The sequence below is a fragment of the Pungitius pungitius genome, chromosome 2 (assembly GCF_949316345.1).
Source record: "Pungitius pungitius chromosome 2, fPunPun2.1, whole genome shotgun sequence".
NCBI lineage: Eukaryota > Metazoa > Chordata > Actinopteri > Perciformes > Gasterosteidae > Pungitius > Pungitius pungitius.
In genome coordinates, this window is record NC_084901.1 from 31,248,821 (window position 1) to 31,390,310 (window position 141,490).

Consider the following 141,490-nt stretch of genomic DNA (forward strand, 5'->3'; position numbering starts at 1 on the left):
CTTTTCAACATTATCGCAATGGCTGCTTGAGTTTCTTTCTTTAGTGTAGGTTTGCTGTGAGAGCTCTTTTAAAGACTAAGCTGGGCCTAACTTTCTGCAAAATATATTGATTTCAACAATGTCTCTGAAGGGGGTGATATATTACCGTGGTAGAAGAACCCCTCCCCCCCCTCCCCCACCCCGTCCCCTCTTGCGCACCATTTGAAAAGCCCTAATCCTGACTACATTTCTGTCCCCCTTAGCTTTGGTAGAGACACTTTCTACGCCTGCCTGTCTCTCAAAAGCAAATGTGTTTATAAAGGGGATGTCTTACAACATTCCTCCGCTTTCTGTGATGTTAAAGCTGAGTTTGGATTTTGTCTGTTTGCTCATTCTTTTATTCCTCCTCTGAACCATCCCTTTTCTGGTGGTGGATTGTGAAACAACAAGAATGTTTTTTTTTTTATTCTTGTGCGGTTTCACCCACAACATTTGTTTCCAATTTGACAGATTCTGCAACAGAAACTCTTGGGAGAGAAAATGGTGGTTGCATGATGGTTCAAAAATAAGCTCTTTCAACAAAAAGAAAAAAATCCTCCACCTATCCCTCAAATCTCTCCCCCGTTGCTCCGTAGGACTCCCTCTCCTTTACTTCCTTCACCCCCCCCCCTCTTTCCTGTGTTGGTTTAAGTCCAAACAAAGTCACCTCGTCTTGTATTGTGGGGGGGGGGGAGGGGGATTGTAAAGTTTTCATGGAGCCCATGTGGAAGCAATTTACCTGTAATCTCCAGTAATTGTGACTGTAACACAGAAACAGGCTGGAACAGCTTGCTCTCGTATTTTTTCTTCAGGGTCACCATGGGCTTATCTCAATATTTAGCGTCTTGCCTGATTGAGTTATCATATCACATTTGCTGTTAAGAGCTGAGTGATGTCAACATATGTAATGGGAGAGCCCGAAATGTTGCTTTAAATCATAAAGAGGAAGGTTTGAGGGAAGGACACACGTCAATGTCGGCGCAACCTGGCGAGACATGACTTTTCAAAATGCATGACATTTCTTCAAGAGCGCTGGACGTGAAACAAAACTGCTGTAAAAAAATATATAAAACACCATTCTAGTGTGACCCATCCTAGATCTGAACCCAGTTTCCCCTTGACCGATGTCACACACTCTTACTCTCACACACACACACACACACACACACACTGAAGTCGGGAGCACTCCGCTCACTTTCTGCCGAGGTGCAAATGGTTTGTCTCCACGCATCACTGACCCAACGCTGCTCCTTCACCTTCTCTCTCCTCTGTCTGCTTCTTCTTGACTCTGTCTATCAATGCTCCACCTCACTCACCCCTCTCTCCTTTGCACTTTTGTCCCCGCTTACTGCCCCCCCCCCCCCCCACCCCCCCGCTCTGTAATTTGTCTCCTTGTCCTCTGTTCATCATACATATTTCCAACTTGTGATTTGTTTTCTCTGCCTCCACGGCCTCGTGGCGCCTCAGACGCGCCCCGCGATGAATGAGTAATCTCGTTGCATTGTACTCAGCCATCCTTGTCCTTGTTTGATAATGGCTCATTGGGTTTTCTCCTACCAGTGTTCCGTGGATGGGCAGAGAGAGAGTGAGTGAGCTAGAGGCCATGCAGTTATCATAAAGAGCATGTCAACTGCGAAGCCGCAAAGCCTACAAGTGATTAAAACCCTTTAACTCAGGGTTACTCCATCACAATCATTAGTCTTTTCTTGTCCTACCGTGTGGTTGTAAAATCCACAGAGCCTTACCCTCCTTGTCCGTTAATAATATTCACTCTGCCTCTGATACATTAGCTAGTGAATGATAGGCCAAAGCCCTGGCCTAATTGCTTTCTTCTTGTAAAGTCTCAATTCATTTTTGCTGAGGAGACACAGAAGATGTGTGTTCGACGACACACACACCGATCCTGGTGCGCACACTTTTATGCACTCACACTTACACACAACCCCAACCTTCCCACTGCCGTTTTATGATGGATGGGGCTGAGGATGCATAGGGGAGGAGGGGAGGAAGACTATAAGACTGCATATGTGTGCGTGTGTGAGTGTGTGTGTGTCTGTGTGCACACAAGGCATCTGTGTGTGTTGGTTGAAAAGAAAGGAAAAGGGGGAGAGAGAGAGAGAGAGAGAGAGAGAGAGAGAAGCCTAGCTGAGAAGCTCTGATTAACGACACAGAGAAGGGGTCCCAGAGGAGCTTGGGGGAAGAGCAAAACTATCTAGGGCCAGCTGAGAGAGAGAGAGAGAGAGAGAGAGAGAGAGAGAGTAAGTGTGTGAGGAAGAAAACGAGAGAGGGCATAAAAAGCAGATGTAGAAAATGGGGAGGGGGGGGAGGATGTTTTCTTTTCATACGTTTCATTAAAACAGACTCACAAACACCTGAAACTCTGCATATCCATCATCATCATCTGCAAATGAGTGAGCTTCATCCCCGTTAGCCCTGCTGCTACGCAGCGCGTTCCTTCTCCTCCACCTGCCAGATGCTCAGATCAAATCCCTCTTACGGAGCCCCCCGAGTGTCGAGCTTCGTTCCGCAGCGCTGTCAGAGGGGGGGAAACAGGTCCTGTGTTGCCAGAGCGCAGGCCATCACCTCTCCCTGATTGCACATGAGAGTAGAGGTAATGGGAGTGTAATAGCACCGTAAGTACCCCGCTCTCACTGACACTGGCTGTATAGCATTACGCCCTCGGTCCGGCCCGTGTGGCAGAGTGTGCGGATCTGTGGATGAGAGGGTGCATGCATTGGCATATGTGCAACGTTCTTCTTGTGTGTATGTGTCGATGCGCTTGTCCGCTGTGGATAAGTGTGGATGTGTGTGTGTGTGTGTGTGTGTGTTTATAAGGCCGAGGTTTGAGCGTGTTGTGTTTTCCCCGAGGGTCGTCTGAGCCGCAGCGATCAAAGAGAGAGATGGAGGTTAACTGACCAGACCTGAGAACCTCCACACAAGGACCTGAGGGACTCCTCTCTGCTAGCCCAGGTACCAATCATGTGACGCACACACACACAAACACACACACACACACACACACACACACAATCAGTGGAGCGGCGATTGTAGGGGGCAGTTTGAGTGATCCGGAGGGATTTAAAAGATCTGTAAGGCCCAAACTAACTTTGTCACTTCACTCACACAGCCGTAGCCTTTCACACAGTATCCATTACCTCAGATGCGTTCCCTACAAAACATCAAATAGCTTTATCCCAACTCCTACCGGTGCTTTCACACAGAGAGAGAGAGAGAGAGAGAGAGAGATGCCTGATATGGAAGTCCTGTAAAGTGAATATAAGTTATATAGCAGGGGTCCCAGGAGAGAGAGAGAGAGAGACTCTGTGACTAGTCTCACACTAGAAAGTTAGACTGCATTCCCGAGTAGCTCAAAGTAACGACTCCCACTGAAGGACCGAGACTTCTGCTGGAAGTTAAGCTGGAAGTTGTGTTGTCAGAAAGGGAAAGGGAGAAAAAGAACAAGCGTGCTCAAGTGTGTGAACGGGTGCGAGCAAGCGTGCAAAAATGTGAAGGTGCGCCAGTTGCAAGAGCGGGTGTGCAAATGTGTGCGGGTCTGAGGGTGTGCGTGCGTGTGTGTGTGTGTGTGTGTGGCTGTTTGAAAATGAATGAGAGATAACCATCACAGGCAGCTGCCATGGTGAGGAGAGACGACCAGCACCAGCTAGATGCTGGAGGGAAGTTTCCTTGAAAACAACACTGAATACTTGTTGATTCCAAATGTGCTTACATCTAATACATATCATTGCAGCTTTAAAAATAAATAAAGATGTGTGCGAGGGCTTTAATTCCAAACAGCCTGTCATATAGAATTTCACATTACAGTGTTGAAGGGTTATCCAGATTATTTAATATACTGATATCAGTAAAATGAATGCGCAGAAAGTACATTTATGTACCACAACAAATTAGAATGACTAATTCAGTGCTTATCAGTATTTATCTCCTGTGGAAAATTGTGCCGACAAATGCCTTATTTTCGTCTGTTATAAAATTTTAGAAAATAACTTCAGTCTGTTTGAAAAATGAATTGTGCAATTCCTGACCCGCTCTTTAAGGGGTCTTGGAACAATGGTCCTGGCATCAATTGCCAACAACAAAACATAGCCAGATTATTTTTACATTTCTAAATGGTTTTATTCTTACTTTTACCATGGTTTACTAACTTAATGCAATCAAACACACTATGTCGATTCATTTACATTTACATAGTATTTCCCTCTTGGTAGAAGTGACTGATTTTTTTAAATAATTGTTCTTGTATATCTTCTATTTTTATTTCTACTTTAATTTTTCATATGTCTAATCATTCTTTTCTGACCATTTTCATGTATCTACACTTTTTGCTTGTCTCTGTGCTGCTTCAGCACTTGAATTTCCCCAAAAAGCTTCCCTCATCCGATCTCATTTCAAATCAAACAAAGAGAGCTACAGAAGCCCGAGTAAACCCGCCAGATTTACTCACAAATGTTGGACTCTTTTTCCTGTTCTAGTGTCCAAAACAGATGCAGCACCAAAAGAGGCAGCAGAGGCAGTTTCACACGCGATAGGAAGAATGTGGCTCTTGTCTGACCGTGCTGGAAAAGTTAGGCAATTGTTGTTTTATTTTGCCATTAATTAGGAAAATGTGAGGGAGACGGAAGGAGAAAAGGATGACACGCAGCAAAAGGCTCTTGGCCATACTCGAACCTCCGCGGCTGCCCTGGCAGTCTTAGTTGTCCCCAAGGTGGGCTAATTTTAACTTTGTATACTGTTGTATACTTAGCTGCATTATTGGCTAATGTAGCCGATCCCATGTTTTAGACACATCATCTTAATCTGCACAGCAGCTACAGCTGTCAAATAAACGGGGGGGTGAAAAGTTTCCCCTTTAAAATGTAGTGGGAGTATCATGTGACCCTGCACTTCGGCGCAGTGCTTACTTTCCACCTCATGCCGCAGTGTAGCTTTACTGCATTGTTGTCCTGCACAGTGCGCTGCATTTCCTGTATGCGAGGCATGGTCGACCCTGACATAAACAAAGTTTATCCTCTTCTCTCGAGTTAAACACAACCCCGGCGATGACATTGGAAACGAGGGGGCTGTTTTGGTTGGAGACGGTGGTGTGGATGTGTTTCTGTGTGTGTGTGTGTGTGTGTGGGGGGGGGGAGGAGCACAGGATCCTCCTGCTGGGTAACGTCTATGTCAGGACGGCTCTGCTCCGTCGCCACCCCCCCCCCCCCCCCCCCCCCCCGCTTCCAAGCGTGCTCACACGCACACACGCAACCTCCATCAGCACCCGCTCAGGGCCCGTCAGTCGCAACGGAGCACATGTGGCCGGAGTATTCTAAACAAAGCTTTATAAAGAGCTCAACTAAGACGACCCGGTGTGACAGTCGGGCTACTAATGACGCCTGGAGACCGCTAAATACGCCACTGAAAGACCAACGGCCTACATGCCATCCGCGCGCACATCACATCACACACACGAGTCTCCATTTTGGCATGCACTGACAAACGCTCGCAATCACACTGCAGCAGGATGGAACACATGCTTGCTGTGGCAAACACACACACGCACACACACACACACAATTTGTGCCCAAGGGCATCTGTCCGCAGCCTAAGAGCTCCCAACTGTTGAGGAAAAACAGCTCAATTAGCTCAGTGGAAGAACTAACGAAATACATCTATACATGCACACACACACACACGCACACACACACACACACCACCCACACACACTAAGAACTGCATTGATCCTTCCCCAGTCTGTGGCTCTAATTGGTGTGTTGATGATACTGCAAGAGTGTGGGATCCTTCAGGCAACCATAGAATGACTTCCAGCTCTTATTTCTCATTTAAAGTTGAAATACATCCACAAACCTTCCGAGCGGCATGGTGCAAACTACATCCTACCTGACATGTTCTTTTGAGTCTTCTCTTGTGTCTTTAATCTAATTTTGGGAGGTATGTTTTAATGCCACGTGTGAGATCACTCTGATCACAAAATAAAAGCACACTCTGCAGCTTGAAAATTGCTAAATTGCAAGCGTTCCAACACCAGAAAAATCTAATAGCTTGATGATTTTGTTGCTCCCAGTAGAATGAGCAGTTTGAACCATACATCCATTACGTGCATGTCCATTAAAACTACGCTCAATGAGCACCTTCAATTCAAATATTCAAACCCCCCCCCCGCCACGCACACACATGCTCACACACACGCATAGGAAATGTTGCAGCGAGTTATTGAGAGCAAATGGGGTAGAGTTATTTCCATAAAGGGTCTCAGTGGGTCTCAAGGATCTCCACTACCGCCGACTGGGAGCGATTTAGCGGAGCACACACTGGTATATTAGTAACCGAAGACGTCTGGGGACAAAGCGGCTCTCTCCAAAACCATATCCCTCCACTGTGACCTCCAGAGCATTCACAACTGGGACTGGTAGGCACTCTCCATCTTTTGCCTTCTCTCTTTGGCTGACTGATCTCAATTTGTTCTCCTTTTTTCTTGGACTTTTGGTTCCCTTTTCCTTTTTTTTTATCTTCTTTTTCATTTCACAGGAGGGATATTCTTTTATCAATAATTATTTTATTTTCTTTCCATTCCACCAAATATTCTATCCTATTTTTCTACATTTCTCTGCCTCTCTTTTACATCAATCTTCAGTCTGTCCCTCTCCCCCTCTTTCTCTCCACCAACCCCTCCCTCCCTCCCTCCCTCCCTCCTTGGCCCCAGGGACAGACTGCTGATAGACTGTGTACACCAGCTGCCCAGGGGCTATTTTTAAGGAGCATTTGTCCTTCTCCTTCCCTCTGGAGACTGACTCAACCCAACAACATCTCGTCCGTGCACACTCACATGTGTGCACAAACACACACACACACACAGGCATTAACACATGCACTCATTAGCCCATGAGCATGCATGCCCCACACTTTCTCTCTCGCACACATCGTCCGTCCAAGGGCATTCTGTAAATGTAGGGGCAGCTTGTAGCACCGGAGCCCACTGCTTAACTGCACAGGAGCCCCGGCGCTCCCGGGCCGGCCTCAGAGGGCTCATAAAGCGACCCTCCTTGCAGGGCTTGACTAACACTCTCCCTTGTTCTAACCCTAAGCCTTACAATAGTTTGTAAAACAATACTGTAAAACACTGTTGCCGTGCATTGCGTCAGGCTACTTTCAACACAAAGCCCACAGCAGCCAATAGGGGCCCTTGAATAATGCATACAGGAAGTCGAAAGATTTGACTTCGATGGTACGCTGCGAACTGCAGCTTAACAATCCGCTATCTTATTTGACCCTGCTTTCCCATCCTGTTCTACACATATAAAATGGGCATGAATAGACACCTGAAGCCAAACAATGCTGCAGTAAGAGTGATTAAATTAGCTGAAACCAAGACTGAAAACATTATGAATAATGCAATACTGCAAACACAATCTTGAAAATTGTTTCAATTTTCATTTGTAACCTTGGTAATAATTGCACAGGAATTTGTTAACAAGCTACTAAATTATGTTCAAAGCATAAAATCTAGGCTGTGAACCTTACTTTTGTGCTGTGTTCAACCACTGCTGCTCAAAGCAAATGTAAAATATAAAATGAATCCTCAAACAACTGCTCCAGCAACCTCGTTAAGACATTATTTACTTTCATCGTTAGCCAAGGAAGAGGACACTAAAAATCTGTCAGCAGCCTGAAACGCCCGCTCGAGTGTCTGAGCGCTGTTTAATTGTGCCATTTATCAGCCAAAAAAGCCTACACGCACATAAATAAACACAATGCCCCTGCAAAGGAATTATAAAGATGTCACGGCAAGCCCACAAGTAAGGCCAGTGTTGATGCATATTAAGCGATTTAGTCAGTGAAGGAGTAGGGCAAAAAAATATGATGGTTAATTTAAGAGTCATTAAAATTGTATGAACGTGCATTGCGCTTGCTTGGAGTGGGATTTTCTCTGATCGGTAGCGAAGAGGGCGAATGAGCAATGCAAGCTGCCACACATTGTGGTCTATAAACCCGCTGATTGATCATGGTAGAGGAAAGCAGACCTGAGAGGGAGGCCCAATCAATGTTTCTCAAACTGTTTCTGAGGTTGTGTGTGGGTGGGTGCAAGAATGTGCACCTACATTACACACTATTTTGTCTGCATATGTTTACAACCTTGTGAGTTTCATGCATACTGAAGTGTGTGTGTGTGTGTGTGTGTGTGTGTGTGTGTCCATGTGTTTCTGTGATTGTGTGCTTCCCTCATTTGAGGAAAGACAATGTTCTACATTCCACAGGGGAACAGAGTCATTACCGAAGCAGGAACTCGAGCCTGGAGGCCACGGCTCTGCGTGTAGCGTGAACAGATCGAGCTGGTTTCTTCGCCGGGACGTGCCGTGGAACACACACTCCGCCATTACCACTGCCCTGCAGTTCAAGCCTCACTCCCACCCTGTTTTTCCCATTTCAGTGCAGAAAAATGGGTAAAGTCAACAAAAACAAACAAGTATCTCACCTGCCCCAAGGTGAAGCCATCATTGGTTTAAGACAGGACAAACCCTGCAACATCATTCAATAATTTTAAATTAGATGGAAAGTGAGGGTTGAGTGGACATTTGAGATGTGGCATGGAGATCTAGACAGCTCTCTGTCTGTGGCCGAGCTTTTTTTTCTCCGCCGGCAGCTCTGAAGCCCTCTGCTGCCCTCTGTTGGAGGCAGAACCTCATCCACCCTTTCCACGCAGAGCAGGTATGAGGCGCGTGACAGCTGTCCGTCACCGCGGAACAGGTGTGCGAGTGATGCCACCGTCTCCGCCTCTGCCCCGCTGCTTTTGTCAAGGCTTTTGTGGGCCTATTTCCCCACGTCGATGGCAAACGCACATCGCTAGCATGACCCACAGGAAACTATTGTTGCATCATAACAGACGATAGATGGCAATCAGAGGTGAGGTCTGACAACGGCTGCTGTCACCTGATGCTCCATCTGTCCTCCTCAGTCTCCATCTCTCCCACTGAAGCTCTTTTTTCTTCTCAGTTTCCCCCCCTGTGTTTGAGCACAAGTGTACTTGCTGTGTGATGCACTAACACTTACAGATACAGTGTAAATTTTACAGTAATTTGTACTTTCTTCTCCCACCTTTCTCTCTTTTACTCTTTGCCACTAAATTAAGCATGACATATCTGGGTTGCGATAGCCCTGTAACACAATAGTAAATGGCTCCATACTATGCCGTGTCGCTTTTGATAACACAAATGCACACACACACACACATACAAGCCCTAACGCAGAAACAAAGCTGCTTCCTTTAAAGTCTCAATTGGTGTCAGTGTAAAATATTTTTCTCTTTCTTTCTGCATACATCCACGAACATTCTCATTCCTTGCTGCCATATTTGAGACCCTTTTTTATTTCACAGTCCAGACTTCCTGCTGCATAATATCCCTCTAGTGCCCACCATCGGTTTTCCAGGACCTGCGGTCATAAACATTGTTATGGACTTCCTGTGCGCACACGGTCTGACACAATAGTGTTGATTCTGATTGACACCACGGGTGATGTGTTAAGAAAAAAAAAATGAATATTTACAGTATTAGTATTAGTCATGGTAAAAATTCCAGTCACATCACATACATACGCTTAAAACCAGCCTTGATCTATAAACAGACTGAGAATGAAGGGCCTTGATTGGCTGAGAGAATGATTGACAGGTGAACGAGTGGAACCTTTGAATGTGAAACTCAAAGGAGAGATGGGAAGCGTGTTTGTGTAGGTCCCAAGGGGGGAAAAGCCTGGGTTTCGCACATGCACGCAGACACACACACACACACACACACACACATTGTGATCGTGCTCTACTTTGGGCTGTGCTCCACATGAAAGCGGCGAAGCTTCCTGCTGTTTGAGACGAGCTGTGTGTCGCGCTGCAAAGGAACATGCAGGTCTGTATGTGCATGTAGACGGACAGGCCTGTGTGGACACCAGAAGAGGTGAGCTTGTATCCATCTGCAGCACCGTGGCCTTTATGGAATATCTCTATTTCCCCCTCGCTGCCTTCTCCTATCATCTATATGTTGTTTACGAATTTATTTTTTTCTCTCCTCCATTTCTTCTTTCACGTTCCTTTTGGTTTTCTTCTTGTCCCCAGAGAAAGAAAAAATGAATGAGGTTCATTCACATCTTCAGAGACCCGCAAAACAGCAAAATAACATTTTTCTATTCAGTTTTCTGGAAGACTTTTGTTCATCTCTATCTCTAACATTCCAGATCACCCTTTGTCGATTTAAATTACACACAAAACTACAAGTGTAATTACAATCATATTTCTTTCTGTCAGCCAGCTACTGACTCATCATCCCCTCAGAATAATATTTAATATGGAAAGTGAAAGTATTGCCGTGTTCTACAAATGGCGTTCCACAATTGTGCAGGCACCGTGCCCTTGACTCCCCCCCTTGCTGAAAGTAAGTCTTAGCCAATTAACAACGTCTTCCACTAGGTCCACACGCACACGTGCAAACACACATGCGCGTACAATCCCACAGGCCCAAACCTCACAGCTCATGGGACTAAACCTCATTAACTGCTCTGAGACAGACACTCTCTCTTTAATCAATCCTTTTCTAAGATTGCGTGCACATGGAGGACCGGTGACAATACAGCACCAGCTCACACACAGACAAACACACACACACACACACACACACACACACATATAGGGGGAGAGAGAGAGGCTCAGATACATTCACACACGGAATGTGTGAGAGAGAAAAACATGGTCATTTTCCAGGGTGATTCAACTCTAAAACACCCTAATTACATCGACAAAGCCACTTTGTTTTGGTGCAGGATAAAATGTGAATGATTTAGCATATTATTATTATGCCTCTGAAATATTAACCAACCCCGGGGGACTTTATCTGCTCTTTTTAAATATATGCAAATTATTTTATTTTGGTTTAGTTTGTTTCCAGCGACTTTTGTGAATTGTGTTTGGATAATTAAATGAGTGCGTGCAGATGTAGAATCGCAGGCAGTGCCTACACGGTATGATGATCTGCCAGATTAGCATACAAAGCAGGAACGTTTGCTCCTCGCCTGCTAATCGACTAACTTTTGTTTTCCCCGCCAACCTTGACCTATTTGAAACATCCACCCAGCGTCTGGCCTTGGAGTGGGAATGTAAACTGACTTTTAATTGATGACACTCATTTGACACCGTCCTTTCGTTGGGAACATTTTTCGCTTGTGTCGGTGCTCTTTCAATTATGACTCTCACTCCGTGCCGCTGGATTGATGGCGTTGTGCGGAGGCCCCTGTTTCTCTACACTGACTTAGCACTCTGGGCATCGCCGGATTAGTTGGTGAAACAACCCCCCCCCCCCCCCCCCAAAAAACAGCCTACTGCAGGTACAATTATCTCCTGTCCACGGTGGAGAAAGTTCTTTCTGATGACGTAGTGGACCTGGAACGGTTGATGGGCAGAGCGCCAACATTTCAGCTCTGTCTTACTTCACTGATTGCCTTGTGAATCCCTGATGGGTTCTGCTTCGTACATAATCATTTCCCTAACATGGGATAATTTGATTCTATTACTCTAACAACAGCGCAAACAAATTGCCTACGTAATTTATTGTGCCAATAACAGCAAAAACAGATGTGGTAATGGTGCTGCGGCTTTGCAACCCCACATTTATATGGATTTAAACAAAACTAATCGTTAAAATATGTTCACGAACACCCAGCCTCACGTTTACTTGAAACATGTTCCGTGTCCAAACATGCATAATTACGGTTTGGCGATGTTGCGATATTCGGCCTGTGTTTCTTAATTCTAACACCCACACAGCTGCGGGTCTTTTTTGCACGACTTCCTTTCAGCCTTTCCACGTTTTTCTTCCCTCCGCTTATCGGGGTAATTTCCTGTGTGGAGGTTCAAAAAACAAACAGCATCCATGTCCTTTGATCTCCTCAGTTGTCTTTGCCAATGCTGACTGCATTTTACTTCCCTACAATTTCTCAGTGGACCCTCTGTGTGCTCTGTACCTCTCCGTTCACTGGCGTTCCATATGTCCTCTAAAGCCCTCCGCTCCGTCCCATTTCTCCCATCGCCTCGGGTCCTTTTTGACACCCCTGGCATGTTAATGGACCAATCGGAGACACTGTCCTTGAGAATCTCACTTTGGCTCATTTTCATACCCCCTCCTCTCTCCCCCTCCTTCTCTCAGATTTATAACCTCTGCTGCTAACAGCTCCAGATGTTTTGTTCTGTTTTTTACTCGCTGTAATTGCTAATTCAATTTGGTTGTAAAGGAGCAGATGCTCTCAGGACTTGAGCATACCTGTGTGGGTTTCTCCGCGTGTACGTGGGCTTTCTGGCCCGTGTATAAAGCAACAGGATTTACTGTAACACCCTGACTCATAAACATAAGCCTTCACAATTACACCAAGCTCCTCTGCTCATGCAGTGGAATACGGAAACAGCAGTTTAAACTTTGAGAGTGATCGCACACTCGCTCAACTTCCATTATACATTGAATTACTGTCACCGTTAAATCACGGCCGCTGATGTTTGCCGGTTTAGCAGGACGGGCTTTTGGAGCTGCAAACTGTGGTGGGAGCCTCTCTCAACAGCCTCCTTGTGTGTGTGTGTGTGTGTGTGTGTGTGTGTGTGTGTTTTTTTTCTATCATCCTCTGTCCCATTTCTCACCAGGAAAAGTAGCAATTCAGTCCAGTTTAGAGAGTACAATAAACAGACTGGTTATCCACAGGAATGTGCATGCTACTTCACTCCCATTAGGAACATCTGTGTTTGTGGTTTGAGATCACAGCGGGTTGCCTGCGTGACTTTGAACATGTGACAAGTGGCATCATTGTTTTAGCATAAGTCAATACCTACATACGCTAAAAGATATGCTCCGTGCATGTTTCACGACACATTTACATGAACGCCTCCACACACACACACACACACACACACACACACACACGTCAGTCCTTGCACACATGCCCACACACACTCGCGCACCGCAGTGGACCTGTCATGTGTCATGGAGACAGGGGTCAGATACTGTGTGATGTGTGTGGGGGTTATATCGCTTGGGAAAAGGTCTAAAGATCTTACCGGGGCTGCAAGAGGGCCAACAATAACAGCCTGAAATATAACAGCGAAAGAACCCTCGCTCTGACAGGAGGAAAGCTGGGCCCCACGAAAGTGACTCCACGGATCAGAACCTCTTTTGTGGGCGGGGTCATCGATTCATAGTTAACGTGCAGAACAAAGCACATTGTTTCCTAATGACATTGTACAACTGCAAAGAGAGCACCGAGTGTTTCAACATATTGGAAGCACATGTTTGCAGTGAAAGAATAATAGCCGAGTCGTCGAGCAACATTCCCAAGTTGGGATGATGTTCCGACCACATCTGTCATGGGAACTTCAGCCGTGTAAACACACAGCCTCGACCCCCAGTGGCTACACTGCCCGACTCACACACTCACAGATCTCGCGGCAAACTCACCCTCTGTGCAGCACTGCAGCACAACAACAGTCAGAGTGCCCCCTAGTGCTGCTTGTGACACAATTACATTCTGTTTATCCGGCTCGCTTTTTCATTTCCTTCCACTCAGATGTTGTTAGGGACAACTTGGTCTCTGAAGACCAAGTTGACGATCAAGATGATGAATGGAACATGGTTATAAAAAATGAAATATCAAGGAAAGGCTGACTTTTTTTTCCCCATATCTAACGAGGGAAAGTGGGTCTGCAAGTTTTTTTGGCAGAGGATGATTTTAGCGCTCTCTCTTTCTTTAAATTGAAACTGTCTAAAACAAAAGGATACTCCAAAGATCTCTTTGGCAGCACCATCTAACTGCGTAGATATTGTTTGAGAATAGCTGTATGCAATTAAGCCTTCTGCTTACTCGATTTTCCCCCTAAACTGCAAATTACAGCATACACATATGTACAGACTCATCCCAGAATGCACCCACACACACACACACACACACACACATGCATCTGATACATCAGGGCACAGATTTCTGATCTTTAAGGACACATGAGTTTTTCAATCAAAGATTTGATTGAACACTTTGCCATCGTCAGCGCTCACACACACACACACACACACACACACACACACACACACACACACACACACACACACTGTTGACAGAGAGTGTCTTGAGCAACATCATTTACCACTTAGGCCCCTCCCGCGAGGACCATGCCATTCTTAATGTGTGGCAGATAGGTTGATAGCTCTGGTTTCTGTCGAGAAGTGCATGTCAATCAACAGCCCGCATCAACGTCACCGAGGCAAAGTGTTCCTGAAAGATCTTTTTACTGAGTGCCTTTCTATCCGTCCTCCGACCCACACACTCACACAAAAACACACGCACACATGCACAAACACACACAGAGCCATTTCCATCTCGGCAATCACTTTTCCTGGAGTTCTCCTTTTTCGGACGTGTAACAGTAATTGAGGTTGCTCCCCCGGGTGCAGTGCATTCTGGGCTGTTAAGTGCTGTTTCTTGTTGTTTTTTTCTCAAATGGGTTGTATTTTGGCTATTGTGTTGTTTCCTCCTGCTCTCCTATAGAAGTGTAAGCCGTGGGCCATATTTACACGTATCATTAGAGAATAGAGAGTAGGGCATCCGAGGGCTTATTTTGCCCACTGGAATATCAATCAATACGACAAACAGGCTTAATACTTTTTGTATACGCCCAGCCACATGAGAATTAAAAAAAAAAAAACTACTACCAGTCGATATGCTTTTCCTCATAAATCGTCAGTGTCTATTTAAGATGGTGCTCAGTCAGTCAAGGGTGGTCCCTTGCTACGCTGACCTCCCTGCTCACCACATCGGTCCTGGCTTGAGTACACTCTGTGACCTTTCTGTGTGTCTATGACGTGGTCCGTCCAGAAGAGGGAGTGATTGATCTGGATTGACACAAACAGCCATGCCCTGCCTGGCCTGTCACACAGCATCACTGGGTCATTGTAGCATGCCTGAATGCCAGATGAGGAGGGATGGAGAACACACAGGGCGGTGACCTGCAGACGAGGATGTAGGTTTTAGTTTTGAGGATGCTGGAACCTGTTTGGACACAAAATCTCAACTAAGCCAAGGAATATGGCTCAGAAACAGAAACAAAGAATAAATTGGGAATTTAACTTTTCTGGCATACTGTTACAATACTTTATTACATATAAACACACACCACACATGTTTGAAGATCCATTTAAATGCCTAGCTTTTGGTTTTGGTTTCATAAACAACTTTAAACGTCAGTACTCTACGTAATGTAATTACCATTTTGAAACGACCTAAATATATGTGTTCTTGTTACTTTTTTACATTTACAGTGTTACCAATATTGACCAAAACAATCACTCCATGCATCACCAGCATGGATAGATACAACAAGCTACCAAAACAAAAACCAAATATTGATTTGCTAGTTAAGGTTGTAGGAGCCATATTGAGCTACTGTATATTCATGTTTCTTTCCTCAAATAGTAGTGTGGGTGTGTGTGTGTGTGGTGTGTGGGTGTGTGTTGGACTACTTTTTTGCAACCAGGGCCAATGGCATCATCTATTATATTAGGATTTTTACACTGGAGCTATTGTAGTTTTTTAATGTTGTTGTTTTATGAATCATCAAAGTGTTGTTTGTTTATAAATGTGTTTATTTGTATGAACCCCGATGGATCCGTGGGATTGCAGGGGGTCTCTAGAATCCAGTTGAATCCTTCCTTAGGGAAATGGTTTTTCTCTTTATTATATATATATTTTAAAGACAATTCAGAAACGTGTTACCTATTTAAACTGCTCGTGTACTCAGCAGAGCGCTAATCAGGAACTACAACTCCAGCGCTGCTTCACGCGGACCCGATGACGTTGCACGGTGATTTCCCGCAGTAACCTTTTCCTGCCTGTTGGTGCGTTTGCGCCTACTGTCTTGAACGAGAGGTGAAGAAGAGTTTACTTTACAGAGTTCAGGGTTTGGTTGCGGCGTTCGTGTGGAGTTAAGGGTTTTGTCGAGGCAGAAAGCCCATTTCACGAAGCCGAGATGCTGAACATGTGGAAGGTCAGGGAGTTGGTTGACAAAGCGTAAGTATCTTCCCAACTACGTTGGGTCTATGTCGTGTTGTGTGTTCCTGTAGTTTACCTGTTCTAAGAGACACGTACCCAAAACTTTGACGTCACTCGAACAAGTTAGCTAGCATGTATGCTACTAGCAAGTGAATGAGTTAGCTAGCTGACATTGACAAATTATATTTGTCCTGAGTACGGTTGTACTTTCTTGTGTCGTTTTTCTTTGTCTTCCGGTCAATGTGGATGTCATTTGAGCTGTTACGAGGTCACTTTTTTTTGTTTACCCATTTTGACCGACAGTGAAAGCTAACTGACTTAGCCGACAAGCTAGCTAATTATCTAGCCCGCTGGCTAGGTGGCTAACCCACCAGGCTAGCCAGTAAAGCTAGTTTGACAGCTCCCCGGCTGAGTTAGTCAGCGAGCACTTTGGATGGAGTTTACGTTTAACGTTTAAAAGTTAATACGCACAATCGTGTCGTCTGGAAACATCTTTAAAGCTGCTTTGAGTACAGACATGCGTTACTCTCTGACATGAATGTTATGACACTTGTAGCCAAGTCAACGCGATACTTACGTTTATGTTACAGTAGCAATAACTTTCTGCTGATTAAGTCACTTGTTAAACTCGCCACATGGCTAGTTTAATACTGTTATCCGCCAAAGCTTTGTTATTTACCCTACAACGCTCCTCTAGCGGAACTAGCAAAACAACTTTAGAACTCAATATGTCCAACATATATGCTCTTAGTTCACACGAGTTTACAGCTTTTGCGATTTCTAAACACAACTGATACAACAACTAACTATGCTATGTCCAATCCTAACTCTCGTGTTGTTAAGCGTGAAAACGGCTGGAGCATTTATTAATGAGTGACCAGTGATCCTGCAGTGTTTTGCAACTTTTTGGTGCATGTCCAAATTCTAACATAACGTTAAGTGCTACGACTTGATGATCGAAGACCAACACGGCAGTTGTGGTTCCTGATCGTAATTAAGATGGAGTTCGTCAGGCAACATAGAAAGACTGTGACGGCACTGTCACAACGACGTACACTGTGAATCCTCAGAGCTTGTGCACTTGTAATGAATCATATTTTGATGGCCTTGACGGGCCGAGCCTGCATGGATAACAGAAGTACTGTAGCACCTGCAAGTATATGGCAGCCAAGCCTGAACTTGGGCAATACCTTGTCTTTTGTTCTTCTTTGAACTCTGGTTTACTTTTAGTTTCTGAATAAACCTAAGCATGCTCTCCTGCCCCACAGAGTACAATTACACACCTCTTTATTATATTGAACAAAATTTCTGGCCTTTCAAAGTTTGAACTGCTAATATTGCAGACCCAGGAAGTCATAGGGGTGTCGTTGAGTCCGCCCAAGAAGGCATTCCTGCTGAACACCCTGGTCTCCCTGGAGTGTGACCTCGTGGAACTGGAGTTACTGGAAGAGGCACAGAATGGGAGCAAGTTTCTTTTTTTTTTCTTTTTTATCAAAGGATAAAAAAAGCCTTAATTTGTGTAACATTTAGGAACTGTCCTTTTCTTAGTTTTTTTCTCAAATTCTAGATTATTTTCATCCAGTGTCACCAAGCTGTGAGTCATTTGCACTATTAGTGTGGCATCCTGCAACCTGTTGCATGGTTGTGGTGAGGTTTTCTCTGAGGCGGGACATGCAAGCAAAGGTCTTTATCCTGCTAGTAGGTGTTGAAATGAATCAAAGCAACAATTAAAAAAAAGAAAAAGCTTTCATTGGATTAATAAGTAACACCAAGATTTTTTTGTTGTTGTTGTAAATTTACATACAGCCCTCCAGCACGGAAATTGGTGTGATGTTGTGTCACAACTTTCATGTTATCTGGCTGATATCTAGGACAGCGCCCACAACTAGGAGATTAGAAGTTGTGTTACTATATCATATCTTCTTGCATTTTTCCTGCCATTCATGCAAACACGTAGCTTTGCACAGTAACCGTCTGTAACAGAGCTAGCGAGACCATTGATACATGAAGTAAGTAGCATAGCACACCATGTAATCAGAAAGACTCCTCAACTAAATGGAAACCGAACAACACGATTTACACTAAAACACAGATAAAGTCCTGCCAGCACTGAAGCGTGTAATATGAAGGACAATGGTTAAAATTAAGTTTGATACCAAATCATACTTTCATGTCTCTCCTAGATGTCCCTCTTCAATAAAGGTATTTTAAAATATTGTCTTCATGATAGTCTAAAAACACCTAGCACGGTTATGTTAATTAATTTTGTTGTTGTAAACATCATTTTGTAATTGAGGGCACGTCGTCAGCTTGGTAACCATACCCTGATTCTTGCAGTATTATACAACGCTTCTCTAAAACCACAGAGAGGCTGTTTATCTCCACCCATCAATTCAATGCTACTCTCAGGCCCTGTACATTATACCGCTGACGTGGCCATAGTGAGAAAGGAGGGATAAAATGGTTTTACTCGCAATGATTTGAATTTAAGCTGCAACAGTGTTTACAAAATAATTTGGTAGATTTTATGTCTGTAGTCCTGTAAGAAACTATTCAGATTAAAAATAAACTTGTATAAATTGACTGCATCTTGGCCATTAGCTATGGAGACAGTTTTACCCATATGCTGCAGTCTTCGGTCAATGCATTAAACACAATGCTCCCCATGCAACTCATTTCTATCCATTCGTAACTTAAAAAGATCAAATAACATATATATTTACTCTTTGACAAATCAAAAAAAGTCCAATAGAGATTCAGAACCTCTACAAAGGCATCCTTGTCTAGCCTAATAAAAAGCTGATATGTAAAGAACAATTCAGCACATCCCACATCATTAGTCTTTCTCAAATACTCTGCCTGTGAAATCCTTTGTTCTTCACCTTTCATGACGGAGCTCCTGTACAGACTGGACATTTGTTTCCTTTATTCTAATAAATGTTGGTTATGAAAGCAATAGAAGACTACTAGACCTATTATCAGATGCTTGTGTTTTTGTTATATAAACACAAGCATTTGCTGACAGGCTGCCAAACCCTCCATGTTTGTTGAGTACACCATTAAGAATGCTCTCTATTTAGCTATCTCTATTTATCTGATATTACTAGTGAGTCACCATTTATAGTGTCAGTTTCCTCCTATTTAAGTTCCCCTTTCATTTCCTACTTACTTAGAATGTCCACAGGCAAACGCTCCCACACCGAACAGAGCCCTGTTTTACTGTTCCAATATTTATGTATTTACTTTAACAATAGTATCTGCTTCTTTAGCCCTAAACAATGTTGTGTTTTTGATTTGAGCCTCTAAAAAGACAGGTCTAGGGCCGTGGCTCAAATAAGAACCTTTCACCTACTGTTGTCCATGTTGCGGTTAAGTAGCATTACACTTATTTTACACTGAAAGGAGAACAGCCATGCATCATTTTAAACATGTGCATGATCATCGACGTAACGCTTCTTTCTTGTACTGCACAGAACCAACGTGGTGATGAACTACTCGGAGGTGGAGTCCAAAGTCAGAGAGGCCACCAATGACGACCCGTGGGGACCGTCGGGACAACTGATGAGTGAAATCTCCAGGTGAGGACGGCCCGTAGTGGTGTACGATATGTCCTGCTGAAAAGCCCCACGGTTATCTGTTCATAAAATCCAAAACACAGAAATATGTTCTGTAAAGTGCCATCACCTTGAATTTGTCACCTGTGAACAGAGTTTTTTTTCTTAATTGTAATAAATGCGGAGTGACGCCGAGACCAGCAGGTGGCAGGTTCCCTTTTTGAAGGGTGCATTCCCTTTTCAGGAAGGCATGGACCGATCTCACTTGGGCATGGCATAAAAAATAGAGAGGGACATATGTTGGACTGCGCATCCTCTATAACTGCCCACTTTTCGCTCTTGGTGCTACTGTACAAGGTGTCTCCATTTAACAACAGCGAAAGTTTGTCAATACAATAACTCAATAACAGAACTCCTCTATTTTTCTTCCGGCCAGAGGCGACTGCAGCGCTGTCAGTACTACACACGAGCCTCACAAAAGGAGCAGCATTCATTCAAACTGCTGCAATCAGTGCTTTCAATCAATACCTGGGCCTTTCCGTTGTAACTGATATTTAAATCCTGATTATGGAGATGTGACGAGAGACGTGTGAAACTAGACTGACTTGTAATTGTTAATACGTACTGAAGCAGAATTCTTTTTAATTGTGGATAAATACCGAAGTAGAAAACTAATCGGGTTAAACACTGAGAACAACTCTTTGCCCACATTCATTCAGAAAAGTCCGTATTGGTAGATTACAAACAACAACAACTCGAGCTTTTGACAGTGTTTTTATTCTTGTCAAACATTAATAGCTGTCACTTTTAGTTCTACCCCGCTCCTAAAATGCTTAGTTTAGTTCCTTAGGCCGTCTTCCTTCAAATGCTAAACAGTCTTAACCATTCAAACTGTTTGTCATGCATTTTCACTAAAAGTACAATGTCTCCCTCCTTGTCTTTTGTCTTTCAATGTTTCTGTAATCAGAGCCACCTTCATGTATGAGCAGTTCCCAGAGGTGATGAATATGCTGTGGACCCGCATGCTGAGGGACAACAAGAAGAACTGGCGGAGAGTCTACAAGGTTTGCCCCAGCATGTTGCGACATCCCACAAACAGACATGCGCGTTTGTGACTCAGGCCTGGAGGGGGCCGGTGATACTGTTGTGTTTGACCTAAAGCTTTGGACCAGAGTTACAACAGAGTCGTCTGTTGACTTTAAAGTCAAATGTTTCTTCTTATTACTTCCAGGCAGGAATAATGTCTTTCTAAAAATTCCCGACTTAAATAGTGACGGCTGACGCTTCATAGTTAAACATGCTATGAATTTAGGGTTGTGATAAAATGAAAAATGATCATAACTGAATCATTTCTAAGGCCTGAGTTGACACTGTCTGTTTCTCAGTCCCTGCTGCTGCTGGCCCATCTCATCAGGAATGGATCAGAGAGGGTTGTTACCAGTACCAGAGAACACCTGTATGACCTTAGATCGTTAGAAAGCTACCACTTCGTAGGTAAGGTATCATTCTGTGTTGCTTCTCATTTATATAACATCATTTTCTGTTCATGTTGGATGAGTACTACGCAAAAATATTTGCTCTGCATAAAAAAAACTGATTCTTTGTTTTCTAGAGTTTAGTGTTCGTTAACAATAGCTTCTGTGTGAGCTTTAATCGATGGATAGAGGCCTTAAGCACTGCTTAGTCCACAAACCTCTTAAACACACACACACACACACACACCCTTAAAGCTGCTTTCACTCTTCCCCCATTTGTGTATTTGAGGACATTAAATACGGTTATTACTCTGTGGTTGGAATACTTGGAAACGTGCTCACAAATTGTTTCTCATTTTTTCAATTATATTGTTCTCAATGTTTATGTGTCTCTAGATGAGAATGGGAAGGACCAAGGTGTGAATGTGCGTCAGAAGGTAAAGGAGCTGGTGGATTTTGCCCAGGATGACGACAGGCTAAGGGAAGAACGGAAAAAGTCAAAGAAGAACCGAGACAAATACATCGGGGTGTCCTCAGACAGCATGGGATACCGAGGTTACTGTAAGTTTTCAGTCGCGTAATGGAAGCGGACCTATGATCAACAACACGTCATATCCTGTCTCTTTTTCTGCTTCTGCTTCGATCTCCTATTTGATTGCCGTCGCTCCAGCGGGGGACAAGTACGACTCCAGCGACCGGGGAAAGTGGGATGACGACTGGGAGAGGAATAAAGGACAGTTCCCCTTCAGCGAGAAACTGGGGGAGATCAGCGACAAAATCGGCAGCACCATCGACGACACCATAAACAGATTTAGGAAGAATCAAAGGGACGACTCGCCAGATCGATTTAGGTGGGAGACGACTAGATTATCTGAACTAGATTTGTGGAGCTGAGGCACAAACCATGTTCCCAATATAGTCAACTTGGTTTTACTCTCAATCTGTTTTCTAAGCACTGCTTTCAATGGAACTTTATTTTCATATTTGAGAAACAAGTAAAAACCAAATGCATTGTTAATATACCCTTGAATTAGAGCGTAAAAAATAATTAATATCGATAAAGACTGGAATAAAGTTACTGATAAAAGATTTACATGACATAACTGTGGCCTCCTCCAGGACACTGTTTGCATCTTGGCTCTTTTGGTTCCTTTTATGGAGAAAAAAAACAATCTGTATCCCAACCTTTTAAACGTTGTTGTTTCTATAGTGACAACGAGGAGGACAGGGGCCGCTCGTCTCACAATGGCCAGTCAGGAAAAGACTTCAAAGACGAAGAGGAGACTGTTACCACCAAGAGCGTACACATCGTCCAAGCAACGGAGACTACAGCCACACGGAAGAGGGGGGTCCCGTCTAAGGTAGTGGACCTGGGAGCCGCAGCCCACTACGTGGGAGATAAGAGCCCGAGTACTACCGCCAAACAGGTAGCCAGAGTACAAGACAACACAAATGATGGAACTTTTAATATGTACGCATTTTTGCATGGACACTGATGTCTTTGTTAATGTTCCTCATTGCAGCCAGATGCACCCCAGCCCTCCAGCACCACCCTCGCTGACCTATTTATGGTGGACTCCACACCGAGCCAGCCGGCTCCCGCAGGTACGACGCCACTAACTTCCAGCAACACCCGGGCTTTTTGTGAAATGCGCTTGCTATTTCGGTCTCACCAGAGAAGATTTAGATCAATTCCTATGCTGAAACCAAAAAATTGATACCAGACGTTGTTGTTCAGAATCATTTAGTACCTCAGGGAAACTGCTGTTTCAAAAGCAGAACTACACCGCTTCGCCAGCCCCAAATATTTTATTTCATTCTTGGCACACAAGCTAAACGCCAGGAATAAATGAATCCGGGGAATAAGCTTTTCATCTAGTAAAACAAAGTACTAGGTACTAGGGGGGAGACCCTTCGCGGACTGCAGGACTACACGCAGTGACAGTGGCCAGCTGCTGACGCCAGCTCAACATTTTAGGGGATAGGAGTTGATGTATAGGAACTAAGTGCAGCAGATGTTTTTGGAGGAGTCCCTAGTGAATGGGGAGGGCGGGCGCACTGCACAGATGTTTGGCCCTTTCCACCTATTCCCCCCCCCCCTGCCCTTCTGACACTGAAGGCATGCTAACTAGGGTAGAATGACACCTGGAGCTCACTTGTTTAAAATGGATGTGTTTGTGTCTATTTCCCAATGCAGACCTGATCAGTGGATTTGCTGACTTCTCCTCACCTGCTGCGGTCGGCATCTCCTCCCCATCGGGTGGGTTTCTAGACTTTTTTTTTTTTTTGTGTGTGTTGGTGCGTGCATGTGTGTGCTGTTGCAGCCATACTGCTAGAATATTCAGAGAGAAGACGTGGCCATATGGAGCCTGCTACCTGCTCTGCATAACAAGAACAGACACACATCAACTCGTGTTATGGATGACAAGGAGACGGGGACGGCAGCAGGAGTTGGTGGGGGTGGTGGGAGCTGAAACGGAGATTGAGTGGAGGGATAGAGACAAACAAGCGGGGCCAGTTCAATGAAAATTTAAAACGTGGCACCAGTGGTCACCGAGAATGCCCTCGATGGAGCAAGACTTACGAAAGACTCAGTTGTGTGTTCCTTATTGATATGACTGCTCTAAATGCTTCGGTGGCTTTTGTTTGGGGCGTCTTGCAATTATTTACGCATTTCATGAAGAAAAAAAGTTTAGATGGCAAATATAGACGTTTGTGCAACTGTCTTTATTATTTTGTCTCGTTGTCTTGTTTCTAGCAGCACCTTCCTCCGGCAGCAACGGAGAGTTTGGAGACTGGAACGCCTTCCCCGGAGGTCAGATACCAGTCTCTGCTCAGGCCGTTGACCCCAGCGGAACTGACCTCTTCGGAGCTATGGCGACTCCGGCCGCCACCCCAGCTTCAGGCTCTGGTCCGGCCTCAGCAGACCTGTTTGACTTGATGGGCCCGACCCAGTCCTTCAACTCCTCCCAGAGCCTCAACTTAAGCATGAGCAGCACACAGAGCATGAGCGCCACAGTGCTGCCCCAGTCTAGGTCCCAGGTACGCATGGTTGCACTCGTACACACGCGTCACGCACACACATCCTTTTTTAAATAATTGATATACATATCATTACAAGACTCATGAAGGGTGCTTAAATTATACAGGTGAAAACAAAGTATACACAGGAAAATAACGACACACTTTATTATTTCAGTTTTTATGAATGCAGAGCTAGACTGATGCATTTTGGGATCATGTTTTTTTAATCACAGTTGGGTTGTGTATGTTTTAGATAGTAAAGATACAGGATATAATGTTGATTTGAAAAACACTCACTGTTATAAAGATAGCTTTAAATCCTTATCCAACCACAAAAATGACTAGATAACTTAATACATATTGTACTGTTATCCATTTCCGATATCTTTTTGGGGCATATCTGTGGCACTGAACTCGCCGGCAGCTCATTTAAATTCATTAATTGATATTTGATAATCTTCTGACATGTGCTGTTGTTGTTGTTTTGTCCACGGCCATCAACTATGCGTGCTGTGAGTTATATATTACGCCACAGACAAAGGCATTGTATGAAGTAGGAATCAAATTGGCCCCTAACAATCCGAGAAATCATGTATTTAAAGTAGCGTTCCAGTGGAAATATTAAATCAATTCGTAACATTTACTCTGTTGCCACGGACGTGAACCACATTAGTCTGCATGTGTATTATAATAAAGACGTACCTTGTTTGACTGAAAGATGGAGGACAAGCATGATGGCAGAGGGTTAACGCGCAGCTTCACCAGATGCTCATCTCCCCCAGAGACCGCCCACTAACCGCCCACTCCTCCTGTTACTGACACACGGAATGAGAAAAATCAATTTTGACTTACAAAAACATTAAAAGCCCAAAGAGAGCCTGTGGATGTCGACTGTATTTCTATGTTAAAAGGTTGTTGACCTAAAAAAAAAAAAAAAAGTTCATTGTTTTACTAAGTAGACGCCCACCACTCCATTCTCCTGTAGTAAATTTAGATGATGTGTTTCTCTCTTCTTTCCCAGCCGCTACCAAACATGGGCGGTCCTCTTCAACCACAGTCTGTCCTGCCTATGCAGCAGGGAATGGCCTCTCAAGGGCCCGGAGCCAAAGCAGCCCTCCCTGCCACCTGGTCCGACCCCTCAGTCAACATCAGCCTGGACTTCCTGGGCCCAGGCGCGCACCCACCCAAGCAAAGCCAGCCCACCCTCAACACCCTCCAGCACGGTGAGGCGGGCGGTAGATCTCCAACCAGGCGGTCACCCCGATAGTCTAATGAGATGCGAAGAAGCTGCTCCTCGTATTAATTGCGTTTTGTTTTGTCATTTCCAGGCAATCAGACCCCGGCCAACATGCTCTGCCCGGGATTCTCCGGCATGAGCATCGGAAGCACAACAGTCAGAGCGCCTGTGAATCCTATGATGCACCCTGCTGGCATGGGAATGGGCATGGCAACCAACCAGGCCGTGATGGGGATGGGCATGAACATGGGGATGCCACAAGGAGGTATGGCCATGGGGATGCCCAGTGCTATGGGGATGAACCCCGCAATGGTCCAACAGCCCAAACACGACGCCTTCGCTGACTTCGGCAACTTTGGAAAGTGACAGAACTGGAGAGAAAAGCTCCTGTGGGGTGTCTCTTCCCCCCCCCCCCCCTCCCCCGTCCAATGGTAAAGGATTGTTATGAGCTGCAAACAAAGAGTACTTGAATAATGTCAACTATCACAATACCAATACCAAGCAATCTCCTCATTATTTTTATTTTTTTTTAGAAATGCTGTGTAGTGATATGGATCTAAATGAACGTGTTTGTGTGGTGTTTGAACCAATGATCTGTCTGGTCTTGGGTGGGAGTCAAGAGACACACACACACACACACACAGTGTGCCTTGTTGGTTACCTAAGTCACTGAGATAAGGCAGAATGTGCCAGAATGTCAGGGGGATTTGCTTTATAACCTCAATCAAGTAAAATGACCAGAATAGCAAAACAAAATCAGTAGCTGCATAATTATTTTTCAGAAACTTTACAAAATGTTTTGTTTTGAATAACATGATCAGCCATTTTAACTTTCTAATGTACATTTACGAATCTCAAGTTGCCTCTTTTTATGTCACTGCTCTTCCTTTGACCTGTAAATAGAAATCTGGAGCCCTTACAAATGACTTATGAAGTTCCTTTAAGAGTGGCGGTGTGAGGAGTTGTATCATTAATATGAATCCAAACCATCACAAAGCACATTGACACCTTGTCTTTGTATATAAGCGTCCACGTGCTCCACATGTGGACTGTTGGTAAAGGAGTGTTTGGATAGAAGGTTGGCAATTTAATGCGAGGACTTTCTCCTTGAGCAGACCCTCATTTTTTCTTATTGCTCTCTATATATATATATATATATATATATATCTATACATTTTACTTATGAAGACTATTCTAATCCGTTTGCATCCAAATGAGATAATCAGTAGGTAGAAAAAGCCTCATACAGGGGCTGTGGGTTCTTAATTTGAGATCAGAGTGCCTGAAAGACTTTAGCCTTTTTTTTTCTTCAGTTAACCCCTTTCGAAGGGGGACAGTGTTCAGGACCGCAGGCAGATCGCAGCTTCTGTACTGTGTACAAACATCTGTGTTCGTACGAAAGCCTCGAGGCCACGTGCCCTTTGTACACATGCAATCACACGTCATCGTTTTGTTCGTCTCATGCACACTTTAGTGGTTCCATTTCATTCACGTCAGTGAGAACTTTAGAGCTCCAAGGAAAAAGTTAAATGGGCGTCTCAGGTGTGCGGACAGTTACTGGGTTTCAGCCACCCACTCGTCCATGTGTTAAACATCCACCGGGAGAGGGGGGGGTCAGCTCGGCAAAATGTCTGTTTATGTTGCACATCAGAATATCAAAATGATGCTTCACAATCATGAAGATTTGCGAGAGCAAGCGCCTTTTCGCAGTCGGGCGCACGCAGCACGCGGCCCCTCGGCGGTTCAAGTGCCTGCCGGTGGTTTGCCTCCTGACCCTTGTAATGAGTGATGAATAAATCCCGGCTGCCTAACCTTTTTTTTTTTTTTTAGTACGTCAACGATTAGATAAATAATTCACTGACCAGAGAAGGCGGCGGATCCTGCAGCCCCGAGAGCATTGACGCTCTTCAAGCTTTGCCCCCCCCCCCATCCATCCCTCGCCACCCCCCCTCTTTTCCCCTGGGGCTCTCGAGGCCGAGCTCACTAACACGTTGTAGCCTTGCGTCGGAGTCTGAAGCATTAAAATGACCAAAATCTGTTTGCTGTTTTTGTATCAGTAGAGGTTGTTTTATTCATTTTGTACTTCCAAGTTGTCTTGATCTTCTCTAAAATGGGATTGTTACTGAAACACTAGCGTGTGCAAATGTTAGGAGAATCCTTTGAGAAAATGAAATGTTTGCGTTGTTCCCATTTTGATTTGATTTACACATTGATTCTTCATCTACAACATTAAACCGTTGATTGAGACGTGTTAATGGTGTGTGTCATTTGCCGTGCTGTGTCATTAGCCTCATTCAAAAGAGCTTCAAGCAGCAAAAGTGGAGCCATCCCGTGCAACTTTGAAATTACATTTAGATAATGCGAGTTTCTCAACTTCTGTCTTTGAGGTAGTAAAGAGAGGTTGATGATACACGTGCACAAATTAGATCAATAAGGCAGAGTGCAAGGAGAACGAGTGTAGTCAAACAACAATAATAATGCAAATCAGCTTTTAAATTCACTACACCGAAGTGTAAGTCTTATTAAAACCAGCGCTGTGACTTTTGGAAATTAAGCATAAGAGCAGTTTTCAATTTGTGTCCTTCAATGTCATTCAGCTGATGAAATGTACAGTTTGCCCTCACTAGATGGATGACCTCATTACGGCTATAATACACGTAGTCTATTTGTGGGGCTTCTCACATTGTATCGAGGTTTGTTGGAACACACTGGTGAGACAAACACAGCTTGCATTAAACAATTGACCCCGTTTTCACTCTCTGGAGACAAAGCTCGTTAAATGGGCTACACTAATAATATATATATATATATGAAAAGTAGCGGTGTACACACACCAACTACTGCCAGAATTTGTCCCATTTATGGCATGACAATATTTAGAAAGAGGGTCAATTAAAATCTGTAATCAAATTAAGAAAAACTAAAATAAGACATTCAGACCCAGAAAGAACATTGTGTGCCGCTCATCATCCCAACGTAACCTCTGCCACTTGAAACACGCGCACACACACACACACACACACACACACAAAAACATCTTTACAACTTCCATGAGACGCAGTAAATTGTGCTTTTATGGGTAATGCGCCCATTAAAGAGTAAAAGCAATCCGAGACGTCAAGACAAATGACAGCTTTTGAGTGCCATCTGCAATCTCCAGCTTCACAAACTCAATTATTCATAATGCATTTATGAAGTCCGCTGAGACTGTGCTGTCATTCCTGTTCAAACTAACTGCAAAAGCAACATAAAGGGACAAGCTCTGTGAGATGACAATGGCCTCGCGGATGCCACTAATGCCTTCATGCTGCCACCTGCTGGCTGATAATCATAACACAGGGGCAGGTGGTTCAAAATAGATTTTCTTTAGTGGCATTTGCACAAAAAGAAGAAGAAGAAGAAACAAATGCTATTAATCCTGAGAAGCTTTTATTCCTCAAAATCCTGATCATTCTCTGATGACGCAGAGAGAAAAACCTCCATATCAACATGATATAACATTCGTTCTCCCGAATCGGACCAAATCCAATCGCCGGGCCTCTTTTTACCCGGCGCCGAAGGAGGGGCTGAAGACACCCGTCAGAGCGGCTGTGGGTTTACCAGGAGGACGTTCTCCCCCCGGATGAAAAGCTGGTTGATGTGGCGCGTGTGGACCTTTCCGTACTTCGGGGAGCCCCTCGTCGGGGCCTTCGGCGCCGCTTGGCCTTGACCCCGCTTGGTTCCAGCGGCGTCGGGCTCCTCGGGCTGCGTCCCCGCGCCCCCCCTCTGCGGCGGCTGCTGCTGCTCTTTCGCGGGAAGCGGGCGACGCCCTCTGGCCGGTTCCTCCGGCTCGCCGCCTCCCGGGTTCTCCTGGAGCTTCAGCTTCTCAAAGAGCTGCACGGGTCACAGTCGCATCGACCGGGAAAATCAAACCTCCGACTTGATGGGATTTTAAATATTTATGGTTGTCCTTTTTCACACTTCAAAACACTTCTTACCGCCGATGCCGTTCATATTAAAAAAAGGCAGCTTTTATTGTGTAGCAGCTAAACAATCATAAATGTCAAGAGTAAAACAAGAAAAGCATTTTTTAGAAAAGCATTTGGTTTTAAATATTTCAGTGGGTAACAAATCAGGAAAAGAGCAGCCACAGTGAGTTTGAGAGCTGCATGCACACGTCCGAGTTACTTAACTGTTCACTGCGTTCTTTCTTCTTCGTAAAAACACGGAGAATTCCTTCGGCTGTGATCGCAAAGTAAGTGATATTTTTCAGTCGGGAAAACTAGGGCCTACCCGTGAAATGGTGAGGGCCTTTTCGTGGTGGAAGGCCTCCCCGAGCAGAGGCTCCCTGTACGTCTCGTCCACGTCAACCATCGCCTGGTGAGGACGTCAAAAAGCAATGAGCAAACGGCGCCACGCGCTGCAAGTGACGACACGGGGGCGCGAGAGCTCACCATGTTCCAGAACTTGTCGAAGGCCACGACGAAGCCGGAGCACACTCCCCGCAGTCCCTTGAAGGTCCTGATGTGAACTTTGACCCTTATCCTCTCCTCGACGCATCTGTAAAGCTCCCCCATCGGGCTGCCTTTGCACACTGAAGACACAGGAGTTACGCAAGCTTTATAATGCACCCACAAAAACACCGAGTTGGAATCTTTCCATCGGACGATGAACAGATCATCGCTCGTTCCGGCTTGTGAGTTGAGAGGATTCGTGTTTATTTTTTCCTCTGTTTCAAATCAGCAATTTTTTTTTTGAAATATCAGCGGTTTATATAGCGGTTTTCCTTTGAATTGAAAGAAATGTATGACTGAATATTACAGGGCTATTAGACACTTCTCCTAAATATAGCGGTAGATTATGTTGTGCCGTTAGCTCATAAATAAATGAGACGTGTGAACCATGAGCGTGGGTCGTGACCTTTTACTGGCGAGGCCGCCATTGGCCCTGTGCATTGGGTGCAACTTGGCCTCCCCAACCAAAGCGGTGGGGGGGGGGGAGGGGTGTCGCAATTAGTGGAGGTAGAAGAACCTACGGGGCATCCTCGTCAGGACGTTTTTCTGGGGCTTCGTCCTCCTCCGGCTGCGCGCGCCGCCGCCGCCGCCGCCGCTGCTCTCCCCGGCCTCCGTCACCGGGTTGTTGACGATGAGCTTCTTCAGCCTCGCGATGCGCTCCGGGTCCGCGACCCCTTTCATGGCCTTGCGCCGTCTTTTCTCCACGTTCTCCGGCTTGGCTCGGCCCCGGCCGCCCTTCATGAAGCTCTCGTACGCCGCGACGTTGTTGAAGCCCTTGATGTTGGGGAAGGGAAGCGGCACGGCGGGCGAGTACAGGGCCGCGAGCGGGTCGAAGCGGTCCGAGCACACGTCGGTCCTTTTCGCGTCATCGTCCCCCGCGTCGCGCTCCGGCAGTGGCGGCGTGGTTGAAACGCTTGCTTTAGTGTCCGACTTGGCACTTTTTCTTTCCCTCTCCTCCATGTTTGAAAACGGCCGCAGACGAGCACACGGTGAGGGGAAGGAGTCCCGGGCAAATAGCTGAGGTTTCACTCCGCACTTGTGACAGGAGACCACACACGTCAGAGATACGAGGAGCCGGTTGTTGTGGAGCTTTTTAATCCTGACAGCGTTTTTGTTATACTCTGCTGTGTGTTTATTCCTGTAATCGGTTTAATAGCAATGGCCTAACCAAGTACACATCGATAAAAAAAAACACAATTCTAACGAAATTCTTCAGAAAACAGACAGGACTTTAAATGGACTACAACTTCCGTAAAGCGTGGGTCATCCTTACAAGCACGATCTTTGGTTTCCACTTTCTCTCCATAACCACAAGGTGGCGCTAAAATAATGTTTATATTGTTCTTTTCCTGTAAAAGTCCCATTGGCAGCGTCAAATCAAGAGGCGTATTCACAGCCAATCGTATCGCGGGGTTACATTTTCCGCGGCCAATAGCGACGAGGCTCCTTCCTCCTCAAACGTCTTTTCTTCTTTGATGATTTTTATATGGACTCGTGTGTCCTGATTTTAAATGGAATGGTAATATACGTGATATACAATGGGTAGATCGAAGAGCTCAAGGGGGGAAGATACGATGTTGGTCCCTGTGCCCCCTCAGTGTGACCTCTGGATCTGTGGGCATATGCACACCCGGGATATGAAAAAGAAATGTTTTGAACTTTTGTTTCTACTGACAGAGAGACCTCATCTTGAAATACAAAATGTCCTTTTAGGTGTCAATTTGATTAATTTCCTAAACCATCTCAAAAGAAAACGGTCACATTTAGCCTGAGTAGACGGTGATGGCATTTAATGAGTTTGAATGATCCCCTTCCACGTAGCAAACAAAGCAAAATCGACCTCTATTGTGGCATGAGCCTTTATACGCCAAAGATAGCAAAGCTGCAGACAAATACTTAGTGAGCTGTATAAATGGCCCCATACTAGCTCACCGTAATATATGTTTTCTCTTCTACTTTTTCCCTATAAGATTGAACAAGACAAGAAAATTGATCTACAGAGTAGTTAGGTTTAACAAACTGCTCTTTAAATAATTGGGATACTTATCTGGCTTTCAAGTCCATAGAGGAAAGAAAAAAACGTTTTTTTAATGTAGTGCAGACACAGAAAAAGATTGTGATAAGTGTGAGCGAAAAATGTTAACCATATTTGATGTATGGGTATGTATATGTATATAAATATATGTATACATGTATTTAATGAATCTAGGACCAGTAGGTGATTTGATGTGGTGTTTGTCCGGAACCTTTGTTCGGTGGTTCGCGGCTTCACTACGACATCATTCGTTGACGGACTATGTACAAATCAACGTGCGTGACCTGACAACTGTCTCAAGACAAATGTAAACATCAGTGGACGGCAGTGCTGTGTTACACCTCTAGTATATTATATAGTAGTCTTTGTGTAACTCTGGAAATATCAACGCATGAAAACAAACGTGTTTCCACGGAACGGCGTTTGGTGCTTGGTCTGCGGGGACGTGGGGCGAGCGCAACACGGGACATCCAGGTGAAAGTAAGGCTAATGACTCGCCTTAAAGGTGGTCAGAGGGACCCGTTTCTGTTGTCATCGCGTTATTAGCCCCGTTTTGAGTTGAATAGTTAAAAAAAAATTAAGAGAGCGGAAGCACAGAATTAACCTTTTAAAATGACTAAGTGCAATCCTGATACACGTAAGATTAATAAAACTAATGTGTTCGTATTCTAACGTTCCGCGCCAATAAAGAGCCAGTTTATGATTTTTGGGGTTTATTGTCGCTGTTGTCGGCCACAGCCACGCCATCCAACAACCCCGTTTTTTTTTACACACCAGTCAGAACTCAACTTCCCACAATTCCCACTTCCTGTGTTCCCCCAAATCTACACACATTACACCGAAAGGGGCGGTACCCCAACCCTGGCCTAAGTAACAGTAACAGTAAACAGAACCATATACATTTAGGAACTTTAGACACGCTACAGTATTATGCTACTTCTGAATATATTGCAATTCCCAAACATGATGCATTTTTTTTTTTACCAGTCACCATGAATTGTGTACGAAAGGAAGACCGTTATCTTGTTGCTTGGTCCTTTTAGGAGCACCCTAATGCTGACCTTAAGCTTGGGTGGACGTGTCAGGTCTTGTGTTCTCCAACCTCTGGCCCGTCTTTTTACTGCTCCCAGCAACATGGCCAAGAGCAAGTTTGAGTACGTCCGCAACTTCGAAACCGACGACACTTGTCTGAGAAACTGCTACATTGTTGTGAGGCTGGATGGCCGCAACTTTCACAAGTGAGTTTTCCTCCTGAAGCTGTGAGGACACGAATAATGTTGCAGACCAGTAAGGTGACGCATCATTCTGTCTTTCTGATTATCGGCGTGCTTTTTGTTTCAGGTTCGCAGAGAAGCACAAGTTCATGAAGCCCAATGATAACAGGGCTTTGGACCTGATGACTCGCAGTGCACGCTCCGTTATGGAGGAATTAGAGGATATTGTTATCGCTTATGGTCAAAGTGATGAGTTCAGCTTTGTTTTCAAGAGGAGCTCTTCTTGGTTTAAGAGGAGATCCAGGTACCAATTATGTTGCCACTATGTCGTCCGACATCAAACCCACTTTAGTGCTTTTAATGAACTTTCCCCCCCCCTCTTTTTTTTCTGACAGTAAGCTCATGACTCATGTGGCCTCCCAGTTCTCCTCCTCATATGTGTTTTACTGGAAGGAGTTTTTTGAAGAGCAGCCTCTCTTGTACCCCCCGGGCTTTGATGGGCGAGTGGTCCTGTATCCCAGCAACCGCAACCTCCGAGACTACCTCAGCTGGAGGCAAGCAGATTGTACGTGCACACTGTGTTCTACACAACGGTTTTACAGATCACGCATTGGATGTTCTTTAAGCAGGCAACTGCACACGTGTTTTTATGTCTTTCAGGTCACATAAATAATTTGTACAACACAGTGTTTTGGACTTTAGTACAAAAGGGAGGACTCACCACACAGCAGGCAGAAGATCGCTTAAAGGTGAGAGCGCATCACAGTCTAAAGTTAATCAATGTGTTTGTTTCTTTGAATTAGGGCTGTCAATAAAAAAAAAAATGATTGCACATTTTGAAATTCATTAAGCCTGTTTTTCTTCTAAAGACTAAATCTTAATTGTATAAACTACACACATGTGATCCTCTTGTAGCTCCACCGAGTGGAATAAGTTAAACTAGCAACTAGCCATAAATGATCCTGAGAAAACAGCAGTCATACCGCTGTGTACTCACAATTAATGTTGCTACTGACAAAATGCACAACATTTACCTTTTCATTTTTAAAAAATCTTTAAGACACATTTCAAATACTTCAAATGCTAACATTTTCCGATACGGATACACTTTTAAAGTAGTTTATTTGCAGGTGTCTTGTCTGTTCCTCTTAAAGGTCTTTACTGCCTCTGTAAGCTTTGGTTCGTATTTGTGATATTAATATATATAATTAGTTATGTTACCAAGAAGCCATGGTCCTGGATGTCAGAATGAATTTCAAGATACAGCTGTGTCTGCATGTCTTTGGTATATTGTGTGCCCATCATTTATTAATATAATATCGAAGTCTAATCTGTAAACTGTAATATCTCTCTCCAGGGAACATTAGCTGCAGACAAAAACGAGATCCTGTTCTCTGAGTTTGACATCAACTACAACACTGAGTCTGCCCTCCACAAGAAAGGCACCACTCTCATTTGGGAAAAGGTGAGCTGCTACAAAGACTGTTAATTCAGCACAGTTATTACATCAAAATGTCTCTTTTTCCATAACTGCTGTTTGAGATATTTGATTTTTAAAGTAGGATGAATGAGGGTTTGATATCCATAATGCAGCCACTTCCACCTCACTTGTCATCTACTTCCACATTAGTCAATGCCTTCTCAACAGCACATGCACAAATAGACCCCTAGTGGTGCTCAAGCTGGAGAATGAGAAAAGTGCCCGTTCTGCTGGAGCACAATTTTTTCTTCATTCATCAATATTTAATAAATAAAAATTACTCTCTCTGTCATCAATCCCCCCCAAATGTGTTATGATATGTGACGGGGCATTTATTGGAGTTCTTGTGAGAATATCGCCCCGACACACTCGCCAAGCCCCGCCCCTCCATCTTTCCTCATTCCCACATTAGCGCCGCCGAAAACATTACGTTGCAACCAACGTTTCCTAAAAAATAAACAAAAACAAACCCGGGAGTCTGGTGAGAAATATTGTGGTATGTTATTAGTGTAATGTTGCTTATGCTCCAACTCTCTCAGAAACAGTAACGATAAAGTACTGCCTCGCCTTCAAGTACCTTATTGCTTATGTACAGTATGGCCTTGTTTTGTCAGGTATTCATTTATTTATTCACTTAAATAAATTGAGTTACTATTTAAACAAAAAATATATATACGTTAAAAATATACTGTGTTTTTATTTATTTTTAATTTCATAAATAATTCGGGCAATGGGTGCCTTTTTGGGTGCCTAACGTGGTCAGTTGTTAGAATCATTGTTTTAATTATACAAGGTGCTACAGTGCTGCCTTATGTGTACGTGATAGACCAATAGTGTAAATATTATGACCGATTTGGGGCCGTTGAAATGGAGTAGTTGCACCCCCTGTCCTTCAAGTGGATTTTATATAGTACGGCCAAACCTCCTCATTCTCTTTGTCCAGCGAGACGAAACTGTCACCAAGCGCCACAAGCTACCAAGCGGAGAGGAGAAGGATGTGGCGGTGACCCGCAGCAGGAGGAGTGTGCAGGCCCACCACGGAGACATCATAGGAGAGCAGTTCTGGGAGGAGCACCCGGACATCCTGGAGGACGACAGCTGCTGACGGCTCCTGCGCTGTGTCTCCGAGCTGAGGAGAGCCGTGCAGGCAGTGGACGTGTGCTGGAGCAGCTTGATGTGGACTGATGTCGCTGAACAACTGTGTCAGACAGCACGCTAGCCATGAATGACGCGTGATGGCCCTCCAAGAGACTCAAGCCTTTAATGGTTGACTTTGTACCATTTGCTCTCCTCACAGCTGGAACATATTGTTCATTTTGGGTATTAAACTTCAGTCATCATTTAAAGTAGGTTTTCTGCTGAAAATGGATGCACTGATCCCTTTTTTGGATCTCAAATAGCCTTTTTGTTCAGCTTGTACTTATTCTGCAACCCCTACTGCAAAGAGTTCAATATCACTTTGTTTGTGGTGAGAAAGAACCAAACTGAGGCAGGAAAAACCAGAGTAAAGCTGAAACCAATACCTTGGCAGGAACAAGTGGCGTTGTCATGCAGCCAGGACACCATTTAGAGATGTGAATGAATTTGGCGGCCGGCACTGTCATCGGGGGCTAAGAATACCTCTCACACCCTGCGTGCACATACACCTCTGACATGTGCTGCGTGGCATATTTATCATTGCACTCATAAATGGCCAGCTCAGTATGAATGGCAGCTGGAAGCCTGAAGCACTGTATTTTGATACTGTGTAGTAAGCTCGGTTACCTTCAGGTATTACAGTTGTATTTTTGGTCTCCTGGTCATGTTGATTAAAAAACTGTAGCTACTGTACTTAATGAAACCAGGATCCAACTCACAAAGCTCTCCAGCAAATTCTCTCCCTAGAGACCTCTTTAATGAGCAATTGGGAACTGCATTTAAATGAACTTAAAGTGTACAAAAACGTTGTGATTCTTTTCTTAATGGCATTAACTGAAACCTGTGGTCGATTCACTTGGACCAGTGCCAACACATACACTCACTGGACAAATGGCCTCACAGTAGGGAAGCTATCTAAAGTAACCACAACATGTGGAGGCAAGGGGTGCAGTTATTTAAAGGTGGCACGTGGGCCTAAGCCCAATCCCGTTGGGGTACTGGTCGGTTAAAAAAAAAAAAAAAAAAACTAGGAAAGACACAACCTTAAGAGAAATTGTCCTTAAATATCATTGAATCATTCAAATGTTTGTTGTACGTCCTGATTCGTAGCGTAGTCAGCTGCTTTGATTTGATGTTGTTCAGACTGCAAATACGAGTAGCGGGTGGGGGGGAAACGTTAATGTCGGCCGAGATGACAGCCGCCCCCCCCAAACAAGAACCACAGAACAAGTAATTCCAGCATTGCTGCGAGGTCACTATCATACGAGTAATGGTGTATTTTTCAATATCGACCGATCAGAAAGGACTATCTCGCCTCACCTCGGCTCGCGAGCGCAGGCGTCCCTCTCCTGGCGCGCGCGCGCGCGCGCACTGTTGATGAGGGGGGAGTGGTCGAGAACGAGAGAGGGACGATGCGCCCCGCGGACTCCGCCAGACGCGCGGCCCGTCGCGATGTCCCACCGGTGGCGCGCCCCCTCCTTCCACCCCCCCCCCCCCACCGTCAACCCGCCCAGAAGCACCCGAGGGGCGTCCATCGCTCAACGTTCTCGTCTCAGTTTGGCGGATTGATACGGAACCGCTTGGTGTTACAATGCGTCCAGGGGCGCGCGCTTCCCGCGCCGCCGCGCGGCCCTCTCTGAGTGTGCTGTGTCTCGTGGTTCTCCTCCACGGTGCCGGAGCTGCTGCTCCATCGGAAGGCGGTGTTCACAGCGGTGAGTCAGATGGCATACGGGGGGGGGGGGATTGGATTTGTAGCCTTGCAGTGTTTTGTTATTATGTCACTATATATATTTTTTGTTGTTGTTAAAAGTGATCATCCAATCAGCCAATGCATAAGAGTGGTGGAGAATGCGATAGTCCATTTAAGTGCAGACCACCCCAACAAAAGGTTGATTTAAAATGTATCCCTTTTTTCCCTATTTTTCATCAGGAGAAAATCAGAGGAGCATCCTTGATCATGTACACAGTCATGAGATTACTTATCCCACATGGCTGCATCCTCACAGACAAAGCAGATCTGCCAGCAAAGAGGTGATATTGTAATAAAAAAGCAAAATAAAGAAAACAGACACAGATCTTTGTGTATGTGAGTAAGCTTGACTACTTCTTGAAATATCTGTTTCCCGTCCAGCATCCTGCAGAGGCTCAGGTTCTGATCTCAGCTGAGGGCCAGGAGCTCAGACTGCACCTGGAGAGAAACGAGTGAGTCATTTTTAAAGATTTAAATAGTAATGGGCCTGGAAACTTTCCAGTGCAGTTGAGCGTTCCCAGGGACAGGTATCAATATTAGACAAAAAAAAATGCTTATTCAAATAGTCCCCTCAATCAAACTGTTGTACAGTATTCTTAGATTCAACCAGATGTTCGCTGTCACATAGTACATTTATAAGGTCAGTGCCCTTGTGGGTGCAGAGAGGGGGATGATGGGAGCAAAGGAAGGTGATGGGGGGGGGGTTTGACGACAGCATGGTTGACACCCGATCTGTGTGCCTTGGGCAAACAGGAAGTGAGACTCTGCGTCTGCATTTAACATCCTGTAATGTGATGGAGCCGTTCTTTTCCGGGCCACAGTGGGATGGCGATAGGAAGTATCCATCTCGTTTAACAGACAGACGGGGTCCCTCGGCGGGACAGCAGGGAGAACCGGGGGCCGCGACGGCGTTTCGTGTTCGACCGCCGGGCCGCGGTTTATCACTTGGATTTGGGCCAGCTTTTAAGAGCATTAGAAATGGAGCCCATTATTTAACTTTAACTGCCTTCCCTCTCTGTCGCTCGCTGGCTCGTACAGGCACACACATCAACAGGCCGGGACTCCGCTGTGTCTGACTGACCGTCCCCTGAGGGATTTCCCCCACCCCCTAACCTCCCCCATGCTCTCCCTTCCCAGCAGGTGGTCACGCTGTCAGATTTCCTCCTGGGCAAGGAATTTTAATCAATCACACACAGGGTTTCTCAGAGTGTGTGTGTGTGTGTGTGTGTGTGTGTGTGTGTGTGTGTGTGTGTGTGTGTGTGTGTGTGTGTGTGTGTGTGTGTGTGTGTGTGTGTGTGTGTGTGTGTGTGTGTGTGTGTGTGTGTGTGTGTGTGTGTGTGTGTGTGTGTGTGAGAGAGAGAGAGAGAGAGAGAGAGAGAGAGTGAGTGAGTGAGTGCGGTTCAGGGGAAGACAAGGGAAGATGAAGTCACAAGAAAGACAAAGATATTTTGAAACCCCTTTTGTGCAACTTCTTAACTGTTTCCTCAAACAGGAAAGGTGGACAATTTCTGCACTTGGCCCATCACTTCTGCTGTGTGTGTGAGTGAGTGAGTGAGTGAGTGAGTGCGCGCGGTTCAGGGGATGACATGGGAAGATGAAGTCACAAGAAAGACAGATATTTTGAAACCCTTGTGTGCAACTGTTTCCTCAAACAGGAAAGGTGCACAATTTCTGCACTTGGTCAATCAGGTTTGAGGTAAAAAAGTTATTTATTTGTCATGTGCTCCAGACATGAGCAATCAATTCAAATGTTAGCGTGCAGGAATTAAATATAGCAAATAAAATAGTATGTAAAGGGAAATACATGTAGAAATGAAACTGTTGATTGTGATAAAACATACAAAAGGAGTTGGGACTATTAAAAAAAAGTAAAACACATTAAACACACACACACACCATTTGATTGACATTGATTATCTGGTGCAGTCTGAGACCTTGTAAAGGTGATGTAAAGAGTAAAGGTTCTTAAATACTCTATTCTGCTTCATTCACTTGAGCTCTTATTATTTTGATGTCTGTACTAGTTTGTTCATTCATTCAGTTTCTGGATGTAGCTTGTTTGGGAAAGGAAATGTGCAATCTGGTGGATATTATGAAATTTACTGTTTGAATAACATACTACGTTTTTAAATATTCACCCTTTCACCTTTTCACCCCTCTGATTTTGAACGAATGGAGAACATGTTTGGTGAGTCAAGACTTTAGTAAAGAGTTCACAAACATTGATCTATGAAGTTGGGTCAGCAGATCAAAGAGGACCCAAACCAGCTGTGAGATCATCTCGATCTCGTCTTTCTGTTCATTCTCCTGCATTTTAAATCCATTTTTCTTGCCCTCTAACTTTTAATTCCAGTCCACCTCAAGTATACTATTCACTTACATTTGTAGGCATCGGTTCTCCTGGAGGCTGAAGCACGGACTCGATCCATTTATATATCCCCCGCCCTCCCTCTCATGCTCGTCAACGTGCACGTGTGTGTCTGCTGGAGCTTTTATCTTAATGAAAGGCTGAGGTGCTCCTGTAAAGGGTTGATTTGGTTAAGAGCCAGGCAGCGGCCATTGTGCTGACTCAGGAGAGCAGGGAAGGGGATTTAAAAAGAGTGGCAGAGAGAGAGGGGGGGGGGGGAAGGAAATGGCGCAAGAAAGTGAGTGATGGAGCGTGGGAGAAGGAGTCGAGGGGAGAAAAGTCAAGGAAAGAGGAAAGCGGCGACACTCGTGGTCAGTTTGGCTGTGAGCGACATGGGTTCAGATGTGAATCGTGTCAATGCTTCCACCTCTGCTTGTCTTTCTCTGTTCTTCTGTTTAACCCCCCCCCCCCCCCCCCCCCTGCATATCAAGTGCATGAACCTAAATGGAGCACTCCCTTGCACACATGCACACATCACTGTTGCTCCCCTCCTCCACACCTCGTACATCTTCCACTGTCCACTCTGAAAGCGAGCACCCGGTTCCTTCTCATTCTAATGCTCACCTCGTCCGATAGTCCCCAGGGCTCGAGAGCAAATATGCATCCCCCACGCACTCTCTCCTCGGTCAGGGTTGGGGAGCCCGGGGGCCACACGCAGATAGACAACACACAAACACGCTTGTACACACACACACACACACAGCAGCAACAGCCGCCGCCCTAAGAAACACAAACAAGGTCGAAAGCCCAGACCTGATGGATCACAGGTCTGGGGAGCGGAGAGCAGGGACGGCTTCGCCTTGTCCTCGTTCCTATGTTTAGTCTCACAGGGGCTCGGCCGTGTCCCCTCTGATGTCTTAATGTAACCCTCACTCACACAAAGGGCTTCGTGCCACAGTACGTTGGCCTCGCTGTGCAATGAAAGCCTCTTCGTCACACGCTGCAGAGTGGTAATTTGACTTTGCCGTCGCCCATCTCCCCCACCAGCGACCCCCCAACCCCCCCCCCCCCCCCCCCCGCGCGGTGATGTCATCTGATCCTATGAGAGAATGCGACCCACTGACCCTAAAGCATTACCCCACGTCCACTTCTCCTCTCTACCCTCTTCACTATCTACAAAGTACATTAGCATTACTCCCCCCTCCCCCCCCCTTCCACCCTTTCCCTCCCCTCACGGGGCTGAACCAAGCCTTTGTCTCAGCCTCACCGCCAGACAGTCGTGATTCAGCCAGTGTTGCGCTCCTCAATCACAGCATCTGTCGGGAACGTTCTCCCGCTAACCCGCTAACCCGCTAACCCGCTAACAGAGCTGTTGGTGTTCCTTTGAAAGCTCTCACAGCCTTTGACAGAATGCAATTAGACACAAAAGTGGACTTTTTGTTTCTTTGAGCATTCAATGGGACAAACGGTAAATACGAAACCACATCCGGCAGCAGCTGGAAACAGCGAGTTCCTCCTAACGGCACCTCTAAAGCGGAATAACCCGATGTATTGTTTGTTGAATCGTTGAAAACTCAACAATGTATGGATCATAGCACAATTTCTAAGCCTTTCCGCTAAGCTAGCTGACGGTCGCCTTGAATTTTTCCTACAGACCTGAAAGTGATCCCCAACTCACAGCGAGATGTTCACAAATTGGTCAAATCCTGAAGATCAGATGTTAAAAGTGGCATTATGTCACTTTTTCCTGTCAAAACAAGCTTTTCTCTACCTTCATTGATCAATTTTTCTCCTGTTCGTACATACACAAAAACAGTTTGTAGCAATGAACTGCCTTTTGCTTCGCGTGCATTGCAGTTTTTTTCTTCATCAGAACCTGAACTATGTTTTACTTCATTGTCTACTTGAGACACGGATGAGTCAAATTGAAACCGTCTGCACCTGCAGGTTATTTTGGGTGATTCATACATACTTCATGCCAGATGAGAGACGCTTTGTTTCATCTTCCAATTCCACTGGTTCTTTATAGTGTCAAATAAAGTTGCTTTTGCCTTAAAAAGTAATGTCAAAGTAGTTTATTTTATTGGCTAAGCAGATATGGAATTATACAAAAAATATACAAAACTAAGCTGATATTATGCTTTCACAGTGGCTTTGTTAATTGCATGTTGCGTCGATGTGTCACATGGCGGCATGTTATACAGTCTGCGGGATTACTCAGCTGCTGACTGGCATTGGAGACTCAGGGAAAGAGTCGTCATGTGTCTGCTGGTAGAAGAAGAGATCGTTCCTGTATATAGCAGCCTGGTAAAGCTCAATCAATCCCCAGCCGCTCTGCCATCATGGGGTTACACGGATTCGAGGAGTGCATGGGGGCAATATTCGGGGAGTTGAAGAAGCAGGAAAACCAGAGGAAGGCCAGATATAAATGTGGTCAGAAGGTCAAATCTCAATTCGGCGGGTTACCCAGTTCAGGGTGACATCAGCCGGATACATTACTGCTGACTGATCATTTTTAAGTAACCCCCCCCCCCCTCCCCCCAACCCCCGGGTGGTAATCTGTTAAAGGATGAAGGATGACGTTTTCCGTCTTTGTGTTGCTCTGCGGCTGATCTGACCAACAGGCTGTCATTGTTTCAAGAGGCGTGTCTCCTCCGGGGCATCTGACGGAAGAGAAAAGAAAAATCCCCCATCATCCCTCCATCTGTCTTCATTATCCTTTAAAGGAATAGTGGGACATTTTCATAATCACTTCCATGCCAAGAGTTCGATGAGAAGATCAGTGTCCCTCTCATGTATGTGTCGTATATATAAAGCTACAACATCGGATTAGCTTAGCATAAATACTTGAGATGAAGGGAAGGAGTTAGCCTGACTCCCTCCAACTAAAAAATAAAGCCATCCAGCAGTAAGCTCATTGTTTGACACAATATGACACAATATCTAATTGTTTCAATAAGAGTTACTGAAACCAGTGGCAGGCTTGACATTTGTGCCGTTCTTCATGCTAAGCTAAGCTAGCCAGCTCTTGGCTTCTTGAGAGTGGCGTTAATCTTCTAATCAAACTCTATGCCAAAAAGAGCAAATTAGCACTTTCTCCCTAAAATGTTGAAATATGTTGAACTATAACTTCACTTCGGATGAAACAGAATACATTGCTGCGCACCTGAGGTAAAGCCATAAGCTGGCTGAAACGGAAAACAGGTGAAGTCTCAGTGGGACATTTTCTATCTCGTGTCCAGTCTTTGGATCAGCGCCAGAGCTCGAGTCCATTGCAGTTACAGTCCTTTGATGGACCTGAGCTTGACCGTAGGGGGAGATTTAGCAAGATGCAGCCAAAGAAAACCAGCTGTGGGCCAGGCAGAGTTTATGAATGAAAACAGGATGAATGGATTGAGACAGAGCTGGAAGGAAAAGACAGAAAACAAGCATCTGTGCGGGATGTAAATATTGGGCCAGCCGGTTGACAGAGATGCTGCAAGTCTGAAGACACTCACTCAATCACATACACAGATGGAGAATAAGAGGAATGCCATGTTTTTCCATGTATGTGTATGTTTCCCTGATTTATCAGCCTCTCTTGCACAGTCTGTATTGTATTCTGAAAGGATGAGATCCGGTAATGGAGAAAAGAATAAGAACGACATGTGTGAATAATGGCCCTGTTTGTCTGGACACACCAACAAAAATGTATACTCTCAGCATAGGAACGTTACCACGTCTTACATTAGCTTTACTCTACACAAAGTAAAAAGGGTCATTTTGGGAAAAGTGTATATATACAAGACTTTTCTTTTTCTTTCCCTGTGAGGACCTTTGTGTAAATCTTTAAAGCAGTCTGGGTTTGTCTCTCATCAGAGTGAATGTTTTATGAGCTGTGGGCTGTTGGAGAGAATCCATCTTCTTCTATCTTCTCTGTTGGGCCGAGCTTTTACTCTGTACATTTCTCACCATCGTTCCACCATATTTCTGCTCTTTCGGTCGCTCGAACATTTGATGGCATATATTATCTTGCAAATTGCATCTTGAGTTTTTGCCATGTTTCACCAGGCAACTGTTGGCCCCTGGATATCAGGAAATATGGTACAGTGCCGATGGAGCCCGCAGATCCTCCTCTCCTGCCACCACTGTAAGTCTATGAGGATGTTCGGTGCTCTTAAGTGATCATAGAAGAGAAATGAATACAAATTGTAGTTCATCAAATTTTATGGCAGGAGAATGGCAGGCAGCATAGATCAAATATTAAATCTGCTTACATAACAAGGGCTTCTGGTTGAATATCACTGTGGAGCTTTAACGTTATTTTGTGTTACAGGGACACTGTTTCTACCACGGGAAGGTTCAGGGCATGAAGGGTTCAAGTGTTGCTGTTAGCACATGCTCAGGCCTCAGGTAAGTTACAACTGCACCCTGACGCTGTTTTCAAATATTTAGAGTTGGTCCCAGTGGCGAATAAAGTTTCCTAGAATTCCCCTAAGACTAAATAAGAGACAAGCTGCTCTTGAAGGACAGCTCTTACAGTTAAGCGTAGCATCATCGCTGTAGCTTCAGAGTTACCTCAGCAGAAGAAGAACTTGCAAGAGCTACAAGGGACAGAGCCAAGAAGAATGTTCCCAAAACTCAAAGCTAAGAGTGAGTGCTCCAAAATAAATGGTGTTTTATGTGCTCAATGATATAACGCTTCTGGCTCCATTAATGGTCATTTTAGCTAATCTGTTTTTTTTTTCCAACTGACTGTCAAACATTTGTGCCAGCAAAACAGAATTAATGGTCACATGGTTATTTGTAACTAACCTAAATAAATCACATACTGTTGTTCGACATTTCCTGTTTTGGTTAATTTGCCAAAAGCAACACAGAGTGTGTCCAAATGTTAGTGTCATTTTCTGGGTTCTCGACAACACACTCTTCCACGTTCATACGTGTAAAAAGACAATTAGAAACCCTCTGCTCATCGGAAATCTTGCAGAAAGACGGTTTCTCCCCAACACAACCTTTTGAGAAATCAAGGTTACTGCCAAATTATTTGAAATTCTTTGAAAAATCAAAAGGTCAAAAGTTTGGAACCATTTTTTCATTCAATTCAATGAGAAAGTGTGTCCCAGCCATTGTCTGGTGCTGTACAGCGAGCTCAGCACAGCTCTTCCCTAAGCTCCTCACTAGCCTTTCCGTTCTCCGAGATAATAGCATGATTGTTTCTGAGCGGGGTTTCGTAGATGAAAAGAGCTGGAGCCTGCACAACAGCCCGAGCCTGTGATCGAGCCGCGGCCGAGTAGATGGAAGGTGACAGGAAGCCGTTGTGTGCGGCGTCATGCGCAGCGTCATGTGCAGTTCAGCGGGTCAATAGGTCGAGGGATGGGGAGCTGGTTCATTGAGTACAGCTCAGTGTGGGGATCCTGTGTTTCCTCCGGCTGACGATCCGATGCGGCTTCCTGCTGGAAGCGCCCAGAGCAGTGGAGCAACTGGGAACCACTGACAGAAATGGTAGCCCCATGCGTGTTTTCGTGGGTTCGTTGCTCTGCATCCGCAGGACGACTGAATGAACACATCTGCCTACGAATGCAAATCCTCTGGAGAAATGCAAACGCAGCATTGGGGACATTGACATGTGGGTGTCTGACTCCTCCAGATGTTTGCTGCAGCTGCAGGACCACATGCTGCGTGCATGCTTGCCTTTTTGTGTATACACATCTGCATTTATAAGGGGAAGTCAAAAGCCTGTGTATCGCTCTGTCTGCGCCAGCTGAATGTAATTCATGAACAGCGGTAAATAGCTGGTGAAACGAATCTCGTCTCCACCCGTCTGTAAAACCACCACAGACAAATAAAAAGAATCCCAGTCTGACTCTCAGCCGTGTAAATAATTCCCATTCTTTCAGTTTAACAATGCAATAAAGGATTTCCTTTGGAAAATCAGAGTATTCACAGACAGGCAGGACCATCGACCCACATTGATTTCCAAGAGTCATGATCGGATGGAACAAACTGGCCGTGTCTTTGTTTCCCCAGAGGACTGATTTCCCTGAACACAAGCGTCAGCTACCTGATCGAGCCCCTTCCCGTTTCCACGGGCGCACAGCAGCACGCTGTGTTCAGAGCCGAGAGTCTCCATCTACCCGCAGGCAGCTGCCTGCATCCCCGTGGCAACGAGGAGCGCGAGGAGGGGCTTAACGGCTTCATCCGCGGAACCACGTCCCCGCGGGGCGCCAGGGTGAGTTGGGGAGCGGACAGCGGACCAAATCCAGTCCTACGCAAACCGTGACCAGTATCGTCTCCACCCGTTCTGTGTTCAGGGAAAAAGGGACGTGAGCCAAAATATGAAGTACGTGGAGCTGCTGATAGTTGCAGACCAGGCTGAGGTGAGGAAGTGGGCAGGAAATGAAAAAGGTGACGCATGTGTGATGCCCTGATATCCTCCCCACGCTGTAGGAAGGTGTGAATTGTTTTTAGGTGCCTGTGTCTGTCTGCCCTGTAGCGTTTTTAAATGTTACGAGCTATTTATTTGCGTCAGGATTGTAACCTACTTAAATATATTAATAAATAGAATACCTCAGTAAATCGCACCCGTCACTTCATTTTGAGGGAAGTTGTAACATCAAGATCTGAATCACTTCTTGTTTTGTCATCTGGAGACCCCTTTTGAGTTTAAATACGGTTTAGGTGCGTCTATTCCTGTATACTATGTGGTTTATGTCGTTATGCAGTTTCAGAAGCATGGGAGTGATCTCACAAAGACCAAACTGAAACTGCTGGAGGCAGCCAACCTGGTCGACAAGGTAGCATCCGATGCAGAACGTGAAGGCCACAGTTAGACTGAGCCGATTCACCCCACCCATATCGGGTAGAAACGACTTTTCTTGTCCTCGCAGTACTACAAGGCTTTGAGCATCCGCGTGGCGCTGATCGGCCTGGAGGTTTGGACCAGCCGGGACATGATCAGCGTCTCGGACAACCCTCACAGCACTCTGGCAGCGTTCCTGTCCTGGAGAGGAAAGCAGCTCCGCACGCTCCCCAACGACAACGCTCAACTCGTCACGTCAGTGTGTTTGTCTCTAATCCCCCCCCCCCCGCCCCCCCATTGGTCATTCCACACCTTCCCCAGTGCTAGAGTCCCACCTGTCACCTCTTAGCCTTTGGTCCCGTGGGGTCAGACAGTAACTGTCTCAGCAGCCGTGTCCCGCTGGGCCATTGGAACCAAACTCACCAGCAGCGTTTTGTGTCAACAGCGGGAGGAACTTCCAAGGGACCACCATCGGGCTGGCCCCTCTCAAAGCCATGTGCTCCGACTACCAGTCCGGGGGAGTGAACGCGGTGAGAGACTAAAGTCTAAAGAAAGTCTGAGTAAATATAGAGACTGGTCGGTCCAAATGAACTTACATGGTTAGCTGTGTACTTGTGGAAGGCCAGCGTGTATCAGGGCAACATGATAATAAGAGATGAGCAATGTAATATATTTGATCTTGCATCCTGAAACAATTAACGTTTCCTACAGATCTTGCAGTGATGTTTGACGCTTCTCTCGAATAGGACCATTCCGAGTTGGCTGTGGGCGTGGCTGCAACCATGGCCCACGAGATGGGCCACAATTTCGGCATGAGCCACGACACTACAGGCTGCTGCCAGGCGAAGGCCGAGGACGGAGGTTGCATCATGGCTGCCGCTACTGGGTACGACGCGCGAGGGGTTTGATGTCCAAGCAACCAAACCAAATGGCCGCCACTAAACTAATTGGGAGGAGGAAAACCGAAGATTTGAAAGTTGACATTTGATCACGATAAAGTCTGCATAATGTGTCCGTCCGTCTTCCTCGTCACGAACCAGGCATCCATTTCCTCGTGTTTTCAATGGTTGCAACCTGGAGGAGCTTAAGAGCTACCTGAACTCTGGGGGAGGGAAGTGTCTCTTCAACCTGCCAAACACCAGATCCATGATCGGAGGGCAGCGCTGCGGCAACGGTTACCTGGAGGAAGGAGAGGAATGTGACTGTGGAGAAGAAGAGGTGTGTTGTGTCTCTTGACCGCTCGCCGTACATATATTTCCCCCTCGTGTGACTCGGCGCTCTCTTTGCAGGAGTGCACGAGTCCCTGCTGTAACGCCAACAACTGCACTCTGAGAGCTGGAGCCGAGTGTGCCCACGGCGTCTGCTGTCACCACTGTAAGGTAATGACATTCATCCAACTTTCAACAATCGTCCCGTCATGGACGCGTCCCCCCCTGGGCCGTGTGAGAACAGCTCTGCGTCATGTCATCGTCCTCCTCCTCAGTGTGTCCCCCCTCTTCATCTGTGTGCAGCTGAAAAGCCCAGGTGTGCTTTGCCGGGGGCCCTCGGGCTCGTGTGATCTGCCAGAGTACTGCGACGGGAAAGCAGAGTCTTGTCCGGCTAATTTTTATTTGGTGGACGGTACGTCGTGCGCAGGTGGGCGGGCCTACTGTTACACCGGCATGTGTCTGACCCTGGAGCAGCAGTGTCGCTCCCTCTGGGGACAAGGTGGGTCAACTGGATGCTTTTTACAGCTCTACATTTTGTGTATGTGCATTTTGATCACGTGCTGCATAGATGGCACACATAGATTTGTGTACACTCGGTGTACACTTGGTGCAGTATTCTATAAAATACACATTATCAGTTTCCATGAGTGTAGAGAGGCAATCCGTCTAAATGTGAGTAAATGCATATCAGCCGTCAAATAATCTCATATTTGATCTTTAAAGCAGTTAAGCATACATTTTGAAGTGGAAATGCCGGTTAGAGTTCGAGATGACGCCTCGCCGGCTCACGGGACTAGACGTTGTTGTTGGACAGCGTCCATATTCACGTTGCGACAGAGCTTCCCTGGAGAGCCTTTGTAGTACCGCAGGAGCAATACTGAACAGTAAGGGATGCCATCTGGTCTCCATCAGGTGGTCGCAGTACACGCTGTCATTGTGTGTGTGTGTGTGTGTGTGTGTGCGTGCATGCAGACGTATTCATGTGTTTCTGTGCACTCTCCGCAGATGGGCGCTCGGCCCCTGACCTGTGTTTTAAGAAGGTAAACGAAGCCGGAGACATGTACGGGAACTGTGGCAAAGATGTGTTTGGGAAGTACAGGAGCTGTAAGGAAAGGTGAAGAATTGTTCACAGACCTCACGTCGTTTCCTTTGACCCACTGTTTCCCGACAATAACCAAACTCTCAATGGCCTTTTTCATTGTGTCTGCCAGGGATGCCCCGTGTGGGAAGATCCAGTGTTTATCCTCGGCCTCCAAGCCCATTGAGAACAGCGCTGTGCGCATAGAAACCACCGTCACCGTGGGCAACAAGAAGATCCAGTGCATGGGAACACACGTGTACAAGCCCGGACAGGAGGAGGAGGAGAAGGGTGACACTCTGGACCCAGGCCTGGTCATGACGGGCACCAAGTGTGCACCAGACTCGGTGAGATCGACTACATTTGTCAATCAGCTATCAGAGTGCCACATTTAATGTTTTTTATCTACTAACTCTTCACTGACTCCCATCCTCACATCACTCCTTTCAACAGCTTTGCTTCAATGGGGAATGCCGCAATGCATCTTTTCTCAGAGCTGATGAGTGCAATAGCAAGTGCAATGGGCATGGGGTAAGTTTCTATGTGTGTGTGTGTGTGTGTGTGTGTGTAAGGAGGCTGAGAAGATGAGTGTTGAAGATTTGGCTGCCAGCCCACTGATATGAATAAGCTTGGCAGTGGTGCAGGAAGTACTTTGATATTTTTATACAAAGTAGCAACATATAAAAGCAGAAACACCCCAGTAAAAGTGATGGATCCTAAATCTTGCTGAAAACACAAGTACAAAGTGCAGCTAGTTACACGTCACCACTGGACCTGATTTGATTTGAATCTTAATGTGTAATGTGTTCTTTTGCCAGCTGTGCAACAACAATCACAACTGCCACTGTGACGCAGGCTGGGCTCCTCCTCTGTGTGTCCAGAAGGGTTTGGGTGGGAGTGTAGACAGTGGACCTGTCATCAGCCACAGTGAGACATTTCATCATATATATATATATATATATATTTATTTGTCATCTACATATGTCTACAGATTCTGACTATTGTATCAATTCTATTGCCAACAGGCAATCTCCTTCCAGTCCTGGTGGTCCTTCCCCTGGTTCTCTTTGTGATTTTGTCTGCTGTTGGACTGTGGTGCTGCTACAGACATAAACTCCACCCTCGGAAAACCTCTGCTCCACCTCCACTGCCAAGGTATGACATCCTTGAGGGTAAAATACCAATCCTCTACGTAAAAGTGAAGTTTAGATTGCTGACCATGTACTTTTGATGACGTGTAAATAGTTTTTTTTTTCATTTGTGTTTTAACCCTCAGTGGCTCAGTCCCGGCCAACAGCCATGTGAGCGGTCATGCAAACCCAATATTCATGCTGAAGAAACAAGACTCAGACCACCTGGTAAAGGAGTTTTCAATGGCCCAGACAGTACTGCCATTCACAGTTGTTTGTGAATATTAGAAGACAGCGCTGAACCGCTGTCATGGTTGCATTGTTCCCCAGGCGAAATCCTCTCCACGTCCGAGCCCGTCTTGCTCGACTCGGTCCAAACCTGCGATTGTGCGTCCGTCAGTGAAGCCTCCGGCGGTACCTGCGCATGCTGCGGCGCAGGAGGACGGGACCCCACAGGCCCAGATTCAGCCTCGAGACAGACGGTGCTCGCCTGCGGGCTACACTCCACCTTCGGCTGATTCGGCGAGGCTCGCCACGCCGAGGCGAAACCAGGCCCCTCCCCCGCCTACAGGACGCCCACCTCTACCTTCCCTGGAGGCCAAAACCCGCCGGCAGCAGTCAGTAATATGCAAACCCCGACCAAACCCCCCGACCAGACCCGCGCCACCTTGTCCACTAAACAAACCGTCAGGAGTGAGTATGTTTGTGTGCGGTCGAGCGAAGCCGATGACGATGCCGTTTTATTCGGTGGGAAACGTCTGATTTGTTCTTTTGATGCAGGAACAGCAGCGAATGAACGGCCCGCAGGTTTCCGCCAACGCCCTGCAAAGAGGAAAAGCTGCTTTAGCGACATCTGCTGGACAGAAAAAAACAAATGGGTAATTTATCTAATTTATCTCTCTTTTTAAAAACGTGTTTTATCTTCTATAAAGAGCAAAGGGAGACAGATTTCTACTTACTATGTGTTTTGTAAATTAGTGCTCTGTGTCGGCTTTCAGAACTTGAAAACAGCAAACCCTATGAACTATTTTCCCTAAATTCAACGGAAATGTGAAGTTGATCCACGGGTTCAGTGCTGGAAAACTGCTCAGGGGGGTATTTATTTGCAAAGGAAAGTACCGGTTTACAATGTTGCTTGTGTACTAGACATGTTGTGTCTCTAAGAGCATCAGCTGTAGAGTGATATCTTATATTAAGAAATGATGTCACTATTGAAGTGCTTGTGTGAATGAGAATGGGATTTTAACTGGACCAAATGGGACCAGTCAAAGCCCTACATGCATGCTGGCATACGCTAATGATGAGATATCTACTGTTTAACCGATACGTAGCAGGACATTTGGGGGTTTTGTCCGTTTGTTTGTCAAGGGGGTTTTATATTGTTGTGGTTTTGCACTTTAAGGAATCATTTTTGTGTCAAATCCCACAGAAGGCGAGTATTTAATGAAGATCGTGGGGGATGCGTCACTTTCCCGCACTGTTTTTTTTTAGTTTGGCCATTTTCCATTAGTCATGAATTCCTTTATGTACATGCCATCCATTTTCAAATATATTCACATTGGTGCAAAAAATAAATGAGCCATGGTTTTATCTACATGTGTCAGTTAAACATCAAAATGTCAGGATACGTTTGGATTATTGTAAATAATTATTATGTTCATACGCCTATGTAACTAAAAACTGGGGGAGTTCCCTTGTGACCAAAATGCTATAAAGTTACTCCTCCCTCTTAGAATAAAATATTCTAAATGCCATGCTGTGTTACAGTGATATCGTTGTAAATACTTTGAGGTACTCAACCCCACTTGTTTTATTTTATATTTTGGTCTGTCAGCTGCCATGTGTTACCTTATCAGATCTATGCAAACCGTAACATTGTGTCCTCAACTTGGATTCAAATAAACACACGGAAATAATAAAGTATACATTTTAAATGATTGTGTTTCGTCAATATTTGTAATATTGTTCGGATCTGGATTCAAACACTTATTGTATTCAAGAGGATGCTTTTTTGTAACTTAATGAATGCATATTGGAATTGTTTCACCTTTTAATACAGCTCATCACAGGTACAATGATTTATTCATTATTTCAGGGCTCTATAGGAGAAGTTTCAGGATATCTCACACAGCTCCTGATCTTCAACTGTTTCAATGTTCAACTATTCTTTTGTTAAAGTACAGTTCAAAAGTGCCTTGCACTATAGTTCTAGTGGAATATAATAATTCTCGAATGGCTGAATATTATGAGTTTTGGTTTGTGTTTAATAAGATCAAATTTCAGTTCAATGTAGTTCACATTATGGCCACTTGGGGGCAGCGCAACAGCCCGGAAGTGCACCACGCTCAAATCCTATTACAATGTTGAGGCTTGCTTGAGTGCACCTACAGTGCATGAGGTAGAAGCAGAGCAACAGGGACATCCATTTAGAGTCGTGTTGTTGACCACCTGAAACACGAGTCTTTCATTCACTCAACTATTGGTTCTGTTTTAGTGTCCACCAACAACTGAGGTTGATATCTGACCCCTAAGCCCCCCCCCCCCCCCCAACACACACACACACACACACTCTTTACCTGCTTGTTTGTCCTGTGTACGGTTCGGTGTGAGGTAACAATGGGTTTATCAGAGCTTTTCCACTTAAACTGCTACCTCAAGTCTGATCCAAACAAACTAAAACGACTCATCGCTCAAAGTAATCATTATTAATCTTTATTTTTTATAAACGATAAAGGTAGTACATTTAAATCTCTTCCTTATTTTCCTGTAGGGATTTGTTGTTTTTTGGTTGTGTAGGAAGCCTTTGATGTCATAGGTCATTTCCCTATGCTTATTAAACGATCGATTACACATCGATTGTGTATAGTTTGTTTAAATGACACCCCCTCGGAGCACTGTTGGGAGCGCCGAAAAGGTGCCTGCCCTTTAGTTCTCCACATCCTTCACTGAGATGAAAGCTCTCTGGTTCATTTTAATCAAAAGGCTGCTAAATACCAAGGCCAGATCCCCCGAACCAACCTTCCTCCAGCACATGCAAGCCACACGCACGCACACACACACACACACACACACACACACACACACACACACACGCACTTTCCCTCTGCAGACAGCACAGCCAGGTGATCCTGAGGGGAAGGTGGGACTTGAGCTCCGCCCGCACTAGGCTTTCGTTTAATACAATAAAACGACCTCCGCCCACACGCCCGTTTCACCGCTGTTCACGAAGTCTCGGGTCGACGCTCGATGTAAACTATAAGCAAAATATGTGTATCTTCAAATGGAGAGGGGATAGTGTGGATGTGGCCTCAGAGGGACGCGGGGCAAAGGCTTCAGCCGGCCTTTCCTGCTGAGCATAATTAGTGCTGGTTTGCATGTCACTTGCTGTGGAGTTTCATTTATTAGAGATGATGATGAGGAGGCTGAGAGGGATAAAACACGGGGGTGACACCCCTGCCTCCCCTCGCAGCGGGAAAGGGGGACGAGAGAGGGAGGGGGAGGGGGGGGGCAGCAAGGAGAGGATCTCACCTGCTGAAAGATTTCCTATAATGACCTAATTAAGCCAGGCTTGTCATTCCACTTGTAATGTTGATTGCCAGACTCGTTAATCACCCATTTGCTCCCAATCAGTCGCTTTCTTTCTGCTAAGATTTTTTTTTATCCTGAGCTTCATCAGCAGTCTCCCCATTACAACTTTTTTACCGTTATGCTGTTTTTCTACAGGAAAAACATCTACCACTACCTAATGTGTCAACTAGGGGCAACCACCATCGGATACGTTGATGTATATGCATAAGCATGGCGGTCATTAAGTCACTCGTTGAGCATTTTAAAAGCAAATCGGTATTAAATCTTTGGAAAATATTTGACTTTGCCTTTACTAAGTAGAACTGAAAGAAAAATGTAAACGACAGAGTGCCTGTTCCCGTCACGAACTGTAACTCACCAACTTGATTTCATTGATTTACAAAACACTTTCCCTGCAGTTTTTCAGATGATTTAAGTCTGAATGAAAATAAATGAAATTTGCCAACTTAAATAAATGTGAGATGAAGATGTATAACCAGAAATGTCCAGCAGGACCCTTTCACACCTTGAAGGACATTTTTAGTATTTTTAGGTCTATTAAATATGCGGGAGAGTGATATTTACATTCTCCTATGTGAATTAAATAGTGGAGGGTGAGGAGCTCAGGCTCCCTGGGACGAGCTTGCAGTTGAGCCGGTGCTCTAAAGTGTTGAAATGAGCCAGCTGAGGGGGATCCGCCATCTTTAATGCCGTCAGTATCAGTTATGTAAAGACATGCTGTTTTTGTGTTATTCCTGTACAATAACCTTTAATTATGTATCTGTTTAAACACTGAAGGTTAATACTGAATCCCCACAATAAGTTCTTTTTTTCTTTTGGCTTCAGTAATTATGGCCAGGTCACAACCCCAGGGATTGATTTGGGTTTTATATAGTTAAGTGTTGCTCTGATTGAGGGACTTGCCTGTGGAAATAAAAGGTCAGCAATGAATTATTAATGAAATGAAAATGTCATAAGGGAGGGGAGGAAGTCAAAAGATGTGTCAGGTAACTTGTCTTCATTTTTGTTTTACTTTAAAATACATTTTACTACAGGTCGAACTAAGGAGGACAGGTCATGATAAGATTGAAAAGTAGCATTATTCACACGTCTCTTCTCTTTATCAGATTCTGTTCCGTGAGACAAACAATTCGATCCCAGATCAGCTTTCTTTCCTCTTGGTTGATCCTCCGTTCAATTGTGAGCTTTTTACCTATTATGCTTTTTCAGATCAATGCATGGCGAATTCCTTTTGAGGCTCCAACAGAGGTGAGTTTACTGACCTCAGACCAAAGCTCTTTACCTCTAATTAGAACCCTCGTACATTATAATGGTTGCCCTTCTGAAAATATATTTAATGACGTGATGTCAGCAGGAGATCATCCGCTAATGTCTGATTCATCTCATTAAGATGCAACAGCAGAGGTGTGTCTGTGTGTGTGTGTGTGTCATTGCATGACACAACGACAAGAACATGAGTTCCTGAATAAATTGAACACTTAATAATAAACTGCTGATTTTCAATATTAAACTTCCAATCTTTATCATCTTTGACACCACAGAACAATTGTATCACACACGGGCAACGTTTATAGAATTGTCTTTATTGTAAACACTGGTCATAGATGCACAATCAATACAAAATAATGTCTCTCACAAAGCGACGGCAGAAAAACACACTCACTGTTACATCAAAAAACGGACAATTTCAACATCACTAAAGTCCAAAGGGTATTCTTTGACAATGGTTGGACGTGACTAATACATTTAGTTGTTAACATCTACCTCCAATTAATCTGCAAATTTAAGATTTGCGAGGATTTAAGAGGATTGCTTGCAGCACACATTGGTTATTTAGACGTTTAAGTAAAAGTAATTCAATATATCTGGATCTCCAATATCAATTCACACACTATACTGAGAATAGATATAGATTACTGTGTATTAAATTCACATTGCCATCCCACCAGAGGCTTTGATATACAGCCTCCAAAAGCCACCCTGCACTATAATCTAGTTTGTATTTGCTAAGCAGTAAAAACACAATGAAACAAACACAATATTACATTATGTTTATCCTATATACAGATGATACTGCCCTGTATACTGCCCATTCTAGTTTTCCTCTCTGATGGCACATCTTACCTTTTGAACAATTTAAACACAGGTGATAGAATACAAATGATTCACGGCGCAGCAGAAGCCTTAATTCTTCAATCGATGGCCTGTTGATGAAGCTGCTGCTGGACGAGGATTGTGTTAAAGATCAACTAAAAGATGCCTCAGTTATCCCCCTCTTTCTTCTGGTGCTCCCACGGCACGGGGTCACTTTCCTCCGCGTGCAGCCCAGTCTCCCTCTCGTGCCAGAACTGCTCCACGTCGGGCAAAACGATGCCGTCTTTGAGGCTCAGCGTGTCAACGCTGCTCTCCCCCACTGGCTCCGGCTGGGGCTGAGCCTCTCTGCGGGGGCCCTGGCTGGAGCTGGACTGAAGGCTCCTCTCTCCCTCCGCCTGGCCAGAGGTCTCTGGTCTGGGGCGAGGCGACTGGAGGGACGTAGGGTTGTGAGGTCCGGGCTTTGCCTTGGGCGGGGGTTGCTTCCGGAGTGTGAGGCGCCTCCACAGCCCCCTGTAGCCCTCCCTGAACTCCTCGGAGAGCGAGAGGACGATGAGAGGGTTCACCAGGGACAGCGAGAAGGTGAGCAGCTGAGCGGAGAGCGTCAGGAGAGGGGGAAGAGAGGAGATGAGGGGACGAGCCCCCTCGATCTCCTTCTCCGCCGTATGACGCTCCCAAACCCACACCACCCATTGGGGAAGCCAGAGGATAGCCATGGCCACAGTCAGGCTGAGCAACATCAGGGTGAGCCTCCTGGATCTGATCTGTGTGCGCAGGTTCTGAGTCTTACTGGAGCGGCGCTGGCACTGGCCGTAAGCCCTCCAGAAATACATCAGGGCAAAGCTGAGTGGCGCACAGTACACCACCAGTGGGTACGCTTTGACGTACACGGCCATGAAGTCCCGGGCTTCGGGAGGAACCACCAGCCCGCAAACCAGCCCGCGGCCTTCTCTCCGCAGCACGGCGAAAAGCCAGTGCGGGAGGGCGACCGAGCAGGCGGACAGCCAGATGGAGAAGAACACCACCAGGATGGAGCCCAGTCGGATGCTCACCTGCTTGTTGGGGTTGGAGACATATCGGTAGCACGCGTTGGCCATGACAGCCAGCGTGAAGCTCTTTGCTGCCATGCAGGACTGGAGGAACCAGTTGGCCGTCTTGCAGACCGCCCAGCCCAGGTTCCAGGTGGCCTCGGAGTAGGAGGCGGCCCTGAAAGGAACCGCGAAGAGCAGCGTCAGTGCGTCGGCAAACATCAGGTTGAAGACGAGGGAGTTGATGAGAGACAGTTTGCCTCTATGAGCGCCGGAGAACAAGATGACCATTGCAGTGAGATTGCAAGCCACACCCAAGACACAGATGACTCCCAGGATGGCCGGCACCAGCACCCGGAGCTCCTCGGGGACCCAGTATTGCTGAGGGCCTCGTTCATTGAGCGACCACTTGTCGGTGGAGCTGTTCACCGCTGTCAAATTGTTCCCACTCGACTTATCCATCTTTTCCGAAATAAGCCGGCTAATATGAGAGCAAACACCAGGAATGGTCACAGTTAACTAGTTTCCACAAAATGCCAGTGCCTCAAAGAGAGGTTTGATCTATCTAGCGATACTTAACCAATCCTGATCTAAACCCGTTGCATTAGTTGCATCAGAAGGAGCTATCGATTGACGATCAATAATCACGGGCAGAGCTCCTGTCTGTCCCCTGGTCTACGCCGAGACACAGTGATGCAGCTTCTGCGGCTGGTTATAAAGACGCTGTTTGATTGACAGCTGCAGTCCCCACCTGACAAAATGTGCGTCGACTACATCCTCTAGAGGGCAATTAGAAAAACGGATTGCAGTGTGCACCCTATGGAGGATGAATGTATTAGATCATGTGATTTGTATTAATGTGAGTGAAGGAGGTCTTCATTAGAGTGCATTTTTCTGACTGTTGAAAATATATTTTTTGTTTTTTATGGGAAAGGATTCATCAAAATGTTGTTACAGGGACTAAGTGAAATGTATCATCTGAAATATTCCTCATTTGATACTTAAAGCACCATGTGAGCTGTTAACCTGTATAATATAAATGAACATTAAAAGTCTTATGAGATCAACCACTCAGTGCCGAGTTGATTTAAAGCAGTTTCTCTGTTTTTATGGACCTGTTGGACTGCCTTTCCATGTCCTACTGTTCATCTCATCCATAAGAGGGCACCGTTGCACCGCAAGCTGCAATGAAACCTGTACTTTCCGTTTGATTCAGCAGCCTTAACAGAGAAGTCAAATAATGCAGACTTTCAACTTGCACATCTTTATTCTTTTTTTTTTATTCAAAGAAAGACCAGTAAGCATAAAGACTGCATGGTAATTAATTGCATTTCAATACATTCTGAGCTATAAAATTCTTTTTTTGTTTCATTAATTGTCACAAAGGAGGTCGTAGAAGACATTACCGTTTAAAGGAATCCAACTTAATAATTCCCTGATTTCACAGAGTTCATTTAGACCTTTCGCTGCTTTCCTTGATGGGAGTCGGCTCTTCAGACAAAAACGTGAGACATAAGACGTTCTCCGAACCATGTGCTGAAAAACAAACCTGCGACTGTCCCACGTCACCCTTCTGGACAGACATCCCAGCTGTCTTGTATCAACCTTTTCATATCAAACTGGCTTCTTGTTGATAAGAATTTTACTTGCATGGTACCTCAAATTATCTGTAGATGTTTAATATCTATATGCAGTCAGTTTCAACAGAATCAGATCCAACGAATTTAAAAAGAGCTACACCTGCAGGCGCTATATCCAAAAATCTCAATGTTACATCACGAGTCATTTACTGCCGTCTTCAGATAATTTTTAGTACAATCCAAATAAATTCTAAATGTTATGTGTGTTTTTATTTTTTTTCAGTGAGGATTTTGCTAAACAAACTGTAACGTGTCTCTTGCAAACTGACTGCAATGTGTTAAGAGCAACAATATTTTGTACATATCACAGCGTCCTCCCCCTGAACTCACAAGCATGAGGCCGGTGCTTTATTGTAATCAGGACTCCGTCGCTTCAAGCACTTTTTTCCCCACTCAGGAACTCGGTAGAACTTTTTTTTCCCTTTTTTTTTTTTTCTTTATAGAGAAAGAGAAAAAACAAAACCCCCCAAAAATACATCCGATGTTAACATTTCATTTGAAACATTCGCTCCCGTGCCTTGTTTCTCAGTCCCCCAATACCCCCCCCACCCCCTCCCACTACATCAAACCCCCACTTACCAAAAGAAGGCACCACAGCTTTCTAGACAGACTCATTGACCGGGCAAACGACATTAAATAAAACCATTGACACGGCCTGGAAGGGCTTCATTCACATTACAGACTACAGCAGTCCCACCAGGAAGAGACACAGAATTGGTACTTAAAAGACGGCCCGTGTTGAGTCACAGGCAGAGGCGACTCCGTTTCCGGGGTCAGACGTTAACGGCCCCTTCTTCTTTTGTAGGAATTGTGCGGCAGGTCCGCACTGTCCAAAGCGCTGCCTCGGCTTCGGAGGCCACGGGGTCGGTCACATGCACTGCAGCATGAGCAGGTTCGAAAGGGAGGGGGCGCTGCTGCTGCTGCTACGCGACGACCAGACACCATCACCACGTAAGCTGGGTTTCTGTCAGTGTGCTCTGCTTCATGTTCAGTGTACCCACACATTATTTCCCCAGGGTCCGGAGGGGTGCTACATCAAGTCACATCACGCAGCGATCCTCTCGTTGCATTAATGCGCAGAATCACCCCCCCCTCTGCAGGTGTCCGCATGGCGGAATAAATTAAATCAGAAGTCAAAATCAAAGAACGAAAGTCTATTCTTGATTTCAAGGAACAGTTTTCCTCGCGCTATGTCGTCCGGGCGGTATTTATTCCCCCACTTTCCAAAGTCCCCACGGCCCACAATGTGCTCAAAACAGTTCTTCGGCAGAGCGGCAAAATTCAAAACCAGCAGCTACGAGACATTGGGAGAGCAGGAGGGTGTATGCGAGGGCTCCGGCCCTCTTTCGCTGACCCAGCAGGGGGGGGGGGGGGCGGGGTCAGCGGGGGGCGGGCTGCTCTTTAGTTGACCTTGTCTTGGAAGATGTAGAGGTTGTTGGTGGCCGCTACTGCGATGATGTTCTCATGCGGGTGCCATGTGGTGTGAAGGATTTTCTTGCTGAAGTCTAAGCTGTCCACACTGATCTCATCCTTACGACGCTTCCCACCCACACACACCTTCAGAAGGTATAGAGAGGCATTAAGTTAGGCGTTTTCACATTTTTTAGAGCATAAGCCGACAAATATTTCAGGGATTTCATAACAGTATTGACTTATTTATGCCCACTTGGAGGCGCCAGAATGCGCCGTAAAAGGCGACGCTGACGTTTTATCACCTCGTAAAACACAAAAACCACAGCTACCTACTTACACATCACAGAGCAACGTTAGCATTCATTTGTAGTAGCGTTTGGCCTCAAACCTCTGAGGTTTGCCTCGATAAGCCGTGCCGTACCTTGCGGGGCTTCAGAATGGCTCTGGGTTTGCTGTTCTCTCTGGACGCCTCCAGTGTGACGTCCCGCTTCGTGTTCCGGTCAAACATTCGGAAGAAATTGTTGTAGGAGCCGGTCATTATGACGCTGCGGGGGAGCAGGGGGGGGAGAGCGGAGGGTTATCGCTATGGTTGGCTCGTGTGATGAACGGATGGGTAGAAAGATCAGAAACAAGCCTCACCTGTCCGATCCGTTCCAGACACACTCGAACTTGTCAAAGATGCAGTCGTTCTCATACAGAGAACAGAGCTTGCCACGTAAATAGCCATGCACCTGAAAAACAAGAAGCGGGACATGAAGTAGCTGGCAGATCAAAATGTACACTTTCCCAGCGCCAATGGTCGACCTTAAGCTGCCATGCCATATGCTCTAGTTTCAATAATCCCTCCAGACCCGGTGACCAGTGCTAAGATGCTAGGTAGCAGGTGGAATCGGATGGAGAATCCCTTGAGCTCAGCTGATAGCCTTATCAATCATGACCTTTCCTCGAATGGCTTCCCCTGATCAGACAGAGTGGGCCTGACCCCCGGTGACCTCACAGTGGGAGGTTTTACCCCTCAGGTTGCACCAGCAACACCACTATCTGTCTTTTTCCGGACAGTCGGCTCAATAAGCCCTCCCGGGGTAATTGCAGAAGATGACACGGTTACGGATTGGCAGGGTGACAGTGAAACAGGATTATGCTGAGTGATTACTCTGAAATCAATACATTTTGATTTGATCTCGGCTTAGCTGTTATTTAGGATTATCTCTGGAGCCTTCAAAAATGTCCAACAGGCACAGTAAAGCGAGACAAAGGCTTACCTGGTAGGTCTCCAGTGGTTTGTTCTCCATCTGAAGGTCCCACACCTTGACAGTGAGGTAGTCTCTGGTCATCAGGTAACGGCCGTTGTGGCTGAACTTCACGTCAGAGATGGATGAGATGATTTCAGAGAAAAAGGAGCGTGTGGAGGGATCCTCCGGCTCCTCAAAGTCTACGAGGTGAAAAAAGAAACATAAGGCATCTGACAAAGAAAACACGTTTTAAACTGCAGGATGTTGCTCCTTAATTCGTAGGGAGAGAAAAAAACAGCTGATTGTGTTTTTTGGATTGGGCCCGTCATTAGTGAACAACAATGCTTGGATGTGGGGTTTTTTTTTCTGCAGCAGCTGCATCTCTTCGCGGTGTTATTTCTGTGTGTGTTTAGGGAGAGAGCTGTGGGTCAGCATGCTGGGTAAATATTGGTTATGATTCATATTGATTCTGGCAGCTGCTGATCTGTGTGCAGACCGACACGCTGGGGATAAGAGGCAGGCATTCCGTCGTTAGCTGTCAAGTTATTGTTCCTCCTCCTCCTCCTCCTCCTCCTCCTCCTCCTCCTCCTCTCCTCCCTCCACTCCAAAAATGCCCTCACCCTTCTCCCCCTCTCCTCTTCAGAGGCCAGGAGGACGGCTCTATGAAGTGTCAATAGGGAGTCCAACAAGAGATACGGTGGGGAGATGAAAAAATGAGGGGATGAGGGAGGATAAGAAAAACAAATCAATGTCAAAGTGCTGGGCCCTGCTGGATTTATGTGTGTGTGTGTGTGTGTGTGTGTGTGTGTGTGTGTGTGTGTGAGTGAATAAGGGTTAGTGTATAAGTGGGTGTGTGCAATATGTGCATGTATATATGCATGTGTGTGTGTGTGTGTGTGTGTGTGTGTCCCTGCCCTCCCTCCCGTCCCACTCCAGGGGTGTATAATAGGGTCCCCGGGGAGCCGGCATTGGTCCGTCTCTTTCTGTCCTGGGGCTCAGAGCTTTGTCAATCTTCCCCTGTCCCTCCGTCTATCCCTCCACCCCCCCCTCAGTCTAACGCTGACTGATGACAGCAGCCTCCCAGGTTTACAGGTATGGGAGGCAATGTGATTTTATTGTGTATTTAATGTTGAAGGTTCAGGAAGCTGTGTGTGTATATGGGTGTGTGTGTGTGTGTGTGTGTCAAGGGAAGGAGAAGCTGTGTTCTTGACTGTATGCGTGGGAGGGACAGCATAATACATCGCTCTGAGCCAAACAGTGTTCGGGGAGTGAGTAGAGTAGAGTAGGTCGGTATCAGCAGACGGTGTCCTGAGGCCAACAGAGCACCTGCCTGCTCCCTGTGTGTGTGTGTGTGTGTGTGTGTGTGCGCGCACTGCAAGCATCTAATGGCAATTTACTGTCGATATGAGAATAGCTATAAATACCAAAACTTAAAATGAACACCAATTAAAAACAAAAGATTTAATGTTACTTATTTTCTTGTTTCAACTTCACATAAATGCTCAGGTGAAATTTGCCGCGCGGTCCAGTGAACGCATCGGTGTGTCGGAGGACTTGACTGACGTTATTGAACAACAAGGTGTGTCCATGAGGGACTAATGCGATTGCTCTTAAGCCATTGATTTTTTTTCAGAGAGAATGTCAACGTATTCATTATTCATTATTCATTTGACCAAGGCGTACGCTGGCAACGCTAAGCTTTAGAGAAGGCCATCCATTGTTGGAAACGCACGGCGGGAGTTATTGACGGGCCGTCAGTCCGGGCGTGTTGAGCAACACAAAGGTGGAGCTCGAGCAGAAAGAAAACGAGTGTGAACCTGCAACCGTGGTGTCACCATGTTGAACTCTAAAAGTCTCTCTGTTCTTCCCCCTTCCATCACTCTCATGAATATACTAATGTGGATTAACCTCCAGCGCTGTGTTCTGTTTCCACCCTCCCACTTCTCCCACTTCTCCCACTGCTACTGATCAGCTTCAATTAGATAGCCAGAAACAGGAGTTGCATTAGAATAAAACTCAAATGACCCTAAGTGGGTTTCAAAAAAATGGCTCTAATGTTTTTTTAGACTGAAGGAGACAGTTATTGAAATAAATCTTTTGGTCATTTCAATACTGTTCAACTAGAAGGGACATTCAATGCAGACATTTGCAATAAGGAAGGCTTTGAAGCAACATTTAGATGATAGAGAATACAGTTAAATGGCTAGGCCAAAAAACACAAAACAATTAATGGCACCGTAAAGTATAAAAACAACAGTTAAACGAAATAAAATCATTTAAAACAACCATTGACCCTTCTGGTCCCGCTGCTATCCCCTTATGGCGCTCTACCTGTACTCACATTTGCAGTGTCTGTCGCAGAGCGCGGCCTCCCTCATGTCACAGAGGCGTATCGAGCCCTTGCTGCTGCTGTAGGCAAAGGTGTGACACTGTTGGGGATGAAACTCTGCTGAAGTGATCACCTCCGTCAGCTCCTCCATGTTGGCTGGCTTGATGTCAACGATGTCTGAGAGACGGGCACTAAGGAACAACTTCCCTTTCAAGCCGGTTTCGGGGGCCATTTACAGAGACACAGATCGAGCTCTGGAAAAAAGTGACACATTTTCTGTACAAATTCAAATTCAAATGAAATGGTAACTTTTCATCCTCTCTTTTCCCCCCCACATGTTTTGTTCTTAAATGACCCAATTAAGAGGATACTGAAGCTGCGATCAGTGATCTCCAGGTTCCAGAGGTTCACCCTGAGGTCGTCTGTAGAGATGTATGTCTGAAGGTCGGAGTTGACAGAGATGGAGTTGATGTGGTAAGTGTGAGCGTTGCTGAACACACGCCTGGCTGTGGCCTCAACCATCAAATCCATGGGCTGCAGAACCGGCACCTATTGGTGAGGAAAAGGTCAGTTAGTTCAGGGAGAAACCACATTTGAAGAATGTCTTTCTTTGGTGGGTTTTACGACTCTAATTTGGTATCTTTTGTACATTCAGGCTAGTTTCATTGAGTTCTTCCTCAATATTTATTTGCAGATGTGCGGATGTAAATGCACTTGGTGGGCATGAACCTTTTGTGTGTGTGAATATGCGAAATGTGTGTGTGCGCGCGTGTGTAAAGTCACACAACAAACCGATGACTCCAGGGACTCACATGACATTTACTCCACGGCTCTAAATGAAACAGAGACAGTGACTGAGGGATTCAGAGGCTGTTTGATGAGCTGGTTCAATCAGACTGTGAATATCTGTTTTCTACATGGCTACTCGGGGAGAGATAACGCCTTTCTCCATCTTTTCCTCCCTCCGTCTCTCTTGGTCTCATGAAAGTGCACAAGACACTCCCGCTCTCTTGTTTGCATGTAATGAAAGGCAAGAAAACCGAAAAAATGCTAAGGAGGGGGGAAAGAGAGATGGCCCGAGGGCATTGATAGGCCCTGCTGAGGAATGATAACTGAACTCTGCAGAATTAAGATGAGGATGCACACACACACACACACACACACACACACGCGCACACAAACCCACGTACACAATACTGCTCGGGCTTCAAAGCCACCCAGCCCCAGTCTGCATGCAGCCCCCCGTTGGCCAGATAAAACACAGACAAAGAGACAAGGGAGGGGAGCGAGAGAGGAGAACAAATCGACTGCTTCTCCCCTTTTTCTTTCGTTGCTGGCACCGACAGAAAGACATGGCAGCCCAGCAGGCTGCTGTATCTCAATGGGTGTCACTTCATTTCCATGTCTTTCACTGGCGGTCCAGAGAGACACAGACCGTATTAACCCATAACCCCTCAACACTGACAGTTACACGGTTCAGCTGGCTCCCCGCACCTGTCAAAGGACCTCGTAAATTCTCCTCCTTACAGAACATTTTAATTTGAGATATATTTCTGCATGAAAGAGTAACAAATCTATTCACAATAGCATTTTAATGCGCATTCCTTTTTTAAAAGCAGCAATCGAAGAAAAAAAAAAAAAAAAAAAACTGCGAAAAACGCCTAATTCTTTTCAGAGGAGATATTTCGTCATAGACTACATGATGCAAACAAAGACTTTTTATGGTTTGTTCCCGTGGCTACAATTTTGGAATGATATCTTTTTTTAAACTCTCCCCCCACCCCTCTACCAAGGCGCAGATTTCACAGCTTCTAAACAGGATTGCCACAGTCCCGGCCTGTCCTCCAGGTTGCTATGATCCCCCGGCCAGCCAGACAAAGAGGGACAGACACGCCGAACACACCACTAATCTACTATGGCAGACACACACAAACACACACACACACACTTTGCTACGTGCCTGTCTGCTTTGTGTGAAAATTAAATACGTAGTGGAGTGAGAGAAAGGGGGGGTAAGAGAGAAAGGATGATCCCTTTGTGGTCTTCACCTCGGTGAACATATCGATCACTCATTCTGACTTTCGCCAGTGTAAATTCTAAATTTACCAACGGTCGGGTGCTTTTTGGTGTAATCAGTGAAGTATTATTATTAAAAGTGAGAATTTATGACAGGGACAACTGGGTGAACTTTGAAAGATGCAGTGTAATCAGATAGAGGATGCTATGCTAAAAAGTTTGTGTTGGATTAAATGCTATCACAGCGTAATGATTAAATGCTCCTTTTTCCTTTCATCAGACTCTCTGAGCTTTACGTGTTTGGACTGCTCAAGGTGTAAAATGATGATAGACCTTTGTCATAGAGAACATTTTGACATATTGCTGTCACGTTTTGGGGTTTTGTCTTGTTTTATTTTGTAGTTTCATGTCTCTTGTGTTCCTGGGTAACTTCACTTCCTGCATTGTCTTCCCCTGTGATTGTCTGCCGTGCCTGATTGTTTCCAGCTGTGTCCAATCACCTGCACCTCCCTTGTGTATTTAAGCCCTGTGAGTCTCTTGTCTCTTGTCGGGTCATTGTCTTCGGTTGTCTTCTGTCTACAGGTCTCGTCATTTTTCCTGCCATGTGAGTTTATGTCGTCGTCGTCGTCGTTGTTTTTTCAAGTCCAGGTCCCCGTCTTTTTTTTTTTCTCTCCTCCTTCTCGTTCTTTTTTATTGGTTGGAGTGATTTTGAGTTTTGTTTTCCGAACTATCAAAGTCCTTTATATTGAATACTCCTCATCTGAGTCCTCCCTCCTTGCCCACGCACCCCCCTGTTGTGACAATTGCTTTTAAAGAAGCACGTCACCATGAAATAAATGATGACAGCCAGTTAGCTTAGCTTAGCATTGAGACTTGAAACGAGGGAATCAGCTAGCGTGGCTTTTCCAAAGGAAAAGGGGCAAGGCGTAATGCTAAAATTAGCTTATATGTATGTAGCTTGTTCTGTTTTGGTTTCCAGTTAAAGTTATAGTAAGCTATAGTAATAGTTTTGAGAGAACTCTTTACCCGTAATGAGGTGATTGTCGATGGGTCTCTGATCCGTCCATCGTCGTCCTTCAGGTTGTAGCCCTCCGGACGCTTGTCTCTCTCGCTGATTTTCCACAGCTTCACCGTCTTGTCTGAAATGGATACAACACACACACACACACACACACACACACACAAAGAGAAATACAGTTAGATCGTGGCTCACTAGAGTGAATCTCTGATACAAGATGGATGCAGGGGGTTGGGCGGCCAATCTGGCAAGTATCTGGTCAGGAGCCAGCGGGAATGATGAATGGCGGCTCCTGTGTACATTCTGATGTCACTGATATCAATCTACATGTTGACGAAATTTCCAGGCAGCACGATGCGCTTTCCCAGAAAAAGCCATCTGGGCGATTTTCAGTTCTGCGGCACACAAACACCAGTTACATCCCTGTCAGAGAGAGGGGGATGGCGGCGGGGGGGCACCAGCAGTCAGGTTGTTGCCTTTATTTTTTTTATTTTTTTTAAATATCCGCTGTGAATATTGGTGTTGGAGCAGCGAGGCCATCGCCACAGGACCCTCCACCATCTGCTCCAGCCACCCCTAGCACTTCTGTAGCAGCCATGCATGAAGCCCACAATCTGCAAGGCGCCTTTCTCCCTGATGTGTGTGTCTGTTGGCGTTGGCGTGCATGTATGACGTGTGGTGGCACATGCTCTTATATTTGTGTGTGTGTGTGTGTGTGTGTGTCCCTGCTGTGGCAGCCATGCATGAAGTTCTCCATTTGAAACGCTCCTGCTGGTGGCACTTGCTCAGCCAAGCGAAACCCCAATACAGAAAAAAGACATTTTCACGTGATATGAGTGGCATCGTTCCCATCAGCGGTGTTGCTAGCCATTCCCCAAAGTGAGAAATGAATCGTGCCTTTACTTGACAATGTTATTAAGTAACAACAACATTCTGCCCATGTCTGAACACACTCTCGTGACTGATTCATGGTCTCGCTGACCCTTTTTTTTTTTCTCCCACAGCAGCTGACTGACCGTTGGTGGAGAGCAGGAAGTAGGCGGCGTTCTGCTGCGGAAGCCATTTGATCTTGTTGATCTTCTCCTCAATCTCCAAACTCTTCAGGTAGTCAAACTCTGGCTCGTGGCTCTGGAATGTGCTGTAAACGTTGTACTCCCCTCGCCGCTGGGGCTGGCTCTTACTCTGCAAGAAGGGGAAACAAAGTAAGACATTAACAATGCGGTAAACATTTTACTCGTTAAACATCAGCCTGTTAGTGTGGTCACTGTGAGTGTGTGTGTGTGTGTGTGTGCATGCTGCTGTCAGTGCAGCCCCATGAAATATTTACATTAAATCCAGTTCCAAGATTATTTATCTTTATGTCTTCTCCAATCAATGATATTTGACATTCAAAATGTACAATGCACTATCCACACATATTTCTCTGTAGTTCAGCAGTATTTGGTATTTTTGCTGGAAATGAAAATCTTTTTAGGTGCATTTAAACAATGCCCCTCTATGTGACATAAGTTCATAACCCAACAAAGCCTCTTATCTCTCAAAGAGAATGATGATGTTAGTGGTTTTTAAAAATGTACTCTAGAATGTACAGCTCAAATGAAACAATTTATTATCTACTTATCTAAAAGCAAACATTTTTACTTGAATGTTCCGAGGCTGTTAAATCCTCTTAGCAGAAGGGAAGCATAATTAGCATTGCATTGTTGGCATCTCCTACCTCCTGCTCCCTCTGGAAGACAACCACTCTGCCTCCCTTATCCCCAGTGGCCAACAGCTCCCCCGATGAGTTAAACTCAACCGTTGAGATAATGTCAGCTGCAACACAGGAAACAGAGCAGAGAGGGAGAGAAAATGTCAGTGTACATGTACACAACGCTGTCAAGGTATCAGTCAGACAGAAAGAAAGACCTTTCGGTGAGATCTGGCAGAGTGATTTCTGGAAAAAGCATGTGAGGGTAAAGGAGGGGGACACAAATCACAGAGGACTCTCCGGCACAGATACCCCAGTTTGGTGTAATATGGGTCAGGAGACGCTTCAGAATGAGTCACACTGCATGGTATCAGCTAATTCAGTCCCTCGTCTGACTCAAGTGAGCCAATTTGTGTCGTTTAATTGAACTTGTGCTTTTTAAAGGACGCTGCCGCCACAGTAACAGTGCCATTCACCGCTCTCCTCCCGGCAGCGAGACCCCATGCTGCTCAGTGACTCTCCTGCTCCTTTGTTAAAAAACATAAACCTTGAAACCATTCAAATCCTGCAGCTGATACACAGTATGTGTATACGTGTGTAGCCAACTTTTTTGAACTTTCTATGCAGTGCAGTCAAAAGGGCAACAGAAATACAGAAGTATTGATGATGTATTTGCTCCATTATACTCGATTGCCAGTATTTTTCAACGTCTCTACACAGCTCCAGTTCCTCCAAAAGTAAATCATAGACACCTCCGCTTCAGGTAGCGCTTTCTCAGCTTCTCAAAGACATACATCTGCCTGGATTTAGGAGAGGCTAATGGCGACTGTAATTATTATACTGCCTCAGGCTTTAGAGGCATAGCATAGCGCCTGTCACATTCACACACACAAACACACACACACACACACACACACACACCAGAGCAGAGTCTACCCCTCGGTTTTTACAGTGACATTAATATTACACAGAGAGAGAGAGAAAGAGATAGAGCTTTTTTTTGTTGTATCCCCCACGCCCTCTGTGGACCTGCTACTGGCGGAGCGCTGAACAGGAGAGGGGAACGTTGCCATGGAGACGGTTTCCATCTCTAGCGGCAGTCGGAGGGCTGCATGTGTGCGCGAGTGCCAATAGCTCTCAGAGTAAGTTGCTGATGCTTGCTGTAATTCAGCAGACAGAGCAGCGAGTGCTGCAATAAAATGAAACCCTGCAACTGCATCTGGGGGGGAGGGGGGGGGGAGTACGTGATGTTCAATGCAGACACACAACTTCAGACAGTAGTGTCCCTGAAGATGGGCCCATCACGCTGTGCACGGTGGGAATGACTGGGAAATAAATGTGTGTGTGTGTGTGTGTGTGTTGTCTTGTGGCGAGTGGCTGATTGGATCATCATCATGTTTGAATCTAAAAAGCGAATGAATGTTTCACAGACAAGACACACTTTGACCTAATTACATCCACACCATATACACACATGAGGCACACACTGACGCCGTAGTTATCTCTCTTTCTGTGTCTGCATGCACAGATATGTGGAGTCCCCCCACCCCCTCCCCCCCCGCCACCACCACCACTACAGCCACCACCCCACCCCACCCCCACACCGACTACAGCACACACGCTCAAAAAATAGTCATTTCCAACACCATCAAGCCACAGCCACCGATGTGAATCCAATGGAGTCAGCTTTGCAGTCAGCATTCTTGAATTGTCTCCTCTCTTTCTCTCGCTCTCTCTTTGCCCTTTGTACTTTTTTTTTTCTGTCTTCCCCCTCTCTTCTCATCATTAACCCATTAAGTCACTGAGGAGAAACAGTAATTGATGGGTGCCAGTTAACGAGTTTACACACGGATACATACTTCAATCATCTCGCTGGATGAAGAATCGGTGGGAGCCGGCGAAGCCGAAACGCAGAGCAGCGTGATGGAATGCTTCCCCAAATGACATTTTCCTCATGCTAATTTATTCAAAGTAGACATTGCAATCTAATAAACCGCAGTTACTGAGGGAACTGTGTTAAAGTGACAACGTACAGTGTCATCAGATGAACTTTCATCAAAGGACAACAAGCCCACCGGCAGGTGGGCGGGGTCTGCTTGCACCACCACCGATTCGTACTACGTGAGCAACAGCAGGTTCAAAGTGAACTGATAGTAGCAGCAGCTTGGGATATTCGGCTGATCAGATGTGTACTTACACACACACACACGTACACACACACCGCATCAGCAGACCATAACCAGATGAGGCCCATAAATCCCGTGGCCAGCCAGCCAGGTCTGACACAGACAGGTCAGCGCTTCTTGATGCATCGGAGGGATGCTCGAGATAACACACATCCATCCCCAGTAATAACACAGACAAGCCAGCTGCTGTGATGTGTGTGTGTGTGTGCGCGCAATTGTGTATACACGACTGAAATAACACAGGTTCCTGTCTGCTTCTGTTCACCCATCTGACCCTCAATAACTCCCCCTTCGGCATGCAATATAGAACCGAGGCTCAAACCCGTTGCATGGAAACATAGATATGCATTGATTCTGGAATGGAAACCGCGCACGAGGAAAGAGGCTGAAAGGCAGGGCGGGGAAACAGAGGTTATTAAATGTATTTATAGAAGCCCGTGCATGCAACATCTATCACGCATAACAGGAAGGGCGAGTAAAAGAAGGGGGAGGGGGGGGGAGGGGAGGGGAGGGGGGAGTCTGGGGAGGCAAAGAAGGAGCAGTGCGTCTCTTGAGTACAGACAACAGGAAAGACCGAAATAGGAGCAGCCCGGCTAACCTCTAGACAACACGTAATCCCGTCAACAAATAAACAAACCGAGGCTTGATCCCGTGGCATTGGAGGTTTGCGTAAGCAAGTCACGCCAAACGCCGCGTGGCTGAATGGAAAACTAGTTGCGTAAGTGCTCTGCAAATAAATGGCAGGTAGAGGGAGGGACGTGAGCAACACGGTGTCGTGCAAATGTTAGCGGCGGACATGGAGAGGAGAGGATTACAGAACTTGTGCTGCTCCGCCTGCGTCAAAGGATCAGGCCGGGGGGGGATATTTCAGGTCCATTCTCGCTTTCTATTTTAACTCGCCACCCTGGTGACTCCCCGTGATAATCAACAATATGCACTTTGTCAGGAACATGAAGGCGCACGTATCCGAAATTGGATTCACCCTTTCTCCGTGCTGAATGGGCGACTGATAACGGCTTCTATCACACCACAAACCATGTTATATCAATCGAAAGTCTGAAGAAAAAAAAAAACCCTGTTACCTACTGGTCCAGTGTCAAGCCATATGATTAAGGGTTTATTAGGCTTTAATAGCAGCACACAAAGCAACAGAGCACAATTTCAGCTCTCATCATCTTAAGAGCATGATTCTTTGTAAGATTTGGAGTGAACAAGCCAATTAACCTGGTTTCTCCAGGATCAGCCCCTTGGGAATGAGACCAAATGTCTGTGTGTGTGTCTGTGTGTGTGTGTGTGTGTGTGAGTGTGTGTGTGTAGTCTCTCTTTTGTGTGTGGGCTTGCCTTTCTGTATTGCCACACTCCAGGGAGTTTCGGGTGAAATGGGCGAGACGTGTTACTGCTCCACTTCTCACACTTCATTAACACATCAGCGCGGCGCGCATCTGACTGCGGACCCGGGACGGGACGGGACGGGACGGGGCGAAGCGAGAAGACGTGGTGAACAGCAGTGAACTGGGCGATCGATCCCTGCATGCGCTTACATGAATACCAAGTGAGGTGGTTTCAAATGCCTGGTATTTGGTATTCTCTTAGAAATTGAAGATGTAGGAGGGGGGGGATGGTGCAAGGAAGCGGGGGTGCATTGAATTATAATCCAGCACCAAAACAAAAGCTGTCTCTTCCCTCTCTCTCTGCCTGTGTTGCTTTGGTTCAATCCCTTTCATCTTGCTTGTAGTTAAGGGTGTAGTGAATCAAACATTAGATGCCTGCTGTACAGACTAAAACCAAGCATCCGCAGTGACCTTATCACCAAAGCACCAAAGAGTCCGAGAGACACTGCTTCTTCGACGCGACACAGGAATTAGCTATCAAAACTTACAAATGTCAAAGGTCAAGCAGTGCTTCCCATTTCAGGCTGCCACTGCACCCAAAGGACTCTCGTGCAGTACATCCGTCGCAGCAATAACTTAAAGCACCGAAAAGACGTCTGGAAAATAGGATATTTTTTTTGCAATTGTTCTACAGTACCAACATCGCCGGGTTTTCTTTATTAAAATCTCATTAAATTTTCATGGAGCTGCAGACTTAATAAGAAGCTAATCAGGGGATGAAAGCAGCTGCTGAATAAAGAGGGCGACTCGCCCCAACTTCACAGCTTGCCATTAAGCACCCCGACACCCCCAACCCTACCCCCATACACGGGGGCATTATCTTTCTTGCGCTATATGTGCCGTGGCGGGGTTCGGCGTTTTGAGTGTTTCGCAGTGAATAATGGATGGGACCTGGGGGTATGCTGGGCTAAATCTTTTTATGCCGGGGTCCTAAAGTGTGGCCCCAGGCCGTTTGCCTTGGCACAGGCAACCATAGGCTCCGCTCTCTTCAGCAGCTGCAGTAAAGGCTGTGAGCTCTATGTTACGCGACTGCATCAGTATTCAGGGGGGTTTAGAGGGGTCACATCACACACGAGCTTGTACTCGCATCAAACAGACATAGAAGCAGTGAGAGAAAATGAGAGAAAAGGGGGGGAAGGGGAGAGAAGGTGGAAGAGATTACATGTCCTACCAATAGATCTTTAGGCCATTGTTCCGGTAGCTAAATTGTAAAGGACCAGAAATCAATACCAAAGGAGACATTAGGTTGGGTCCTGCCTCACAGCGAGGAAGCTATTTACATCGCTACACCCCAAGTGGCGTTGTGCTGTTTGACAATTTCATCCATTAAAGGAACATCCAGGGTGCAGATTATGAAAATTAGCTGAGATGCATGTTGTAGCAGCGTAACGGTCCATTGACTCAACACACGCTGATACACAAAACTGCAATGAGACACACACTATTCATTGTTTCCACCATTAGCAATTTGTCATCTGCAGGCTGTTGGCGTATACAAATCCAACTGTAATGACATTTTCCTTCATCTACAACAGTGATGCATCTGGAAATGTTTGAGAATACTTTTTTTTCCTCCAACTATGGATGAACAGCACAGCTTTACTCGCAGTGTCAAAGTCGATGTAGCTGCTCACAGACCAACTCGGGTGTGGGATTGGTGCAAACCAAAGGTTACCCCGAGTGACATCATTACAATGTGACATCATTAAAGTGTCCTGCTGTTATGGGCAAGCCCGGCCCGAGGGAAATCCCTACCACCGCCGCCTCGGGGGCCAGCGTGTGTATGCAAGTGTGTGTGTGCGTGTGTGTGTGTGTGTGTGGTCGGAAAGAACCGGGGCCTTATGGAGCACTTTGGTGAATTTATGAGGACACACTGGGACGTAGGACCTTTGACTTTAGACTGACTTCATACCACTTTGGGAGACAGGAAGCGAGTGTGAATGGGCTCTCACACACACACACACACACACACACACACACTCATGCATGAGGTGAGGTGTGGCTGAAACGTAAATTACCGCAATAAAAAAATAACAAAAGTAGATGTTCCTTGTTCGAAAAAGCGCAGATGGGCCGCAGACCAGACAGTCCTTTGCTTTTAAGAGCCACTGTTTTTACGCCCTTGCTAACTCTCAGACGCTTTCTCCTTGAATGTGTGAGAGAGCGACACAGAGAGACGGGAGGAAGCTGGCAGAGGAAGATCCCCTCCTGTTATTCATCTCAGCACACACATCAAACAAAGCTATCCATCACACCCAAACCCCCCCCCCCCCCCCCCCCCACTTCACTTCTGTGTGTATAGCAGTGACAGGAAATCATCTGAGCAGGAGCGGAGCAAATGATGGGACTCTCCCATATTTAAATTAAGAAAGAAAAAAACGGTGAGGAAAGCAGCTGGATGTGAAAATAAGACTTTGTCTCTCCTCCAACATGCAGTTGCATCAGTAACCTCAGATTTATGACAGTGTTGTTGGTAAATCAATGTATAAACGGATTTATCAGCTTGTGAGACAGAGGTGAAGCCGAGGTAACTATTTAGCATCAATTAGTTGGTAAAAGGGCTGATGGTCAATGAGGAGGATGCACACACAGGAAAAAAAGCTATTGTTCAAAGCTCCAGTTATAAGCCTGTAGATGGAGACTGTTTCTTCAAATTAGGGCACCTTCTCCGTCTAATTATTTCAACAAGTGAAAACACATCTCTTTCATCAATGCATCATTTCGATCTGATCACATGTAGCCAGTAGACCCCTAAGCAGCAGGACGTTTTAATCGAATCGCTTCTCATTGCTCACACAGATTAAAGTCATGATTCCCCTCGGTCAGGATTGTCCACTTAAAATAGCAGGCATGACGAGAAGCCACCTCATCAGCTCCTGCTTTGACACCACATGCTATTACAAGCACATGACCGGAATATTCCTGTAACACTCCCATATCCGATTAGTGTTTCTGAGGTGATTAAATGTGCATTTATGCACTTTTTATGCAAAATCGTAGCTATTTATAATCTATTTAATATATAATTTGTTGGATCACCCCAGCCATTTGTCTGGCCCTATATCATATTTTCTCAATAGTATTTTTATCGGAGTCCTTTCATCTTCCTTTGCCTTATTTTTGCTGCATATTGGCATCCCTCTGCATGGCTGCACACTCGGGTATTCCTGTATATGCTTTGTAAAAGAGCTTAAAACGTGTCTCTCCTCCCGTGCCCAACACCACCTGATTAAATACCTTCGGTTGCATAGTTGTGGTCACGAAGGAAGCTGTTGTTGATTTTCCGGGTGTCACTCTCCTCCTCCATTGATAAATCGGCTCGTTCGGGATCCTGAAAGCGGCAGATCTGCTCCCATCCTGCCCGGTAGCGTCAGCAGGCGGGCTGTAGGACCAGCGGGGGGGCTGTCATGGCTCCAGATCTCCGGTGTAACCAACACAGTCACAATCAAATACCTGCGATGATGATGATGATGATGATGATGGTGCTGGTGATGATGATGATGAACGGGCAGGTCCTGTCCGCACCTCAGGGCGCATCCAACTGGCCACCGTCCGCGACGCAGTGACAGTGATTCCAACAGAGGATTGTATACTCTAATAAAGGTAGCACATTTGGGTATCTTTCTTCAGATATATACGAATCACCCCAAAATATTAAAAAAAAACTATGCTGATTTTCCCAACATGGCTGGTCAAAGAGAAAAATAAATGTCCTGAAGGTGGCTAAACCCACAGCAGCAGCAGCGCACTTCGCAAATCTCTATTGGAGGATTTGAGTTTAGGAAGGCTAGATTTGCCCCCTCCCAGTGCCAGCGGGGCGGGCGGGATTATGCGTCAACAAGCTTGCTCGGATCCCTTCACTACTTCCACGTGAGCCTCTCCGCGCCGCGCATCATCCCCGGGGTAGCACCGTCTCCGTCTCCGTCTCCAGACGCGCTCTCCCCCATTCATTCACCGGCGTGGTGTGATCCCCGGCAGCTCAGCTGACTCCGTGTGCGCAGAGCAGAGCTGTACTTTAGTTACCCGCTCTGTGCCGCTGCGCTTCGGTAGAGGAGGGCCCCTCCCATGCTGCCCGGTGGCTGGCTCTTTAAAAAAAAAAAAAAAAAACACCAGCAGCAAATGTGACGCTCTCTCTCTCTCGAACCACAGACCGAGAGGAAGAGTTCATAGTCTGCTCGCTCACAGCTTGATTACCACCTGCGTGTCAAGTCGGGCATGCTTCTCTCTGGCCTGGTATCGGTTTGCCTCCAAAGCCAGATAGATGCTGCATCACCATCCCTCCATCCTGCTGCAGAGGCATCTCCGTACACCCTCACGGCAGATGGAGCACTTGGGCCCACCCTGTGCAAAGAGCCGCCTGCTCAGGGAGAACGAGTGCAACGGAGGCCGTTCATGAAAGGTGTGTCACTGGAAGCGAAAGCGCGGACGCGCTGCTGCCCACGGCGGCACGGGGGAAGTTCAGATTCAGAGAGGCACACACAAAGGAGGGAGGCGACGAGGATGAGTTGTGCAAGGGAGAAGACTGTGAGCAACAAAGAGGGATCGAAATGAGGGCAGAAGAAAATGAGAAATCCCAGACGCTGATTAATTAGATTAGCAGGTCCGCCGTCTGCGCCTCTTACTGGAAAGATCTCCTTTCCATGCTGTTTTTAATAACCGCACACAGAATAAGCCTTCTACTGGTCAGACCGGGAGCTTTGATGAGTGTGTGTGTGTGTGTGTGTGTGTGTGTGTGTGCGATTGTGTGTGTGATTGTGTGTTGCATCCGGGCCCTTATCTACTCACTTTACCCTAAATCGCTTAAGGTCCACACAGGGACAGGGTATCTCCCCTGCACGAGCCCCAACACACACACACTCACACACACACACACACACTCACACGCGTACACAGCAGTGGAAATAAAGAGATTGTGGAGCTCCCTCTCCTAAATGCATTAGCGCTCTAATCCATGAGACCATTTGCACATGCAGTCCTCTGCTCCTGTACTAATGGGTCTCTGGCTGTGAAGGCGGAAGGCGGCTTGTAGGCAAAAAACCGGTCCTTCCTGCCATTTTACACCCCATCACCCTCTAACCTTCATCTGCATTGGAACACAGTACGGGGCGTTATCCATTCAGCGGGATAATGAAGGTCGCTCGAGCACCTGCGAGGCCCTGGGATTCACATGGCTTCCTATCTGCCGGGACATCCTGCCATCCTTGACCCTCTCCGATTTGACCGAGTGGTCAGCGGCGGTTCCGATCTCTATTTAATATTTTAACAGGCTTTACACGGAGATGTTCACCTTTGTCCGATTACGTTGGGAGGCCAGGGGGGGGGGGAAATATGAGGCGGGGCGGCAGAAAGAGGAAGGGTTGGGGTGGCAACTAAAAGGCACCGCGATATTTGACTGTATAATGAGAAAAGACGAAAGTGGAAAATGCTGCTGGGAGCCACAGCCTGGGATCAATCACGGCCCCCCCCTCCCCCCTCCCTGCCTCTTGCCTATTCCCAGTGCACATATAGCAAGCTCTTTGCCCCGTAACACTCCTCGCTCCTCTCTGTCCTGCCGAGTAAAAGTGTGACCACACCTGGTTCATACACTTAAGGAAGGCATCTCAGAGCAACAACCATGACGGGAAAAATCATTTACTCTCGAATCAATTCACGTGACCCGATAAGTGAGTGGACACGGTCTGAGACGCTTCCCTCCAAAGGCCTCACGTTTCTGCACCCGGAGGGGCTCGTTTAATGTAACTTTCTCTCCCGCTCAGTCACTTCTGCTCCTCTGACCACGTCCCTTCTCTTAATCGATACGCCCCCCATCCACCGCTCCGGTGGCTATAGGAGACCAGTCACGGCGCGTCGACAGCCCAGCTGCTGTGTGTCAGGTTTGGAAATGCTCCGGGGGGGGGGGGAGGCCTCCGGAATTGGAGAGCGTGTCCTCAATTCTCCTCGATCGTATGGACAAAGTGGGTTAAATTAGGCTCTAGCAGCCCAAACATAGGGACACGATCACATGGCAATGATATTTTAGTCACGCCCAATTGCTTTGCTTGATGTGTGGTAATTGCTTGACCCGGCAGCAAAGACGCCGTCTGCATACCAAGCAGCATACATGCACTCACATGTGTATGTGTATGATTTGCCGTCAGAGTACTAGATTGCAGTCATTGGCTGTATCAACACCTGGAAAATCTTCTGTGTGAGTAGGTCAAAAAATGATTGGCAGTTAATGTGCGTAACCTCTGCGGAGCAGGAAGGATGGTGTACAATATCATGGCAATCCATTCAATAGTCCCTTGATATTCAGTCCGGACAAACGTGGTGGATTGACAAGGGAACAAATATTGCCAATCATTCAGCGGCAAACATAAATAAATGATCCATGTTGTCATGAATGAGTATTCCAGCCAAGTGATATACCCGCAATGCTTAATAAAGAGATCAGAAGCAATAGGTGCCACACAAATCTCTGACAGCAGATACATTTATAATATATTATGTCAGTAGTGGAATACACAACTCCATGAGAGGAATGAAAAGATGACATTTTACTGCACAATGGGGTTTCATCAAGAAAAAGGGGGGCACTCTGTCTTCAGATTCAACCTAAGGCTGTCTTTAGCTTCCTTTTTTGTCATTAATGTCTCACTCTGGCACGACATATATTGCTACTTTCAGGGCAGTTTAGACGACTCCTACATGCAGCGAAATGTGATTTGTGGTCTATAATAGCACATCTCAACTCAACAGTGTTGGGGCTTTTAAAAATTCACTTTCTTGTTTGCTGGACAAGGATGGATGAAATCACTCTGTCAAAAATAAAGGCTATTTTGGGGCTGAGCTGACTTAATATGACATCCCTCAGTGACAAGCTAACTGAGCTATAAAAGTCATCCTGGTTATAATTTCCACTGCCTGTCCGCAGCTTTTAGATCTCCTCAGTTATTTAACAAATAAGGTTCCTTCGCGAGGATGAGATTCTCATTTCAAACACGCATTGCCTTACATTAGCCATGCAACCTACCGTGGTTATAAGTGGAGCTAAACACATGGGGGGGGGGGGGGGGGGGGGGTAATAGGATTGCCCTGGCCATCCATCTGTCAGGGGACAGAGCAGCAGCAAACCCCCGAAGATGCAGCACCCTGGCCTGGATACACCTGCTTAGTCTGCCCTTTCTATTGCACTCTCCTCTCTGGAGATATTCATTCAGTAATAAAAACTCAACCTCTGTGAGAGTAAAACACATCCATCCGAGTGTGTAAATGCCATACGGAGTGAGTAAAATGCTGAAAAGAACAAGTGTTCTGTTTAAGACCTTCTGGCTTTAAATATGATCAAATGCAGCTTCGGTCCTCGTAGTGGAGTGCAGATGGAGATGCGTGGCCGTGGCTGGTGAATGAGGAGAGCAGGAAGCAGATATGAGGGTGGGGGAGGAACACAGAGGAGCGGGGAGGGTTCTGCGGAAGGGTAAGGAGAGAAAGATAAAAAAAAAAGCCCAGAGGCTGTCCCCAAAATCAGCGGGCTTTACTCTTATTGTCATTCCAATTACATCAGGAAGAGACTAATGCTCCATTGCTCTGAGACTCCAGACCAGCAGGATTGGATTCATTCTGTTTCCCCCCGACTCTCCTTTCCCCTCCCCCAGCCGTCCCCCTCTCTCTCACTCCCATGATAATTAATTAATTGAAAAGAATGTGTGTACAATGATTAGCTCAGGACGACGCTTTTCGGATGAACATTAATCAACTGAAATGATTTCTCTTGCAGCAACACAGTTATTTTATTAAGTACTGACACACCTCGAGGGTGCACAGATGGAGACATGAGCCCATGGAAGTCTAAGCAGGTGCCCTATAAAAAAAAAAAACACACCGTGTTAATATTAGAAGCAGTAAAGCATCGGAGACATTAGCATAAAGGTGAAGAAGTCTGCACACATTGCAGATTTAGATTCATTTAGCAAATATACAGTCTAGATCTGCTGAGAGGAAATGATGCCACTTAACAGAAAATCACTGTATTGTACCTCCCCGGTTGCTAGGAAACTGCAATTGAATTGGCATTGCAATGCAGCACAACAGCTGTCTACATAAATTGGACAATTAAGATCTTAAAATGTCATTATTTTGGTCATATTCATCTCAATAAAGGTTCAAGCGCGTCCCGACACGTTTTCGACCAGTTGGGTTAATGTGCCGAACATGCGGACAGCATGTTCGGAGTAAAGCTGGTTCTAATTTGGGAAATGATCAGTAATGCATTAAGGGTGGGGATACTGAAATATGACAAAGCACGGCATCGTCCCTGCTGCTTGAAAAGATCGGATGGACACTGTGTGTGTTGTTAAGTGTGCCATGTTTGTCCTAGAGCACTTTTCTCTCCGAGAACAGATGAAAGACCGGCAGGAAGAAAGTAGGTTAAGCAGGTTAGTGAGCGACTACAAAGCCACCTCCCCATACATGACCAGGGATCCATGCACAGCTTATGCTCAGGGCCGCTGAAGAGGCTCCTCACTGAGCTGCCACTGAGGCAAACACTAAATGGGTTAAAGAGAAAATCCTCCCCCAAAATGTTTTTTCATATTTTATAATATAGCACATTTCCATTTGAACTGCCTCATAGACTAAAAAGGCAGTTAAAAATGATGGGAAATTGCTTTTAATGTTACCCATAAGGATCCTCGTGAGCTTTACGATCATAGAAATAATCAGTTCAAATTTGATGCTGGGCGAGACGCGACATTTTCTTTGTTTGATTGTAAGATAATAATGAGTATTTGAACACCAGAAATTCTACATTTTGATTGAATTTCTCAGTTGTATTTTTTTGTGTTTTGTAGCTACATGACACAATTTTAGATTGAAGAATTAAAAATTCTAAAATCTGCAAATTTATTGCATCTTGAGCCAAATGCTAAAGCCAACATGCTAAAATGCTTGCAATCAAATTATAACGTGCCGATGTTTTAACAAAAAACATGTTTGCATGTCAACATTTACTAATTAGCACACATTAGTGAGCTAGTGCGATGGACACGTTGATTTGAAGGTTTTTTGGTAAATAGACCATGACCATGGGTTTTGAATACCATTCAATACACAATGTAAATATTGAACAGTAGTCAAATATATTTAAATGACCTTGTTCTCTGCCACCCATAAGCTCTAGCTAAATTCACAAGGTAGATGTATTCAACGAGGGTGAATGGGGCCAATATGAACAGCAGCAGTGTGTCCCCTGCGTGCGGCGTGCCAGAGGGAGTTCAGCCATGTTCCAACCAGCCCCATGTGACCACAGAACATGACGGCTGGGAACCTCGGCTCAAGACCGCCATACACACGCAATTAAACACCAACGCACGGCAGCTTTATTACAATAGTCCTCATCCGCACTCACTCGGTCAACAACAAAGATAAACACATGCATGCGTGTCACACTTAGAGGCTGTAATCTCCAGGAAAATCCCATTTGGCAGAGCAGCTGCCAGCGTGGATCACAGATAGACTGTTGTCGTGGTGCCCACGGGGTGGCAAGCTGTCCATCCGCGCTATTCAACTAGACACACACAGACATTTGAAGAGGAGCTTAAGGTGGGACCGGGGCCCTACCACTGGGAGGATAAATTCATGCAACTCGTTTTAATAGGAACATGTTGCCCAGACAGTTTCTCATTTGAACAGGGCTTGATTTTTTATTGCTCAATGTATTGATCTGGCATGAGGGATCGCTGTTGCAAAGTAGCCTCAGGGACCCGCCATATTTAACATGTGTGAGGGAGACGGCGGGGTGGTTTTTCAAATCCATGTATTTATAGTGCTGTGTTGAAGCTGTCAAACACACTTTGTGAGATTATACACAGGTGATATACAACAAGAAATAACAAGCACTACAAAGTGATGGTGAGATCTAAAGTCTTCTGCTACAATCTACATTCTGAAGTATGAAGATGTGGAGTTTATGTACCCATTGAGTACCAGTCAAAGGTTCTGACAAACCTTCTCATTCAATTCAATAGAAACAAATAGAAACAATACCTTTAAAGGGTAAAGGAAATTGAGCATATTGACATGAACAACTTCACTTTAGCATTAAAAGGGGTGATCTTAGAGCACCATCATCTGGCAAAACGGGATATTACATCTTTAAACCTGCATATTGTGATACATTGTGATCAATGTACTACGATGCATGAAAAACAATTGTTAGTTGGGATTAGATTAAAAGTACATTTAAGGGTGAGACATATTTGAAAACTCCAGAGAATAAATCAATCAAATCAATGCACTCCAACCACTCCGGACTTTTGAGGCAGATACCACTGTGTAAAACCCTTGTAACCTTTTCTTTGCCCTTTCCTCTCTAAAACCTTAAAGGGCTTCAACTAGATCTATCAAATTTACAAACAAATATCATCTGTAAAATAGTGTCTGATTTCAGTTTTGTGGTCGGTCTCTAATGGAAAGCTCTCAAAAATAAACCATTGTGTGTGTGTGTGTGTGTGTGTGTGTGTGTGTGTGTGTGTGTTTGTGTATGTGTAGGGACAAGGCTTAGTTCACGTTTCAATCAATACAGGACGTGGTTTATTCTGCATCCCCAGTCAACCGTTAGCCATTACATCACACATGAAGAACGGCCATGTTTATGTAAACTAAAACAACTCCTTTCCGTGGTTTAGTGTGTGTGTGTCCTGAGGTGAGCATTGCAGATGTGCTCTCCCTGCATGTGATGTGACAGCATCGATATGGGGATCCATATTTGGTCCTCCCCTGGCCTAAGACACCAAGCAGAACTAATTACACTGGCAACAGCCCGCCAGCTGGGGGGGGGGGCCTGCAAGAGAACGCTGAGCTGAACCATCTATGGGAGCCAAGCCACGTAATACGAATACGACTTGCAGACGTATGACGTCATACATCCGGGCAAAAGAGCGAGCAGGGGGACACGTGTACGTTTCCGACGGCGTCTCCTCAGACGGACGAGCCAGTGAAGCAGCCAGAAAAAAAACGAGGGCTGAGGCGGGCGAGCCGCGCTGGGAGTTACGCACTACAGACACGCTTCGGTGATCTTACAGGGAGCAAGCAGCAGACAGGGAGGATGTTCCTTCATGAGCCAACAGCCATTTCCACTTTGCCGAGCCGCTCCCCGAGTCCAGCTCCTGGAAACCACGCCGCGGCACTTCATAGTGACAGCTTTTTCATCGCAAATGACAAAATGAACCACGTTCCTTTTCTGCCTGCTGCCTAGTCATTCGTTGTTATTACTCCCCATCCGAATGTGGAATAGAACCACTAGACGGACTGAATTGGGATGTGACACACATGCACATGCACAGACACACGGAACTCTCCCAGTGAATGGTTTAAGTTTGGGGTAAACAGTAAACAGCCTCTGTGCCAGGACAGCTTGGCCTCGCTGCACACCGTCAATATCAATGGCATCAGGATACAAAGTATCGCTATGGAAACCCCGGAGGCTCTGTCCCTGTCCCACACCCCTCTGTACTACCGGAAGACTCAGGGGGATCCAACTGGGGTAAAGAACCAGAGAGTGAAGGTAAGAACAATCTAAAAGGAAAGGAAGCAGGTAGTGAATGAGGGTCAGAAAGATGAAGAGGGAGGGGGGGGGGGGGGAGAAGGGTGAGCCAAAAACGTGCAGGGAGGCAAAGAGTTTGCTGGTAGGATGTGGAGTTCAGCAGCATTTTGTCAGTTGGCGCCGGTTAGGGTCCAGAGTCGAGAGCTTGGTATGGAAACAGGCGAAGCAGTGTGCCACAGCCAAGCCCGACATTCAACTGGCGGAAAAGAGCTCCTTTCCCCTACAAATCTGCACTCTCATCTTCTCCCCCCCCCCCCCCCCCCCCCACCCCGTGCATCCATCCCACCATCCATCACGCTCTCTATTCCACCGCCTGACCGCCTCTCTTAGAGACAGCAACACTCTCAAACAGGCCAGATGGGCTCAATGAAAATACAAGGGTATTGATGTACAAGTTTGATCAAAACCTGCTTAGCCTAAGCTCACTCTGTGCAGGCCTTGTATGAGTCAATATGTACAGGTTAGTACAAACTATAGAAATAGTCCCCCCGTATGTCCTTTCCGAGCAATTTATTGGCTGCTGGTGGGAAACCAAATTCAGGCTCAGCTTTGCACTCTGTCACACACCAGGCCTCTGTATGCGTTTTCTGGTATTGGGTCACAAAGTCATTTGGTCAGATCAATGGGAGCTAATCACTGAGGGCCGAGGTTGAGAACAGACTGAACAGAGTACATGTTCTATAACAGAATGGAAACAAAACATCACTTCATTTCCGAGTAGGGCCGTTGGAGGAAAGTTAATGGCAGGTTATTCTTTTACTGAGTGACCATTTTTCCTCGGCCTTCAGTATCCAATCACACTCGGGTTATTTTGTAACTGTTTTTGTAACCTGGGTTTTTCAAGTGAGAATTACATGTAACTCTTTATCTAGGTTAAGAAAAGGGCGCCCAGACATTGTTGACCAACATTGATTATTAGATTTATTAAGACTATCTATGTAATCAAAAAGGACAAAATCACTTCTTTTTCTTTTTGATTCCTTTGCCTCTGACTTGAATTAGAACAGGCGTCTCTGTGCCTGGAGCCCTGCCTGTAAATGTGTCACGTACTGATCCCACGTCTGCATCATCCCACTGGAGAAAAGGGATGTTTACAATATCAGTGGTGGGATTTCTGGTTCGCGGGGCTCCTCACGCGGGCTTGATGGTTTTCATTACATACTTTTAAAATTCTTGTGTGAATTGTTTACAGGCATGGGCCTGAATTATAAACTAAGAAGATTTCACTTCAATCCTATGGAAACATGGAACATGAATTGGTTATGGATAAGATTAGTATCCAATCAATTATGAGGACACAACTTGTTTCCCTCATAAAATGAGTTGACTGGCTGCAGTACACACATGGTGCTGATGTGTGGATCAGGTCTGCTGGGGGGGGAGCTGTCTGAAGGGGGGAGGAACTTGTCTTACAGTCCCAGTCTATACATATGTGAGAGCTGCTTACTACCTGCAGCAGAACCAAGCAATGGTTTGTCCGAGTGAGCATGTGAGTTTCCCTGCTTTCAGACATATATGTGTTTGCACTACTTAGACTCCTTGAGTCAAAATGATTGTGCGTTGTGTTCATTTTTGTTAAGTTCCGGGCTAGCAAGATATTTGCTCCCTATGTGTTAAATGTATTGGTGCATTGGTGATGATACATATTCTCTTTTTGGATACTAAACTGTATTGATTGTGCCAGCTTCACCTATCTATGCCTATGATACATAAATGCATACTAAAAAAAACACAGTTGCAAACATGGAAACAACATGTTTTTTTCATTGTGAGGGACCATGAATGTCTATACCATACATCATAGTAGACAGGACCAGAGTAAATTGTCTAGTAAGGTTCACACAAGATAACTTCCACCAGAGGCTCACCGTTTGAATCGGTATAAATGTTCTATATATCACAAAAACTGTGACTAAATATAAAAAGACGGGGCGGACAGAGACATGGTTTGCTGATTCATGACTCATCATGTGCCATTCAGAGTCGTCCTATGCCCTGTGTGCGCAGGGGGGCGAAGGGGCGTCAGAGACAGACTGGTACTTGATGTACTGATGCTGCTTCGTACAGTAGCATTAGGCCACATTCTTTATCCAGTCAGATACTTGACGTATAAAACACCATGTAGACAGTAAAGTCTTCACTAGAGGATGCCACTGTACTCTACCCATGATGCTGATGGCACCGCAACAAACGCCACATAAACAGCTTTCTGTCTTTAGCCATCTTTTCTCCAGACTGTTTGGGTTTGATCCCTGCTCCTTATCGACCCCGTTTCTCAGGTCAAACAGGCCTGTGACGACTCTGCAAAAGTAGACGGCTATTTTTAGAGGGGTATTGAAAAACTCGCGCCTAAGGCAAGACCTAATTGGATCACACCCATTGCCCCTTTGGATATGGTGGTGCTTCTACAGGCAGCTGAGATAAAGACCCCAGAAGATCAATTTCTCCACTACCATGGTGGCACATATGCTTCTGTGCGCTGCTCTTGTTCTTGATCAGGAACCTCCTGCATCATTTCCCCAACTGGGACCTGCTCAGTAAAAACAATAGTTCGCACTTATGCTGAGAAGATAATAATTTATTCTCACACAAAAAGACCGTAGTGGGATTCCTTTTTTAGCTTTTACTTTGCCATGGAATATGGATAGCAAATATTATTTAAATATATTTAGCTGTGTAGGCAGACTGACTGTGTAGTTAGTGTATCATAACTATGTTATTAGTATTTTATCAGTAATAAAAGATCAACCTCACACTAATTTGTAATGCATTTATTTTCCTAAATAAAAAGGCCAAAACTGTCACGGTTTGGGTTCATGTCTTGTTTTATTTTGTAGTTTCGTGTCTCTCGTGTCCCTGGGGTAACTTCACTTCCTGCCTTGTCCTGTCTTCCCCTGTGATTGTGTGCAGTGTCCATGATTGTTTCCACCTGTGTCCAAGCACCTGCACCTCCCCTGTGTATTTAAGCCCTGTGTGTCTTGTATCCCTTGTCGTGTCATTATTTGCCTGTGTGCAGGTCCCTGGTCCCTGGTCCCTGGTCCCTGGTCCCTGGTCCCTAGTCCCTGGTTGGTGTTTTTGCCACTTTTTGGATTTATTAAAGAACTCTTTTTGCCTGAAACTCTACGCTTGAGTCCTGACTGCACCAGCCGTATGACAAAAACTTCAATTGAAAATTCGAAATATGTGGGGCAACTCTGTATTATGCTCATCGGTACATTTAAATACACTGGCAATGCATACTGATTAACTTAATACACCGTTACTTTTTTTTTAATATTGCTTTATTTCAAATATGTAAAGTTGCTGTCATTTTTTTAATCTCCAACAGCATTTTTGCTTCTGTATATCCACTCCACTGCTGCTTCAGAAACTCATTAAAGCTTCCCTCAAATTCCCTCAATGAGACGGCTGAGAGAAAAGCGAGAAAGGCTTTATATAGTACTTGTTATACTTTAGACTGAATTAGTCTAATTCGGATCATTTAGGTTTTATATGAAAAGAAAAAGAACAGATCAAAAAGGACAAAAAAAAGTGCTAAAACCATCGTTTCTCTAAAGAAATAGGTTGGTTCACCACATCTAAGAATTCATCACATTTGAAACCATCCGTCAGTTTTAAATTCCCGTGTTACATAATTTTTTTAGAGGCAATTAATACAAGATGCAGTTCAGCGTTTAGTGAACCAATGAAAACCTGTCTCACTCATTCCATCAGGATCCTTTAAGAAAACTGCAGAAACAGATAGAGAGAGAGAGGCCATCCTGATCTATGTACATATATATATATATATATATATGTACACACACCCCAATCCCAATAGAAGCCCCTGTCTCTGTGCTGCAGCCTGCCAGCACGAGCAAACACCCAGCAGTGCAGCTCGATAAGGAGCCTCTTTGTCTGCCTCCACAGCTCCCGACAGGAGTAGTCGATGGGAGTACGAGGCCAGGGGGCTCGAACAATGACGCTTACCGTAGAGTTACTGTCCCCGAGTGCAACGGTTGCAGTTGTGCTAACGTATCGTGAAACGCTAGAGGAGTGAATGAGACTCGCGTCACTGTGCTAGTGTAACGGCACACTGTTTTCCCGGGAGGCTGTGTAGAGGCAGTCTCAGTGATCACGTACAGTGAGTCTTCCCTTGTTTTCCGTGTGCACCTACTGTGGAGACATAGCAGGACGTGTTTTGAGGTAAAAGTGAGCTGTCCGGTCTGTTTTGGTGTTTTTGGTCTCACGGTGTAAGAGGACGCCGGCTTCTCTCGCCCTGAGCTCCAACTAGTGTGGTTCAAAGGACACCTTTTAGCCTGTTTTGCGGCATGCCGTTTCCCCAAACGTACATCTGCTTTAATGTTGACGCACTTCCCTACAGGTGGCCATTTGTTTCCTTTCCTTTCATGTCAGTACAATTTTTGCTTGGCAAAGAGGAAATGTAATTCACCCACACGCACAACATGAACATTCTTTGTGACACCATTGTCATGTGGTAAAACCGCTGAATGAAGGGAGAGTAGCAAAACTGCTGAGGACATTTCCCCTATATCCTTAGTTTGACCTTAACCACACTGATGTAAAGAAGCTAGGCTAAACTTAACCACCTCTAACCATAAGTCTGTACACAGCCGTGTCTAATCTGACCCTTAACCGTGTGACTAGACGTGCCCGTTTACACATCCGGTAAAAATTGCCCACGAATACCACAACAAACAGAACTGGACTGATGATGTCCACACCAGTTTACCAGCTTTCAAACCATTAGCTGCATTGCGTGGCTTAGCTTATGTGAAAGTATGCCTAACAACCATTGTGCTACAAAAGTTTTTTTTTTTTTTTAGAAATGTATAAATACATTTTAAAAAACAAGAAACAAAGCCATTTCTGTTTTGTCATGCTAATTTTTGAAGGAAACTCCTTTTGTTTTTCAACTACACCACAAGCTCTGCAGCATTCGTCCTGCGGCATGTAGGCATGAAAGGGTTTCGCCCGAGGGGCCTTCAGCTGAGCAGATGTTTGTGCCCAAGATGTTTTCCACTTTGGAGAGGCAAATCTACAAAACTTCCATGGCTCCGGAGACGCTTTCAAAAGTCTGAGGGAATAGCCCGAGTGATGACTCCTACACTTGGGTGGAAAAAAAAAAAAAAAACATTCAGTTTCCTTACGAGAAATATATTGTTTTTTGGGAGCTTGTCTCATACTACAGATGAAAAGTCAGAATGTCTATGCATCTGCTGCTTCATTTTAATAACCCCTCTCTTTGCAAGTCTGGGTCTTGCTGACGACTTCCCACTCTGTCTCTTTGGTATACTTTTAGCACCCTTTTTGCTCAGTGTTTTCCCCTCTTTATACCCTGTGCAAAGAAAAGCTGACCACACTGGAACAGAAGAGTCACGTGTACGAGTGTATGTAGGGTGTTTGTCCCCCGGGGGGGGGGGATGTGAGAACGGGACGACTGGGAGGAGTGTGTTGTGAGCGGTGAAGTTAGTGCCTGTCAGGATAACAACAACCCAGCAGGATGTATGATAACTGTGCACATACACACCAGCATGGGCTGTGGTCCTCTCACTCAACTCAATGTCATGCTTTGACTAAATGGCGACAGAAGTCCCCCTCAGGCGCTGCCAATGCAAGCCCACCGCTCTAATAAATAATGCAGCCGGAGAAAACTGCAAAAGGCCAAGACATGCACACAACTATAGCGCTTAATCAGATCCATTCACGGCAAAGAGCTGCTTTTGCTTGTCACGCTCAAATAACGTATGGCAGAGTTGCCCTCAGAAGCTGAAGGAAGAGGAAAAGAGGACGACGGGGAAGCTGAGGCAGGACCGTCTTTGTTGATTGATGGCAGCGTGAGATGTGTCGAGGTGTCAGTTGGGGAGCCATATTTTCTGCCTGACAGCAAAGGGGAGACACACACATACAACCCCACCCCATCAGAAACCTTTAAGACTCAATCCATCACGCCGGAGCTGACAGATCAATGTGAAATAAAGTGTGGGGGGGGGAGGGAAAAAAACATTCAGACTCAAACTTACACAGGATCCCATTCACACAAACACACACACACACACACACACACACACATGAAAAAGCACAGGCAGCGAAATGTCTGCGTATCCCTCAGAGAGAAGCCCGGGTGGATCCGCCTGATGCCGGCACATCGCTCTCAACAATGGTCCAGATAATCCAAGAGAACACACACATGCGATATGGTCCAACACGGAGCTTATATAAAATGTTTCCCACTAACATTGTAACTGCATACTCATCTTCCCTGGGGGGGGCGGGGGGCTCGGCTCAGCTGGGCCAGAAATGAATGCCGAGAAGAGGAGGAGGCCACATGTGAGCAAAAACAAAGGGGCGTACAGAGAATCCTCCAAAAGGACCCAGGACTTTAAACTTTGTTTTTCAGACACATACACAAGCATCTTTTTTACACATCACACCTCCAAGGTCACCCGCAGTGCCATCACACCTGGTCGGCCCTCCAGCACATGAGATTCATCGCCTCTCACTCACCTTCTTGGTTTTACTGTTTGGAATTCCTCCGCGCAGCATCACAGGATCGTGTATCCATGTTTACTGATGGATCACTTCCTCTATTAAACCACTCCCTGTCTCAGGCAGAAGGAAGGAGAGTCCAAGGAAAGGGGCGAGGAATGCGGTGGGGGAAGATTGTGTTTGCTGACCTTTTTGACTTAGACTGTCATATCTCGACATTTGATTTGGAAAAGAATCTTTGAAAAAGGAATACATGCAAGAAAAAGTGTGGCGTGTATTCATCGTTCAAATAACACACTTTACCAAAGCATTAGGAGCTGTTGACGTGGGAAAGAAAGTGAACAAGACCTATAAACATGATATGGCTTGAGCGTAAGTACTATTAATAATCTATATATATTAAACAGAGCTGTGTTTGCTCAAGTTCTCCAGAGCTTTCCATCACATCTCACTTTCTTTCTCTCTGAACAGCAATGGCTCAGTTGTCATGGAGACAATGTTTTGAGTTAGAGGATATTTAGCTTTTGTTACGAGGATACCACGTGATCGTGACAATTTGTCCCAAGCAACTTAACAAACTGGACTATTTTCTTCAATATATTACACTTTTACTTTTAGTATTTCTTTGAGTGCCACATCATATACATAGTTGGCTGTATCTCCAAGTGTGTTTCCCCCTGAAAAGTTTGCACTTTCTTCTTAGGACAACAACCACAAAATCTCCCCATGATTGATAGAATTAACCAAAAACAAAAAATTCCAAATTTTCATATTGTTATTTAAAATCATATTTTCTCTTCTATTGTTCTATCATTCTTTTGTTGTAATTTATTTTTGTGTAGAGCTCATATTATCTTTTTCATACTGCTTTCAATATTTTGTCAACAAATGATCTTTCACTTTTAAACTGTGAGGCCTAAATTCGGAGAAATCAAGAGCAATTTGTTTTTAGTATTTCCAATCACTAATTAGTGTGAAATTCCTCAGGACGCTGGTGGAAGTGAGTGAGTACATCGATGGCTTACAGGTCTTACTCCTATTTACTAATATAACGTGTATATAGGTCAACTGTTAAGGGCCCTATCTAATGCCACCATACTTTACTGTACACTATCTTCCCTCCTGGGCCAGGGGGGCTGAGGGCAGAGCGTGCACAGGAAGGAGGGCAACCATGCAAAGCTAAATAATGCAGTGGCTCAGTCTCCACATTATGACCTAGTAAAATTCCTGGTTGTACACTCAGACCCTCTTGGGCTGCCCCGTGTGACAGCACAATCAGAAGGATGAATGGACCAGCCCGCATGGACCTATTTACTGCCGCCACAGCGTTGGTCAGTCCAGTCAAGTGAACGTCGTACACATCGACTGTCTGGGTGTATTTAGGTGGTAAGAAGTTTTGACATTTTGAATAAATTCATCCCGCTGATCTGACTAAATTGCAGTGAATGAGTATTGATTCGTTCTCGGAAAGACGTATTGTCACCCATGTTGCTGATTTGAGTTCTAGGGCAAAGTGTAAAAGGGTGATACTTGTCATGCAACCCTACACACCGAGTGTGTGTTTCAGCTTGCTTCAGGCCTATGTGTTTCGGCAGCTCGGAGGGAAGCAACATGAGTTAGACAAGGAGGGCTATTTTCCCCATAGACTCAAAAGCACACAAATCCTCCCAGTAGTTTCTTCCCCTTACATGTAAGGATGCCTCAACTTCACGCACGGTGACACACGTCTGCAGCAGTTTAGCAGCCCCACAACTGGCCAGCCCAACTTCTGACAGCACACATGTAAAGACCCCCCTTCATGTGGCAGGGAACTAAACATACAAGCTCAAAGTAAGATTCAACTCACAGCCGGTGGCATCCCCCCCGCCCCCCGTCCCCCCCCTTTCCCTCTTCGGCGTCCCACCCTACCTTCGGTGTGGCAAGTGGAGGACAGGATGGTGCTCGGAGGGCGGAAGAGGTACGGCAGATAACGGGAAAAACATTTCATCTTCTTCTCCGATGCTCGCCGACGGGTGAAGAGCGCTGCGTTGCGGGCTCAACATCCGCACTGCCGCGGCGACAGCGAGCGAGAGCGGAGCCGGAGGGGGCGCGCGGGGGGGGGGGGGGGGGAGGGGGGCGGCTCTCTGTCCGCGGCGCAGGGGGCTATGACAGCATCACTTTTTGCAGGCAGACAGCGCAGGGCAGGCTCCGGTGAAACTGTGCGCTGCCCGGGGGAGCAAACGGCCCACAGTGTCGGCGCACCTCCGCGTTCCGTGTGTCACTACGAGAATATGGTTGTTGGAGTGAGGGCTGGGCAGGTGGTGGTGGTGAGGGGGGGGGGGGGGGGGGTGTCTCCGTCCTCTCAGATGGGAGGTCAATGTATGTGTGGTCTGCCGGTGTAAACTCCCCCGCACCCCCCCCCCCTCCCTTCGTGTTGGTGAGTCAGTCTATTAGAGTAAAAAGTGATAGGGGTGGTTATATCATTCCAGTGATGTTCCCACGTGAATATGGACTGTCTGTTAATAAATAATATCATCCACGAAAGCCTGATTTACAAATACCCTGCAGCCAATGTGATGTCTCGGTGTACGTTAGTTATTCATTCAATGTAATTAGAAAATCACAAAGCACAAAAAAGGAAACACGCTAGTTCACCGTGCGTGATGAACGTAGAGCCGAACTTGATGAATTATCGAATAACTCTCCAATTGACCGGGTTATTGATTAATTGTGGATGGCGTCATCTTGTGGTAATCTGTGTGGATAGCAATAGGGGTTTTAACATTACAAAAACAAAACGAGTGAAAAAAAGTTTTTAAAATATGGATGTCGTAAAATGAATTATTTAAACGAACCTCCGATAAGGCACAGACATTAAAAACGTAAAAAAAAAGGTAAAAAAGATTGCAACTCAAGTTTTACGATTTTAAATGTATGCTAAATCACTGAAATACTAATATGATCAAGTGTAGGTGCTTGTGTTTGCATATTTACTGTGAGACGTTTTTTAAACCCATTTTTTTAGATCTCGCGAGACTTACGTGTGAACTAAGGCCAGCGGAAGTACTATGTGACTCTCTTTTCCGCCGGCCATAGAGGAGCAAACGGCAGGGTAAGAATTCCTGGCAGATTATTTCATTGAAGTTATCACCATCCATCCTCCCTTTGGTGTAACTGCGTACACCTAGAAACGTCTAAACACCCGGTGAACATTGTCACAATTAAAAGACGGCCAATATTGAACACATATTGCTGATAGGTTGCTTGTTAAAAGATCTCTACTTGGTGCCCTGTTCGATGCATCAGTATCCGCATGTCGGCTACGGCTAGTGAAAGCGCTTGATTCCCGGTGCTAGTGACTGGTATTCTGCTCCTATACGGTTGATTGAGTGTTTTCTGTTTAGTTTGCAACTCGCTCGTTCGTGTTAGTGACTGACTGTTGGCTATAAAATGCTATCTCCCTTATTATGCTAACCAAGTAGCATCCATTTGCTAGTTTAGCATTTGAAGTCTAGCCATGACCTAGCCTGCCAGCTAAATTACTGTTTTAATGTCGTTAGCTTGGGTGCTTGTCTATGGCTTATCCGCCGCGTTTCGGTAGTTTTTTGGTTATTGTGGAGCTGGTCTTAACGAAACTAACGTCTCTTCTAAAGTAATTCCAACATGTTGATACTGGCGTTTTTGAGATTAGCATCTATTTGCTAACATGGCTACGTTTTCGTCAAACTCGCCATGCTAGCAATTGCCACGCTTTGATCACTTGAGTCGACAACTGCTTGTTTTCTGTCCAATAAATGTATTCCGCTGTATGGTAACTTGTATATCTCTTATTTGTGCTTAGCATCATGAAGCTGAATCCATTTGTAACATCCTCCCGCCGCAAGAACCGCAAGAGGCACTTCAATGCCCCCTCACACATCAGGAGGAAGATTATGTCTTCTCCCCTGTCTAAGGAGCTCCGCCAGAAGTACAACGTGAGGTCCATGCCCATCCGCAAAGATGACGAAGTCCAGGTATTGTAGTTTTGAATTGCTGGAAGTCTGCCATAACAAGTCTGTCTTATAAGAGTAAGATGCACATGCTTGACTTGATTGTGTTGTTCTCAAACAGGTCGTCCGTGGACATTACAAAGGCCAGCAGATTGGTAAAGTTGTGCAGGTCTACAGGAAAAAGTACGTCATCTACATTGAGCGTGTGCAGAGAGAGAAGGCCAACGGAACCACAGTCCATGTCGGCATCCACCCCAGCAAGGTGAGACACAGTACATCCTCAAATTAGTGGCCTTCCTTTGGGGGAACAAGACATTTTTGTCAAATGTTACATTGTTCGTCCCAGAGGATAAATCCCACACGTTTGGAAGTATCTCCAGCTCCCTTTTTAACACCTCATAAAAAATATGTGTTACACCAGGTGTGATAACCATTTACCAGAAGATTATTGTCCTACTGTTCTTCTGTTGTTCCTGGAAGAAATAGAAAAATGTCTGTTCACTCCGTCAGAGGTTGTTTCGGCTTCTCAAATGGGCATTCTTTAGTAAAGGTGGGATTTGCAGGACAATTGTGTTGATTTCATTATTTCAGGACCAACATATTCAGCACCTGCTTGATTTAACTATTAATCCCATGTTTAAATGGTGAAAATCTTCAGAGCAACGGGATCATTCTGCCCTTGACTGTGAAAGTGACGCTTAATTACAAATATTGTGGTTGGTGAGGTAATCTGCGTTGGACTGGAATTGCACTGCATATTATTGAAGTTACAATTCTGTTGGTTTATGCAAGTGCCTTTTATAGGACGGGTTTACAATTAAAATAACAATTAATTTTTGCAGTAATATGAGGTTATGAATTCTAGTCTTGGTACGGAGAATGAATTGTTATTAAAAAACCTGGTGGTGTTCCTCTGAAATGTTTGCTTCGCAAGAGCTCTGTTGGATGATTTTTCCTGAGTTGATGCAAGGGTCTAAGGTCAGGACGTCAAATGCAGTATTGTAAAGCCCCCTAAGGAAAATGTATATTAGTCTATCAACTTATTGACAGTCTTGTTGTTTGACCCATTACAGCAACCTTTTGTCTTATTTCACCAGGGTGTTGGTTTTTTGGTCCCCATTGCTGATTTACTTAAGGATTCAGACATAAAAGATGTCTGAATCCTTCAATGTTGCAATGGCCAATGTTTTTGTATTCGTGATAGTCATTAATTTAATTAAACTATTACTATAGGATGTAAACGGGCAGTGAATACGTTTTGAGATATGCTTGAAGGTCTTAACATTAAAATGATTTATTGGAGAAACGGTGTTCGCACACCAGCCCCAGACGTCCTGTTGCTGGATCGATTCGGAATACTCTGGCGGTGCAATAGCCTTAGGTCCTAGCTGGGTAGCTAAATACTTACAGCCCAACAACTATCAAACATGTAAGACCAATGTAGCTCCTCCTGACGTGATGTCTCTGTTGTGGTACCTTTTTACTTTGTATTTGAAGTGGTTGTACTTGACATGCAGATATGGCCACTGATGACTAGAAAAGGTGCTGGAGACATACCATCAATGTTAGAAGTACTTGTAAAGTCACTTGATTAGTTTAGCTATTCCTTCTTTCATACACTAATGCCAAATAGGCCTTCAATAACTTGCTCACACCTTGCTTGCTTTTCTTTTGCAGGTGGTCATCACCAGGCTAAAGCTGGACAAGGACCGCAAGAAGATCCTGGAGCGCAAGGCCAAGTCTCGCGCTGATGGAAAGGAGAAGGGCAAATACAAGGAGGAGACCATTGAGAAGATGCAGGAGTAAAAATCACCTTTTGCTATCAATAAACTGTATAAATGGATCATACTTTGTCTGTTTCATGCTTTAAATGTGTAGGCTGGAAGGATTGGTCTTTTCATGCTGTCAAATAATATATGACACGGATCATTATCAAAGCTAGGTACGAAACCCACACATTGCTGCACTGCCTTTAATCCAGTGATCAGATGAGTGTCTTACTCGCCTTCATTGTAAAAGGCTGTCAGAAGTTTGTTCTCAGGGAATCTAATTTAGCTGAATTATGTTCTTCACTTTTGAGGCGTGCCTGTAAAGATGCAGAAGTGTGTGGGGCCTGTGAGTGAATATCTCACTGAATTGAAAGAACATACAAAGGCCCAGGTGCCCATGTTCATTGAAATTGGCCTTTTGGTTAAAGTCAATAATCGGTCGACGGGGAAATTGACTGAATCGCTATTGGTGGGTTCATGAATGTGTCGCTGAATTCCTCATTTTTATTCATGGTTGCACACTGAAAAGGATCAACTCATTAGTTCTGAACGGATGTGAGGTTGTTTGACTTAATTTGAGACTACTGGTTTAACAGGCTCCGACTCATTTTTAGCCTTTTTGCTCCGTGGCACATCTTTCAGATTAGTGGATGGAAAACATTCCAAACACGTGTTCTGCACTATATCGTCTACGTTATTTGAAATATGTTGGTTATATATTTTATATCCACTTGAAATTGAGGCATAGATATCCACTTCAGAAGTGCTTAAGAGACAAAACCATCTTGCATGATGATTTTTACCTATGGGGTTCGTTTGTTTCAAACATTTAAGACAAAAGGTAAAACATAACTTGTAAGCAATCACCTGAGGGATTTCATAGTGATATATTTATTTATTAAAATGTTTTCCTTTCTATTATGTAGTTTCCCTGTTCCAACACAGTCTCGAGGTAAAGGTTATATTATCCTCTTTTTCAACATTGTAAAAGCACGTGACTTGTTGCTTATATGTTAATATTTATTTAGTAATTCTATCAGATGAACGATAGGTGGCACTTTTTTACCACAGACGTAAACATTCCCAAACTCCGATATGAAATAACACCTTGACTGCAATTTCCGAGTTTCTCAGCAACACATCGTACCGAAGATGCAAACAACATCTGCAACTTTTCAAAGAAAAAGTACACTTAACAAATTAATTCACTCATGTAACTGAACGCAAATTAGAATAATTTTAGTTTACTACGCCTTGTGCATCATCGACTCACCCACTTCCTGCCTCGACGCACAATGGTCACGTGACGCGTCCGCCACTGAAGTTACTCCAACGCAGTCCTCTCAAGTCGAAAGTTTGCACTTCTTAGGCACGCTTCGTTTGTAAGAAAACACCACCATGGCGGAACTAGGTTTTGTGATCGCCATGTCTGTGGTGACTCTGTTTTGGGCCATTGTTGGAGGAGTGGTGCCCTGGTTTATCCCCAAAGGACCTAACAAAGGGTGAGTTCGTTAGCTTCTCTTTAGCTGTCGACCGGCTACAGGGAGCTAACTTTAGCCGAGTGAAGTTCTGTGATGCTAACGTCACGTTGTCCCGTGACTTTCTATTGGTAAAACTAGCGGCACCGTCACAAAATTAGCGATACCTTTTAGAACCGATTTTCAACGTTATTTGAACAAGTTATGAAGTGTAAAGCTCGTGGGGGGGACTTACGTTAACTTGCTACTTCGTAAAGTAAAAGTAAATGTTCGCTAACTGAAGAGGATGTGCCCGTCCTTCCTTGAGTAGCACTCGTTAACTCTTTAACACTTGGCTTACTAATATCTGGCTACTATGCATCCTATATTGTATATTCCAACATATTTAGATAGAATAAATAAGAGTAAACGTAACGTTAACCCATCTCTGGAAAGTGTGCAGAATGACACTTCCCTTATTTGCCCGTATGACTCGCATCACGAGATCAAGAAGCCTCCGATGTATTTTAAACCCAACGAGTCACACGGTTTTAAGTTTTAACACTTAAACAATGTTCTTCTTGCTTCTACAGAGTGATTGTCACAATGCTGGTGTTGACTGCAGTTTGCTGCTACCTGTTGTAAGTAGTATCATCCTTGAAATGTACCAGGAATAATTAATTTTACTGAATCTTAATTCATTAATTAATTCATATCTGAAATCATTATGATGATTAAATTTATCATTTATTTCGTTAGTTACTAGCATTGATCATTTAAGTGATTTGTTTTAAGTAAAGCAGAAGTGACTAACCTTTTTTAAATGTAAAGGTTTCTTTTCTTTGGCTTATTAATTAATTTGGACTACGTTCCTGTTTGCAACAATATGAATGAAGATGATGAATAATTGGGTGCATACACGTGCGTTCATTTGTTTAGCCAAAGAGGAAGTGGTTTACTCCACATGAATGTGTGTGTGTGTTATTAATATATTAAAACAAACTGGTAATGGATTTACTTTACTTGCGAGAAGTTACTTATACTCACGATTTTAACTTTTCAGATGGGGGGAAAAAGAAAAAATTTGGGGACCATATTTAGAATTCATTATTTTTCTTTTATGAAATGATCCATGTAAAGGAGCTTTAAATTGTTTTTTGCAATTCAACAGTTTTGTTCCAGACTTTATTTGTATTGACCCATGTTATCTTATTATCCATCCCATCAGCTGGTTGATAGCAATTCTGGCCCAGTTGAACCCACTTTTTGGACCCACGCTGTCCAATGAAACCATCTGGTACCTGAACTATCACTGGCAGTAATTTCCAGGACTCCCGACCATGCAGGTAAACGTCTTCCTCAGAACGGAGAAAGTATTAAAACTGCATTTAATGTTGTGCTCATAGAGATAATAAATATACCTGTGTGTGTGTATATATACAGATCCCTGTTCTTCGACCCTTGCATAATGTATAGATAATGTATGATTGTGTGTTTTTTTCTAAAACTTTGTTTATGTAATGTTTGCCAGCAGGGAAGAACCTGATATGACTGCATACCAATAGATTCTTTCTCCTAATTTCATGCAGGGATCATTCCTTCTTAATCGCCTTAAACCCCGACCCCTGTGTGATTACTGAGTGACGCCCACACTGGTGCCTTGTACAAAAAAAAAAAACTTTTCCAAAGGACTTGTGAAAGATCTCATTGAATGTGCTTTACTTTAAATTAAAACATCCTTCACTTGTTTGGTTTATATGTTGTGTATATTGTGTTTATTGCTGCTGCTGCTGCTGCCGCTATTAAGTGTGCCTTTGCCTCATGATGTGTGTTTGATGTGATCTCATTTTGTCTCAATGATACTGATGGATGTAATACATTTGATAGTGGTTAATAATAAACAATCAACTGCATTGGTCAATACGTTTGTCATTGTGTCGCAGAGCTCAGTACTTTTACCTTACGTTATGACTTAAATTTCCTCATCAGTAATATTGTAGATATTATTTCTCATTATGGTGACATATAAAGATGAATGCATTTTGTTTTTAGATAAAATGTCATTATATATGTCCAGACTGTTGAACGTTTACACCCAATACTATAAATGTGTCCCATTTACGGCAGTTATTTCAAACTGCATATCTAATAATTGCAATCATGGATTGTTTATATATACAAGCTATTATTTTGAATATTCTGGTTGATTTTGTAATACCATACACACACTGTAGCAATCCGGTGTGGATGACAAAGTCCAAATGGGCCTCCCCGCTTTCCGTAGTTTGAGCCGACGACGTTGGCAACATGGCGTCCTCAGATGTTCACGTCCGAATATGTGAACAAGAAATAATCAAATATGACATCGAAATCAAAGCTCTCATCCAGGTGCGAGTATTTATTTGGTAAGATTCATTTGCTCCGTGTCATGACCCGCTGTTTGTTGAGCTTGTCATTCAAAGGAATGGAGTAGCTGTCTGATAGCATTCATGCTATCGGTTGCAGCTCCAGGCAGCCGGAGCCGAAGCGCTCGAGCGTTTCTTTAAAACGCATTGTTCCTACGTTATGAGGAATGAATTGTCCAAATCCAGTAATGGAAGAATGAACATTGACCAATTTTAAGTGTCGCAATTTGTAACCCTTGTTAAAGTAAACGTTAACTAATTGTCGGTGAGAGATGATTCATATTCACCCGGAATTCCACTAGGATCGAAGTGCAGTAATTGACGTTATGTAAGACCGTTTGACTTTTCCCACTTTTTTTGGACTGTGGGAATTGCAAAAAAAAAGGCAAATGAGAGACCCTTATTTAATTAGCTCATTTGGTATAACATGTATAGATAATTCACATCTACCATCCTGAATCTGCCGAGTCCTAATGGTAGTTCAAAGTCTTTTCAGTTACAAATAAGAGCAGCATAGTTGATCCCACTATCTTCACCTTTTCAATGACCATGAAAGCATGTGTGCGTGTTTCTCTCTCATTCTCGTTTTGATGACTCACCAGGACATTACAGAGTACGTGGGCCCTCAAAACAAGCTGAAAGAACTGAACGCAGATGTGAAAAAGAGTTTCCACAAGCTCAGGTTGCGTATTCAGGTAAGAGCCGCTGATCTTTAATGTCTCTGCGAACGTGACAGAACCCTGTAATGGGCCGTGCATTCACTTCAGCCCGCCCGTAGTCCCGAGGCTGAGAAAATACCTGTGGCTCTTTGACAGGATTTTGAGCAGATTGCTATGGAGCAGGACAAAGAGTCAGACAAGCAAGCTCTGATGAGTCAGGTAGAGGGACACAGGAAACAGATGCTGAGGTAATCTATCTAACTAGTTTCCCACCTCCCGACTTGTATAAATGTTGTCGGGTTTCTGAGTTGATAATGCTGCCGGACTAGTTGGATTGAACCATTTGCAACTTGCACAATGTCTACTTCGTGAAAATATTCACATTGGTTATGTCTGTTTTTGCAGTAACCAGACCGGGTGGAGGAAAGCCAACCTGGCCAGCAAACTGTCTCTAGAGAATGTGGAAAAGCAGGCACTTCTTAACGGAGCCGACAGTGGTGTGAGACAGAGGTGAGCTGATGTTTTCTTATTGATGAGATGGGGATCAGCTTTATTTTATTGGCACATTATTTGCCAAGACATTTGATAGAATACATGAATTAATTTCCAGGACTTCTGATGTGGTTTTTTTCTTCTTTGTTCCCAGGAAGACGACCAAAGAGGGCCTGGCACAGACAACCAGCGGCATTACAGAGAACCTCATGAGCATCAGCCGGATGATGGCGCAGCGGGTTGAACAGAGCGAGGAGACCATGACGTCACTAGGTTGGTGAAGGAAACCCTGTCTGCTGACATCATGTCGGTAAAAATGATCTTTTTTACATCATGAACTCATTCACATATACAAGTCATTGAGGGTGAGCAGAGTCTCCTGCTGTGTGGATGTGTTGTCCGCCATGGACAAAACCCCTAGGCCACTGACTTCAAATGACATGAATGGATTTACTGATTCAATGTTAATGCGCACCATCTGAAATGTCCATCCATTTTATATGAAATGTTCAACTCCTCTTCGCAGCGACCTCCTCGAGGACGATCCAAGAGACCAACGAGGAGTTTAAGGCCATGACGGGGACCATCCAGCACGGGAGGAAGCTCATCACCAAGTACAACCGCAGAGAGCTCACGGATAAACTGCTCATCTTCCTGGCGCTCGCCCTCTTCCTCGCCACAGTCCTCTACATCCTCAAGAAGAGACTGTTCCCCTTCCTGTAGACCAGGTACCTTTCTAAAGGGGCTCTCCCATGACGAAAAACACCAACCTTTCCATGGTCAGCGCAACGGATTTAAACAACCTTTACTCCCGCGTGTCATATTTCACACACATTACCAGTGTCTGCCGGGGGGCCCGTGTGGACGGCTCACTCTGCCGAACTGTGATGCTGCCGAGTGGGAGATGTTCTCCACAAAGGGGCAAGACGAACGGTCCCACGCAGTGTTTAATTTATTGAGATGGGTTTGGTTCAGCAGACAAAGGGGATAATTCATTTTGGTATCCATATTGTGATATCCATCCTTTATTAGTGTCACACGTGCTTGCATTGTTTGCAATTGAGTCAGCTGTGAACCCATAATGATCATTTATGTGTTACATCCCTGTGGAAGGTATCCAATACGGTTTTGTTTCCATGCTTGTATCAAAGACAGACTGTGGGCATATTTAAAGGTTTATTTTTCTTCTAAATCTTTGTAAATTACAAGTACTCACTTTTAAAAAGAGGGGTTTTTTTAGACACTGTTGTTTAATTGTATTTTTTTTTTTTTCCACCGGGTGGAACATGTTGAACTGCTCTCAACTCTCCGTATTTTATTGCCGTGTTTCTAGGGCCAACAATCTCTCCACATTTAGTCAGGACGGTTTCCAAACCACTGTCTTTGAGGGCCACGGCGGTGGTCCTCTGCAGACTGTGTGCGCCATTGCAGGGTAACATGTTGCGATGGAAGCAGCCTCGCACCACGGGCCCCCCCCCCCCCCCCCCCCCTTCTGTTTGACACGTGGAGGAATTCCGCGCCTCTGTTTGTTTTACTTCCAAAGGGGAAAAAGCACTCTCCATCTTTTAGCTAACGCCTCGGCCGCTCAGATCTAACTGACAGTCTCGTTTCCGGGGTCAACGCACACCGCACGTAATCAAAGTTGGGTTAATTGCGTTAAAATGGTTCATTAATCTCGGCCTCGATAATCTCATAACTATAATGTGTTAACTTTGACAGAACTAAAATATACATATTACACAATTTGTTTCACCTTAAATATTGTCTGATCTCATGAAAATGATATGTCTAGAAAAATAATATAAACAGAATTTCAGGTCCGTTTTTCATTTCAGATCAACTTTTTATTGACCTGCAAGCAACGTTATTGTAGTATACAAATTATTACACGTTTGATGTCCCAATGTTAAGGACGTATGTTGTAGGAGAAATCTTAGGGCTTGAAAGACATTGCCTCCCTCATATGTTCCTCCATGTGCACTTCACAATCCACACAGGAATTAATTCATTGATTGTGTGATTGTTGTCTGCGGCGCAGCAGAAAAGCTCAGAAAAGCCTCCGTGTTCCTGCCACTGGCAGAGATAGAGCAGCATGCATCCCTGCCTTTCTTCAGATAAGACCCGGAAAAGCAGATTATTCCGACCCGTTTCCCTCTCCCTTTCCACCGTGGGTGGAGGGTGAGGGGGGATATTTTTAGGTTTGTGTGGTGCCGTTATCTGACATTGCCTTTTCAACACCTCGCAGCAGAGGGTGGCCAGAGGAGCTATACATGACCTTGCAACCCTCTCTGCTGGCATTGCCATTTTATTTGATTCATGCCATTGTTGTCAGTATTGGTCATCAATAAACATACAGTCTTCTGGCTTGATGTGCTTGTCAAACGTGTCGTTGCAATGGTGTACGGTTAAAAATGACTTGGGACCACCGAGCTTGGGACCTGAGCGATGCCTTTAGCGTGTTCATATAACGGCACACTTAAACAAGCTCTATGTCAAGCAAATTACACTATTCTTGATCATTTAGCACTGTGATTGTGTCAATCAAGTGTTTGGGTTTGTCTGGACAAGAGGACTGGTCTCAATGAGGCGTAAACTTCAACACAGCGATGCCATAAACAGCCCGGCAGAATCTGACTGCATTCATCTAAAGTTGGTTGTTAAGTTAATTTAACTTGTATATAAATACTTTGTCACTCTTGCGGTCCATTCGTAAATACAACACCGTAAGGATTTAGCGAGGCAGATTTTTTTTTTTTTTTTTTTCAAAACAGGAATTTTAATGATCAAGTTTACAGTCCAAAAATGGATTAATCATATTTACAAATACAGAGAAAACGTCGCTGATTTTCAGGATGGCTTTTGGCAGATTTGATATGAAATCCACGTACACAAAAATGCAGTGAAAGAACTGTAAAAAAACAGCATTTGAAATAACATTTAATACAGGCCAAGGTCAGGACTCGCAGACGTGTCTGTCCCAGCAGCTTTAAATATGTGTGTAGTGTACACGTGGCTGACAGCGGGTCGTTAAAAACGTGAAGCTTTTACAACCTTTTAACCTTGTTTAAGCGTATTGAAGGAAGCTTCCTAATAGCCACTTGAACATTTTAACCAGACAAAAACCACATGAGATCTGACACATTTTATGGTCCAGTTCAACCATTATGCGACCAGAGTTCACTATGACTTATTATACACTCATCATATTTTTTTCAATATTTAGGAATTGAAAGTCAGAGGAAATTACTATGTTAAATAATGAAGTATTAGGATCAAATAGTTGCATGTCAGCATTATTGACAAATGATAAAAACATTATTGTTAATATTAGCTTTATAAAAAAAATCATTGTCGTCCTAACAATTACAATTTGTCTATTTTTTTTTTCAATGTAGCCCCCTGAAAATGTAAAGGCAACGTATATACACTGAGTGAAGAAAATCAAGCAACAATGAAGGAAAAAAACAATTATTTTTGATTTGACATTTAAAATGGACTTTATAAGAACTTTGTTTTCCAACCATGTCTCTTTTTTTTGCTAATGAAATAAATAAAAATGTAGATTATTCAGATGAAAAATGGTGCTGAAAAAACACTCAGAAAACTAGTCAAACATTTAAATATAAGATAAGTTACACAAACCTTTCCACACCTTGAAATAAAATGCATGCCGTCCTAAATAATCACCCGTTCACCATGTCCTAATGCCATGTAACGAAGACACCCCATTACCGGAGGAGAATGTGTTCTGGACATTATTCAGATCCCCCACCCCAAAGTTCATGTAATTCCCGTTGCTGGAGGATCCTTGCATAGTTTGCATTGTGCCTGCAGGATAACTACACGCATAGTTTGTGTTGCAGCTGGGACCGGTGTAGTTACTGAATGCCGGGTAGTTGTTATAGGAGAAATGGCTGATGTGACCCATACTGTACGAGGGGTTGTAGGTGGCTGTATCCGCAGCCAGACAAGGCTTCCCATCCCGCACCAGCACCGGCACCGACACCCTCCTGGCCGGCGGCACCACCGACGCCATCTCCAGGCTCTGGTCCTGCCTCTGCCGCTTGCACTTGTACCTCCTGTTCTGGAACCAGATCTTCACCTGGGTCGGGGTGAGTTTGAGCGCCCCGGCCAGGTGGTCCCTCTCCGGGGCGGACAGGTATCTCTGCTGCTTGAAGCGGCGCTCCAGCTCGTACACCTGGGCCTGCGAAAAGAGCACGCGCGGCTTCCTGCGTCTCCGGGGCTTGGCTCGATCCGGGTCCTCGGCTTTGATGTCCTCCCCGGGCCCGTTCGGAGAACTGAACTCTTCTGATCGCACCAGACGGAAAAAAAAGATGGAAAATATATGTGTAAATGTATATTATATATATATATATATAATCTGCAAGTTACTTATGAACAAGGGGCTGGTTGGATATTTATTTTCATTATTAGGCCTAGAGCTATGTTTACTGACCAATAACAATAATACAGTCATTATCATTCAAATTATATATAATTTATATTATATGTCGTGAATTATTATGGTGATTTTTAAGCAATTCGTTTTAGTAATTCAGTCGCTTTGGTCACCGATTTTGCATTCAGTGTGCTAAAAAAGACCTGCAGGTAAAATTCTAACCAGACTCAACTTTTATATTTGTTTAAATTGGAAGAGTCCAGTTTTCAAAGCCTGTATCGAACCACACAAGAGTGTCTCCTGCACCAATGCGTATCGCTTTAATGGCTTTGTTTTTAGAGCATCTGACGCGTTTTGCGCAAATCGAACGAGCACGAGCCTGCGGGCCTCATTTCTCGCACAGGCCTGCGAGAGCAAATTGCCCCCCCCCCCCCCCCCCGTCCCCCTCTTCCCTCCCCAACTTACCTTTTCTACGTTTCGCCTCAAACGCGTCTGATTCCCCATCTTTCACTATATCCGTCTCCAAGGGGGATTTCCCATACACGGCCGTGGCAAAGCTGAGTGCGTTGCCTCTGCCGCCCCTGGACTCGTAAAGGTCTTCTCCGAACAGCGAGGCGGCGGCGGACGACATGTTCCGGAGAGGCTCCTGCTTCAGCCGGGCAAGCATGCAGGAGGAGGAGGTGGAGGTGGAGGTTGGTACGGTGCAGCAGTCCATGCGAGAAGAAACGTCATGACCCTGCTCCAGGTTTAATATATCCTTTACAGAGAAGGGAGTGGACGTGCTGTTGGGGCTGGGAAACATTGCCAAGAACTGGGGGCTGTGGGGTGGGGGGGGGGGGGGATCTATTAACCTGCAACAAAGAAGACGTCAACAAACTCACTCTCCTTCCTGGCAATATTTACTGGATTTAAGTACGAGTTTGGTAGAGCAGGCTGATCTTGAGTGAAGTGTGCATTTTGAGTGTCAACTCTGTCTCCAAACTTTGTCTTGTCCTCCCCGTGACGCAGGGAGGGAGGGAGGGGAGGGGAGAGCCGGTGGGACCCTCTGTATGGAGCCACTGGTACTCCCATTCCGTGACGTAAAGTGATGGCTGGTGCACATACATGTGTTTAATTTACCACATCAGCCCAGACCCGTGATTATGCATTCTCCAAAATCAGCCATTTGATCCTGAGGGAAATTGTTTCGGCATAGACTTGGTTTTTTTAAAACTTAAACTTAAATTGAGTGATACTTGATAACTTAAGATGAACATTGATGAACTTTTTTTTAGTATTACAGTCATTGCGCGCAATACAAACGCGTTTCTACAATTCAAGTTGAACATCAACGATCTGCAATAATGACCAAGGAGTGGAGGGGGGGTTATAAAAGCGTTTAATGTATCGGATAAGATCCTTCTAGCGCGTGCGTGTGTTTGGGGTGTCGGCCGGGGGGGAAACGGAGCAGACGAGCGCCAAGAAAGAGGAAATCAGACAACGGGGTTTGGATCCCCGAACACGGAACCTGAAACCGCGAGCGACACACTCTGCTGTCTGCCTCCGAGAGATGCTGGAGCCACTGTTGGCGTTATCAGGACGTGATAACAGATGACAACAAACCTGCGCACACACTCCCACCCACGCCGCAGGCCCTAAAGATGTGTCATTTATGCCACCCGCGTTTTAACAGATAAAACGGCACAATTGCATTGCTTTTACGCGCCTCCATTCCTCCAATTTCACAGACATCTCGTTAAATTCCAAAACAGGCAATCGGCCTTAAATATCTACCGAACGATTCGTTCGTGCGTTTCTTCGTAATCAAATGATACGGTGTCATGACATTCTACCAGCAAATCACGGATTCGAAATGACGTACGGCATGAGGACAATTCAATTCGGTACTGAGCGTGATGACGCATGATCCATACACGCGTTTCCCTGCGCGCGGTTGGCACTAAAGCTGCTATTAATGCGCGTGGAGACGGTCACAGGAGACAGACAGTATTATCGTTTGTTTTATCTACAGCGTTTAGCACAGCCGCGGGGTAAATGGGTCCCCCTGTCTCCAACCTAGCGACGGTGTTTATAGTTTTAAAGACTATTTGTGCGCCCGGAGAGCTGATGAATGGCTGGACAATCTTTCTCAGGCGCAGCGAGAGTCAACACTGGCCCGGCTCTTGCAGTCATAATTGGCGAAATAAAGTAAACGCACGGGGGGGGGAGGGGTGGGGAGGCTAAAGACACGAGGGAAACGTGTCCACCGGGTTTGTTTTCCACGGATTTGCGTGATTTTACTGTAAAGTGTCATTGTGTTCAATCAGAAGGAAAAAAAAAATTCAATAAGACAAAAGAAAGAATCTTGCGTGGAATGGATACATCGTCCCGCAGATTGACCACGTCCTCCCTGTTCCCGCAGAATAAAGCATTCAGTCAACTGTAAATTGAACATGACAGGCCTGGCATGTGTTCCATATCCCTAATGCTTCCCTTTGACCTGTCTTTCTGCAGCACATCTCCAACTCAGATAAAGCCTCAGATAAGGTTGCTTAAAAACTTCCGCTGCACGAACGTGTGGGTATTTTGAGGGTCGGGCCTCTCCGTGTGCGTGCGTGCGTGCGTGCGTGTGTGTGTGACCCAAATTAAAATGTGTGTCTCCTGTCTAAACCTTCCAAAATGTATCTTTAAAACGGCCTCTCTCTTGTTTTAGATCCATTGGCTGTTTGCTGATTACAGTAATTGGGAGGCAACGCGGCAGCTTTCACACTTTCTCCATAAAAACCTTTTAAAAATATCCGTTGTTTGCAGTGGCTGACAGTGTGTAACATGCAATCCAATTGCATTCAACACGTTTAAAGAGGTATAAACTAAATTATCACTCTGAAGCGAGGTTGTGCTGAATTGTGGATCACCTCATCATTAATTAGAAGTGCGACTATTTATTATTTTCTAATCTAAAGGGCTGGTAAACCGCACTTGTGAATTAACATTAATTTCCAACTCCGGAAATGTTAAAATAAAGTGTCTCAAATTATTTTCATTGAGTAATATATCTAAAAAAAAAAAACATTTAAACAATAAAAACAATGTTTTCCTGAATTAACATTTAACAAATGATATCTGTAAACAGAAATGAACACAGACAGAAAAACATGTCAATCCAAACACCTGGGAAAAAAACTGTATAAAACATTTAGTGAAAGAATAAAATGAGATCCAACAAAACCTGATGCCTTTAATCATGAGCTCTGGACAGCCAGAAGGACCACGTGTGAGGATCTTACACGACGCGTGATGCTGATCCGGTGATGTGATGCTTTCTTTTTGACAAAATACATTTGCTCTTTCTCAACCCCTTATAGAACTAATGAAGGCATTTATAAAACCTTAGACATGAACATTTACAGTCAAATGGAAACTCGGAACACAATCTTCATACAACGCTTACATTGTTTTGCTCATACGACATTTAATTATTAAAAAACACAAATCTAGTTAATGCAAACTTGTGGCCCAATACAATGATTCAGACTGATCATATATTCCAAATAAAGTTTGAAATTAAATAGCAGGATTTAATTTATTTTACAAGGGAATGTCCAATGGGAGAAATACATTTCTTTACTGTTAAATAATATAATTCCTATTAATCTTTTTTTTTACCACATGTCAAATTCACCCCAATGCAAGCCATGCTGACCTATACATGACATAAACACAACACAAATACCGGCTCATCCCAAAATCCACTACGCTCAAATTAAACATAAACCTTTAGCCGTAGCTAATTCCCTTTATGGTCACATCATGACACCAGGCGGCCCCTGTGTGACCCAGCCGGCCCGTAACCCCGATACTCTATAGAACTGGATCACCACCTGTTGTTCTATTTTCAAAAGATCATAATATATTATATTTCCCATATGCCTCGTACCTTACGTATCAGCCAATTGTGTCCAATTTGCCTTCAGTCCAAGGTCAGGCCTTGGCAACTGCGGTCTCACGCTACGTCTCCATCACTACGGCTATTAGTGGCCGTGGTGGGCCGACTGTTATTTAGACGTGACTGATGTGGGTTTTTCTTGCTGATGACTTATACAGTAACTTTGACCCCTTGGCCCTTGTGTCCTCTCCCCCCCCCCACTCCCTCGTGAGTTACACCGCCACCATGTGGCCGTTGAAAGAATGCACCCAGGCGTTGGCTTAATCCTTTGCCCGTATGCTGTTCGTTAATTGTTGTGGCAAAAGATCACTCAGTGCTTTGGGCTCAGGGCTAATTTATCGCGTGGCTCAAGCATCCGCTGATCCGGGGTCAGCGTGTTGTAACTGGAAACTTAACTGAAGCGGTGGCAGCGATGTCGAGTGCCGTCTGTCCGTGCATCGTTTGTCTTGTCTGTGATGGAGAGAGCAGCGTTCCCTTCATCTCCGCTCCGTTCTCTTCCTCCGCCCGCCTACCCCCCCCCCACCCCCCCCCCTCCCCCTCTTGACAAGAACTCCCCAGGTCATGTTCATAGGCCTGGCAAGGCTTCACACAGTCTGGTGCCCAGTTCGAGGTAATGTTAGTTCCCCCCCCCCCGGGGGAAATACAAGGACGTTTTTTTACTCCGGTGCAGCTTTAGTTTAGTCTACAGCTGAGGTTTGAGGTCAGTGGTAGGGTACTGCTGTTTTGAAGGTCACGCGCCGATAAATGGATCTTAAGGGGCCGGTGTTGGGCCCTGTTAACAATTGCAAACCGCATGGCTGTGAAAGCAGGATTTCAAAAGGGGAACGCCACTGACTTAGCATTGCGCTAAAGATTGATCCCGTTGAGGCTGAGATATCTAGAATTTTAGTCAAGCTTCAGAACCACAAGATGCTATTTCCATGATGAGAGGTCATTTCAAATAATCGTCTCACTTCTCTTGGTCAAAACAGCTTTAACGACAAACAAAGTATTTGATGCATAAAAAAATAAATGTCCTCAACATCATGTGCTTGTTTTGTTCAATCTTTAATCGTTAATATTTAGGTGTAAATGTAATACGAAAAGCTGAACTCTCATGTTTCCTCTTCATTTACGTCTCAGGTTTACCCTTTTTTTCAACGTGCAATTACAATGAATTGTGGGTCGGCCAATCCATTGGCCGTATTCTCCATTAAAATGCTGAATTACTGAACGCCTTTGTATGAAGCCTAAAGTCTCCACCGTAGAGCCCTCAAACAGTCCACAGTGGGAGATTACGCATATGATGGAATGAAATAGTTATTTCCTTAGATTTAAAAAAAAAACCCTCCCTCAAGAGAAACCACAAACATTATACAAATAGCTATTGCAACAATCAGCAGCATTATATTGTGTATAACGTTGCTGGTATGTGTGGTGATCTGCTCAACCCGTGGAACCAGAGTGTAGCTCGTCACTACTCATCATGTCATGTGATCCACAGCAGGTTTGGCGGTGCCATTGCACACAGTGGCCAGAGGTCGGCAGCATCACACAGTCATCCATGAAAAAAGAATCGCTCAAACTCATCGAGACCTTTTGAAATAACGATCAGTGAATATTTTATCACACAGTTACATCATATTCAGCTTGTTAAAAACAGATGTGTTTTTTTTTTCCAATTGCATTTTTAAGACGGAAAATTCCTGCAATGTTATGCCTGTTTTCACAGCAGGTGAGACCAACCTACTCATGGTCTCCTAAAAGTGTTGTAAAGATCTGTTCATTTGATCTTTTTCAAGCCTAAACTATGTGTGTCTGGTGCACTAGAAGCTGTGTAATTTTCCCTAATGCTCAGCCTATTTGCAAATATACACTTTAGCTCCAGGTCCTGCCTTGTCCCCTCTTTAAATATTAGTTTTCATGATCATGAGCTCATCATGCCAGAGTTGTGCACTGACCCACCAACAACTATGTGGCCTGAGGTTTACAACGTCTCTCCGCGAGCCTACATGTGCTGTATCAGCTGCTGTCGCTTTATAGCCCTTAACTCACCCAACCTTCCTTGAGCCCATTTAACATGCTGACTGCTCTGTTTTTCCGTGCAATCCGAGTTGACCAAGGAATGAGGTAAGAGCATCGCTTAAAAGGCTAAATGACCAACGTTGTAATAAGGCTTGCCTTAGCAGCTTGATTACCACCCTTGGCCACGATGGATAATTCATGTGGGGACAAAGGTGGCGTGGAAAATGCACTGGTCTCCCCTCTCGTCATCTGGGAGGCCTGGGACACACACACACACACACGCACACACACAAACGCACACATACGAACCCGACCCCGCAGAGTGTCAGCCTCATATATATTGAGCATGGAGGCCACCAGGTCATTGGCATCATACTTCATGGGTAAAAAAAATAACCATTCAATGACCCTGAATCCATTTTCATCACCTCCATTTGTGTGGCAAGTTCTGCAGGATTCTGTGCATCGCTCATTGTATCGTCATCTTGGCCCTGAGAGATTGTGTCTGGATCGATCGGATGCTGCTTCCAGCCCATTGTTCTCAGCATTTGAACCACACCATGACACCATGACCCATGTCCATGGTCACTTAGAAGTCGATTGAGCAGGATAAAATTATGCCAAGTCACGGCAGCAAGCGCAGGACTGTGTAAGGTTACTGTGCAGGCACTGTGTGTGTGTGTGTGTGTGTGTGAGAGAGAGAGACAGTATATTCATGCTTCTCCTCTTCCTGTCTTTCCTCACTGCCTGTCTCTCCCTCTCTAATGGGGACAGCATGAGAAGAGAGCTTGTGCTCCGTTTGGACCTTTCTAATTGCCCCTGCCACAGAGGCCAGATACAGCAAGATCCTGTGTTCCCAGCAGGTCAGGCGTGTGTGCATGTGTGTGCGTGTGCTTGTGAGTGTGTGTGTGAGAGAGAGAGAGAGAGAGAGGGAGAAAGAGAGGGAGTTGGGGGGGGGGATAGAGAGGGGGGATGGAGAGAGACTTGGGCAGACAGAATCATCACTCAGGTGGTGCTCCCTCGACTCCACCGCACACATTCAGGCCCCCGCACAGAGAACACCATTCATTATAAATATCACTGGAACAGAGCGGCGGCGGTGGGAAGAGATATGAGAGAGAGAGAGAGAGGGGGAGAGGGAGGAGAGGGTGAAGGAAGAGAAACAACGACAGTGAGATGAGCAGAGGACATTTGTGGATATTTGTTCGATGACCGAACTCAGTAAATTCTGCAAAAGTGCACTTTTTAGCATTTTCAAGCAGCCTGAAGTGAAACTCACTCAGTTAAAAAGGAAGCTTCAGAGCGGAGACGCACTCCTGTAGCTCCATGCTAGCACACACTCCCCCCTAAAGCCCTATGGCTCTGTGCTGTACTGTAAGTGTTATGACATCCACCCGGGGGGGGGCAGGTTACAAAATCCTCTCTGTGGCCTCTGCCAGGGAAGGCAGCTCCGTGTTGACAGATGGGCACAGCATACCTGTGTCCTGGGCCCGGCCAGCGCTCCGCCAGGAGCCGGACTGAAGCAGCCACGGAGAGAGGCTGACTGGCATTTCTTGACACCTATGTGCTTCATTTCTGCGGCAACCTCGAGGCACGTACGACATGAGTTACATTCCCCGAATGCTGCTACTTCAAACTGACACTTGGGGCGACCGGTGGGTGCCGGTGGGGGAAACGAATGAGGTAGTGAAGGATTTGGATCCATGCAATTTGTCTGATTTAATTCAAACCGCGCTAAAACGGAATGGTCAACTCTGTGGGTTGGTTGGATTTTGTCAGTTCTCGTTGCCTTTGAGGCAAATAAAGCAGAACCATTTGTTTATTTGTGTTGCTTATAGAAGCGAGTCTGTAGTGCCCTTACATTCTTTTCTTCTCATGTTTTACCTTCACAGCTGAGGGAGTCTCTGTGCCACGCTGGCCCAGTCATGTGATCCATGTCCAGGCGGTGAGGAACAGTTTGACCCCCTTCCCCCCCCCCCCCCCCCCCCCCCGCGCCCCATGCTGCTTCCACCGGGATAGTGTTTAACATGCTCAAGGTGAGTGGAATACTAGCGCACCTCCTGCCAGTGACCTGGTCCCCCATCTCTCTTCCCCATCTTAACACTGACCACCTGCTCCTGACCGGCCGTCCCCGGGCCAGGTCCCATCGAGACCTGCACGTGGCCCCTTGGCAGCCGCTCAGGCTGCTCTTAAGGCTGAGATGATTACGAGGGCGGGATGTAGGTTAAAAAAAAAAAAAAAAAAGATTCTTGACTGGACCGGAGGCAGTTATTTGGTTTTACATACCCAAGAATGTACAGTACATTCTGCTTTGCAATTCATCATAGCATTTGGAACTCAAATATAGCTTTGGCATGGCTGAACTTAATAGGCTGGCATACTGCAAAACCATGCCACATTCTCCGCAATCACCACTCTTTAACATCTAGCACTGCATGGACACAATGTTCTAAGACGCAGTGCGCACAGGGGCCCTGCCTACTCTTCAGACAGTGAGAAATGACAGTGATTACTCCTAAAGCAATCTCACTATGCACTGATGTATGCCCCCGGGAGTCGGAGAAGTGGGCGTAACGGGGACCAGAACATTCACAAGTTTCGCAAGCCGAGGGCACGAAAGACCTGAAAACTCGAGCGAGCCGCTGACCTCAAAATCACTGTTTAAAACACGGTGTCCCCATTTGGTAATTATCCCCCCCCCCCCCCCCCCCAGAGATGAGGTCAGCCTGAAAATCAGCTGGAAACAAAGTGGGATGATGATGATGGCAGCAGTGGCAACGGGAAGCGAGTGAATGAAAAGGAGAGTGGAAGAGGTCACGGCGCGGTAAAAAAGGAGACAGAGAGAGAGCAGAGTGTGGTGGAACTCACTGCTTGGTGTGAGCGAGCATGGGAAATGCGTGGGACTTCTGGAACATCACTGGCTACAAGGGGATCTGGTGACTGGTGCATGTACATGGGGGTACATGGGTACACACGCACTCTGAGCTACTCATCCGGTTAGACCTCTCAACAGCCCCTCAAGGCTTGGCGGCGGGCAGGTGTTTATCCGAGCTACTTACCTGCGGTGTCTACAGTGAATACCATTCATTTTATTTTGGAGCACGTTTATGAATTTGAATAATTAAAACTCACCATGCATCCGTTTTTTTTTTTTTTTTTTTTGTTGCTTTTCACTTGTTGAGGGGTGGCGTTGAAACCAGTGCTGCCTAATTTGCACCACCAGAGGGCAAAATCTGGTCAAAAACTATAGTAAAGAGTCTATCGCGAACACCAATGTGCACACAGACCCGCAGAAACGTGTTCATGTGCCTACATGCACAGATGCACAGATGCACAACCCACTTTTTATCTACACACATACAAGCCTAAAGTAAGCATTTACATTCTTCCACTCATGGTAACATTTACTATAAACAACCCCTAGTGTAAACAGTTTATGTTGCACATTTTGTTGATGGTAAATATGTGTAACAGGCTTGCAGTGAAACTTTGAATCCAGCTTTGTTGAAGCAAGACTGCGGAGAGGCGGCTGTAGATGTTTTATTACGCAGCGTTCGCTGTACGCCGCACACTCAGCACCATCCAAACCAGCCGGCCTGTGCCGCTTTTTTTTTTTTAATGCTCCGTTTTCATGTTGTTGTGTGTGTCTGCGTGGAGACTGTGTTGGCCACAGTTGGTTTGGGTCAGCTGTTGTCTGGCCCTCGCCGTGGGCCGAGGGAAGCAGCCGCTGTGGGCCATGACGTGTGCTGTTACTGCATGCGTGTGCACATTTATACGGCTTTAATTACAGACTGCAAACACAGACGGACTTGTTTATTCTGCAGCGTAGTATACACCGAGGCCTGGTTTGGTACCACAGACACACGTGCCACAAACACACACAGACATCGCCTTTGTAGTGAAAGTATCTATCCTGGACAGCGCAGCAGGTTGTACCTGCCAGTTGAGTGAGTCACTTGTATTTTACGTCCATGAATTTATTTTATGGGTATCTGAGTGTAGGACATCATTACTAACAGGCACGATGTTCTTCTTTTTATAAGTCTTGGAATATATAGCTCACATCTTTTTGTACTTTGCTGGTACTAAGCAACATTAAATTATCACCATGGTGGGGTTGTATTCTAATTCCTTCATCTTAAACAGACGGGCTATTTAAAGGGCATTAGCCCAACATAGGCTGCTTTATTTTGAGTAGACGAAGATGGTATAAATAGACTTTAAGGAGTGCAACAAGCGAATGCTGTATGAGAAATGGCTGGCGTTACATCATTGCTTGTGTTAGTGAAGTTCTGGAGAGCCGCTGGCCTCTCCGGGCCAGCCATTATGGTTTGTACTAATGTTCTGGTTTCACAATCCAAACATTCTAAGAGCTGTTATTTGCTCTCTTTTTCCCTTTTACCCAGTAATTCTACTTCTTTTATTTTTCACCCGAGCAAAGCTGTCAACAAAGAAGAGAAGCAGCTTTAAGTGGGTGACCGAAAGGGGATGAAGGAGGGGGGGGGGGGCGAGAGACGGGAATGGGAGAGTTGGATGGAGTGAGAGAACAACATGTTAAACAACAACGGAATCAACGCCGTCACCTGCATGCAGAGAGAAGAAGGCCACTTGCTTAAAGGATGAAAGCCACCAAGGCTTTTTGGCTCATTCCTGTATCCCTCACCGGGCAAACAGCAAGGTGTATCTCTGCACGGACAGTCTGGGGTCAGAGGGGGCAACATACACCATGCGGTCAACGCGCTCTAGCTCATCATGACTGTCGGCTTCAGCTGACGCTACTGAAACGACTTTTTAATACGCGAGTCGGCGTTTTCAACCGGTTGTTTATAAATCAGAGGACAAACCCGACGTCTCCCACAATACATCTCTCCCGCGTTCATCCTCTCCCAGTAACAGAGCCTGTTCTCTTTCAAACACAGTGTGATGACGAATAGCTGAATCAGTACGGCAGACTTGCGTCTCTGAGTTGGCCCGTGCGTGTGTCTTTCCGCACAAAATGGCTTCATTTTGAAGTGCACAGATAATGGGATCAAAATGTAATTTGCGGTGGAAACATTTGTGATAGCTGCAGAAAACAGGCCTGGGATGTGTCCCAGTTGCATTCTGTGCACTATACTGTCTTTTTGTTTGAGTGTCCATGACAGATTTCAAACCACAAAATGTATGAATGTGGTCTTAAACAGTGCAAGTGGACACAATTGTCCCACAATGCATTGCACTATTGAAACGGCTCCATTTGAGAGAGACAAAATATGCCAACCAGCGCCCCTAAAGCTCTCAAACTCATTAAATGTAATTTGTTTAATCCCTTCAAAAACAGTTAAGTGTAAAAACACCAGGCCAAGAAACGGTCCTGCTGAGACCTGCCTGTAAGACCCCAAGATGTTTTTACACTTAATTTCTTTACATGGATTAATCAAAACTAGATATAGCGCTAATTAGTTAGCGCTAGAGACCCCGAATTTCAGATTTGGTTACTGTTGGACTGAGCCAGGACAGCTGTTTGTCCGTTTTTTTTCCAGTAAAGGCCAGTATTACCTGAAACCTCAACAGCCCTTTCAACACAGGGAAATAGTAGAATTACAAAAAGCTGATGTTATTGATTGTCATACAGTGCCAGTCATCATTCAATTCAACGAGAAAGTGTGTTCAAACCATTGACTGGTACTGTACATGTTAGTTACAGTCCTGTCTTGCCAAATGCGCTTTAATGGTGAAATGATTGCAGCTTGGACTCTTTAACGCAGGTTGGCTGGTTGGCCCGGCTGTCTGCGAGTTGAAGGAAAGTTAAATCACCTCTGGTTCATTGAGAAAGTTATTGGAACACAATTAGTTTAAGCCCTGTCCTCATCCCAAATGTTGGTTCATTACAGAGACAAATGTTGGAAAAATGAACCCAGTGAGCTCTCTATGTTCTTTTCAGCTGGCGTGCTGTTAAAATCAACATTTGATCCTTCACCAGCTGTTGGGCGGCTAAAGGCACATTTGTCGATGTTTTGGCCTTATTTCATTGACAGAAGTTGTGTTTTCTTAATCTATAATTACTTTGTAATTGCAAGCCAGCTGCAAAAGCACAAGGGGAGCTGTTGTCTACATGCTATGGGTCTGAGCAGCTGTCCCATCCTTTCCCTTTTTTTTTTTTCCACATATAGATTTAAAGCAAAGCTGCGGGAGAGCATTCTCCTGGAATCCACATTTAAACAGAAAATCTGCTGGGCAACAATAAATAGGCCTACATAAACCATCTCAATAGAAAATAGTAAATGTTTTGGAGAAAAAAAAGCCTTGATTGTGGATTGCTGAGTCCTCCAGATGTTTCATTGTAGTTCCAGTGAAAACAGCTTGTAATTGTACTGCCTCCTCAGTGCCTCCCAGCTGACACACTTTATGAGAGAGTGTGGCGGAGAGGATAGCGAAGAGTGAAGCTCGGAAAAAGAAAACAGGAAAATCAGGCTGTTTACGCGCGCGCTTATCGCTCAGAGACAGTGATAGAAGACAAGCGTGAAGGGCTTACAATGACTCTGTTATCATTCATTGATCACCGTAGCTTTGCACATCCAAAACAGGGGTGCATGGTGCCGGGGGGCACAGCGAGTGCTTGGACAGCCTGGTGCATGCCGCTCATTTCTGTCGCCACATTGCGAGCTGCAGAGCCCTGCGAGGGCACGACCCACCACATCCTTTTAAAACCATCTATACATTGGCGCACAATACCCCCCCCCCCCCCCCCCCCCAGATCCACGTTACTTTTCCCGTCTTTGAATAAATGGCAAATGCATTCGTCCGGAGAGCATGAAACTGAGCTTTAAGCAAGGGCCTGCAGACGAAATGACACCGTCCGGAGTGCCCCTGCAGTGCAACACGACCCTGTCCTGACTTAGATGTGCCTGTTTTCAATCAGCCCACATCAGGTTGTGTTATCGGGCCTAATTAGTGCATGTCGGGCCTGCGTGGTGTGAGACATGAGCTTTTCGTGCGCCGCGAGCTCTTCCCCGCACGTCAGAGGCAGACCTCGTGCCTATATGGCTTGTATTGCATGGGATATGACGCACAACTTTTATGGGCTCGCTATTTCTGATCTTAACAGCACATGTGTCACAGCAGAAGATTCCACAACAACTGGATCAAAAACATGCAGCGCGTACATCCATATCCACACGCACACCCACCCACACACACACACACACACATGTAGTGGTGCTCGCCAGTGCCAAACGTCTTACAAGTGTTACAAGAGTGGATTGATTTAGGCCTCTAATAGATAACAGAGGGCCGTAGGGAAGAGGCATTGTGGGGAATAGGTTGGGTGGACGTGTTAGTGTAATAATGAGGGGCAGCAGGGAGATAAGAAGGCTGCGACTGGTTGCAAATATGTAAATAAAGTCACAATGTCTGTCAAGTTTTTTATGAATTACACAGTGAATATTGTTTTCCACCAATGAACATAATTTCCTTAAAATTTGCTCAGCAATTAAATAGTGACTCTGTTGGTTTGATTGAGTCTGCCCCTCGTAGAGCCATGTTTTTTGTCTCAGAAGACAGATTTAATCAATCCAGTCTGGCACCTACCCAGCTGCAAACGGCTTAGAGACTGTCGCCATTTTGGGTTGGCTTCCTGTTTTATTTTGTAGTTTCCTGCCTCTTGTGTCCCTGGGTTAGCTTCACTTCCTGCCTTGTCCTGTCATCCCCTGAGATGGTCTGCCGTGTCCTTGATTCACCTGCACGTCCCCAGTGTGTTCAAGCCGCGTGTGTCTTTTGTGTCGCGTCATTGAATGTTCTCCCTGAATAGCTTCCCCGAAGAGTCCGTTTGTTCCTATCTGCGACTTGCGCCCAGATATTTTGATTTGGGGATTTTGACTTATTTCTTTGCTTCTACTAACTTCTGGCAACCCCAGCCCGCTTTGTGACAAAGTTAATAACTGAAGTGAAAATAGTGCAACATTTAGCTGCTCGACAGCCAAATATTTCCCTCAGGAGTGAATGGACAACAAAGACAGATCTAAAAAGGGGAGAGAGAATTTATTATTTAGATTTTATTAGTCATGCGTCAATGATCATAACTCAATATTGATGGTAATTTTGTGAGTAAATTATGTGTATGCCAATGTTGAGTTCAGGTCGTGCTGTGTTAATTATAGTTTATGGGAGGAAAGTATTTTTAGGGGGGGGGTGGGATAGTGGCAGGGGAATTTACTTATTGGCCCTCGGCAGACATTTATCAGTTATGTTGTTGCGGTTGAAAAGGCTAATCATTGCAGTAAATCATGGCGTTATACATGCACAGAATTAAAACTATCCGAAGAAGGTTGGACAGAAGTTGCGACCGCGGTTTGGCTGCATTCTGACAAAGTGCTAGCGGGTCCAGAAGTAGACCAACATCCAGATAAACATAGTTCCATCACTCTGGCAGCTTTGCACAGCTCCCTGACAATGTCCAAACAAGTAACATTTTAATTTGAACGCCCTGAATCATTACACAAAATGCAGGTATTTTAGGTAGGCCGAAACTGTTTTATTATTTTTAACACAGTAATTGTAAGGCAAATGGTCTTAATTGTAACCCCAGCCCTTGAAATAAACGAGCAAAAGGCGAAAGTGGTGATTATGGTTTCCCTGGGCCTGATGTGGGATTTGTGAAGCGGCTGCCAACTGGATTTTCATGTCACTGTTTCGGATTCCTTCCCGATATAGACAAACGGAATCACTCATCGGAACACGTGCTTTAATGGAGACGAATTCGAAGGCCCCGTCGAGCGCAGAGGAGATACTTAATCCATCCAACCCCTTCATTCCTCCCTTGGAGGAATGTTCCGTAGGCCGTAGCGTCCACAATTACCGCTACCCCCGTGATGAATGGTGGAAAAACTGGATTTGACTAATAAAATCCATCAGAGCTTCTATTTCCTAGAAAATGGTTAAACAGTTCTGGTGCAACCAGAAGAAATGTACATATGTCATCATGACACAGAGCAGGATCTCAGTGCCTCAGTTTGAATAGTGCTAAATGTCTGATATGATGATGCTCGGCGCAGGAGAGAGCCAGCAGGCCTCTGCTTCTTCTTAATTCCACGTAGCTGTCCTCAGTAGATGCTTCTTTTTATTTCTACAAAGATCCGACTACGGCGGATGCTGTGAGCGGGAAACTATTGTCATTAAAATTCATCGGTTGCTGTAGAGGTACCTTAATAAATGCTATATTGATGTTTGGATCGCTACTGGTTTTAATGACCGTAATACTAATTTGTTTGCCAAGTTTATGTTGTGGCACAGCTCAGGGTTTCACTTTTCTTTGCATCAACTATATTTTTGCTGCCTCAGCTCAGCTGAGCGAATGCTGCTGCCAGGGAGCTCGCGCTGGACATTTTGCTACCATGCCAGTGTTGTGCTTGGCCAGACAATATCGGCAGCGCACAACCCTTCAAGCACACACACACACGCACACGCACACACACACACGTTAATGCCTGATTAGGACCCAGGCAGTCACACAGGTGTAAAGATTTAAAGCTGTAATTTGGCCATATCTATTTTAGGTTATTTTGGGCATAGACAGTAAAAGTTAAATACATCATGCAATTTTAGATCAAAATGAATGGCTGGATCGTTGTAACGTTAAAAAAAAGTAGTTCATGTCAAGCCGCGAGCCACATTCAGTCCTTCACGCCTTTCCAAGTCAGGACGGGTTTAGGATAATTGTCACTTGCCGACAGCACATCCAGTATTGTGGTTAAAAGTCCTGTGTTTGTTCGAACCATCCGACGTCCCGTCCATCCCACCGTAACTGGTCTCTGTTGATATTTAACATCACTGCTCTGACTGCTGGAGGCGTTGGATTGGACATTTAATTGGACAACGTGGAAAAAGGATCCTAATTGATTTTCTTTGGTAATGTTTCTGTGCTGTACAACACAAACTGCCATGGTAGCTCGGCTGAGCTGTGGGCTTTGGAAAAGGTAATAAAACACCTTAAAAGTTTGGAAGTCTCTTGGGATATTCTTATTCAATATATATATATATATATATATATATATATATATAAGATTGGAGGCCCCTCACCCGCCCCATATTCCCCAAGGAAATTGTAGTTCCCACACTGTCCATATTCACGCTGCTGATTTGGACTGCAACCGAAAGGTTATTTGGAAACTTAGAAATACAATGATCAATGACACAAGTGAAGAATTCCAATTCATTCCGCTGAAAACTTTTACTTTACCCATGCACGGTTGCACGGACATTAGCTGACATGGAATTGTGAGGAGGAGACATTTGGATCTTTTATACACTGCAAGTTTCTCCTCAAGAACACTCTCAAAGCTCTGAAATGATCACGACTGGTCCGTGTCCGTGTCAGTTAGTACATTTTGGGCAAACTAGGAAGAAATCTGCCTCAGGGAGCCCTCCCAAAGGTAGTGTCTGATTGTTAGACCTCAATTTGGCCTTTCGGATGCTTGTAACCTTTGCCAATGTGCCTAGTATGCAGAATGTTTCCCTCCTCCTTTCTGTCCTCAAACTGTATACTAACTTATTGCTTCAGAGCTACGGAAATAGTCTCATGGAATCCATGTGGAAGTTGGTTTTTGCTGGGATTTATTGCATAAAGGCAAGTTCACATTTGAAGTTTGAAGATAGGGTTTCTGAAATAAATATATAATATAGTATATACAGCCAACTTTATACTAGAAAAGTATCTGAGTCAAGGAGAATAAGTGTTCAAACAACACTGTAATAAATAAAAAACAACTAATGAGCAAAGGTGCACTTAAATGTATGCAAAAAGGAGAACGAGAAAAAAAACTCACATGCAACTGCAAGTGAGCGGCTTATATTAATACAGCTTCATCCTGGGACGCAGTGGCGGCGGCGGCTCAGTGGAGACACAAAGACGCACTTAGACGTGGTCACAGTTACTTCAACATGCATTAAATATTTAGCAGCAAACAGAGTGCCTTGCTTCCTTCCTTCGACATCCTCTTCTTGTTCCAATATTAGTAGCTTTTATGGGGAGAAAAGCAACACATAGCAGTTGTTGTGTCAGAGAGGTTGTGACTACACTGTAGCATGGATGCCAAAGGTTATTTACGGCAGTTTAGTACCCAGAGTACATTACTTTGAGCTGAGGCACCAAATCAAGACCACTTCAATGACCCTGAGAAGCAGCCGTGACTAAAAATAAAGTGGCAGAAAGGCCCAAAATAGCCTCGGCTCGAGAGGAAGGACCGAATTACTGCTGCGATAAGCCATGATTCCTACACATTCAGTTGGATCACGATGTGGCCGGGGCATGCAAATTGCAACCAGCTGTGTGGTCTTGGAGTGTGCTGTTGCGGATAGGAGACAGGGTCCAACTACCTAAATTAATAATTTACCCCATACAACACAGCCACGTTGGAAACCTCAGGCACTCGCTGCATTTATCTCTGTGCATGTGGTGTGGCTCAAATGCTTTGCCTTGAGTGCCACAGAACACAAAACTTGAATCGTGAGCAACACAATCATCATTAAAGACACCCATCTCCTCCTTCTCCCCCCCCCCCCGCGCGTCGCAACGGTCGCATCACCCATCTACAACGCTCTGTTTTGACAGTCCATTTTGGTTTTAGTAGTTTTCTAGCAGGAGCAAATGGGGTTAGGTCAGTCGCAGATGCACACAGAAAGACTCACAAATGCCAAAAGATGATTCACGAATGCGCACAAAGTTCACAAATATATTACATTCACAAATGCACACTAGTGAGCGAAGGCTTTTAGATATATGCAAAAAGGAGAATGAGAAAAAGAAACACGTCAGTGATTTACAGCTGTAGCTAGTTAAAACATTTTTTTAAACCCAACAATTTTTACTTTTTTTGCCAAATAAAACCATCAAGTCAGTCAGATAAGCAACAGGCAAAAATAAAATAACACTTAAGATAAATGCATTGCAGTAAATCTCGAGCGAGCAGCTTATATTAATACAGTTTCATCCTGGAAAGCAGGAGGGGCGGCGTCGGCTCCGTGGAGACGCAAAGACGCACTTAGATGTGGTCACAGTTCAACATGCATTAAATCTTTAGCAGCAAACAGAGTGCCTCGCTTCCCTCGACATCCTCTTCTGGTTCCAATAGCGTTGGCAGGCACCAACAGCCAGATCCGCTTGCTGAAAGTGCCTGCAGGTCAGCAGATGTGCGAGATGAAAGAACATTTCATCAGATTTGCGGAGAACAATCAAGCGTTTCTGGTGTGTACTTGTGTAGGGTTATAGATTAGGATCTTTCTGTGTTTTTTCTCCATATTTTAAGAGATTCACACCACCGATTGGACTGAAAACTCCTCTGTGGTGTTATTGGTGCAGCCTAGATTGTTCCGGCGCTGTAGTTAATGCAGTCAGTTGAACCCAGAGCTGCTCAGTAGCCCCCAACATTGCAGTTGTTAAGTGGCTTGAAAGGTCATTGTCAGCATAAACTATTTTTCAGTAATTGCCCACATCATTTGGAGGAACTGTTTATTTAGTTGAGCTAGGACTGGCCTCACTTTACCGTCTTGCACTTGAGACGGGACTGATCCCAAGACTCTGTGACTGGCATCGACCCTGAGGATGAAGGGGAGGAAGAAGTTAGCAATGGCCAAGCGGTGTTCTAATCATGGTGTGTCAGCATTGACTGATGATGCTGGGCTGCAAACGTCCTTTCTAATAGGCACAGGAAGGCACCTGGTGTTTTACACAACCCAAAGGGCATTTGGTTCAACTCAAATAGCCCAAAAGATGCGCGAACGTCATGCGTTTATTTTTGGCCCCTGGTTATTATTACATTACATAACATTACATTACATGTCATTTAGCTGACGCTTTTATCCAAAGCGACTTACAATAAGTGCATTTCAACATAGAGAAGACAAGAAAAGTAAAATTTTCATCAAATAAGCAGTTACAAAACACAAAAGTGCCATTATAAGTACAATTTAAGTGCTACCATTTGTTAGTGCTACGGTTTGCTAAATCACAGCAATGATACCATAAACTCTGTATCAAACAAGTACATTCTTAGCATCCCAAACGGTGTCAACAAACAAATCTATTTCTATGACATCCAACTATTCATTTAATTTCTTTACATATGATTACATTATTCTCAAGATCTGGAGCTAAATGGTCAATTTCTGTTGACCCGAACAATATTAAGAGAGCTAAACAAAGAAAAAGCAACATGAATGGACAAAGGAAGCTGTCAGTAACATCTTCATGAATGAAGCAGTGAATGGATTGAGGTCATTTTGGACCTCTGTGGGTAACAAACAGAAGCACATTCTAGGACCGTTCCCCATCTGAACTATTTGATCGATTAACTCCATTATGTGTGGGATGCACTGAGTTCTCAGTGGGTCTCAGTCCACCTATGGACCAGGGCCTGAGCCAAGACACAGAGGAAGGGGAGACAGGTTCATTTCCAGCCAAACCTCGGGGGGGTCTTCTATTGCCTGTAAATGCTGCACATGTTCCATGAGTTACTACTTTAAAGACGACATACTCTGATGTAGATTTATCGGAGACAGTCCATTCTATTTTTACTTGTTCTCATTTACCAAAGCTTTAATATGGCCCAGAATTATTTGTACAAGATACCATTTAGACCTGGTTAACTGAAGGGCAAACATGCACTAATGGCCCCACATTTTCACAAAAGAAGTGAGTGGTAACATCTGTAGCTTTTATGGGGAGAAAAGCAACACATAGCAGTTGTTGTGTCAGAGAGGTTGTGACTACACTGTAGCGTGGATGCCAAAGGTTATTTACGGCAGTTTAGTACCCAGAGTACATTACTTTGAGCTGACGCACCAAATCAAGACCACTTCAATGACCCTGAGAAGCAGCCGTGACTTAAAATAAAGTGGCAGAAAGGCCCAAAATAGCCTCGGCTCGAGAGGAAGGACCGAATTACTGCTGCGATAAGCCATGATTCCTACACATTCAGTTGGATCACGATGTGGCCGGGGCATGCAAATTGCAACCAGCTGTGTGGTCTTGGAGTGTGCTGTTGCGGGTAGGAGACAGGGTCCAACTACCTAAATTAATAATTTACCCCATACAACACAGCCACGTTGGAAACCTCAGGCACTCGCTGCATTTATCTCTGTGCATGTGGTGTGGCTCGAATGCTTTGCCTTGAGTGCCGCAGAACACAAAAAAAGGCCCAACACCTTGTCCATTGAGGCTACCGAGGGAGAGCGCTCGCTCAATGAGGGTCAATCGTCGCAGCGCTCGAATCGTGAGCAACACAATCATCATTAAAGACACCCACCTCCTCCTCCTCCTCCTCCTCCTCCTCCTCCCCTTGTGCGTTGCAACGTCCCATTACCCACTACAATGCCCTATTTTGATAGTTCTATTTTGTTTTAGTAGTTTTCTAGCAGGAGCATACTCTTGGAACACTCCACTCTAAAGCATTTTCAAGAATTATCTTTAACTGTTTTTTATTTTTTTAGTTAAAGAAGTGTGATTTTGAAAGTTGTGCCAGTGGGGGATGCAGCCAACAAATGAAGTTTATTGCCATGAGAAAACCAGACCTGCAAGCAATGAAAGAGCAAAAATCTACTGAATACCAGAATTTGTGAACTTCTGAGTTCACCTACAAATAATCAAACACTTAATTTTACTGATGGAGGTCAAACACAGGGGATCATGATGACAGAATTGTAGAGGGTGCAGACACACAAACACATAAATCATTCCCTCTTCGAGTTGTTGGTTTTCAGGACAAGACCCCCATGTGTAACTCACTGAAGCCTGCGTTTATGGTGCTGGTTTTACAGGTCTATAAAATATCAGTCTCAACCACTCTGCTCTTGTGTGTGTGTGTGTAGAAAAGCCACATGTGAAGCCTCCTGGTTTTGTCGCGAGTGGCTGTGGGGAACAAGAGCTGATGGCGTGGCTTGGGACCCTTCCTGTAACAACACTCCGTCATGGGTCCCGCCATGACGGCCAAGACCGCTGCCCGTGCCCGCTGTGTATGCTTCAAACATTCAGCCCGCTGCGGGGGGGGGTCCAACCTGTGCGGAGCTAGAAGAAACCATCTCAGAGCAACGTCAGGCGCCCGTTAACACGTACCTCCAGTCAATAGAGAAACAAGGTGTCTGCTGTAATGTCTGCTTGTCGTGCACCACCTTCAGCTTCGTTCTTCGTGTCCCCGATGCTCCTCTTGTGCGTTTCTTTCATAGCAGTTTTACAGACTTGAGCTCTAAAAGGATCATTATAATCCCCTAAGTAACATGTGGCATCGAGAGCCGCTCCCTCCCGAAACCAGAAACACACGGACAAAGAAAAGGGAAACACACGTCATTAATCCCCTCATTCATTTATTCATCGTTCCCTACAGAGTGAAATAGAGTAGGACAGAACAAACTGTCCCGTCGAGAGGCAGGTAAACTGTTTCTAGTCACATCCAAGAAAATACAAACCCAAAACCATTTCCTCGTGACCAAAATGTCTCATTAACGGAACAAATCACAACTAAACCAGGTAATTGCATTAGGGGGGATCTTGCCAGGGGTATTCTCTCTACTGTCTTACTTAGGGAACCAACCATAACTAAGGGGAGGGGGGGGGGTTTGGTCATTTGGGTTCGGTACGTCTATTCTGCGTACAGCTGGGTAACACTGCACATTTTTATGGCACATTTCTTCCCATTTTTTCACGTTGCCATTTTAAAAATCTTTTTCTTTTATGTTTCTATCATCGTTCTTTACGTTTTTAAATCTCCTTGCTTTATGTTTGGATGTTTTTAATGCTTTTATGTGAAGCAAATCTGCTATACAAATAAAATTGCCTTACCTTGTTGGAGTTCATCTAATGGCTTCTATTGACAAGTCACTTAAAACCACCAGTAAAGACAAACTCAACCTCACACATTTCCTCATTTGTTTTTCCTTGAATAACAACTATACAAACCAAAAAAGAGTATTCATCCGCTCTGTCCTCAAACAGACAAAACTAATGCATTCAATTATTTGCACATCATTACATGGAGCATGTTTGGAATCTAACACACACATACATAAACAGACCAAGTTATATTTGTATATACAATGAATAACTCGCTCTCTGAAAAATGTAAATAACTTAAAAAGACAAACTGAGTAGAGGAAATATAAACCGTGAGAAATTCAGAAAGGAGGGAAAGCTATTGGATAAGCTATTGTGATGGAACATGGCCTGGGGCAGAGAATCTGGTGTACACAACATATGCACCACTCTGTGGACTGCTTGCACATGCATGCATTTAATTAGACACACACGTGTGCACAACTGCACACGCTGTACAAAGTGCATCCCATCGACCAACCCAGCAGGACGATTGCCGGACCTGTAAATATCTGAACGGGAGAGTTGACAGATGGCAGTCTCGAACACAATAATTACCACATACTTCCCACCACAGCGCATGCCTGCTACATCCCCGACTCCCTCAAATAAATACCAAAAAATAAAGAACCCAAAACGCCTTCTTCACCAAGGGCTCGCAAAGAAGCCTGGCTGTGTCTAACTCTCAACACACATGGGCTGGCTAGCTGTTAAACAGAAGGATTAGCAAACTGATTTATGAATTTAGCCTGACCCCATTCATGTGATATCGCAGCATATACCAGCTCCGACCACAGAAGCCGTACCCACAGACGCACCAGAGGAGCAATTGTCTGCCTCTCTTACCAAAACTACCGTGACAGACTCCACTGTTCAGACCCCGGGGCTGCTTCTCACACCATAAATGCTCAACCTCAATTCAGTAGCTGCCCGCAGCTCCCATCCAACCCACAGGTATGACTATGCATGCTAGGATGGCCAAGACAGTGTAATCAGCAGATTGGGGGTTGGAATCCGCAACCATGAAGATGAGTGGCGCCCACCATCGCAATGTCATCAAAATGAGAAAAAAAAAACGCAGCTTGCTGCGCTGAGGCTCCCTTGACGTTAAAAATGTCTCGCTCTGCAATGCGGTCTCCCTTGACAGAGAGTTTAAAGCCAAACAAAAAGGACTGCAGGAAGGACATCAACATTGCAACAAGTACTTAGGAAACAGTTTATTTCAACTTCATGCACAAGAGCAGCAGGGCTTAAAAAGTGTACACGAGAGTAGTCAACCTTGAGTCCAAGATACTATTTGTGGTTGCTTAATATGCAAACAGATGATTTGTCAAACTCATACATGAATGTTGGATATATTTAGATTAAATTATGGCATTGGCCGTTCAAAACATTCCTAATCCAACTCGTGTTTTCCCTGTGGGGTTTCTGCTTGCAGCTTTCCTGGAAGACACTCATAAAAACCTACACGTCGCACTTTGCATTCCTCAGTCATGAGCTTTGCACCTGCCGTGATACGGTGGGATCCGTCACCCTGGTCACGGCTACTTTCGAAAGCCTGGTGTTAAACATCGTGGCTCCAGGGAGAAAATACACCAGGGCCAGACTTTGCACTTATAGGCCAAGTAAGCAAGTTATCACCAAACAACGAGTTTCATGATTTTTGCATGAAAAATGTTGAATAATCTACACTCATTTTACCCTGAAATAACACATTAAAGGTCCCTAAAGTGCTTAACAAATATGGAAGCCATAACTTCAGCCCACTTCTTACTGTGTACTTTTACTTCAGTGGAAAACATTGTAGTACTACGTTTATCTTATAGAGAAATGTCATTGGTTGAATGCCCCGCCTTGAACAGATGTTAAGTAAGTACTATTTAAACCCCTGAAATGAGCATATAAGTACAGGACTCAACATCTGCGTTATTAACAAGAACATCTTCTGGTCTTGGGTCTCTGTCATTTAATTAATAGGGCTTTGATATTCTCGCATTTCTCAACAAAAGGGCCTTTTACTCTAAAGGCAAGAGGTGTTGCCGTAAATTTTCACAAAAATATCCCATTTTCCATGACTATGACAGAAGACCCATATGGTAGGTGTCATGATATTAGGTCATAAAAATGATCTTTTAAAGACACTGTAAATTATTTATCGCCCAAATATTGAGAATCCAGATTTCTTCCTGAAGGCTTTTGATATGATGCCAGCTTCCAACCCAGCTATGTCATGATTGGGTGTGACTTTAATTATTATCTGGATGCGTTCTTAGAGAGACATCTACCGCAATGGACTCAGTCCGTGGTTGACAGCTGGCGAATGCAGCATCCTTCAGATAACGACTTCATATCATATAACACATCTTCTGAAATACTACCACACATTACCCTCTCTTGCTTGAAGACCACTCTCAGTGAGCATATGACGTCCCCACGAATGATGGGGAGGTCTCCAATTCTACTTGATTGGCATTAAGCTATTCACAAGGGGCCTCACTATCTTTGAATCATCTATAATAAAAGATCTTAGCTGTTGTCTTTTGGATTTCGAACACAAGGATAAATAGAGAAAAAGTATGTATCCATAACATTAATTCTAAATCTGTTACTAAACCAAGGGATATAAACAACCTCATAAGGAACTATATTCAGGCATAGCAAAGGACACTAAAACAGCTTTTTAAGTGTCTTTAACAACTAGATGGCGCTGCAAGTGATGACATGACACCCCACCCCGATCTCTGAGATTGACCTTTTGGATGCAATTCAAATTTTCTCTTCTGTAAAAAGCAGGCCCAGGTGGTTATGGCTGTGAATTCTACAAGGCGTCTCATGGAAAAATAGTCCCTCTCAGGTTAAGGACGTTAAAGGATTAAAGTAGAAATAAAAGGCTCCCCAGCTCACTTTACGAGGCAAATATCTTCCTGCATCTAAAAGAGGGAAAGGAAGCGTTTTAGATCCATTGAACTTTTTTTAATCATGAAAATAAACAATAAATATGAGACTGGTTTTATTCCTGGTTTTCATTTAGTAACGTTTGTCCGCCTTTAAATGCACTTAGTTCATGCAAAGGACACACAAGCTGCTACCTTATCTCTTGACGCACAAAAGGCGTTGGATCAGATAGAATGAATTGCGTTTTTGATACTGAAGCGGTTTGGTGACTCCTGACCCTATCTAATGAACACCATTAAATCATTCAATTGACAGTCGGGATATACAATTAATCAGGATAAGAGTGAATTTATGTTATGCATTGATTAATAGTCTGAACCTTGCATTCTCAAAATCTCTGCTAATTCTTGAGCCCAGCGCTCTTAAAATCGACTTGGTCACCCATGTACAATCACTTGCTCCAACCAGCGCCTATACACTCAAAAAAACAACGCTTTCAACGAACTTAATAAAATCATGGAAATGATTTGCACACTATTTTATTGATTCTTTGAGCATAAAGAAATTATGTTGATACGACTTGATGTATTTGAGTAGGATCAACTTAATTTATTATGGTTGGTTCAACGCATTTTCTTGGGTTGTGTCAAACTCAAATGAATACGGTTGGTTTGACTAATGCCACATTAGTAAAATGTAGGCTAGTCAATGAAGTTAGACCAACCCAAATTATTCAATTTAATCCTGCCCAAGAAAAATAGGTTGGACTAACTCTAATAAATTACGTTGATCCGACTCGAGTATATTATAGTGAACCAACTTAATTGCTTATTGCTTAAAGAAAGCAGTTAAATTATGTTGAAATACTTTCCATGATTTCGCTATAGTAATACTAAAAATGTTAGTGTTAACATTTACCCTGAACCACAACTGAAACTAAGTTTTAACAAAATATACAACTGTTTTGGCTGGAAACAAGACAAATGAGAGATGTTGCAATACAACTGTATTTCTCAAAGTAGGCACTGAATAATGTTTTAATGAGCAGCTTCTCTTATAAACATACATATCAAAACCTTTTCTCAACTTTCTATGACACATACACAATTAAAATACATTTTTGAAAGTGCTAACAGTGGTTATTAGTGCAGTCTTGACCTGAACTCTGAAGACTTTGTCTTTGTACAAACATCCCTCTTATCCTCTTACATTCACAACATTCATCTTAAAGACTTATGATTACTTACTTAATGCACTGGTGAACACGCAGGAATACAGAAAATAATAAACACACACAGAAGTGTCTAATCTGCTTTAGCCATCATAATGTGTCTAACGGGATAGCTTTATTTTGAGAGCTTGTCCTTTTATGGATAGTTTGTTTGGGTCTAGTTCCATTATTATTTTCTGCAGAACTTCAAAAGTATACTTGAGCTCTGGAGGGTAGCTCAAGTTGAGAGCATACACAAGCGCAAGCAACATTGACACTGCAAAGGGTACATTTCCCAACTCGCTCAGCACTTCCACCCCCTCCAGAATGACTCCGACTTCATCTGGGTCATCACTGGGCTCCGCTCCTTCTTTTCGAATCACATGGATTGCAAAGACTGTCTCCGCCATAGCTGTTTGACTGCTTTCAATATTCTGTGACAAAACAGTTAACAAAAGCAATTATTTTTCACTTATGTGCATTACATGCCATTTTTATTGCACTATTTTACTGTATAAACAGCTATCAATAACTTCATTCACATTAGGGCTTTCAAAGAATATTCTATATTCAAATATATATTCAAATAGTTGAAAACAACACTAAGAAGTTAAGTTGGGCCAACTTAATCGTATCTGATCTTACCCAAGTAAAGATAAAGGTAAATGAACATACCGTGTATTCCTTCACCAGCTTCTCTGGATTTTCGTTCAAGTAAACACATAGACCTTTGAGGACGCATTCTCGTCTGACGTCAATGCTGGCAGTCTAAGTATGCAGATAAAATAACATTAGGAACACCATCTAAACCAACCATCTTATTAATCACAATGAGTAACCATGCAATATCAGTGTGTAAATTAGTATGTGAACCCTTGGGATCCAGGAGTGTTAGCAACAAGTGCAGACGACCAATAAAGGCAACAAGTAAGTAAACAAAATACAAAAGTTCTACGAGTAGAATAGCCTCTTTAACTTTTCCATTGTCATCATACCTGGGTTATGGGTACCATGATGCTCTTGATCTTTCTCCCTTGAACTCCACTTTTCTTGGCATACACCTGGATCAGGTTTTCAGAGTACAGATCCAGCTGGGAGAAGAACTTTGACTGCAAATTGATTGTTGTGATTCTCTTGAATTCCAGGAGACTTGTAGTGGGATGGTGTAGTCAGTGAGGTTGATCCAAGACACACTTTGGGGGATAGCAGACACAGGACACTTTTGCAGTCAGAAATTGCTGCAATAAAGTCAGATAGAACAATCAATTAATATTCATGGGGGTTAAGGCCTCCTAAGTCAGTGACGCGCGAAAACCTCCCGGTTGTTGTGACGCATCAGACCAGTGTGTGCGCGGGGGCCGGGTGGCCAGAGCGGAGCCAGCCCATTGACAGTACCCCAATGACAGTACTGTACTTTGAAATGTGGAATTAAAATGGAAATGGAAATTTGTCTGGTTTGATCAATCATTATTCTAGATAAACTGCATGCTATACATTTTTATATGTATAAATATATATACAGATCGCTCCAAAATAGCGTTCGCCTCCGGCGGGCCGCGGAGACGCCGCCTTCGGTATAACTGCGGCGGAACGGCGGCTGGCCGTCCGGGAAACGAAGCGGTTGCCGCTGGCGGTGCGCCGCTAACGTGTTTGCGATTACGTCATACTGTCGCTTCTACTGCCTCTGGAGAACCGCCGATGGTCCGCCGACTCATTGCTATCTATCTATCTATCTATGAGAGTCGGTAAAACGGCCTGCTATATTTGCCGCGCGCAGCTATTGGCCATGTTCCAAACTAACGTTAGCTAGTAGTATTACTCTTAGTAAATGAAACGTGTGCTTAGTCATTTATTGTCATTCAAATTCAGCAGTAACGTTAGCGCGCTAATGTAACCCTACAAGGAGTATGCTAACGTCATTAAGTCAACGTCAGCTAGTCGTGAACACCTTATAATATATTGCTAAAACGTTAACTCGTCATTAACAATAGCTCACTGTTCACCATTCACATTGGTAGGTTGCAAAAAGGAGTGACGTAACGTTATATAAGCTAACACGACATTGCTAGCCATGCGCATGGGGACTTTACCCTTTTTAAATGTAGTAAAAAATAACACTACATAAAAAATAGCATAAACAGAACAACGAGCTAAGATATGAAGACATTAATGCACGTATAATTGTTTTACATTTAGAAGGATGGTGATGGATTTCTGCTTACCTTTTCCATGTGCGGCCAACGGTGTATCTTCTTAATCTGGTTCTGACGAAGACTGCCCTCGCCTTGGTTTTCGCGGTCATGCCTGGCTACTCGATTGTCTCAGTTAATCGCAACATGAATGGATCTAATAAACGTTACGTTTTTGAAGTTCATGCCAATCCTACATGACTGAATCACGTTCACATTGAAAACATTAATGAATATCGTTCATTCTACATGTTACACATTAGTAAATGTAACAACCAGCCAATATCCTTTTTTTGAGTGTAGACTAGAGTGCTTCTGGAGGTTGCCGTATGGGAGATATTTATGTATTTTATATATTTGTCTCAGTCTTTCAACTCCACACTAAATATCGACATCTTCAACTCATTTTTTCCCCACTCCCTAGTCTATCCCAGAATTCACAAACAATCCAAAGTGACACATTTTTCTAATTGACTTCTCTCACAGCCAAAGGAAAAAACATTTGATCCCCCGTGTAGTCACTGCTTTCAATGCCAGTAATCTCATGGAGGCCTGGGCCAAATAGTTGGGCGTTATAGTGTCAGATGAACTGTGGGAGGAGGGCTTGGCCAGTTTACAGAGCTGTTCTGTCCAGATGTCGTTTAACTCAATTAAACGTTTTACACGAAATCCATTACTTCAAACTACATTTTACTAAGTAGTAGTAATACCTGCAATTTTGGGAGAAATATCCTTTATATTATTATATACATTTATATATATATATATGTATTCATTTTTAAATAGGCACATTAGTTGCTTGCTTTGATATTATAAAATCCGTCATGGATTTAATGAGTAGTGGTATTTTGTAGATTGGATTAGAGATTGTTGAGATATAGGAAGGACATACACATACTAAGACTCAGCTTAGCTATTAAGGACTTTGAATTTATCACAATGTCTATTTGGAGCGTCCTAAATAATCTTCAGAAAATTAAAACATAAAATTTGTGGAAAATCAATTCAAAAGGTTCAAAGTAAGCAAGTAAGGGTTTACAGGATAGTTTAGGCATTGAGAGCTGGATAAAGTATGCTCCTTTTCTCTCACTGTGATCTTTCAGCACAAGGTAATGATGACTTCCAGGGTTCACTGAGTTGGGCTACAAGCACTCCACTGACCCCCCTCTGTCCACTCAGCTCTGATGCTTGGCCATGCAAGGAATGTTCACACATACGGTTACAAACACAAACACCCAGGCATGCCCTGAAAACTGGTAGCAGGCAATCAAACATTCCTGACCTGGAAGACATTGGCTAAATTTGGAGACCAGTCCCCACTAAAAAAGTACAGATTGTTTGTTCAAATGCCTTTAAAGTTAACAATTTTCTGAGAACGCCTCATGTGGCCATGCGAATTATGACTGTTGTCTGTCAGATGCAAAGGTGGCAGCAGAGTGATGTCGTCAAAGAACCGCAAAATCTCTCAGGGAAGACGTCCGAACAGATGGTTGGGTGACACCAGCAGCTGGTTTTGCGTCACCCCATTACTACCGACTGTCAACATTGTTTTTACCATGACCACAATCCTTCCCTAAACTTAACCACTAGGTATTTGTTTTAACCAAACCTAAATATGTTATGTATATTTAATAGGTTGTATATCTGACCTTGACCAATAGGTCTTTAGCCGTGCTAGTTGCTCTACAGATGTACCTTTCAGTCCATTGCTTGTTTGAACCAGAATTAAACATCTCAACAAATACAGACAGGATTGTCAAAATAAGGTGTTTCCTGCACCGAGTGACTGTGCTCACCACTCTTTCAAGTGCGTTGGGCACTTGGTCCTCGGGCCAGCAGTAGAGGCCGTTGGCCCAGGATATGAAATTTACATATAATTTAGGGGGCAATTTTGACTGAAAACCAGGGGCATTTTATAGGAAATTGGGGTCATTTTTTTAAACTTGTGAAATAACATTTAACCTTTGTTCAAAATAATTAATGAGACTTATTGGGGCGTCCTGTATATGCCTGTTTTCTTAGATGTTTTTAAAAACAATAACAACCAAAACGTCTTTTTATTTTTTTGTAGTTGTACAAAAAATGTATTTTACCCAAATAGAGGATTGGCTGTTAACCACAAGATGGCAGTAATTTATGAGAAGAAGGGAAACATCTCTCAAAGGCTGCACTCTGTCTAACGTTAGCTAACAAGCTTTTGTAGCGAGTTAAATAGCTAATCAGAGCTAGCTAACGTTCGCTAACTAAATCATTCGAAAGTAATTTTTACTTATGCTGCGTTTACACCAAAAGCCAAGCAAATTTTCGCGCGAGTAAAGGTATTTACGTCAAAGGCGCCGCTTACTTTCGCGCTGCCCGTTTAAAATTCGACCGGACGCGTCTGTGCATGGACGTGGAATCTTACTCTTACTTAATAATTTGCTTCGCTTTTGCAGGCAACGGTATGTCCGAGGTTGTCTGGTAACGAAAGGACCCGTATCTCTGATGGTTTTTGCTCCCGTTGATGAAGTCAGTAGAATTTATGGCAGCACTCCCCTTTTTTTCTGTCTGGGTCCCTGAAGTCGGTGGACACATTATAAGCCCCGAGGCAGGTCAAGCTACCTCAACCTCCACACAATGACGGATGGTGTTCTTTCCCTGGGATTCCACAAAAATACTTCATCGGTCTTTTGTAGAATCACTGTCCCAAAACTCCTCCTGCAACTCATAAAAGGTTTGAAGGATTAAAGAGGTGGATTTTGGCGCCTAAACAACGGCCTGAACATCTTTACACCTTGGTTCTTTCACGTGGAACTAGGTTCAGGGCTTTGTTGTGGCCAAGTTCCTGCTGTCTCGCCAGTCACTCTGGGTGCTGGGAAGAAGGTTTTTAACTTTGTCCACAATGCAGTCAATGTTGCTGCCCCGCTTAGCTTTTTGGAAAAAATGAAGTATTTGGCAGGGTGTCTTGCAGCTATGCTGGTGGCTATTTCTCCTCTCATCTGGCCACTTTGTACGGCTTCTCAACAGTTCGCTGCTCATGAAGTAACTATTTTATCATGTTGTCCATCCTTTTCTTGCTTTTCCCTGTTTCCACATGGCAGAATCAATATGACGTCCGCATGGCTGATAATGACAGTTGTCACTGCCTGTAGCAACAATGTCAGCATAGACATTGGCTATTGTTTGAAAGATTCAACCCATCCTCTTCATCCTGTCGTTTGATGGAGCATATTTGTAGCCAACCTACACTGCATTGGGTTGGGGTACAGTTGAGTGAAGTTACCGAGCCCTGTGCTATTGGTCCTGGCCTTGATCTTTCCACGTCTAACCAAAAAGTGTTCCTGCGAGAGGTTGCTGTTTCTCCTGTGCAACAACTTAATTCAGACATTCTGAAGACTTTGTAGATGCTTTTCACTTCACTGCAAAAGACTCCTAAATTAATCATCTTTGTCAAAGCACTGCAATGCTGGCTTTCACAGAGCTGCTAGCATAACTTTATACAATCGGCCTTGTTTCAACCTAATCCATGATCTTCCCAAAACCATAACCAAATGAATGAACCAAATTAAACCTCAGCCATGAAGGTTTTAGATCAGAAATGGAAATATGAATCATTATTTGTGTAATTATTAGTTTTATTTTGCAAAAGCCCCTCAGATTTTATAGGAAGTATATGGGGTTTATCCAACGGCTTCTGTGTTTTTCATCCTGTATCATTAGATTTAGAGTTTACCTTTTCTCTTTCTTCTGCCTCCATGTTTACCCTGACTGTTCCTTTCTTCCGTTCCCTTTTGCTTGTTCGAAGAGCAGTGGAATGAAGAGTTAAAGTGAGTAAAAGTGAGCCTTGTGACCCCTTGAGACTGAACTCCATCAGCCATGCATCATTGGTAACCACACTCTCATATGCTTATGTCAGATGTTATAAAGTGCCCATGTGGGCCTCATGAATTACCCCTGTGTGCCGTTTCTAATAAAGGCCCCTTCTATCCTCACGTCGAGTCACAGAGTGGTCAGTCCAAGGGCTCGATCCTAAAAATAAAGAAACAAGCATGTGCATTTTTGAAATGCGTCTATTTGTGTCATAGAGAATATTCATGCACACTCACTGATGCTCGCCAGAGATTTATTATATTTATAAGAAAAAAGAGAGGGTACTTCATGAGTTTTAATTAAAATGATTCATTACAGTTTACAGGCTGACAGCAGCACAGAAATATGCAGTCTTCTGACCATTTTTTCTCAGACGGCATGGGGTTGGGAACATGTTGGTCAGCAGTGCTTTTTACAGACCTGCCAAGCACATAAATTCATCTTCACTCCCCGTGAGTTGACATATTGTCAAAATTGTAGCACTCAATCTGTGACATTTCCCCAAGGAACAAAATGTACAAACAGATGCACCCATGCCCAGTTTGTACCTCCCACAACTCACACCAGAGAGCTTTGGTCCCAGAGCACTTCTGGTACATGAAATAAAGGAGCTGTATGTGAAGCCAGGCTGACAACTCAGTTATTTAGCCCTATACTGCTTGATTTGTAGGGGAAATGCGGCATAAACAATTTATGATATGACTCCCATTACGTGAAAGGGGTCTCTCAAAGTGATGAACCCACAGAGATACATCTGCCTCTTCCACCCCCTTGAGAGAATTAATGATCTCTTAATGATCATTCGACTGACTATTTCCTCAATTGGTCCCAATCATGCTGGGATTACATACAAAACATTTTGGAACATTGTCAGAACCGCTTGCAAATTATCTTGACCTACGTTTCTATTATGAATCAGAAACAAAGAGCCCCGTGTCATGTTTTTATGATAGAAAATAAAAATATTGCCTACATCAGTTTTTTTTTTTTTTTTGTTCGCCCCACACTCATAGACTGGATGTAAAACAAAACATTTTTGTTTCAAATAATGCGCATGTTGTCGAGACACTAGAAGAGCCAATAGGCCCTGTATTTTCCCACTGATCACACGAAATGCCTCTGTGTCGTCCTCGTTTTCTCCTCCATGGAGTAGAGGGTGTGCCGGGAACTGCAAGGGGCGGCGGTTCAAACACTGGCTGCCCCATGCGCCATGTTGAAGGGTCCCTGAGCAAGACACCCAACTCCTAATTAAAAAGAAACGTGCAATTAAAAATGCAATGTGAGTGGCTTTGGACAAAAAGCGTCATCTAAATGACGTGTAATGTCATTTCTGCTGCCCCCAAGTGGCAAAATGTATTAGTTATTGAAGGTTTGACTAAAGTTAAACCTATGGATGTCTTTTAATTTTGCCGCATGCAGTTATATGCATTAAATTGACATCTGACATTAGCCTAGCTCCAATTCAGATCAGTTAAAAAAGTATACCAACAATGTTCCTAGTTCCATCAGCCCAATGCCAGAGGAATGTAATTATGCTAGGTTAGATAACACATCAAATGATCATGAGTTCTACCTTTAGTAAATAACAATTGCGTCTAAATTAATCAAGAAAAACTGCTTGAATAATGTTTACAAAGTTTTCATGTAATGTTTCCTCCTCACTCACTCACGTCTTTTGTCTGTGACTATGCTAGCAGAGGAGTTATTGGAATGTGTGCACATCTTCATGCAGGTTTAGAGTGATGGGAGTTGGGGTAGTGGTTAGGCCTCTGCTTGGCGTAGGTCATAATTAGGAACTGGAACTCTGAGAATCCCTGGAAAGGTTTGACAACCCTAGAACTTTTCATCTCCTGCAGCAGCACCCCCTCTCTGCCACTGTCTTTCTACGGAATTTGTCAGGGATTTAAGCAGTAGAGCTCACCTAGTGGTGGAAATTATTTTATATAAATTAAATATATTATTTAGTGTTAGAATTGTAGTTTATTAGATATTAGTTATTTCATTAGCACATTCGATTGCAATATGAATCAAACACAATTTATAGTCATTTAAGTCATATAATTACTGTACACTGTAACATCCTGCCACAAAATAACCTTAAAACCTGGAGACGAATGCTAAATCCATCTTTTATGGATTCAAGGGTGTTTTGGGAGTTTTCTTTCTTGTTAGGGAATAAGCAAAGGATGTAGGAGAGCCGTCTGAGGCAAATATTCTGACATTGAAAGGGCTGAGCTGGAGAAGGAGCAGGCAGAAGCCTCCTCTGAATATGACACTGGACGATGGGACTTCGCAAAATAATAATATACTATTCATACTTTATTTTACTTTGTAACTCTACTGCAAATTACTTCAGTTAGTAAACTCGAGCCACTTGACTATCTATGACTTCTTGTCTCAGAAGGGACTCAGGTAACAGTAATATTCCTTCATCAGAGGTTCAGAACTCCACAATTTATAAAACATGTGTAGCCATTGAGGAAATGTCCCTCCTGAGATGCCGTAGGTTCAGGCCCCTCCTACTTCCTCGTTTACCAATTTGTGTGGGTATAAAGGGTGTGTCTGAGTCAACCCATCAGGCCGGTAAGTAGTGTTATCCCTGTTCTAAAAATAAGGTTCTCTTTTTGTGTTGCTCTATTTTTGTTTTGTTCAGTTAGATTACTTTTTTTTGTAGTTGTTTGCCTGCAAATTATTGTGTAAATTGTGATTTTCCCAAGAAAGTTATTTTGCACAAATTGAATTTACTAAAATGTGTTTGTGTCCAGGAGTGCTTGGGGCTGGCAGCAGTGTGGCTAACTGGACGGTGACTGGGCCACTCACTTGCTCCTCACATTGTTTTCAGTTTCTACGTTTGACAATATTTTCTCTTGTTTTACACGTCTTCCCAGTGGCATGCTTTTAGTTTTGATTTATATTGTTTGGCGTGAGTGTGTGTGTGGAACACTGGAGGTAGTGAGGGTCCTGTCCCAGAGCCTGCCCCCCCCCCCCATTCCCCAGCTTGGCCCACTACAACTTAGCCACCAATAAGACTGAACTTGCGTACTGAAACCCTTCCCTTCCCCGGAAGCTGATGGGAATTGTTGAAATTCTTTTCCATCGTTGATATTTTAAGACTCTTTCAAATAAATGTTGCACCCGAGGGGAATACTTTGCCGTGGTCTATGTGTTTTGGTCATCTGTGGGTCCGAGGTCATTTACTAACTATTCGGGACGATAACCACACCCCCGCAGATAGCGGTGGTCACAAGCTATCACAATGACTAACCCTTACAGTAAAGGAACTACATTTTAAACAACCAATATGCCAAAAAAATGTAATTGTAACCTCATGGCACTGAAGTTCACAAGCGTCTGTGACATGCTGGTCTGATCTGGATCCAACTACTGTTTAATGTGCTGGCTAATTAACCTCGACCCTTCTAAATATATATTCATACCATCATCAGAAAAGAGTTCTCTATGTACACAAAATGGCATTTTATTCACAATACCAGTCCTATGGTGTTTTCTTTGGACACAGGCGCCAGTATAGAAACCATGTTCTCCAATTAAGACATGTCGAAAAACACTTTTCTAATGAGCTACCTTAAAGGTTTTATTGCTCACTAATGAATAGTCTCACAGGGTCCAACATGGCTCTTCGAGCTGCTGGATAATCACAGATACGAGTTTGCATATTTCTTCTTCAGAATTGGACTTCTCAAAACTCTTAAAATCTACACAAAAATAGCTGACACTGTGAAAAATACATTTAATATTGTGGGGGTTTTTTGTGCTAAAACAGAGCAGTCAGTCGGTTCACATTTTTTTGCCATTCTTAGCAGCTGGTTCACAGATTAAAAGTGCCCAATGCATTGAAAAAAAAAGTGTGACATTTGGCTGGGATCATGCAAATATTTGAAACAGCCTCATTCACCGACCCAGTACATGCTTTTTTGCATTTGATCACATTCATTCGTTTAAATCTCATGTTCTAAGCTTCATCGAGTTGTTAATTTCTTGTTTTGAGGAATTAATGAGCTGTTTCTCCTCCAATGAAGTTTACATTCTAGTGTGGACACTTTTAAACAAACATAACCTGGATTCACATTACAGGATAGAGACCTCAGGAGTCTCTTGTATGGCAGACGTTTGAGAGTACTGCTTAATTATTTAATTATTTAGTTTGTTAAATGTTACAATACATGTATTGTATTTGTAACTATTTGTTTCCCACAATTGGCTATTGCAGAGCATTCCGGTTTGGGCTTCATAATGTACACAAACCCCACAAAAATATAATAAAAGTCACAGAATATCAGTGTAACCAAGCAAAGCTATTACATAATCAACAACTTGATTGATTATGTATATATATATATATATTTATTTTTATTTTTATTAATGGGACTTCACAGTTCATAAACCTTGGCTTTGTATCAACAAGAAAAAATTCACGGCATCCCACATTTGGCCTAAACGCAAAATATTTATATATAAAAGCTGTTGTACACAGGTAAAGATCCTAAATTCCATCCAATTCCTTCCAATCGAATACTATAACCATCATTATGTACAGTATATACAATAGGCCTTGTAGCTAGACCGTGGTTGACATCTGTTGAACTTGGAGATCTGAAGACTGAACTTGTGAACTGTTTTTTGAGTATTTAAAATTTACTCCACTCTAAAGTGTCTTGTTATGAATTACATTAGATTATTAAC

The 141,490-nt window shown here is 44.6% G+C and overlaps 10 protein-coding genes across 18 annotated transcripts; 6 read left to right on the forward strand and 4 right to left on the reverse strand.

Annotated features, from left to right (window-relative positions):
* The first annotated feature begins 15,899 nt into the window (after positions 1-15,899).
* Positions 15,900-27,633, forward strand: clint1a (clathrin interactor 1a). 2 transcript variants are annotated; one of them, XM_037460459.2, is made up of 12 exons: positions 15,900-16,110; positions 19,566-19,670; positions 20,614-20,710; positions 21,032-21,140; positions 21,518-21,682; positions 21,792-21,972; positions 22,332-22,548; positions 22,645-22,726; positions 23,319-23,381; positions 23,880-24,163; positions 25,167-25,368; positions 25,474-27,633. In XM_037460459.2, exons 1-12 carry the CDS (start codon positions 16,070-16,072, stop codon positions 25,746-25,748), a joined length of 1,821 nt encoding a protein of 606 aa, XP_037316356.2. In that variant the 5' UTR covers positions 15,900-16,069; the 3' UTR covers positions 25,749-27,633. The 2 variants fall into 2 exon arrangements, with proteins under 2 accessions (XP_037316356.2, XP_037316357.2); XM_037460460.2 differs by having other exon boundaries at positions 23,883-24,163.
* A 1,104-nt stretch (positions 27,634-28,737) lies between these two features.
* On the reverse strand, positions 28,738-31,081 carry lsm11 (LSM11, U7 small nuclear RNA associated). Its single transcript, XM_037460466.2, has 4 exons — positions 30,397-31,081; positions 29,816-29,955; positions 29,655-29,738; positions 28,738-29,255 (listed from the first exon to the last, which is right to left on the reverse strand). Exons 1-4 carry the CDS (start codon positions 30,833-30,835, stop codon positions 28,962-28,964), a joined length of 957 nt encoding a protein of 318 aa, XP_037316363.2. The 5' UTR covers positions 30,836-31,081; the 3' UTR covers positions 28,738-28,961.
* On the forward strand, positions 29,948-36,877 carry thg1l (tRNA-histidine guanylyltransferase 1-like). Of its 6 annotated transcripts, none has more exons than XM_037460463.2 (7): positions 29,948-30,057; positions 32,954-33,148; positions 33,252-33,428; positions 33,520-33,689; positions 33,785-33,873; positions 34,482-34,589; positions 35,548-36,766. In XM_037460463.2, the coding sequence occupies exons 1-7, from the start codon at positions 29,987-29,989 to the stop codon at positions 35,707-35,709; spliced, it is 972 nt and encodes a 323-aa protein (XP_037316360.2). In that variant the 5' UTR covers positions 29,948-29,986; the 3' UTR covers positions 35,710-36,766. The 6 variants fall into 6 exon arrangements, with proteins under 6 accessions (XP_037316360.2, XP_062416765.1, XP_062416766.1 ...); XM_062560781.1 differs by lacking the exon at positions 29,948-30,057 and adding an exon at positions 32,130-32,384 and having other exon boundaries at positions 33,041-33,148; XM_062560782.1 differs by lacking the exon at positions 29,948-30,057 and adding an exon at positions 32,130-32,390 and having other exon boundaries at positions 33,041-33,148; positions 35,548-36,765.
* A 354-nt stretch (positions 36,878-37,231) lies between these two features.
* On the forward strand, positions 37,232-51,969 carry adam19b (ADAM metallopeptidase domain 19b). Its single transcript, XM_062560783.1, has 23 exons — positions 37,232-37,453; positions 37,672-37,772; positions 37,873-37,943; positions 43,889-43,967; positions 44,154-44,230; positions 45,848-46,049; positions 46,132-46,197; positions 46,543-46,614; positions 46,708-46,874; positions 47,065-47,149; positions 47,366-47,505; positions 47,660-47,837; positions 47,909-47,998; positions 48,131-48,326; positions 48,833-48,941; positions 49,039-49,252; positions 49,359-49,436; positions 49,724-49,832; positions 49,931-50,060; positions 50,182-50,263; positions 50,366-50,728; positions 50,816-50,913; positions 51,034-51,969. The coding sequence occupies exons 1-23, from the start codon at positions 37,333-37,335 to the stop codon at positions 51,038-51,040; spliced, it is 2,835 nt and encodes a 944-aa protein (XP_062416767.1). The 5' UTR covers positions 37,232-37,332; the 3' UTR covers positions 51,041-51,969.
* A 3,225-nt stretch (positions 51,970-55,194) lies between these two features.
* Positions 55,195-57,487, reverse strand: gpr151 (G protein-coupled receptor 151). The gene has a single exon (XM_037459671.2). It carries the CDS (start codon positions 57,202-57,204, stop codon positions 55,885-55,887), a length of 1,320 nt encoding a protein of 439 aa, XP_037315568.2. The 5' UTR covers positions 57,205-57,487; the 3' UTR covers positions 55,195-55,884.
* Positions 57,488-57,996: 509 nt separating this feature from the next.
* Positions 57,997-91,800, reverse strand: ppp2r2ba (protein phosphatase 2, regulatory subunit B, beta a). Of its 2 annotated transcripts, none has more exons than XM_037460430.2 (10): positions 91,636-91,800; positions 68,108-68,205; positions 67,407-67,572; positions 66,399-66,511; positions 63,728-63,905; positions 63,369-63,533; positions 61,058-61,227; positions 60,435-60,526; positions 60,217-60,340; positions 57,997-59,939 (listed from the first exon to the last, which is right to left on the reverse strand). In XM_037460430.2, the coding sequence occupies exons 1-10, from the start codon at positions 91,712-91,714 to the stop codon at positions 59,784-59,786; spliced, it is 1,341 nt and encodes a 446-aa protein (XP_037316327.2). In that variant the 5' UTR covers positions 91,715-91,800; the 3' UTR covers positions 57,997-59,783. The 2 variants fall into 2 exon arrangements, with proteins under 2 accessions (XP_037316327.2, XP_037316328.2); XM_037460431.2 differs by lacking the exon at positions 91,636-91,800 and adding an exon at positions 74,895-75,707.
* Positions 91,801-92,731: 931 nt separating this feature from the next.
* Positions 92,732-95,538, forward strand: rpl26 (ribosomal protein L26). The gene is made up of 4 exons (XM_037460433.2): positions 92,732-92,818; positions 93,548-93,719; positions 93,817-93,957; positions 95,373-95,538. Exons 2-4 carry the CDS (start codon positions 93,552-93,554, stop codon positions 95,499-95,501), a joined length of 438 nt encoding a protein of 145 aa, XP_037316330.1. The 5' UTR covers positions 92,732-92,818; positions 93,548-93,551; the 3' UTR covers positions 95,502-95,538.
* A 1,186-nt stretch (positions 95,539-96,724) lies between these two features.
* Positions 96,725-98,834, forward strand: atp6v0e1 (ATPase H+ transporting V0 subunit e1). Of its 2 annotated transcripts, none has more exons than XM_037462696.2 (4): positions 96,725-96,966; positions 97,515-97,562; positions 98,150-98,267; positions 98,456-98,834. In XM_037462696.2, the coding sequence occupies exons 1-3, from the start codon at positions 96,863-96,865 to the stop codon at positions 98,241-98,243; spliced, it is 246 nt and encodes an 81-aa protein (XP_037318593.1). In that variant the 5' UTR covers positions 96,725-96,862; the 3' UTR covers positions 98,244-98,267; positions 98,456-98,834. The 2 variants fall into 2 exon arrangements, with proteins under 2 accessions (XP_037318593.1, XP_037318592.1); XM_037462695.2 differs by having other exon boundaries at positions 96,739-96,966; positions 98,511-98,834.
* Positions 98,835-99,170: 336 nt separating this feature from the next.
* Positions 99,171-102,064, forward strand: LOC119211289 (vesicle transport protein SEC20-like). Its single transcript, XM_037462083.2, has 6 exons — positions 99,171-99,309; positions 99,929-100,021; positions 100,142-100,233; positions 100,391-100,495; positions 100,632-100,750; positions 101,004-102,064. The coding sequence occupies exons 1-6, from the start codon at positions 99,229-99,231 to the stop codon at positions 101,198-101,200; spliced, it is 687 nt and encodes a 228-aa protein (XP_037317980.2). The 5' UTR covers positions 99,171-99,228; the 3' UTR covers positions 101,201-102,064.
* A 2,005-nt stretch (positions 102,065-104,069) lies between these two features.
* On the reverse strand, positions 104,070-105,678 carry nkx2.5 (NK2 homeobox 5). The gene is made up of 2 exons (XM_037462084.2): positions 105,342-105,678; positions 104,070-104,785 (listed from the first exon to the last, which is right to left on the reverse strand). The coding sequence occupies exons 1-2, from the start codon at positions 105,676-105,678 to the stop codon at positions 104,169-104,171; spliced, it is 954 nt and encodes a 317-aa protein (XP_037317981.2). The 3' UTR covers positions 104,070-104,168.
* Positions 105,679-141,490: the final 35,812 nt, after the last annotated feature.

Excerpts from the sequence above, each read along its gene's own strand:
- lsm11 (XM_037460466.2), bottom strand. The coding sequence starts at position 30,835 with ATGGAGGAGAGGGAAAGAAAAAGTGCCAAGTCGGACACTAAAGCAAGC. Across the intron at positions 29,956-30,396 it reads CGTCCTGACGAGGATGCCCC|TGTGCAAAGGCAGCCCGATG; the intron begins GTAGGTTCTTCT and ends CTGTGTCTTCAG. Across the intron at positions 29,256-29,654 it reads AGGCCCTCACCATTTCACGG|CTCTTTGAGAAGCTGAAGCT; the intron begins GTAGGCCCTAGT and ends TGACCCGTGCAG.
- nkx2.5 (XM_037462084.2), bottom strand. The coding sequence starts at position 105,678 with ATGTTTCCCAGCCCCAACAGCACGTCCACTCCCTTCTCTGTAAAGGAT. Across the intron at positions 104,786-105,341 it reads TGAGGCGAAACGTAGAAAAG|AAGAGTTCAGTTCTCCGAAC; the intron begins GTAAGTTGGGGA and ends TGGTGCGATCAG.
- ppp2r2ba (XM_037460430.2), bottom strand. The coding sequence starts at position 91,714 with ATGAAATGTTTTTCCCGTTATCTGCCGTACCTCTTCCGCCCTCCGAGC. Across the intron at positions 66,512-67,406 it reads CTTCCTGCTCTCCACCAACG|ACAAGACGGTGAAGCTGTGG; the intron begins GTCAGTCAGCTG and ends TATCCATTTCAG. Across the intron at positions 60,527-61,057 it reads AACCACTGGAGACCTACCAG|GTGCATGGCTATTTACGTGG; the intron begins GTAAGCCTTTGT and ends CTTGTTTTTCAG.
- gpr151 (XM_037459671.2), bottom strand. The coding sequence starts at position 57,204 with ATGGATAAGTCGAGTGGGAACAATTTGACAGCGGTGAACAGCTCCACC.
- clint1a (XM_037460459.2), top strand. The coding sequence starts at position 16,070 with ATGCTGAACATGTGGAAGGTCAGGGAGTTGGTTGACAAAGC. Across the intron at positions 19,671-20,613 it reads CTGATGAGTGAAATCTCCAG|AGCCACCTTCATGTATGAGC; the intron begins GTGAGGACGGCC and ends TTCTGTAATCAG. Across the intron at positions 22,549-22,644 it reads CGAGTACTACCGCCAAACAG|CCAGATGCACCCCAGCCCTC; the intron begins GTAGCCAGAGTA and ends TCCTCATTGCAG.
- LOC119211289 (XM_037462083.2), top strand. The coding sequence starts at position 99,229 with ATGGCGTCCTCAGATGTTCACGTCCGAATATGTGAACAAGAAATAATC. Across the intron at positions 100,022-100,141 it reads AGCTCAGGTTGCGTATTCAG|GATTTTGAGCAGATTGCTAT; the intron begins GTAAGAGCCGCT and ends GCTCTTTGACAG. Across the intron at positions 100,234-100,390 it reads CACAGGAAACAGATGCTGAG|TAACCAGACCGGGTGGAGGA; the intron begins GTAATCTATCTA and ends CTGTTTTTGCAG.
- atp6v0e1 (XM_037462696.2), top strand. The coding sequence starts at position 96,863 with ATGGCGGAACTAGGTTTTGTGATCGCCATGTCTGTGGTGACTCTGTTT. Across the intron at positions 96,967-97,514 it reads CCCAAAGGACCTAACAAAGG|AGTGATTGTCACAATGCTGG; the intron begins GTGAGTTCGTTA and ends TTGCTTCTACAG. Across the intron at positions 97,563-98,149 it reads GCAGTTTGCTGCTACCTGTT|CTGGTTGATAGCAATTCTGG; the intron begins GTAAGTAGTATC and ends CCATCCCATCAG.
- rpl26 (XM_037460433.2), top strand. The coding sequence starts at position 93,552 with ATGAAGCTGAATCCATTTGTAACATCCTCCCGCCGCAAGAACCGCAAG. Across the intron at positions 93,720-93,816 it reads GCAAAGATGACGAAGTCCAG|GTCGTCCGTGGACATTACAA; the intron begins GTATTGTAGTTT and ends GTTCTCAAACAG. Across the intron at positions 93,958-95,372 it reads TCGGCATCCACCCCAGCAAG|GTGGTCATCACCAGGCTAAA; the intron begins GTGAGACACAGT and ends TTTCTTTTGCAG.
- thg1l (XM_037460462.2), top strand. The coding sequence starts at position 32,302 with ATGAAAACAAACGTGTTTCCACGGAACGGCGTTTGGTGCTTGGTCTGC. Across the intron at positions 33,149-33,251 it reads GATGGCCGCAACTTTCACAA|GTTCGCAGAGAAGCACAAGT; the intron begins GTGAGTTTTCCT and ends TTTTTGTTTCAG. Across the intron at positions 33,690-33,784 it reads CAGCTGGAGGCAAGCAGATT|GTCACATAAATAATTTGTAC; the intron begins GTACGTGCACAC and ends TATGTCTTTCAG.
- adam19b (XM_062560783.1), top strand. The coding sequence starts at position 37,333 with ATGCGTCCAGGGGCGCGCGCTTCCCGCGCCGCCGCGCGGCCCTCTCTG. Across the intron at positions 46,875-47,064 it reads GACAACGCTCAACTCGTCAC|CGGGAGGAACTTCCAAGGGA; the intron begins GTCAGTGTGTTT and ends TTGTGTCAACAG. Across the intron at positions 47,506-47,659 it reads ATCATGGCTGCCGCTACTGG|GCATCCATTTCCTCGTGTTT; the intron begins GTACGACGCGCG and ends GTCACGAACCAG.